Source organism: Cherax quadricarinatus, chromosome 15, assembly GCF_038502225.1.
Source record: "Cherax quadricarinatus isolate ZL_2023a chromosome 15, ASM3850222v1, whole genome shotgun sequence".
NCBI lineage: Eukaryota > Metazoa > Arthropoda > Malacostraca > Decapoda > Parastacidae > Cherax > Cherax quadricarinatus.
Window position 1 is genome coordinate 49,889,192 of NC_091306.1, and position 144,179 is coordinate 50,033,370.

The 144,179-nt window shown below is 40.6% G+C and overlaps 1 protein-coding gene across 1 annotated transcript; it reads left to right on the forward strand.

Annotated features, from left to right (window-relative positions):
- The first annotated feature begins 35,194 nt into the window (after positions 1-35,194).
- LOC128703353 (adenosine receptor A2a-like) lies at positions 35,195-119,473 on the forward strand. Its single transcript, XM_070085363.1, has 11 exons — positions 35,195-35,424; positions 38,377-38,641; positions 40,498-40,590; positions 42,698-42,848; positions 46,377-46,604; positions 48,380-48,474; positions 69,646-69,789; positions 84,739-84,906; positions 90,381-90,562; positions 90,706-90,813; positions 117,275-119,473. The coding sequence occupies exons 1-11, from the start codon at positions 35,195-35,197 to the stop codon at positions 117,471-117,473; spliced, it is 1,863 nt and encodes a 620-aa protein (XP_069941464.1). The 3' UTR covers positions 117,474-119,473.
- The last annotated feature ends 24,706 nt before the right edge of the window (positions 119,474-144,179 follow it).

Here is a 144,179-nt window from a genome sequence, read left to right on the forward strand (position 1 = left end):
GCAGCAGTTATATGGTTGATGTGTGCTTCTGGAGACATGATCGGTGTTATACTCACCCCAAGATCTTTCTCCTTGAGCGAGGTTTGCAGTCTTTGGCCACCTAGCCTATACTCTATCTGCTGTCTTCTGTGCCTTTTCCCGATCTTCATTCTTTGCATTTGGCGGGGTTAAATTCGAGAAGCCAGTTAATGGACCAGGTGTCCAGTCTGTCCAGATCTCTTTGAAGTCCTGCCTGATCCTCATCTGATTTAATTCTCCTCACTGACTTCACATCATCTGCGAACATGGACACTTCTGAGTCTAACCCCTCCATCATGTCGTTCATATATACCAAAAGTAGCACTGGTCCTAGGACCGACCCCTGTGGGACCCCGCTCGTCACAGGTGCCCACTGTGATACCTCATCACGTACCATGACTCGTTGTTGCCTCCCTGTCAGGTATTCTCTGATCCATTGCAGTGCCCTTCCTGTTATATGCGCCTGATCCTCTAGCTTCTGCACTAATCTCTTGTGAGGAACTTTGTCAAAAGCCTTCTTGCAGTCCAAGAAGATGCAATCAACCAACCCCTCTCTCTCGTGTCTTTCTTCTGATACTTTGTCATAAAACTCCAGAAGGTTTGTGACAGAGGATTTGCCTTCTATGAATCCATGCTGGTTGGCGTTTATATTCTTGTTCCGTTCCAGATGCTCTACCACTCTCCTCTTGATAATCTTCTCCATAACTTTGCATATTATACACGTCAGTGACACAGGTCAATAGTTTAGTGCCTCTTTTCTGTCTCCTTTTTCAAACATGGGAACTACATTTGCCGTATTCCATACCTCTGGTAGTTGCTCAGGTTCCAGGGATGTGTTGAAGATTGTGGTAAGTGGCACACACAGCATATCCACTCCCTATCTAAGGACCCACGGGGAGATGTTGTCCGGTCCCAATGCCTTTGAGGTATCGATGTCCCTTAGCAGCTTCTTCACCTCCTCCTCATTTGTATGTATGCCATCCAACACTTGTTGGTATATTCCTTGCTGGTGTCCCCCTCTGTTCTGTCCTCCCCAGAGGCCTTCCTGTCTCCGCTGTAAATACTTCCTTAAATCTCATACTGAGCTCCTCACATTCTTCTTGATCGTTTCTTGTGAGTTCCCCACCTTCTTTTCCCAGCCTTATCACCTGGTCTTTGAATGTTGTCTTCCTCCTAATGTGGCTATACAGCAGTTTCGGGTCAGACTTGATTTTCGATGCTATGTCGTTTTCGTACTGTCGCTGAGCCTCCCTCCTTATCTGTGCATACTCGTTTCTGGCTCTTCTACTAATCTCCTTATTTTCCTGGGTCCTTTGCCTTCGGATAAACCAAGGACTCGCTTTGATCTTCCTATTATTTCTATTTCCCTTGGGAACAAACCTTTCCTCTGCCTCCATGCACTTTGTTGTTACATATTCAATCATCTCGTTTACTGATTTTTCAACCAGTTCTCTGTCCCACTGAACCTCCTGCAGGAAGTTCCTCATACCTGTGTAGTCCCCCCTTTAATAGTTTGGCTTTTCCCAATCATTTCCTGTTACCTTCTCCACTTGTAACTCTACTATATAATCAAAACTCAGAACCACGTGATCGCTAGCTCCAAGGGGCCTCTCGTAAGTGATGTCTTCAATATCTGAACTGCTGATGGTGAACACAAGATCCAGTCTTGCTGGCTCATCCTCCCCTCTCTCTCTGGTAGAGTCCCTGACATGTTGATGCATGAGGTTTTCAAATACCACATCCATCATCTTGGCTCTCCATGTTTCGTGACCCCCATGTGGCTCCAGGTTTTCCTAGTCGATCTCCCTGTGGTTGAAATCGCCCATTACCAGTAACTTTGCTCTGCTCGAGTGAGGTCTTCTTGCCACCTCAGCTGTTGTTTTCTTGGTACTCCTCTCTTGGCCTCCTGCAGTTCGGTGGTGGGTTATACATCACTCCAATGACTACTTTATGTTCTCCAGACTGAATTGTACCTACTACCTGGAGGTTACCTGGAGGTTATTCCGGGGATCAACGCCCCCGCGGCCCGGTCCATGACCAGGCCTCCCGATGGATCAGGGCCTGATCAACTAGGTTGTTACTGCAGGCCGCACGCAGCCCAACGTACGAGCCACAGCCCGGCTGATCCGGCACTGACTTTAGGTATCTGTCCAGCTCTCTCTTGAAGGCAGCCATGGGCTTATTGACAATTCCTCTAGTGCTTGATGGGAGGCTGTTGAACAGTTTTGGGCCCGGGACATTTATGGTGTTTTCCCTTAGTGTACTAATGGCGCCCCTACTTTTTATTGGGGGCATTTTGCATCGCCTGCCCAGTCTTTTACTTTCGTAGGGAGTGATTTCTGTGTGCAGATTTAGGACCATTCCTTCCAAGATTTTCCAAGTGTAGATTATGATATATCTCTCCCTCCTGCGTTCCAACGAGTACAAGTCAAGTGCTTCTAAGCGTTCCCAGTAGTTAAGGTGCTTGACAGAACTTATACGTGCAGTAAAGGATCTCTGTACACTCTCTAGATCTGAGATTTCACCTGCTTTGAATGGAGATGTTAATGTACAGCAGTATTCCAGCCTAGAGAGAACAAGTGATTTGAAAAGGACCATCATTGGCTTGGCATCTCTCGTTTTGAAAGTTCTCATTATCCTTCCTATAATTTTCTTTGCACGTGCGATCGTGGCACTGTTGTGATCCTTGAAAGTGAGATCCTCAGACATTACTACTCCCAGGTCCCTTTCATTATTTTTTTTCGCTCTATTGTATGGCCGGAGTCAGTAGTATACTCTGTTCTAGTTATTATCTCTTCCAGTTTTCCATAACGGAGTAGTTGGAATTTGTCCTCATTGAACATCATATTGTTTACCGTTGCCCATTGGAAAACTTTGTTTATATCTTCTTGGAGGTTAACCGCGTCCTCAGCAGATGACAGCCTCATGCAGATCCTAGAATCATCCGCAAAGGATGATACGGTGCTGTTGTGTATATCTCTGTCTATGTCTGATATGAGGATAAGGAATAAGATGGGGGCGAGTACTGTGCCTTGTGGAACAGAGCTCTTCACTATGACAGCCTCCGATTTAACTCTGTTGACCACTACTCTATGTGTTCGATTTGTTAGGAAGTTGAAGATCCATCTCCCCACTTTCCCAGTTATTCCTTTAGCACGTATTTTATGGGCTATTACGCCATGATCGCATTTGTCAAATGCTTTTGCAAAGTCTGTGTATATTACATCTGCATTCTGATTTTCTTCCAGTGCATCCAAGGCCATGTCATAGTGATCCAGTAGTTGTGAGAGGCAGGGACGACCTGCCCTGAACCCATGTTGCCCTGGATTGTGCAGATTTTGGGAATCCATGTGATTTGCAATCCTGCTTCTTAGCACTCTTTCAAAGATTTTTATGATGTGCGACGTCGGAGCTATTGGTCTATAGGTGGCTTTGCTGCCACCTTTATGTTTTAAGTGACTGTGGAATTTCACCCCTGTCCAAGCTCCTCCTCCATAGTGTACTTAGGGCACGCGAGAGGGGTTTCTTGCAGTTCTTAATGAAAACAGAGTTCCACGAGTCTGGGCCCGCGGCTGAGTGCATAGGCATGTTGTCAATGGCTTTTTCGAAATCTATCGGAGTTAGGGTAATGTCGGAAATCTGGCATACATATATGGAGTTTGAGGCTCATTCATGAAGAAATCATTTGGGTCGTCGATCCTCAGACCGATTAGTGGTTCACTAAACACAGAGTCGTACTGGGATTTCAATATTTCACTCATTTCCTTGTTGTCATCTGTGTAAGTCCCATCCTGTCTGAGTAAGGGCCCGATACTAAATGTGGTATTTGCCTTGTTTTTGGCATATGAAAAGAAATATTTTGAATTTCTTTCAATTTCACTAATAGCTTTAAGCTCCTCCTGCCTCTCCTGGTTCCTGTAAGAGTCATTTAACTTAAGTTCGATAGTTTCCACTTCCCTGGTCAGCACCTCCTTTCGTGTATCAGATATTCTAGCACTCCTGAGGAGCTCAGTGACTCTTCGTCGTCTTCTGTAGAGGGAGCATCTTTCTCTCTCCAGTTTACTCCTGCTCTTCTTCTTTCTTAGAGAAATATGCCTAGAACATGCTTTGGCTGCCAGGAAGTTGATGAATTCAAAGCACTGGTTTGGATCCATGTCATTTAAGACATCTTCCCAACATGTTTCGTTTAGGACATGGTTTACCTGGTCCCAGTTGATGTTCTTGTTGTTGAAGTTGTATTTTGTGAAGACACCTTCACAGGTACATGCATTCTGCTGATCAGGACCCCTATGCATGTACGTCTGGACTTCGATTAGGTTGTGATCGGAATTAGTTGTTTTTGATATTCTTATGTCTCTTATCAGGTCCTCATTATTTGTGAAGATAAGGTCAAGTGTGTTTTCTAGTCTTGTTGTCTCCACTATCTGCTGGCTTAAGGTGTGTTTTTCGCAGAGACTTAGTAGCTCATGTGTGTGTGACCTTTCCTCTGCGTTACTTCCGGGGATTGTTTCAGCTATAACATTACTATGTAGTCCCTTTCTCCAATCATGTCCATGCCTTCCATTTCCTCAAATCCCCATCGTTTTTTTATGAGCAGTGCAACCCCTCCTCCCCTCTACTCCTATCTTTCCTCAGGATCTGATATGCCGGTGAGAAGATAGCATCTGTTATTGTCTCAGCGAGTTTTGGTGTGTGTGTGTGTACTCACCTAGTTGAACTCACCTAGTTGAGGTTGCGGGGGTCGAGTCCGAGCTCCTGGCCCCGCCTCTTCACTGATCGCTACTAGGTCACTCTCCCTGAACCGAGAGCTTTATCATACCTCTGCTTAAAGCTATGTATGGATCCTGCCTCCACTACATCGCTTCCTAAACTATTCCACTTACTGACTACTCTGTGGCTGAAGAAATACTTCCTCACATCCCTGTGATTCATCTGTGTCTTCAACTTCCAACTGTGTCCCCTTGTTACTGTGTCCAATCTCTGGAACATCCTGTCTTTGTCCACCTTGTCAATTCCTCTCAGTATTTTGTATGTATTTATCATGTCCCCCCTATCTCTCCTGTCCTCCAGTGTCGTCAGGTTGATTTCCTTTAACCTCTCCTCGTAGGACATACCTCTTAGCTCTGGGACTAGTCTTGTTGCAAACCTTTGCACTTTCTCTAGTTTCTTTACGTGCTTGGCTAGGTGTGGGTTCCAAACTGGTGCCGCATACTCCAATATGGGCCTAACGTACACGGTGTACAGGGTCCTGAACGATTCCTTATTAAGATGTCGGAATGCTGTTCTGAGGTTTGCTAGGCGCCCATATGCTGCAGCAGTTATTTGGTTGATGTGCGCTTCAGGAGATGTGCCTGGTGTTATACTCACCCCAAGATCTTTTTCCTTGAGTGAGGTTTGTAGTCTCTGGCCCCCTAGACTGTACTCCGTCTGCGGTCTTCTTTGCCCTTCCCCAATCTTCATGACTTTGCACTTGGTGGGATTGATCTCCAGGAGCCAAATTGCTGGACCAGGTCTGCAGCCTGTCCAGATCCCTTTGTAGTTCTGCCTGGTCTTCGATCGAGTGAATTCTTCTCATCAACTTCACGTCATCTGCAAACAGGGACACCTCAGAGTCTATTCCTTCCGTCATGTCGTTCACAAATACCAGAAACAGCACTGGTCCTAGGACTGACCCCTGTGGGACCCCGCTGGTCACAGGTGCCCACTCTGACACCTCGCCACGTACCATGACTCGCTGCTGTCTTCCTGACAAGTATTCCCTGATCCATTGTAGTGCCTTCCCTGTTATCCCTGCTTGGTCCTCCAGTTTTTGCACCAATCTCTTGTGTGGAACTGTGTCAAACGCCTTCTTGCAGTCCAAGAATATGCAATCCACCCACCCCTCTCTCTCTTGTCTTACTGCTGTCACCATGTCATAGAACTCCAGTAGGTTTGTGACACAGGATTTCCCGTCCCTGAAACCATGTTGGTGTGGGTGTGTGTGTGGGTGTGTGGGAGTGTGTGTGGGAGTGTGTGTGGGTGTATGTGTGGGTGTGTGTGTGTGGGTGTGTGTGTGTGGGTGTGTGTGTGTGGGTGTGTGTGTGGGTGTGTGTGTGGGTGTGGGTGTGTGTGTGTGTGTGTGTGTGTGTGTGTGTCTGTCTGTTTCTCTGTCTGTGTGTGAGTGTGAGTTAGTGTGAGTGATGTGTTAACTTGACACTGTTAATCATGGCGAGAATGCAAGGTCAAACACTGGCTCGTGTTCGCAGCGTGTTTCAGAGGGTAATTGGAAATGTTTGTCAAACGCCGCAAGCAACAGTGCTTTCACCGGCAGTTGTGACTTTAATCTTAGTTTACTGTGTCCTTGTTTTTGATTAATGTGTTATTGTTCTGATCTCTTACAGAGTTTGCACGCTGATGTTCTCATTGATCAATTTTTTTTATATGAACTGAGAATCGCATTTTTTTGTGATTTCGTTCTGAGTTGCTAAAAAATGTTTTTTTCTTGTTTTTGTGATTTACTTATATCATTCCATTTATATTCATGTGGCGTCATTCATTACAACGTCAATAACTTCATCTTCATAAATCTATTACTAAATCACGATAATTCCCAAACCAGCATGTAAATAGTTAACAATTATTGCATTTCATCCTTGACGAAGGCTAATGAGGTACAGACTTCGGAAACTTTTCCAATTTTCTTGAAGACAGCCATTATGTGAGAAGGGGGGACGTTCAAAAGTCTTGGTCCCTTCACACTTAGTTTTCCCTTAGTGTACTCGTTGCACCCCTGCTTTTGATTGTAGGCATTTTGCACTATCTTCCAATTTTCGTAATTTCATGGAGAATAACTTGTGTGCAGATTTATGACCAAAACTTGTAGAATTCTCTGCATTTTCTCCAGGTCTGCAGTACTCCATCCTGGAGAGAAAACGGGACTTGGCTAGGCATCCCTTGCTTTGAGGGTTCTAGTTCTCCAGCCTATCATTTTTCTTGTGGTTGTGACAGTTGTGATCCTTGTAGGGTTGACCTTTGCGACATGGTCTTCGATGCAGTGAAAGACGAGCAAAATACAGATGTAGTGTACTCAGACTTGATAAATAATTTGACACGTGTGACCATGGTGTAATAGCCACAAAATGCATGCAAAATAAAAAGTGGGAGATGAAAATTTAATTTTCTAACTAATGAGCCCAAAGTGTAATAGTATAAAAAATAGAAGTCCTCAGGTTGTTCTTCAACTCTATATATCTTTGGTTAGGCCTCATTTAGACTGTGCTGCTCAGTTCTGGTCACCGTATTACAGAATGGATATAAATGCTCTGGAAAACGTACAGAGGAGGATGACAAAGATGATCCCATGTATCAGAAATCTTCCCTATGAGGATAGACTGAGGGCCCTGAATCTGCACGCTCTCGAAAGGCGTAAAATTAGGGGGGATATAATCGAGGTGTACACAGGAATAAATAAAGGGGATGTAAATAGCGTGCTGAAAATTTCCAGCCAAGACAGGACTCGCAGCAATGGTTTCAAGTTGGAAAAATTCAAATTCAGGAAGGATATAGGAAAGCACTGGTTTGGTAATAGAGTTGTGGATGAGTGGAACAAACTCCCGAGTACAGTTATTCAGGCTAAAACGTTGTGTAGTTTTAAAAATAGGTTAGATAAATACATGAGTGGGTGTGGGGGGGGGTGAGTTGGACCTGCCTAGCTTGTGCTGCTGGGTATGGTGCAGTGCTCCATCCTTGAGTGGAGATGACTAGACTGCGTGGGTCAATTGGCTAATCCGGGGTGGGGTCATTGGTCTAATCCGGGGGGGGGGACATGGACCTGCTCCGCATGGGTCAGTAGGCCTGTTGCAGTGTTCCTTTTTTCTTATGTTCTTATGTTCTTATTTTCCCTCATTTTTTGATATCCTATTAATCTATCAAAAGTATCAACACAAATATATAGGCAGACCGAAAACTCACAACATAGGCGACCTGATTCACCACATGTCGAACTCCGATAAGAGAATCGAAAGAAGACTTTCTTCCTTATAACGTGACTTAAGAAATCGTAATGACACGATTGCAAATAAACCATACCCCCGGCCGGGATTGAACCCGCGGTCATAGAGTCTCAAAACTCCAGCCCGTCGCGTTAGCCACTAGACCAGTTAGCCACAATAAGATTCATCCAACTAGGTATATTTCTACACCATAGGAAAGTTAGCACAGGCACCTCTGTGACCACAAATGCAAGTTTTTACAGACGAATCTCCAGCTAGCGTGGCCGTTACGATTTCTTAAGTCATGTTGACGGCAGTGAAGGGACTTGAGCTAGAGTTCGTCACGGCCACGCTAGCTGGAGATTCGTCTGTAAAAACTTGCATTTGTGGTCACAGTGGTGCCTATGCTAACCTTCCTATGGTGTAGAAATATACCTAGTTGGATGAATCTTATTGTGGCTAGCTGGTCCAGTGGCTAACGCGACGGGCTGGAGTTTTGAGACTATGACCGCGGGTTCAATCCCGGCCGGGGGTATGGTTCCTTATAACGTGTATTTAATGCAAAAATAAATAAATTTTCTTAGTCATCCTAAATCAAAGCAGCGGTGTGCGTCATCCAGTGCGTCATCCCGTGCGTCATCCCGTGCGTCATCCCGTGCGTCATCCCGTGCGCCATCCCGTGCGTCATCCCGTGCGTCATCCCGTGCACCATCCCGTGCGTCATCCCGTGCGTCATCCCGTGCGTCATCCCGTGCGCCATCCCGTCCACCATCCCGTGCGTCATCCCGTCCACCATCCCGTGCGTCATCCCGTGCGTCATCCCGTGCGCCATCCCGTGCATCATCCCGTGCGCCATCCCGTGCATCATCCCGTCCACCATCCCGTGCGTCATCCCGTGCGTCATCCCATGCGCCATCCCGTGCATCATCCCGTGCGTCATCCCGTCCACCATCCAGTGCGTCATCCCGTGCGTCATCCCGTGCGCCATCCCGTGCTTCATCCCGTGCGCCATCCCGTGCATCATCCCGTGCGCCATCCCGTGCATCATCCCGTGCGCCATCCCGTGCATCATCCCGTGCGCCATCCCGTGCATCATCCCGTGCGCCATCCCGTGCATCATCCCGTGCGCCATCCCGTGCATCATCCCGTGCGCCATCCCGTGCATCATCCCGTGCGCCATCCCGTGCATCATCCCGTGCGCCATCCCGTGCATCATCCCGTGCGCCATCCAGTGCATCATCCCGTGCGCCATCCAGTGCATCATCCCGTGCGCCATCCAGTGCATCATCCCGTGCGCCATCCCGTCCACCATCCCGTGCGCCATCCCGTGCATCATGCCGTCCACCATCCCGTGCGTCATCCCGTGCACCATCCCGTGCGTCATCCCGTGCACCATCCCCTGCACCATCCCGTGCGCCATCCCGTGCATCATCCCGTGCGTCATCCCGTGCATCATCCCGTGCACCATCCCCTGCACCATCCCGTGCGCCATCCCGTGCATCATCCCGTGCGTCATCCCGTGCATCATCCCGTGCGTCATCCCGTGCATCATCCCGTGCGCCATCCCGTGCACCATCCCGTGCGCCATCCCGTGCGCCATCCCGTGCATCATCCCGTGCGCCATCCCGTGCACCATCCCCTGCACCATCCCGTGCACCATCCCGTGCGTCATCCCGTGCACCATCCCGTGCGCCATCCCGTGCATCATCCCGTGCACCATCCCGTGCGCCATCCCGTGCATCATCCCGTGCGCCATCCCGTGCGCCATCCCGTGCATCATCCCGTGCGCCATCCCGTGCATCATCCCGTGCGCCATCCCGTCCACCATCCCGTGCGCCATCCCGTGCATCATCCCGTCCACCATCCCGTGCGTCATCCCGTGCATCATCCCGTGCGCCATCCCGTGCATCATCCCGTGCGCCATCCCGTGCGTCATCCCGTGCGCCATCCCGTGCATCATCCCGTGCGCCATCCCGTGCATCATCCCGTGCGCCATCCCGTGCATCATCCCGTGCGCCATCCCGTGCATCATCCCGTGCGCCATCCAGTGCATCATCCCGTGCGCCATCCCGTGCATCATCCCGTGCGCCATCCCGTGCATCATCCCGTGCGCCATCCCGTGCATCATCCCGTGCGCCATCCAGTGCATCATCCCGTGCGCCATCCCGTGCATCATCCCGTGCGCCATCCCGTGCATCATCCCGTGCGTCATCCCATGCACCATCCCGTGCGCCATCCCGTGCACCATCCCGTGCGTCATCCCGTGCACCATCCCGTGCGCCATCCCGTCCACCATCCCGTGCGTCATCCCGTCCACCATCCCGTGCGTCATCTCGTGCACCATCCCGTGCGTCATCCCGTGCGCCATCCCGTCCACCATCCCGTGCGCCATCCCGTGCACCATCCCGTGCACCATCCCGTGCGTCATCCCGTGCACCATCCCGTGCGTCATCCCGTGCGCCATCCCGTACGCCATCCCGTGCATCATCCCGTGCGTCATCCCGTGCGCCATCCCGTCCACCATCCCGTGCGCCATCCCGTGCACCATCCCGTGCGCCATCCCGTGCATCATCCCGTGCGTCATCCCGTGCGCCATCCCGTCCACCATCCCGTGCGTCATCCCGTCCACCATCCCGTGCGTCATCTCGTGCACCATCCCGTGCGTCATCCCGTGCGCCATCCCGTCCACCATCCCGTGCGCCATCCCGTGCACCATCCCGTGCACCATCCCGTGCGTCATCCCGTGCACCATCCCGTGCGTCATCCCGTGCGCCATCCCGTACGCCATCCCGTGCATCATCCCGTGCGCCATCCCGTGCGCCATCCCGTGTATCATCCCGTGCGTCATCCCATGCACCATCCCGTGCGCCATCTCGTGCACCATCCCGTGCGCCATCCCGTGCACCATCCCGTGCGCCATCCCGTGCACCATCCCGTGCGCCATCCCGTGCATCATCCCGTGTGCCATCCCGTGCACCATCCCGTGCACCATCCCGTGCACCATCCCGTCCACCATCCCGTGCACCATCCCGTCCACCATCCCGTGCGCCATCCTCTATGTCATCCCGTCGCAATGAATGTTTTATGAACTAGGATAAACACGCCCACCTCATTATAAACTGGGATAAACACGCCCACCTCATTATAAACTGGGATAAACACGCCCACCTCATTATAAACTGTGATAAACACGCCCACCTCATTATAAACTGGGATAAACACGCCCACCTCATTATAAACTGGGATAAACACGCCCACCTCATTATAAACTGGGATAAACACGCCCACCTCATTATAAACTGGGATAAACACGCCCACCTCATTATAAACTGGGATAAACACGCCCACCTCATTATAAACTGGGATAAACACGCCCACCTCATTATAAACTGGGATAAACACGCCCACCTCATTATAAACTGAGATAAACACGCCCACCTCATTGTTTGAAATGACATCGAACCCATCATAAAAACGAGAAACAAAATGAGATATTGACTGGAACTAGCAGTCACACAAGCAAACAACAAGAAATAATATAACCAGCATGACTGAACACCAGAGGAATCACAATCTGGACTGACTCACACAGTCAGGTGAAATTCCTTTCCACTGTTCCTAACACTTCACTGATTACAACGGCGCAAACCCGACCTCAAAATTTTCTACAGCTCGCTGAAAGAGTAATTTTTCGAGCCTTTGGGAAGTTTCTTAGAATGGTCTGAGGAAGCTCACAAGTTAGCAAAGGTTTTCAAAAAAAAAAAATCTTCCTTTGCAATACGTGTCTTGGATAATTATTTGTTGTAGTCAAGAGTGTGTATTTGTGGATACTTTATCATGTAAATTGTCCAAGGTAAAGTAGATTGATGAATAAATGATAAATATCAGTTTTTTTTAGCCTTTATTTATATATAAAACTAAAAGACTGGCTGAATTCTTCTCATGAGTTTACGTATATATTAATTGTTTAAGTATATATTAATTGTTTAAGTATATATTAATTCATTAAGTATATATTAATTGTTTAAGTATATATTAATTGTTTAAGTATATATTAATTGTTTAAGTATATATTAATTGTTTAAGTATATATTAATTGTTTAAGTATATATTAATTGTTTAAGTATATATTAATTGTTTAAGTATATATTAATTGTTTAAGTATATATTAATTGTTTAAGTATATATTAATTGTTTAAGTATTTATTAATTGTTTACGTATATATTAATTGATTAAGTATATATTAATTGTTTAAGTATATATTAATTGTTTAAGTATATATTAATTGATTAAGTATATATTAATTGATTAAGTATATATTAATTGTTCTCCTTGTCATTACCTTCATATTTTAGCAAACATTTTTTTTAATTATTTACCAGTGATACAATTTTTTGTGTTTCGTTTCCGAGTTTTTTCTGTTTTTTTTTTTTTTTTTTTTTTTTTGTCAACAGGAGAAAGAACACTTCGTGTTAATGAGATTTTGCCTTTATGTATTTGGAGAGGTTAATTATGTTATGTTACCTTAGCATAAGTTAGGTTAGATTAGAATGAGTTAAGGTAAATTAACTGGGTTGAATTATCTCATGTTACGGCCACTTTTTGCTAATCTACATTATTTAAGAAAATAAATAGGGCAATTTCTGACTTAAAAACGTTCACGATGACAAACCCTTAAACAATCTGTAATGCTTCTCTATTTTTTTTTTAACACTTTTCCTATATACTTTATCAACTCTTGCCATATATACCGTTCCTCTCGTTTAACACTTGAGAAAATGACGTTTTCTTTCATTTATTACCTATCGTAAGAATATATTTTGCTCGTTTATCAGATGTCATGAACATTCACGTTTTAAACGTCGTGAACACTTCTTAACAATCTTTTCCAGATCTAATAAAGACGTGTTTGTTTGTTGTGTGTGGTAAACGTGTTTATCACATCTCATATACATGTTTTCTTCTCGTAATCAGTCTGTCATAAAAATCTATTTTCCTTTAGAAATTACCGTTAGTTAGTTAGTTAGTTAAAGATTAGCCGGTATTCTCCCGGCCCGGGCCTTGTCCAAGTGGTGGCCCGGCCTTGGCTCCCTCTTTAGGAAGTGTCTGAGACCTAAGTCTCCCATGGGAGGAGGCACAAGTACCTCCTCATCTTTGGGACCAACTGTCCCCAGGCCTAGCCACAAGCTAGGCCTCTCTGGTCTACCATCCCCGCCCCAAGGGGGCAAATGGGAATGACAGTCTTATGAGCTAAAGGCTCGGGCACCTACCCTACCCTAGAAGGGTTAGGCATGGTGTCGATCTCTAAATTACCGTAAACGTGTTGTGTACTTGTTTACTAGTGGGTGTTAGAAAAACACAATAATAATCATAATATTAATAATAATAATAAACACGACGCGTGTTTTGCTGTTGTGGCTAATATTAATGTCATTTTCATTTTTAATATATTTTTTAAATAATATGTTTAAATTTTAAAATAATAATAATAATAATAATAATAATAATAATAATAATAATAATAATAATAATAATAATAATAATAATAATAATAATAAAATAATTATAATAACAATAACAACTTCTCACCTTATATTTCTTTACCACATTATGCAAATACATAAATGTTTAAATTTTGAAGGGGAATCTACATAAACATTTTTCTTCCATTTTCCGTTTTATTTTTCTTTCCCTCCCTCCCTTTTCTCTCTCTCTCTCTCTCTTTCTCTGTATCTCTCTCTCTCTCTCTCTCTCTCTCTCTCTCTCTCTCTCTCTCTCTCCATACATATCTATGTTTTTCTTTCTTTTTTTTTACACAGGGTTTGACAAGGTTAAGGATCCCTAGCTTTATTGACAAGCTATTTACAGGTTAAGGATTTGATGAATGGTTTTGAAAACCGACAAGTTGAAGAATTGAGACACTTATGCAACACATGGGAATCTTTATTGAAGAAACGTTTCGCCACACAGTGGCTTCATCAGTCCAATACAAAGTAGAAATGGGTAGAGTGATGGACTGAACACATCGAATCCAGGTTGAGGGACTGATTACCTCATACTTCTACTCTCCTTCCCCATTTCTACTTTGTATTGGACTGATGAAGCCACTGTGTGGCGAAACGTTTCTTCAATAAAGATTCCCATGTGTTGCATAAGTGTCTCAATTCTTCGGTTAAGGATTCCTAACTTATTGACAAGCTAAGAGCTGTTACCTACATGAGCTCATTTGAAAGCATTTTTATTGTTATGAATCATACAAGTATTTTTATTGTTATGAAACATACAAATAGGGAACAGGATGAAGTTGGAGCCATCTGTGGGCCAGCGTTTTCATCTGATCTACTGACTTTATCTCGTTGACATCATGATGCTGTACGAATGTGTTCCATACTCGAGTCATCCTGGGGATAAATGATCTCAGATGAAGTGATGTTCTGGAGAAGGGTGCAGCCAGAGTGAAGTTGCTGCTTTCTGCCCGTCTTGTGGTATAGAAGCTTGTTTCACGCTGTCCTCGAAGTGGATCCAAGTGTGGTATTTTGACAGTATTGGCCTTGTACATAACAATAAGGCCACCCACATCTTTCCTGTGTTGAAGGCTCTGCTGAAATGACAGATCTATCCAGGACTGGTCCAGGAGAGAGATGAGACGTCTTGCTCTGTTCTCTACTTTGTCAAGCAGTCGCAGATGAGAAGGGGAACAGGCGAACCAAGAAAGTGGAGTGGAGCACACTCAATGTGTGAGCGTACTTGTGGCTCGTACAAAATCTTGCAACCCCTACTGTCAAGCAGACGCGAGATACGGCAAAGTGCTGTAAGCTTCCTGGCTGCCTTGTTTGCAAGATTTACAACGTGGCTTTTCATGATCAGTTTGGAGTCAAATTTCACCCCAAGGATATCAACTTCTTCCCCAGGTGCCAACACCCTCCCATTCATCCTTACTACTGCACCGGTATTTCCATTATGGTGCCTAGAGATCATTATTTGTGTTTTCTCATGTACAAATATTACTTGCCATCTATTTCCCCAAGGTGATATTGCTCTTAGCTGGTGATTGATGTCAGTGTACAGTCGTCTGCATATGCATGTGATTCTGGGATGAGATGAAGAAGGTCATTGAAGTAGACATTCCATAACAATGGTCCTGGCACGCTTCCTTGTGGAACACTTGCCCCGTGATTCCGTTCCATTGAGAACTACCCTTAGAGATCTACCATGAAGGTAATCACTGAGAAGACATATCGTAGAGCCTGAAATTCCCAGAGCATGAAGTTCTGCTAAGAGGCCCTGGTGCCACACCCGGTGGAAATCACAAGCAATGTCCAGTGCTACCACACAGCTGACTTTGGATTCATCCAGTGACTGGCGCCACTAAGTGGAGAGGTTTTAACAGCGGATCTGCAGCAGAGTAACCTTTCCTGAAGCCAAGTTGACGGTCACAAAGTAGTGAGTGGTAGTCAAAAAACTGTCGTTTGTCTTGAGGTTATTGTCTCAAGGAGATTGCCAGTGATTGACAGGAGTGACACTGGTCTGTAGTTGCTGATTTCTGTTCTGTTCTTCTTTTTGTGAACAGGGACTACATTTCCTTCTTTCCACAGTGAAGGGCATTTACACTGTACTAGGCAGTGCTGAAAGATGCGAGTTAGAGTTGCTGCTAGCTGGTCTGCATATCTTTTCAGCAATCTTGGGCTCAACTTGTCTGGGCCCACAGCCTTTTTTGGTCAAGCGATTTAAGAAAGAAATGCACCTCTTCCTGCCTTATTGTCACCACTGACAGTTTTAACACAGTTCTTGCAGCTAGCAAAGGAGGGTCCCTTGCTGGATCATGAACTTGCATTTCGGTAGCAAAGTGTTCGGCAAAGAGGTCCGCTTTTTCTTGACTACTAGTAGAGGTGGTCCCAGTTCATCAGGCAGATAACCTTGTCTGTCCTTGACCAGGGACCACCAGGTTTTGGAGCCTACCCTACTTGATGCTAGCTTTCGTTTTGTGTCCATCTCCCATTTAGCGATGGCCCACTTTTTAACGTCAGCCATATGGCTACAGGCTTGCCTGTGCACGTTCCTGTTATAGATGGTAGGATGTCTCTTATACCTTCGCCATGCCTTGTACTTAGCAGTAGCAGCCTCTCTACAACGAAAGCCAAACCAAGGCTGATCTGTAGGCTTCGTCACATATTGCCAGTGAGGAATGTGTTCTTGCTGTAGATTAAGGATGTGTCCAGTGAAGGCTTTCACTTAGTTGTCAACATCCCTTTGGAGAAGAGCATTCCAATCGGTGGTGGCTAGCTCAAAGCAAAGGGCTGACCAATTTCCTCTTTTCCATAGCCAGGTTGTCCGCGTGGATTCCTCATCTCGGTCTGTTGGGATCTTAAGTGTCATAAAAACAGCCTTGTGGTCAGATGATCCAACGTAGCCGAGGGGTTGACAAGTGACTATACCTTCTGCTAGGTCACTCACTACTGGGTCAAGGGAGGAGCCAGAGATGTGAGTTGGGAAATCAACGAAGTCCCTCTGTTTAGGTGACCAACAATTATGACATGTTGACAGTTGTGCTGTAGCAGAAGGGAGTCCATATTTTCCATTAGGAAGTTGATCGGGTCTGCATGTTGCCACTGAGGTCTGTACATTGCACATGCTAGTACAGAGGTACTAGTGTTTATACATAGCTTGAAGATCATCATTTCAAGATAAGTAGGGATGGCAACATCAATCTGCTGGGCATTTACACTTTTAGAGAAGCACACAGCAACACCTCCTCCTTGCCCTTTCCTGTCTCTTCTCATCCACGAGGTGTAGCCAGCAATTCTTGCAAAATTTTCTGAAGTCCTGTCGTCCAAAAATGTTTCAACAACAGCTATCATGTCGGGACGTCGAGCGTTCGCAAAACTGTGTGTGAGCTCTCCAACATTAGTAATGAAACCTCTAATGTTGGCCGACAGGATGCTGATAGACTGGCTCCTCATGATGTGGTCAGCTTGAGATGGTGGGTATGTAAGGCATGTAAGGTGCCTCTCCTCGAGAGAGGTAGGGCACTGAGGCAGCTGCAGGAATATAGGTCTGTGGTCTTGTATAAGGCACAATACCACCTCCCTCTCGTTTATTTTATATTCATTATTTCAAAATATTGTAGTTAACGGGTTTGCTAAGTTTTAAGGTTATTGAATAAACGATGGTCATTAAGGCTGCATATCACCTGTACACCACCGGCAGGAATCAACAAAATATTTCTATAGTTCTTACATCTATGTTTATTTTTTTAAACATATAGTAATAGAGTGCCCGGGGATTGAGAAACATTCATGTAGGGTCGGCTTCAAGAAGTGGGTGAATAATCCGATGATCCTTCCAGGGCTTGACATACAGTAGAAGATAAATCATAATGCAATGATGTATATCATACAGTTAATCTATGAACTGTGATCCCTATAAATATTTCTGCTGCATTTAAGTAGTTATTTTTAATGTATATGTTAATTAATATGTGATATAACTATTTTGTTTATTTATGTATAAACTGTTTTTTTTTCAGGTTGAGGCATACGAGAAGAATAATGCAACAGTTAATGGAAATGTATTTGTCCATGAAAGAGGATTAATTTTTAATGAATATTGTTTGAAAAATGAAAAGCTTTTTAATGGACAGAATAACTTGAATGAAATATATTATAAGGCGTGAAACTGATGGAATTTAGCCTTTGAGAAAATAGTTTTACATTTTACATAAGAAGATTGAGACACAAACTTGTGTAAACATCTTCGTTACCATTCACTGATAATCAAAATGATGCGAGTAAGGCTGAGTTTTTTTAGTTATAAAACAGAAGGACGATCCAAACTTCATCTCACTTAATTACAAGTTTTCAAATGCAAACACAAACGTGTTTGATCGCCTAGTTCAAGTGACATCATTGTAAACAAACACTTCTAGATGGCAGACTGGAACCTTAGCACAGCTACGGCCTTCCTCAGGGATACCCTTATGTATCCTGAGAGTCCTGGGGATGATATAATAATGGGGGAAAATCCCATGAGTGAGAATGCTACAATCGAACTGATGATTCTCGCTGATGAGAGGAACAGGTCGTGGGAGACGATGAACGAGACTGTTCTTTCTACGAGTGACAACACACAACGCCGGCAAATATATATCATCTTGATGCCAGTAAGTGTTTACATTTTATTGATAAATTTGTGTATCTTGCTAGTGAAACAAATTACTTTCCCATTCATTTTACATAAGAAAAATGTTCTTGGGTAAATTAACATGCAAGAAAAAAAACTCTGTGTCAAAAATTGTTGTGCAGTCAAAATTTGTTTAAACTACAATTTAATGATAACTAATGCTACAACTTTTCATAAATTCACTCATCGCATATTTTATTTATGTACTCTATATCTTATTTATCTTTTCCAGAATAGTTTACATTTCCACATGTGTTATTTCCTCTTAATTGTTTGCATATATACATGTATATATAGACTTCACAGAACAAGCGAAATAAATACAAACATTAATTTTAGGCAGAGGGAGACTCGAACATAAGAACCTTAAAAGAAGATACTCAGTAACATACTTTGGTGCCCAGCCAAGCTAAACAATGATACAAAAGCAGCCAGCATTCTGGAGGCTGGTGGAGATTGTCATCACATCCCCAGCATATACTGACCAATGAGAAATTTTAGAATGTTTAGACTTCACAGAACAAGCATATCTTTTTCATCACATGACTTAACATCTGTATTGTAGCTTCCCTCACCAGGTGCCCAGTATACTCGGATCCTGATGTTTGAAACACTGATGGCCGAGTGGACTAATTCATATCGGAATTCTGGCGGGCTTCTTACGAGGTGTGCTAAAAGATTACGAGTTCAATTGTCGGCCAGTCGCAGTATTGTTAATTGCTAAAACCACTCGTTCGTGGATGCATTAATTTATGTACTGTACATGAAGATTGGTATTCCAGATGGGAGGAACATGAAATTAGTTCTGTCGCCTCCATGACCACGTATGTGCTCGAATCAGGGGTGACATGTCCAGTGGTACTGGTCACCTGGTTGAAACATTAATGGTCGAGTGGATCGAGGTGTCTCAGAATTTTGGCGGACTTTAAACGAGGTGTGTTAAAACATCACACACACACACACACTCACAGACACACACACACACACACACACACACACACACACACACACACACACACACACACACACACACAGCATCTGGCAACTTGTCATCACACCGCTGCTAGTGCAAGTATTGCTCACCTGTTGAGATTGCATGTTGCAGGGTTCTGAGTTCTGGTCTTGCATCACTGTTAGATACTGGTCACTCACTCCTGCAAGCTATTACCAGAATTAGAGTAGAAATAGCATAGACGAGAGTGCAAGGAGTAAAGCAGTAGTGAGGGATAACGTCAGACACTTAAGCTGAGACAAGCTAAATTTTACAACCTAGCTACGTTCTGTATTTTATAAGTAGAATCGATAAGTGTTAGAAGTATTGGTAAGCTTAGAATTACTGGTATTTACCGGTATTTATTAGCAGTATGAATACTTAGAAGTGGGGGCACACACACACACACACACACACACACACACACACACACACACACACACACACACAGGAACAAGCACTTGTAAGCTGTAGTACACACGCAAACACACATACACAGGATTTCACACCTTCCTGCGAACTGACCATCTAAACCTCACTCCTCTCTCTTTCCCTTTCTCACTACCTGTCTTCCTCTCTACCTATCTCTCTCTACCTATCACTCTCTACCTATCTCTCTCTCTCTCCCCTCTCCCATCTCTCCCCTCTAACATCTCTCCCCCTTCTAACATCTCTCCCCTCTCATTATCTCTCCCCTCTCCCTTTTCCCATCACTCTCCCCTCCTCCCCTCTCTCTCCCCCTATCCTCTCCCCTCTCTCTCTCTTCCATCTCCCCCCTCTTTCCCCCTCTCTCCCCCCTCTCTCTCTCTCTCTCCCCCCTCTCTCTCCCCCCTCTCTTTGCCCTCTCTCTCTCTCTCTCTCTCACTCTCTCTCTTCCCCTTTTCCCTTCTCACTCTCACCCTCTCTCCTTCTACCTTTCCCTTCTCTCTCTCTTACCCTCTCTCTCTCTCCCTTTTTCCCTCTCTCTCTCCTTCTACCTTTCACTTCTTTCTCTCTTACCCTCTCTCTCTCACTTTAATTTTTTTTTTTTTTTTTTTTTTTTTTTTTTTTTTTACACAGGGTTTGACAAGGTTAAGGATCCCTAGCTTTATTGACAGCTATTTACAGGTTAAGGATTCCTAACTTTATTGGCAAGCTAAGAGCTGTTACCTACATCAGCTCATTTGAAAGCATTTTTATTGTTATGAGACATACAAGTAGGGAACAGGATGAAGTTGGAGCCATCTGTGGGCCAGCATTTTCATTTGATCAACTGACGTTATCTCGTTGACATCATTATGCTGTACGAATGTGTTCCATACTCGAGTCATCCTGGGTATGTATGATCTCAGATGGAGTGATGTTCTGGAGAAGGGTACAGCCAGAGTGAAGTTGCTGCTTTCTGCCCGTCTTGTGGCATAAAAGCTTGTTTCACGCTGTCCTCGAAGTGGATCCAAGTGTGGTATTTTGACAATATTGGCCTTGTACATAACAGTAAGGCCACCCACATCCCTCCTATGTTGAAGGCTCTGCTGAAATGACAGATCTATCCAGGATGGGTCCAGGCGAGAGATGAGACGTCTTGCTCTGTTCTCTACTCTGTCAAGCAGTCGCAGATGAGAGGGGGGGCAGGCAAACCAAGAAAGTGGAGCATACTCAAGGTGTGAGTGTACTTGTGCCTCGTACAGGATCTTGCAACCCCTACTGTCAAGCAGATGCGAGATACGGCGAAGTGCTGTAAGCTTCCTGGCTGCCTTGTTTGCAAGATTTACAACATGGTTCTTCATGGTTAGTTTGGAGTCAAATTTCACCCCAAGGATATCAACTTCTTCTCCCTCCCTTTCTCCCTTCTCTCTCCCTTTTTCCCTCTCTCTCTCCTTCTACCTTTCCCTTCTCTCTCTCTATCTCTATCTCTCTCTCTGTCCTTCTACCTTCCCTTCTCTCTCTCTCTCTCTCTATCTCTTCCCCATTTTCCCTTCTCACTCTCCCCCTCTCCTACCCTTCCCTTCTCTCTCTTTCCCCCTCTCTCTCACTCTCTCTCTCCCCTTTCCCTTCTCACTCTCCCCCCCTCTCTCTCCTTCTACCTTTCCCTTCTCTCTCTCTCTCTCTCTCTCTCTCTCTCTCTCTCTCTCTCTCTCTCACTAAAAAAAAAATGGTGGGGACTTGCAGAAACCAGGGATCAGATGAGAATGGTTCTGGTAGGGAGGAGTGGATGGAGGAGCAGTGGAAAAGGATGGAACAAGAGTGGGAGAGAAAATTAGGAGAGCTTTCTGACAAAATGGAGAAAGAGCTCTCTGTGAAATTGGAAAAGAGGTTGGAGAAGGAGACAAAGAATTGGGAGGCACAAGTCGAAACTACAGTAGCCAGGATAAGGGTCCTAGAAGTTGAGATAAATAGGCTGAAGCGAGTTACAGGGGCATTGACCAGAGAAGACACAGCATATGAAGCTGAGAGGCCGAACAGGAAGGAAGGAGATATGAATTATGCTAAGGTCATATCAGCCTGCCAGCAAGGGCCAAGGAGTGAAAGGGAAGAACAGCTGGGTGCAGATGGAGAGGGTGATAAGTCGAATGCTGAGGCACAACCATACTATCAAGAGACACTGACAAAATCAAGGGAGAAAATGACCACATACAGGCAGGATCCAGAGTCACAGAGAATGAGGCAATGGGAGGAGGAAAGGGCAAAATCAGTGTTTATCCATGGGATTCAGGAGAGAGAGGAAAAGACACACACTGATAGGTGGCAGGAAGAAAGGAGATTGAGAAAATCATCACGGAAATAGGTGAAGAGATGGACGAGATTGTAAATTTTCAGAGAATAGGGGGTACTCGAAGGGGAGAAACCGACTGATCAAGCTGATTCTCAGGACAGAAACAGTGTGGAACAGGATCCTCCAAGAGAAACCACGGTTAAAATACTCAGAAGAGTACAAGAGGGTGTTCCTAGACAGAGATGGAACACAAACAGGACAGCAGCAGCTGAGGGAGAGGACAAAAAAGCAAAAGGAAAAGAGACAAGGATGGAAGCAGCAGAGGTCAGTCAGAGCAGAACAGAGCAGCAAGGGCAAGCACACACAACTATCCTCAGAACCCCACAACCTATCACACCATCCCAACACACACTACAATCCATACCCACAGCTTCCACCCAACACTGAGCTATAGAATCCCACAGTATGCAACCAGGTCTCCCACCCTCACAGGACCCCCAAACCACAGTGTTGGAAATGAAACTGAAGGTATGGTACACAAACGCTGATGAAATAACAAATAAGTGGGAGGAGTGGCACGAAAGAGTCAAAGAGGCATCACCGGACTTCATAGCTCTCACAGAAACCAAGCTTACAGGTATGATAACAGATGCCATCTTTCCAATGGGATACCAGATCCTGAGAAAGGACAGAGGGAACAGGGGGGGGGTGGAGGAGTGGCATTGCTGATCAAAAACCAATGGAATTTTGATGAGCTGGGGAGAGGAGACAGCGGAGGTCCCAAGGTGGTAATAGCAGTGATGTATAACCCACCACAGAACAGCAGGAGGCCAAGGCAAGAGTACGACGAAAGCAATAGAGCGATGGTTGACACACTGGCTGCAGTGGCCAGAAGAGCTCATGCATGCAGGGCAAAGCTCCTGATCATGGGCGACTTTAACCACAAGGAGATCAATTGGGAGAACTTGGAGCCACATGAGGGCCAAGATACATGGAGGGCTAAGATGATGGAGGTGGTACTGGAAAACTTCATGTACCAACACGTAAGGGACACTACAAGAGAGGAGAGGATGAACCAGCAAGGCTGGACTTAGTATTCACCTTGAGTAGTGCAGATATCGAGGACATCACATATGAAAGACCCCTTGGGGCCAGCGATCATGTGGTTTTAAGCTTCGAATACACGGTAGAGCTACAAGTGGAGGGAGAAGCAGGAAGGCCAGGGCAAATGAAGCCAGACTACAAGAAAGGGGACTACACGGGATTGAGGAACTTCCTGAACGGGGTTCAGTGGGACAGAGAACTGGCAGGGAAGCCAGTTAATGAGATGATGGAATATGTAGCAACAATATGCAAGGAGGCTGAGGAGAGGTTTGTACCCAAGGGTAACAGGAATAATGAAAAAGCCAGGATGAGCCCATGGTTCACTCAAAGATGCAAGGAGGCAAAAACCAAGTGTCCTAGGGAATGGAAGAAATATAGAAGGCAAAGGACCCAGGAGAATAAGGAGAGCAGTCGTAGAGCCAGAAACGAATATGCACAGATAAGAAGGGAGGCCCAACGACAATATGAAAACGACATAGCAGCGAAAGCCAAATCTGACCCGAAGCTGTTATACAGCCACATCAGGAGGAAAACAACAGTCAAAGACCAGGTAATCGGGCTAAGGAAGGAAGGAGGAGAGACAACAAGAAATGACCGTGAAGTATGTGAGGAACTCAACAAGAGATTCAAAGAAGTGTTCACAGAGGAGACAGAAGGGGCTCCAGAAAGACGGAGAGGTGGGGCACACCACCAAGTACTGGACACTGCACACAACCGAGGAAGAAGTGAAGAGGCTGAGTGAGCTAGATACCTCAAAGGCAATGGGGCCAGATAACATCTCCCCATGAGTCCTGAGAGAGGGAGCAGAAGCGCCATGTGTACCCCTAACAACAATATTCAATACATCTATCGAAACAGGGAGATTGCCTGAGGCATGAAAGACAGCAAATGTAGTCCCAATCTTTAAAAAAGGAGACAAACATGAAGCACTAAACTACAGACCAGTGTCACTGACATGTATAGTATACAAATTCATGGAGAAGATTATCAGGAGAAGAGTGGTGGAACACCGAGAAAGGAATGATTTCATCAACAGCAGCCAACATGGTTTCAGGGACGGGAAATCCTGTGTCACAAACCTACTGGAGTTCTATGACATGGTGACAGCAGTAAGACAAGAGAGAGAGGGGTGGGTGCATTGCATATTCTTGGACTGCAAGAAGGCGTTTGACACAGTTCCACACAAGAGATTAGTGCAAAAACTGGAGGACCAAGCAGGGATAACAGGGAAGGCACTACAATGGATCAGGGAATACTTGTAAGGAAGACAGCAGCGAGTCATGGTACGTGGCGAGGTGTCAGAGTGGGCACCTGTAACCAGCAGGGTCCCACAGGGGTCAGTCCTAGGACCAGTGCTGTTTATGGTATTTGTGATCGACATGAGGGAAGGAATAGACTCTGAGGTGTCCCTGTTTGCAGATGACGAAGTTGATGAGAAGAAAGGGAGCAAGGTGCCCACAGAGGGAGAGCAAGTGCACAGAGGTGGGTGAAAGGGGAAGTGGTGAAACAAATAAAGAAGGAACAGAAACACGAGACAGAAGGAAGAAAGACAACCCAGAGGAGAAAAAGGAAAGAGGAAAGGGGAAGAGGGAGAAGAAGAAAAAGAAAAAGAAAAAATGAGGAGTCAGGTTAAGTCACGGGTGTTCTGAAGTTTGGAGCATTTTACAATGTAGTGGGAGAGGAAGGCATCTACAGAGACGATGTGCTACCCTTACCATTTCATAGACTCTGCCCTCTCACGTGCTAAATGGAATTTCTTCTCTCCCAAACTCTCTACTCCTGGGAACTCTTCTCTCCTCTGCCTTCCCTACATTTCCCGTCTTTCTTATCTCAACAATTCTCTCCGTCCCTTAGACATCAAGCTTACCTTCCACCAGACTAACACTCTTCGCACTAATCTCGTTCATACCTCTCCTCCCTCTTACAGATGCTCCTGGTGTCTACTCTATTTCTTGCTTCTCCTGTCCTCTTCAATACTTCTGAGAAACTGGTCGATCTCTCTCTGACAGACTTAGGGAGCACAAAAATAGTGTTAGGCTTGCCGACACTAACAATGCTCTTTTCTGTCACGTCAGAGATCATAGCCATCCTATTGACTGGTCTTCTGCTAAAACTGTCTTCCCTACTTCCAACTCGAACAGTCGCCGTCTAGTTGAATCCTCTCTAATACACAACTTTCCTTGTATGAATCTTAGCCCTTGCTTCGTCTCTGTAGATGCCTTCCTACCCAACTACATTGTAAAATGCTCCAAACTTCAGAACACCCATGACTTAACCTGACTCCTCATTTTTTTTTCTTTTTCTTCTTCTCCCTCTTCCCCTTTCCTCTTTCCTTCTTCTCCTCTGGGTTGTCTTTCTTCCTTCTGTCTAGTGTTTCTGTTCCTTCTTTATTTTTTTCGCCATTTCCCCTTTCACCCACCTCTGTGTACTTGCTCTCCCTCTGTGGGCACCTAGCTCCCTTGCAGTGCTCCCCTTTCTTTGTATTTGACTGGCTCCTCCTCCTTATTCCCCACTACTACCACTACCACTACTACTACCTCTGCTACTACTACTGCTGCTACTGCTGCTGCCACCACCGCCTCTTCCTGCCTGTATATGGCCGTCCTGCTCCACTTCTGGTTAGTGTGACTTTGTAAATGGTCCAAGTCGGACCGAAACGTCGTCGTAAGCTTCTCTCTTTTACGTGCGGGTTATTTGTGTATCGTTCCAGTCACGGTATTGTGCCTTTTTTTGTTACTGATGAGAAGAATTCACTCGATCGAAGACCAGGCAGAACTACATAGGGATCTGGACAGGCTGCAGACCTGGTCCAGCAATTGGCTCCTGTAATTCAATCCCACCAAGTGCAAAGTCATGAAGATTGGGGAAGGGCAAAGAAGACCGCAGATGGAGTACAGTCTAGGGGGCCACAGACTACAAACCTCTCTCAAGGAAAAAGATCTTTGGGTGAGTATAACACCAGGCACATCTCCTGAAGCGCACATTAACCAAATAACGGTTGCAGCATATGGGTGCCTAGCAAACCTCACAACAGCATTCCGACATCTTAATAAGGAATCGTTCAGGACCCTGTACACCGTGTACGTTAGGCCCATAATGGAGTATGTGGCACCAGTTTGGAACCCACACCTAGCCAAGCACGTAAAGAAACTAGAGAAAGTGCAAAGGCTTGCAACAAGACAAGTCCCAGAGCTAAGAGGTATGCCCTACGAGGAGAGGTTAAGGGAAATCAACCTGACGACACTGGAGGACAGGAGAGATATGTGGGACATGATAACGACATCCAAAATACTGAGAGGAATTGACAAGGTGGACAAAGACAGGATGTTCCAGAGATTGGACACAGTAACAAGGGGACACAGTTGGAAGTTGAAGACACAGATGAATCACAGGGATTTTAGGAAGCATTTCTTCAGCCACAGAGTAGTCAGTAAGTGGAATAGTTTGGGAAGCGATGTAGTGGAGGCAAGATCCATACATAGCTTTAAGCAGAGGTATGATAAAGCTTACAGTTCAGGGAGAATGACCTAGTAGCGATCAATGAAGAGGCGGGGCCAGGAGCTCGGACTCGACCCCCTGCAACCTCAACTTGGTGAGTACAACTAGGTGAGTACACACACACACACACACACACACACACACACACACACACACACACACACACACACACACACACACACACACACACACACACACACACACACACGTAGTGTAGTGGGTCACAAGCGCCAGGCTCCGAGAATCTTGGTGTTTTTAGGGCGTGCTTTAGCAGCTAGAAGCAACCAGTGTTAGTGACAACGTCAGTGAACAATCCTACATGTGATAACCAAAGTATTAGCAAAAAAAAAAATAAAGTAAAGGCAAGAGAAAGCCTGAAATTATTCAACAAAATTTCAAAGTGCCAGTTCGTTGAGGCCTAGTTGGCAATTGTTGCCACACTGTTACAAATATACAAAGTACAAAGCGAATGACTAAAGACAAAAGATCAAATAGAATTAAGAGAGGTTGGCTAACGAGAAACTGTGATGTAGCACACAGCCTGCGTGAACAAGCTAGCCAGAAAAAGGAAATATATATGTATATTTATATACATACATATACATCAATATATACAAGCAGAGAAGGTGGCAGCAGTAGGCCTGAGGAAGTAGCGCCGTCATAACAGGTTGGGTGTCATCACAAATAAGAAGTGTACTTACCAAAAGTGAAGTGTAAATTATAAAAGTAGCAATATACAAGTGATAAGTGTGGTAAATGAGGACTCAAAAGGGCAACGCGAAAAGAATAGTTGAAGAAGTCAGAAGCGGAAGGGCGAGGTGCACGAGTCATCGTACAGCGAGCATCGTACAGCGAGCATCGTTCATCAGGCATCTGGATGGACGTCCCCTCTGAGTTGAAACGTACAAATCACCTGTTTGTGGTTGGCAGGAAGTTTTGAGTTGTAGAGCCGGCCCTACGATCACTGGTAGCTGGCTATCACAAACCCTGCTCCAGAGCGATTATCATACACACAACACCTAGCAGTAGTAGGAAGATAAAATTTGTAGGAGCAAGGAATAGGCAGGAGGATTAAGTTGGGGCTAATGGGACTACAGCCCTGACAACAGTTTCGAGAGATAATGTTTTAGGACACAAAGGCAGTACAATCTGAGAAGCAAGTATTGGGTACACATGTAGTAAAAGGTAGTACATAACTGGGTGAAAGAAAGACTCGTTAACACACGCTAGTATTATAATTATTAGAATTACTCTCAGTGTTAATGGTATCTTATTAGTATTACGGATACACAGAGGTGAAATGTATTTCTGGGACATATAAACAACTGACGTGCTCACACACACACGCACGCACACACATACACACTCGGGGCCAGGAGCTGAGTCTCGACCCCTGAAACCACAACTAGGTGAGTACACACACCCACTTATTCAGACAGCTGATCCTTGGAATTTGACCGCATACCCCCACCCCCCCACACACCTTTCCCTCCCCCACAGACCTTTCCCCTCCCCCACTCTTGCCTTCACTCCCTCCTCCCTCCTATCTTTCTCTCTCCACCTCCCTCGCGTTTCTCTCTCTCATAGCCTTTTTCCCTCCCCTTCCCCCTACTCTCTCTCTCTCTCACTCCCATAACCCTATCCCTCACCCTCCTCTCGTTCTATAGGCTTCTCTCTCCATCTCCCTTTTTCTATATTTCTACCCCTCCCTCACATTTCTCTCTCTCATAGCCTTTTCCCTCACCCTCCTTTCTCCCTCTCTCTCTCTCTCTCTCTCTCTCCCTCTCTTTCTACCTCTCTCCCTCTCTCTCTCTACCCTTTCTCTCCCCCCTCACGTTTCTCTCTCTCTCCCCCTTGGTCTTATCCCTCACTCCCATACTCTCTCCCTCTTTCTACCCTTTCTCTCTTCCCCTCTCACCCTCTCCCTCCTCTAGCCTTCTGTCTGTGGTAAAAAAAAAAAAATGGGTGGCCCTAGAGGACGGAAAACCAGAGATCTGGTGGACGAACCAGGGAGGAAAGACTGGGAGTTAGAGCTCCAAAAAAGGGAGGAAGATTGGGGAAGGAAGATAGTAGAGCTTGGTAAGAAAATGGAGGAGCGGATAGCTGAAGAGTGCAGGAAGTGGGAAGTACAGGTCTTAGCAGCAGAAGCTAGGATACAGTGCTTAGAAGAGAAACTGCAAAGCCTGAAAAAGATTAGAGAGACAAATGACAATTCAGATGTGACATCAGGAAATTCAATGTCAGGCACAGAGAAGGGGACGGTAAGCAACAAAGGAGACATGCCATACGCGAAGGCCCTATCAGACCCACGTGGGGCCAGGGAAAAGACGAGGAGCACACTAAGATCAAATGACAGGTCTGAAGACAATGAAGGTATGCTATATGCAGAGACTCTAACAGCCAACTGCAGTAGCAAGGGACAGCTGGCCATGAAAGACAGTTCACTGAGAATAGAAGTTTCAGATATGACAGGGACTGAAGACAAGAACATGTCAATGGAAGGAAATAAAATGCCTCAGAGGAAGCAGATGGAGACTCAGTGGGAGGAGGAAAGGGTGAGGTCAGTTTTTGTGTACGGGCTCCAAGAAGCCAAGGGGGACAACTTCGAAGAAATAAAACAGGAGGAGAAAAAAATGATTGAAGGCATCATGAAAACAATAGGTGAGGGCGATATGACCCAGGTGACAAATTTTCAGAGAATTGGGTGGTTTGCGAGTGGAAGGATACGGCCTGTCAAAGTAATTTTCAAGGAAGAATCAGTTCGAACCAGGATTCTGCAAGAGAAAGCAAGACTGAGGGACAAACAGGGGTACCAGAGAGTATACCTCGACCGCGACAGAACACAAGAATGGACTACACTGAAAGAGAGGATACAGAGACGCAAGGAGGAACGAGAGGCAATGATGAAGATGAGAAGGACCCAGACACAGGAGGAAGGGCAAACACACCCCACAGAATCTCCCACCAAAAGACTCCAACCACGACATTCCCAACGCAACTGAGCAACCTATACTACAACCCACTCACTGTTCCCTCTGCCACCAACCCCCATATCACAAACCTCACCCTAACAGCTGTCCCTTATGGGCATTCTGACCCCACCCCCATCATCACAAACCCCACCTACACCTCAGCCCCATATAGGCCCCCACATAGGCTCTCGCTCCCCCAACCCCAATATTCTTGCATGACCACAATGATAGAAAAGAAACTGAAAGTTTGGTACACAAACGCGGATGGAATAACGAATAAACATGAGGAGTGGAACGAAAGAATCAGTGAAAAATCCCCAGACATCATAGCAGTCACAGAAACAAAACTCGCTGAGACAATAACAGACACAATCTTCCCAACGGGATATCAGATCCTGAGGAAAGATAGAAGGAGTAGAGGGGGAGGAGGGGTTGCACTGCTCATAAAACACTGATGGGGATTTGAGGAAATGGAAGGCATGGACATGATTGGAGAAAGAGACTACATTGTAGGTACAATTCAGTCCGGAGAACATAAAGTAGTCATTGGAGTGATGTATAACCCACCACTGAACTGCAGGAGGCCAAGAGAGGAGTACGAAGAAAACAACAGAGTGATGGTGGACACACTGGCTGAGGTGGCAAGAAGAGCTCACTCGAGCAGAGCAAAGTTACTGGTAATGGGCGATTTCAACCACAGGGAGATCGACTGGGGAAACCTGGAGCCACATGGGGGTCCCGAAACATGGAGAGCCAAGATGATGGATGTGATACTTGAAAACCTCATGCATCAACATGTCAGGGACACTACCAGAGAGAGAGGGGAGGATGAGCCAGTAAGACTGGATCTTGTGTTCACCCTGAGCAGTTCAGACATTGAGGACATCACTTACGAGAGGCTCCTTGGAGCTAGCGATCACGTGGTTCTGAGTTTTGATTATATAGTAGAGTTACAAGTGGAGAAGGTAACAGGAACTGAAGGGGACAGGCCAAACTATAAAAGGGGGGACTACACATGTATGAGAATCTTCCTGCAGGAGGTTCAGTGGGACAGAGAAATGGTAGGAAAATCAGTAAACAAGATGATGGAATATGTGACAACAAAGTGCAAGGAGGAAGAGGAAAGGTTTGTTCCCAAGGGAAACAGAAATAATAGGAAGACCAAAACGAGTCCTTGGTTTACCCGAAGGTGTAGGGAGGCAAAAACTAAGTGCAACAGAGAATGGAAAAGGCACAAGAGGCATAGGACCCAGGAAAACAAGGAGATTAGTAGAAGAGCCAGAAACGAGTATGCATCGAAAGTCAAATCTGACCCGAAACTGCTGTATAGCCACATTAGGAGGAAGACAACAGTCAAGGACCAGGTGATAAGGCTGGGGAAAGAAGGTGGAGAACTCACAATAAACGATCAAGATGTATGTGAGGAGCTCAACACGAGATTTAAGGAAGTATTTACAGTAGAGACAGGAAGGCCTCTGGGGGTACAGACCAGATGGGGACACCAGCAAGGAATACACCAACAAGTGTTGGACGACATACATACAGATGAGGAGGAGGTGAAGAAACTGCTAAGGAACATCGATACCTCAAAGGCAATAGGACCGGACAACATCTCCACGTGGGTCCTTAGAGAGGGAGCAGATATGTTGTGCTTGCCACTTACCACAATCTTCAACACGTCCCTGGAAACTGGGCAACTACATGAGGTATGGAAGACGGCAAATGTAGTTCCCATTTTTAAAAAAGGAGACAGAAAAGAGGCACTAAACTATAGACCTGTGTCAGTGACGTGTATAGTATGCAAAGTTATGGAGAAGATTATCAGTAGGAGAGTGGTGGAGCACCTGGAACGAAACAAGAGTATAAATGCCAACCAGCACGGATTCATGGAAGGCAAATCCTGTGTCACAAACCTTCTGGAGTTTTATGATAAAATAACAGAAGTAAGACACGAGAGAGAGAGGTGGGTTGATTGCATCTTCTTGGATTGCAAGAAGGCCTTTGACACAGTTCCTCACAAGAGATTAGTGCAGAAGCTAGAGGATCAGGCGCATAACAGGAAGGGCACTGCAATGGATCAGAGAATACCTGACAGGGAGGCAACAACGAGTCATGGTACATAATGATGTAAGCACCTGTGACGAGCGGGGTCCCACAGGGGTCGGTCCTAGGACCAGTGCTATTTTTGGTATATGTGAACGACATGATGGAAGGGTTAGACTCAGAAGTGTCCCTGTTTGCAGATGATGTGAAGTTAATGAAGAGAATTAAATCAGATGAGGACCAGGCAGGACTTCAAAGAGACCTGGACAGACTGGACACCTGGTCCAGCAAATGGCTTCTCGAATTTAATCCTGCCAAATGCAAAGTCATGAAGATAGGGGAAGGGCACAGAAGACCACAGACAGAGTATAGGCTAGGTGGCCAAAGACTGCAAACCTCACTCAAGGAGAAAGATCTTGGGGTGAGTATAACACCGAGCATGTCTCCGGAAGCACACATCAACCAGATAACTGCTGCAGCATATGGGCGCCTGGCAAACCTGAGAACAGCATTCCGATACCTTAGTGAGGAATCCTTCAAGACACTGTACACCGTGTATATCAGGCCCATACTGGAGTATGCAGCACCTGTTTGGAACCCGCACTTGATAAAACACGTCAAGAAACTAGAGAAAGTACAAAGGTTTGCGACAAGGTTAGTTCCAGAGCTAAAGGGAATGTCCTATGAAGAAAGATTAAGGGAAATCGGCCTGACGACACTGGAGGACAGGAGGGTCAGGGGAGACATGATAACTACATATAAAATACTGCATGGAATCGACAAGGTGGACAAAGACAAGATGTTCCAGGGAGGGGACACAGAAACAAGAGGCCACAATTGGAAGTTGAAGACACAAATGAGTCAGAGAGATATTAGGAAGTATTTCTTCTGTCATAGAGTTGTCAGGCAGTGGAATAGCCTAGAAAATGACGTAATGGAGGCAGGAACCATACACAGTTTTAAGACGAGGTTTGATAAAGCTCATGGAGCGGTGAGAGAGATGGCCCAGTAGCAACCGGTGAAGAGGCGGGGCCAGGAGCTAAGACTCGACCCCTGCAACCACAAATAGGTGAGTACAAATAGGTGAGTACACACACACACACACACACACACACACACACACACACACACACACACACACACACACACACACACACTACAGTGCCTACAGGAAGGTAGAGAAGTATCGCACACTGCAAGTACGTGGGACCCCAGTGCCAGAAGTATAGTACTGAGCCTATTTGTGGTTGTTTGGGGAGATTTTGGACTGGCACTGTGACACTGATAGTTGACGGTCTTAATCCGGCTCTGGAGAGCTGAATATCATAATAGAACACTCAAGATTTAGTAAAGGGGAGTAACGGGAAAGGAACTTTAGCAGTGCCACACATATCCCTGAAGCGTGTAGGCGCATATGCCAGGAAAAACACGCACACATTGTAAGCAAGTTGATTCAGGCATACACGGGTACTGGGCATGGAGTGTCATAAATAGCAACATTGTTGGAGAAAATCTAGTGTAGAGAAATTGCAGAGAGCCCAAAGAGCCAGAAGGTCATTTATTTTACTGCTAAATTAAGGTAGAATCCAGGAAAGTAGTTTGACAAGAGAGTAACGCACACACACACACGTACATGCACACACATGTGAACATAAGAGGGCATAAATTCTTACACAAACACTTGTAGTCCCTACCCTAACACACACATCTCACATACTCTCTCCCACACCCCCTTACCCAGAGTCTCACTCACACTCTCACACACACTCACATCCACACTCTCTCATTAACACTCACTCACACACACTTGTTCTCTCCCTCTCTCTCCTTTCATCTCTTCTATCTCCCCCTCTCTCTCTCCCTCTCTCCTATTCCATTTTCTCTCCCTCTCTCCTGTCCCACTATGTCTCCCTCCTCCTCCTCCTCCTATACCTCCTCCCCCTCCTCCATCTCCTCCTTTACCTCCTCTACCTTCTCCCCTCCCCTCTTCCCTCACATCCTAGGCCTACAAGCACTTTAAAGGCTGATCCTACCCAACTCACACGCTCTCACACACTCCCAACCACTCTTACACACTCTCCCACACTCTCTCACACTCTCACACATTCCCCCACACACACTCACACTCTCTCACACTCCCTTCTCCTCTAATTCTCTCTCTCTTACTCTATCTCTCACTCTCACTCCCACACTCTCACACTCACTCACGCTCGCTCTTACACTCTCTTTTATGCTCTCTCTCTCTCACACACACTCTCTCTCTCACACTCTCGCTCTCAGACTCTTCCTCACACTCCCTCGCGCCTTAGCTCACACTCTCACAATCACGCTTCCTCACACTCTCCCACACTCTCTCACAATTTCACACTCTCTTACTCTTTCACACGAACACTTCCTCACTCTCTCACACTCTCTCCCTCGCACTCTCACATTCTCTCACAATCTTACACTCTCTCATACTCTCACACTCTTTCGCACTCCCTCACACTCCCATACTCTGGCACACTCTCACACACACTCTCTCTCTCTCATTCTCGCTCTCAAACTCTTCCTCACACTCCCTCGCGCCTTAGCTCACACTCTCACAATCACGCTTCCTCACACTCTCCCACACTCTCTCACAATCTCACACTCTCATACTCTTTCACACGAACACTTCCTCACTCTCTCACACTCTCTCCCTCGCACTCTCACACTCTCTCACAGTCTTACACTCTCTCATACTCTCACACTCTTTCGCACTCCCTCACACTCCCATACTCTGGCACACTCTCACACTCTCTCACACTCCCTCACACTTACGCTCTCTCACTCACACTCTCTCACTTACACCCACTCACACTCAGCCATACCCCACACTCTCACTCACACTCTCTCACTCACATTTTCACAATCACACTCTTTCAGTCACACTTTCTCACTCACACTAACTCGCCCACACTCTCACCAACACTCCCGCTCTCACTCTCCCACTCCTTCCCACCCACACTCTCCCACTCCTTCCCACCCACACTCTCCCACTCCTTCCCACCCACACTCTCCCACTCCTTCCCACCCATACTCTCTCACTCACACACTCTCACTCACACACACACACACACACACACTCTCTCTCTCTCTTTTCCTCTCCTATCCCACTTTCTCTCCCTCTTCATCTTCCTTCTCATCCTCCCTACTCCTCCTACTCCTCTCCCTCCAAAGCTTTCCCCCCCCTGTCCCCCCTAACCTTCCCCTCATCTCTCTTCCCTCTTCTGCTGTTCCCCCTCCCACTCACTATCCTCTTCCTCTCCCTGCCTCGTCCCTCCTCCCTCCCGACAGCAAACACGCCCCTCCACACATGCAGCTTGGCATAAGCTCTTCCTTCTGCAGAGAAAAAAAAATTGGGGATACCAAAACCCAGGACGGAGAACCAGAGGACTGGTGGATGAAGAGAGGGGTGGATCTAGGAGAGAAGACTGGAAGGCAGAGCTCACAACAGGAGAGGACCGGTGTGGGTGGATGCTCGAAGAGCTCAGCAAGAAAATGGAAGAGAAAATAGCTGAGGAGAACAGGAAATGGGAGTTACAAATCACAGCAGTATAAGCTAAGATATAGAGCTTAGTAGAAAAACTAAAAAGTCTGAAACAGCCTAAAAAACCAAAGGACAGTACAGCCACAGCACCAAGAACTGCTACATCAGTCACAGTTGAAGGTATAGTAGGGAACAAAGGAGCTATACTGTATGTGATGGCTCTATCAGACCCAAGTGGGGCCTGGGATAAGGCAAAGAGAACAGCAGAAACTAATGATGAGACCAAAGACAGCAAAGGAGCTAAGCTATACACAGAGGCTCTAACAGACAACTGCTGTGTCAAGGAACAGATAAGCACAAGGACACCAAATAGGGAAGAGACAGTAGGAAGCAACACATCAATGGCAAGAACTAATTCGTATCAGAGGATTCTCAGGGAAGTACAGTGAGAGGACGAAAGGGAGAAGGCAGTTTTTGTCTATGGGGTCCAAGAAATAGATGGGGAAACTTACGAAACAAGGAAACAGGAGAATAAAAAAACAATTGAAAGCATCATGAAAGCAATAGGAGGAGACGACATGACCCAGCTGACAAATTTTCAGAAAATTGGGTGGTTTGCAAGAGGAAAAAAAACATCCAGTCAAAGTGATTTTCAAGGCAGAGTCAGCCCAAAACCGGATCCTGCAGGAGAAAGCATGCCTAAGGGACAAACTGGAGTTCCAGAATGTGTACCACGACCGAGACAGAACACAAGAAAAAAGGAGGATACTGAAGGAGAGGGTGCAACGTCGCAAGGAGGAATGGAAGGCAAGGAAGGTGGGGAGTAGGGGAAACCAAGCCCAGGTGGAAGAACAAACACAACCCTCTCCAGTACCACCCACAGATGGTACCCATCCATGGCTATCCCAAACCAATCAAACAACCTAACCCAAAACCCACTCACTGTACCCTCTGCCCCCATCCCCCTCAGCACAAACCCCACCCCTACAGAATCCCACAGTAACCACACAATGCACCCCCTCCCCACCCCCTCACAACAAACCCAACCCCCACAGTAACCCACACACTGTACCCTCTATCCCCATCCCCCTCACCACAACTCTCACCCCCAGTGTAACCCCCATAGGCCCTCTTCCATTCCCCTAACACAACCCTCACCCCTAATGCAACCCCCCATAGGCCCTCTGCCCCCACCCCCACACCACAGGCCACACCCACACAGCAACCTCCTATAGGCCCCCACCAGGGCACCTGCTACCCCTGACCCACCATTCTCCTCAGACCACAGTTATAGAAAAAGTTGAAGGTTTGGTACATGAACCAGGATAGAATAATGAATAAATGTGAGGAGTGGCATGAAAGAATCAAGATGTCCCCAGTCATCACAGCAGTCACAGAAACAATACTCACTGGGACCATAACAGATGCAATCTTCCCACCTGGATATCAGATCCTGAAGAAGGATAGAAGGAGCAGAGGGGAAGGAGGGGTTGCACTGCTAATTAAAAACCGTTGGGGTTATCAAAAAATGGAAGGAATGGGCGAGACTGGAGAACGGGACTACACAGTAGGTACAGTTCAGTCAAAGGGAACACAAGGTAGTTATTGCAGTGATGTATAACCCACCACATAACTGCAAGATGCCAAGAGAGGAATATGATGAGTGCAACAGAGCAGTGGTGGACACACTAGCTGAGGTGGCAAGAAGAGCTCACTCGAGAAAAGCGAAATTACTGGTTATGGGTGGCTTCAACCACAGGGAGATTGATTGGGAAAACCTGGAGCCACATGGGGGTCTCGAAACATGGAGAGCCAAGATGATGGATGTGGTACTGGGAAACTTCATGCACCAACATGTTAGGGACACTACCAGAGAGAGAGGGAAGGATGACCCAGCAAGACTGGACCTTGTGTTCACCCTGAGTGGCTCAGACATTGAGGACATCACATATGAAAGGCCCCTTGGAGCTAGTGACCATGTGGTTCTGAGCTTTGAACACATAATAGAGCTACAAGTGGAGATGGTAACAGGAGTAGAAAGGGAAAAGCCAAACTATTAAAGGGGGGACTACACAGGTATGAGGACATTCCTGCAGGAGGTTCAGTTGGTAGGAAAGTCAGTAAACAAAATGATGCACTTCATAACAAAATGCAAGGAGTTAGGTAAGACACATATGCAACAGTTAGGTATCTTTATTATGAAACGTTTCGCCTACACAGTAGGCTTCTTCAGTCAAGTACAGAAAAGTTGATAGAAGCAGAAGATACTTGAAGACGATGTAATCAGTCCATCACCCTTAAAGTTTTGAGGTGGTCAGTCCCTCAGTCTGGAGAAGAGCATTGTTCCATAGTATGAAACAATATGGAGATGAAGTGACAGAATGGAGCTTTTTATAGCGCCAAGAGGTGAGACGTAGGCCACTAGGAGAGGTAAGAAATCAGATGTTGAAAGGTCAGGTCCCTCTCAAATCCAGCCGCTCTCACTAGTGGAAGTTGTCGAAGTTGATTGCAGGTCTGTACCAAGATTCCCTTGTGTTGCAGTGTCTGACAGATTGAACATTAAAATGGTATAAAATACCGACAGGTTGTTAGGTAAGACACATATGCAACAGTTAGGTATCTTTATTATGAAACGTTTCGCCTACACAGTAGGCTTCTTCAGTCAAGTACAGAAAAGTTGATAGAAGCAGAAGATACTTGAAGACGATGTAATCAGTCCATCACCCTTGGTACAGACCTGCAATCAACTTCGACAACTTCCACTAGTGAGAGCGGCTGGATTTGAGAGGGACCTGACCTTTCAACATCTGATTTCTTACCTCTCCTAGTGGCCTACGTCTCACCTCTTGGCGCTATAAAAAGCTCCATTCTGTCACTTCATCTCCATATTGTTTCATACTATGGAACAATGCTCTTCTCCAGACTGAGGGACTGACCACCCCAAACTTTAAGGGTGATGGACTGATTACATCGTCTTCAAGTATCTTCTGCTTCTATCAACTTTTCTGTACTTGACTGAAGAAGCCTACTGTGTAGGCGAAACGTTTCATAATAAAGATACCTAACTGTTGCATATGTGTCTTACCTAACAACCTGTCGGTATTTTATACCATTTTAATGTTCAAAATGCAAGGAGGCAGAGGAAAGGTTTGTTCCCAGGGGTAACAGAAATAATGGGAAGAACAGAACGTTCCCTTTGTTTACCCGAAGGTGTAGGGAGGAAAAAAACTAAGTGAGCTAGAGAATGGGAAAAGTACAGAAGGCAAAGGACTCAGGAAAATAAAGAAATTAGTGGATGAGCTTGAAACGAGAATGCACAGATAAGGAGGGAGGCCCAGCAGCAGTACGAGAAAGATATAGCATCGAAAGTCAAGTCTGACCCGAAACTGTTTCACAGCCACATCAGGAGGAAGACAACAATCAAGAACCAGGAAATCAGGCTCAGGAAAGAAGGTGGGGAGCTGATAAGAAATGACCAAGAAGTATGTGACGAGCTCAACATGAGATTTCAGAAAGTATATACAGTGGAAGATGAAATGATACTGGGAAAACAAAACAGTGGAGTACACCAACAAGGGATATACCAACAAATGTTGGATGAAATGCACACAACTGAGGAGGAGGTGAAGAAGTTCTTAAGGGACATTGATACCTCCAAAGCGGTGGGACCGGGGGTCCTTAGAGAGGGAGCAGAGACACTGTGTGTGCCACTAACCACAATCTTCAGCACATCCTTTGAAACTCAGCAACTAACTGAGGTATGGAAGATGGCAAATGCAATCCCCATCTTTAAGAAAGGAAATAGAAATGAAGCACTAAACTATAGACCAGTGTCACTGACGTGTATAGTATGCAAAATTTTGGAGAAGATTATCAGGAGGAGAGTGGTGGAGCACCTGGAGCAGAACAAGATTATAAACGACAGCCAGCACAGATTCATTGAAGGCAAGTCCTGTGTCACAAACCTACTAGAGTTTTATGACAAGGTAACTGAAGTTAGAAATGAAAGGGAGGGTGGTTTAATTGCATTTTCTTGGACTGCAAGAAGGCTTTCGAGACAGTTCCTCACAAGAGATTAGTACAGAAGCTAGAAGGTCAGGCACATATAACAGGAAGGGCACTGCAATGGATTAGTGAATACCTAATAGGGAGGCAACAGCGAGTCATGGTCCGTGATGAGGTATCACAGTGGGCGCCTGTGACGAGCGGGGTCCCACAGGGGTCAGTCCTGAGACCAGCACAACTCTTGGTATATGTGAAGACATGACGAAAGGGATAGACTCAGAAGTGTCCCAGTTTGCAGACAATGTGAAGAATGAGGAGAATTAAATCAGATGCGGACCAGACAGGTCTACAAAGAGACCTGGACAGGCTGGACACGTGGGTAAGCAACTGGCTCCTAGAATTTAACTCCGCCAAATGCAAAGTCATGAAGATCGGAGAAGGGCAAAGAAAACCGCAGGCGGCCTATGCTCTGTCTGCACACATTAAATGATAACTGCTGCGGCATATGGGCACCTGGCAAACTTGAGAATAGCGCTCCTGTACCTCAGGAAAGAATCGTTCAAGACTTTATACACTGTATGTCAGGCTCATAATGGAGTACACAGCACCAGTTTGGAACCCAAACCTAGTGAAACACGTCAAGAAATTAGAGAAAGTGCAAAGGTTTGCAACAAGGCTGGTTCCAGAGCTAAGGGGAATGTCCTACGAAGAGAGGTTAAATGAAATAGGCCTGACGACACTGGAGGACAGGAGGAGTCAGGGGAGACATGATGACAACAAACAATATACTGCATGGAATAGACAAGGTGGACAGAGACAGGATGTTCCAGATGTGGGACACAGAAACAAGGGGTCACAATTGGAAGCTGAAGACCCAGATGAGTCAAAGGGATGTTAGGATGTATTTCAGCTACAGAGTTTTTAGGAAATGGAATAGTCTGGCAAGCGATGTAGTGAAGGCAGTAACCATAAATAGTTTTAAGACGAGGTATGATAAAGCTCATGGAGCAGGGAGAGGCAGGACCCAATGTCGGTCAGGGAAGAGGCGGGGCCAGGAGCTGAGTCTCGACCCCTGCAACCACAATTAGGTGAGTACAATTAGGTGAGTACACACACACACATATATTGAATTAATTACAACACTACAACTGGCTGACAAATTTACTGGCATTCTATAGTATAACATCTGAGGCAGGTGATAACGATAAATAATATGATATTAAGCATTAAGATTTTTGTTAATCTTTTGATAAAGTACCACACAAAAGACTTGAAGTAAGGGGCAGCTCAGGGTATTGGGAAAAAAGACCTGTCATGGATCGAGGTGTGGCTGACCAACAGGAGACAGAGAGTGTGCATAAATGAGGTGAAATCTGAGCATGGATCAGTAAAAAGTGGCGTCCCACAAGAATCAGTGTTAGCCCGTTGTTGTTCATAGTATTCATTAATGACTTCACACGTCACAAAACTAGACAGGACTATTGATTCAGAGGATGAAGCCACTTAATTTCAGGAAGATTTCGAGAATATAAATAACCCTAGCACTTATAAACTAAATAATAAAGAACTTGATCATAAAGAATCCGAACATGACATAGAAGTTAAGGTAAGAAACAGCTTGAAACTAAAACAGCAATGCTTACGTCGTAATCAGGCAAAAGACTGCAGGGATTTATATATATAAGTATGAGCAGAGGTTATACTACAGCTTTACACATCATTAGATAGACCTCACTTATATTACGTAGCTTAGTTCTTCATATAACACAATGGATATAAATTCGTTAGATAACATTCAGAGAAGAATGACAAAATTTATCCATTGCATAAGAAATCTTCCAAATGAAGAAAACCTGAAATCCCTTAACCAACTTTCTCTTGTTAGGCGTAGAATGATGAAAGACATGACTGAAGTGTATAAGTAGAAGATGGGCATAAATAAAGAAGATATAAAAAAAAAAGAAAAAAAAAGAAGAAAACTGGAATTAATGGACCCCAATTAAGATAAGATAAGATAAGATTTCGTTCGGATTTTTAACCCCGGAGGGTTAGCCACCCAGGATAACCCAAGAAAGTCAGTGCGTCATCGAGGACTGTCTAACTTAATTCCATTGGGGTCCTTAATCTTGTCCCCCAGGATGCGACCCACACCAGTCGACTAACACCCAGGTACCTATTTGCTGCTAGGTGAACAGGACAACAGGTGTAAGGAAACGTGTCGGAATGTTTCCACCCGCCGGGAATCGAACCCGGGCCCTCCGTGTGTGATAAAGGTTAGATAAAGGTTAGATAAACACATGAGTGAGAGAGAGGTTGCATTTGAGTGCAGTGACGTCTTCTTTGCAGGTTCGCCGGTAAAATCACCCGGCCCGAGCCTGTTCCAGATGGTGGCCCAGTCATGGCTCCCTTTCTCGGGAATGTCTCAGACCAATGTCTGCCATGGGAGGAGGTACAAGTACATCCTCGTTTTCTAGGACTAGCTGTCCCCATGCCTAGCCCCATTCCCTGCTCCCATGGGGCTCGCAGGGTGTGGCAGCAGCACAGCAGCAGTCGATGTTAGGAGGTGCAAAGGCAGCAAACACTACAGGATCCTTTTCAAGCCAGAACCCAGCTTTGAGCCGAGGCCCAAGAACTGGGGAGGCTCAAGAATGTCTCTTTCTGTGAGTGTTGTTGCTGCTTCTGCTGCTGCTACTTCACTAGTCCATTCAATTCAGTAACGTCTTTGATAGAGGTGTGTTTACAGTGGAAACATTATATTACTTCTGTCAAGATCTCACTATGAATAGTAGTCCCACACCTCTGACTTCCACAGCAGGCGTCTGTACCATCCCCAGTGGATACCATCTCAAGAAATATATAGGGGAAAACATGCAGAAATCTGTCAGTATACCTCAATTATTACGACCCAGGTAATCAAGGCCTGTATCCTGGGTGTAAAAAGGGATCTTGGAGCAAAATAAATACAGCAGGAAAAAACTGAATTATATTATCCTTCACCAAGTATAAACAGAAGTGTGTACACTATATAGACCATGTACAGCAAATAGGTATTAGTACTCCACGGTAGTCAAGGCAGATCTGCAGCCAAGAGACAAGATAAACAACTGTGCTTCAACCAGTAGAAGAATGAAAATGACAAGAGTGAAAACGTGAGTGGTAGCCATGTCACCTCCACAGTTGCCAGATCCACATTTTGATTGGCTGAACCTAGGTATTGATCTGACGATGGGCCCCGATCGTCAGACCCTAGTACCTGGTTTGTTGGTTGGGGAGATAGCCTATGTGAGAATGTGTACATACTCCAAATAAAGGTTACATACTCTTTGCATGCAACATGAATGAACATCGAAAAGTCAGCAACAGTTGCTACTTAAAGTACACCTGTGTCCTTCATAGGAACTCTCCAGGACTTTTGATAAACTGGGAAAAGGAATAACGTGTTCTCACGGAACAAGATGTTAGAAGCTGATGATATCTAGATGCCTCACTAATCATCGTCACTGACACCATATAATATAATAGTGGAAATTACATAAATATATCATTTATCAGGTCACTATGTGTCACATCCCACTCTCAGCCTATGTGTTAGAGGTAATCAAGGTCCCAGGACCGAAATGTTTTCTATTTTCAGGTGTTTGCTAACGTGTCTTTTTAAACCAATTTGGCGGTATCATGTACCAAGGTTTATACCACAGCCTCTCTCCCCACAGTTGATAACTGCTTTCTGCATAGCATCGGGGTTGGTGAGCAGCGCTGTGGTTTGCGCCACGCCTTGGGTCAAGAGACCGATGTCGCCAACAGTCCGGCTCTCTATCTCCCTTGCATCTGCTAACACTGTTTTCTCATTTTCCTTGGCTGTTGGTGAGTGTACCTTGCAGTGGGTGAGTATAGCAGACAGTTTGTGAGTGTATCCGACTTCCTGGCTGTTGGTGAGTGAATCTGACTGTTTGTGAGTGCATATGGCTCTTAGTGATTCACCCTGATGTTTTGGCTACCGTTCATGGCTGTTTGAGAGTCAGCTTGACTGTTAAACAGTGTACATGGCTGTTATAGAGATACCCTGGCTGTTGGAAAGCGCACGTCACTGTTGGTGTGCGTATATAACAGTTAGGGGAGAGTAGATTTCTGATAAAGAGTGTACTCACCTATTAATATTCACCAGTTTGTGGTTGCAGGGGTCGAGACATATCTCCTAGCCCCGCCTCTTCACTAATCACTACTAGGTCCAATCTCTCTCACAGCTCCAAGAGCCTTATCGAGCCTCTTCTTATAAATATGTTTTGATACTGCCTCCACTTCTTCACTCTTCAGATTGCTCCACTTCCTGACAACTCTGTGTCTGTAGAAATACTTACTAACATCCATATGATTCATCTGACTTTCCAACTTCTAGTTGTGTCCCCTTGTTCCTGTATCCCATTAGAAATATGCTGGCCCCTGTTCACTTTAGAAACTCCTATCAATATTTTATACATCGTTATCGTTTCCCTTCTATCCCTCCTTTCCTCTTGTGTTGTCATGTGAGCGCCCTTATCCTCTTCCTGACAGGACATACCCCTAAGCTCCGGAACTAGTCCTGACATAGTTGATCAGGTGTAGATGCTGCTTACTCAAGTACGGGTCTGACGTAAATGTACGGTGTCGAGAATGACCCTTAATCAGCTGCTGAAATGCTATTCTAAGGTTTGCCTGGCGAAAGTCTGAAGTGCTCGTACCGAGAACCAGAGTTGTGCTCGGTACGACACTCACTCCATTATCTTTTTCTCGAGAAAGGTTTGAAGTTTTTGATTCCTTTTCCTGTGCTCCTCCCGCAGTCTTCTTTGGCCTTCCACAATCTTCATGACTTAGTACATGGTGGGGCTAAACGCCTCTCTTTCTCTCTCTGTTTTACTGCTGTCGTCTTGTCGTAAAAATTCGGTAATTTTGTGACACAGAATTTCCCCATCCTTGAAACTGTGCTGGTTGTCCACCACTCTTATCCTGATAATCTTCTCCATGACTTTGCATACTATATATGTCAGTGACACTAGTCTGTAGTTTAATGTAGCGTGTCTGTCTCCTGTCTTAAAAACTGGGATTACATTTGCTATCTTACACACCTCAGGTAGTTTGCCTGCTTCAGTAGATGTGTTGATGAGTGTTGTTAGTGCCATACACAGCGATTCTGCTTCCTCTCTCAGGAGCTACAGAGAGATGTTGTTCGGTCCCACCTTCTTTCAGATATCTAGTTCGTTTAGCAGCCTCTTCACCTCCTCCTCGGTTGTGTTTATAGTGTCCACCACTTGTTGGTGTAGCCCCTCCATTCCAGAAAATACTTCTTTTAATCTCATGTTGAGCTCTTCACGTACTTCTAGGTCATTTCCTATGATCTTCCCTCCTTCCTACCTCATTCTGGTTATCTAGTCCATGACTGTTCTTTTCCTCCTGATGTGGATGTACAACAGCTTCGGGTCAGACTTGGCTTACTAGTGAAAAGGCGGCGCCAAGAGCTGTGAATCGACCCGTACAACCACAGTTAGGTGAGTACAATTTGGTGAGCACACACACACACATTTTCTTGGACTGCAAGAATGCTTTCGGCACAGTACCGCATTAGAGACTAGTACAAAAGCTAGAGAAACAGGCAGGAATAGCAGGAAAAGCACCGCAATGAATCATGGAATTGATGACAGGAAGAAATCAACGAGTGATGGTACGTGACAAGGTGTCGGAGTGGGCGCATGTGTCTAGTGGGTCGACAAGGGTTTCCATTCTATGTGAATGACATGCCACATGGGATATATTCAAAGGTGTCCTTGTTCGCAGATGATATAAAAATAATGAAGAGAATACAGGCAGACGAGGATCAGCAAAGACTAGAATAAAATAAAATGTCAATAAAATGTCACATTAGTTGCACTTGTGTCCTTTTACTTTACATGTTGCAGTGGTCCTCCTTTCTTATGTTATTTTCTTAGTTCGAGACTTTTACAAGTTTGACCGTAATAAACTTTATCGCAAATTTTGCAAGGAGTGGTATTGATCAATAATAATTGATCAATACCACTCAATTGTGGTTCTCGCTTACCATAAGGCAGGCCAGTACAACATGGGTTCGAATCCTTGGCTAGCGCAGTGTTGTTATTGATCAATACCACTCGTTCGTGCTTACAATAATATATAAATACTGCTCGTGAGGCTAGTACACCAAACAGGGATGAGAATGAAATTAGCTTAGAAGCTCCCACACCTCCGTATGCCCTCGGATGGCGGCCCAACAGCTAGCAGTGTGCTGGCTGCGCCATTCTTGAAGGGCTGGGTGGTCCTGTGGTGTAAAGCGTCATGTGGTTCTTGCTTACCATGAGGCAGGCCAGTACAACATGGGTTCGAATCCTTGCCTAGCACAGTGTTGTTATTGATCAATACCACTCGTTCGTGATTACAATAATATATATATATATATATATATATATATATATATATATATCATAGATTTATTGAAATACTAAATATATTTAAGGTGACCAATGCTATATATATAGCAGAATTTACCTTAAACAAATTGTGTTAGTTTTAGAGAGTTTCGGTGAGGTTTCAGTGTTTGTTTTGGTCAAAAAAATAAAAATCTTTATATCACTATTAAAAAATAAATAACTATAAATCCGAAAAATAAAGTGTTTAGAAAAGCTAAGCTTAATTTTCAAGGGAGTTGGTTTTTTCGGCCGAAAAGGCCGAGCTTACTTAAAAAATAATTTTTTATAAAACAATTTTAAATTTTTCTCCAAAACTAACAAAGAAACCTCACTCAACCTTATTTAAACTAACAATTTTGTCCCTAATATTTTGACATGCTTAGCATAGGCTAATTCAAAGTTATTTACTATTACTTAAAATTAATGATTTTTCTTTTGTAATGGTCAGATCAATTTCCGCTTTTTTTTATACCAATAAAGAAATTTTCATTCGGTTATTTTCATAGTTAACCATTGCCAAATAAACTAAACGATTACATTAGTTTAAGTTAGTTTAGGTGAGGTTTCTTAGTTGATTTTGATTTTTAAATTAAACCATCTATATCACCATGAATGACAACAAATTGTCTATCATTCTGCAAAATAACTTTTGGAAAAAGTTAAAATTTTTTTAGGTGTTCGGTCTATTCAGAACGTTAGACTTTTAGGAACGACATATACGTCAATACGTTTTCGCCGACGCAGATGCACCTTCACTGCAAGGCCTTTTATCGCTGTTATTGAAGTCATCTAAACCGCCAGATAGTCAACAGTCGTTTTAGTTGTGAAACAACATCCATGTTTTCCTGTAGGGCTTTAATGCATTTTGACTTGACTAGTAAACAACTGGGAATGAAGCTCTGAATATGTCACTTGTCCTCTTTCTCCTCTCTACCAGCTGTGCTAATCAACTCCTATTTGCCTGCTGTCCACGAAATTCATTTAAGCAACTGCTTAAAACTGTCTATCGAAGCCGTGCGTATGGGCAGCATCTTGGTACAGATCCTCCACCTGCTGGTTGTGGCCCTCAACCACTATATCGGGACTCTCCGACCACTCCACTACGCTGCCACCATGACACCATTCATGCTTAAGATTATTCTCCTCGCTCTGTGGGTGATACCTAGTAAGTAACTGGAGGAGCTTCGTCTCTTCAACGAGGGAACGGGTGCCTTGAAATATATAAATATTTACTTAAACTGAATACGATTATATTTGCTTATACGGGGTCATATTGCTCCAGTTTTGATTATATGTCGATACACTCGAGAAGAAAACCTGAATATCGGGTTTTGTAAATTACGGTAAGAATGCCGTCTTCATCCCTTGGGAACGTATCATACATTTCGGAATTTATAAATAGATTATATGCTTAAACATATTAGTTTATTTATTGACCATCATGCTTGATGATTTGGTGGTGCTTATGCAAACACGTGTGTTAACAGAGGAAGCTCACTGTTTTTATTTGATTGGTGAAAATTATAGGTCAATGACGAAAAAGTAATGTTCTCCAAAAATCCTTTTATTTACACATTTAAAAGGGAAAATAAATGCCTGTATCAAAATATATGAGCAATGTTATATGAAATAACTTCAGTAAATAAATAACCATCAAAATTATTACGTATTGATAGTCAAGATGAATAGATTAATATTCTTTTTTTTCAAGAAGACATCGCAACTGATGAAGTCCGACACTTGAATTTTCCGCTTTGACCACACAAGTGCAATCTCCAGAAAACAAAATTTTTCTAAAAACAAAATATATTGAGGATTCGGTGCTAATGAACCGTTATTTTTTATGAATTGTTTGGAAATCGCCGGTTTAATTCATTGATTAATATGCTTATGAGAGCAAAGTAAGTATTTGTGCAGAATTCCCGAGCAATAGACATATTCTGAAGATATCGAAGACAAGAGTCAACAAGAAGCTCCTGTAATTAACGTGACAGAAAGCGTCGTCGGACTTTTTCTAATTGCACATCAATAACAATCATTTAACACGAACTACATCTGGCCAGATACTTTCCCATGAATTTTCAAAGCGTTTTTCCTGAACTTCAGATAGGACTGACTTACCAGGATCCAAAGCAGAAGCCAGCTGAGGTTGAGGGGACTGAAGGTGGTCAAATAATAATTTAGGGATTTGCTGTGAAGTTGTCATCATTGTAAGAGTGATTATGAATGACATATCATTGACTCTATATGTCCCTTGCTTCAGTTACTCTGTGTGTGCTTGAAGTTTTCTTAATATCAATTTGGGTAGCAGAAATTGCTGGTAATGTTAATTTAACAGCAGAACAATCAGTATGTAGACAGGAAAATCTCTGGTATGATAACAAGTAAAGTAACATATTGGCAGAAGATACCGACACACAATACAGCATTTGGAATTTGTTAAGAGTTAGTGAGGTCACATTTGAGTAGCCAGCCAAGTCAGGGAGGTTAAGTGATGAGAAATTAACCTCATTCAGGTACAAAATATCGACCAAGAAGGGAATACTGGTTAGGTGATCACAATATTCAGAGCGCTGTATTAGAGAGTGTCATGTATTTAACAATTTTCAACTAAATGAATGACATATGTTAATTTCTGTAAAAATATCTACCATTTGCAAACATTCTCTTGCACTAATGACTTATTAGTTTCCGTAAAAGAATGTTCTGCATTAGAAATATCTAGGGATGTTAATCGTTCATTATTATATTAGCTTAAATGATTATTTCTAAAGCAGTGCAAAAATAATGAAAGAAATTCTAAAGCTAAACAGATTTCCATGTTACAATAAAATATATTTGACTATTTCAAAGTCTGGGATAACTTTATACAATTAAATAAAAAAAAGTAATTTCCCAAGTGGAGACATGAACAACAATGTTTTCTGTGTTGTGTTGCAGTGGCCGGAATGTTCGTCACCTTCTGCAGTATACCGGGTCAAGGATTCCAGTCAGAATCGTGCAACAACAATTACTTTTACATCAAAGGCATCACGGTAATATCTTTCAATCTCCAAGTGACACATTTTCATGTTTCCTTCCAAATTTTCACTATTCTCTCTGCTTTATCTTTGCATCTATTCTTCCACTGCACCTCACGTTATTGTGGGAATGTAGTAGTTGGGAACAACTCCCAACAACTATAACTTAACTAAACTAACAAGCCCTGGTAAGTGAAACCGACACTATCTTGTCATTTCCTGAGATATGCTTGAGAGTGATGTAGTGTTGTAGTATTAAACCCAGTTTATTAGAAGAAGGTTCTTATTCCACACCAGTACTTTTTGTTGCAGGTCTACAGAACAGGGTTGCTCAGTTCTAACAGCCCCCAACGATGTTGCAAGACCGGTATATATGTATATATATATATATATATATATATATATATATATATATATATATATATATATATATATATATATATATATATATATATATATATATATATATATATATATATATATATATATATATATATATATATATATATATATATATATATATAATTTTTTTTATATATATATATATATAATTTTTTTTTCAACAAGTCGGCCGTATCCCACCGAGGCAGGGTGACCCAAAGAGAAAGAAAATCCCCAAAAAGAAAATACTTTCATCTTCATTCAATACTTTCACTTCACTCACACATAATCACTGTTTTTGAAGAGGTGCCCAGAATACTACAGCTTAGAAGTATATACGTATAAAAATACACGATATATCTCTCCAAACTGCCAATATCCCAAACCCCTCCTTTAGAGTGCAGGCATTGCACTTCCTATTTCCAGGACTCAAGTCCGGTTATATAAAATAACCGGTTTCCCTGAATACCTTCACTAAATATTACTAAATATAACAGATCGTCAGGTCCCAAATACTATTTGTCTTCATTCACTCCTATCTAACACGTTCACGCACGCTTTCTGGAAGTCCAAACCCCTTGCCCACAACACCTCCTTTACCCCCTCCCTCCAACCTTTTCGTGGACGACCCCTACCCCGACTTCCTTCCTCTACAGATTTATACGCTCTCCATGTCATTCTACTTTGATCCATTCTCTCTAACTGACCAAACCACCTCAACCAACCCTCTTCAGCTCTCTGACTAATACTTTTATTAACTCCACACCTTCTCCTAATTTCCACACTCTGAATTTTCTGCATAATATTTACACCACACATTGCTCTTAGATAGGACATCTCCACTGCCTCCAACCGCCTCCTTGCTGCAGCATTTACAACCCAAGCTTCACACCCATACAAGAGTGTTGGTACTACGATTCTTTCATGCATTCCCTTCGTTGCCTCCATAGATAACATTTTTTGCCTCCACATATACCTCAATGCACCACTCACCTGTTTTTCTTTATCAATTCTATGATTAACCTCATCCTTCATAAATCCATCCGCTGACACGTCAACTCCCAAATATCTGAAAACATTCACTTCTTCCATACTCCTCCTCACCAATTTGATATCCAATTTTTCTTTATCTAAATCATTTGATACTCTCATTACCTTACTCTTTTCTATGTTCACTTTCAACTTTCTACTTTTACACATATTCCCATATTCGTCCACTAACCTTTGCAATTTTTCTTTAGAATCTCCCATAAGCACAGTATCATCAGCAAAAAGTAACTGTGTCACTTCCCATTTTGTATTTAATTCCCCATAATTTAATCCCTCCCCTCTCCCTAACACACTAGCATTTACTTCTTTTACAACCCCATCTATAAATATATTAAACAACCATGGTGACATTACACATCCCTGTCTAAAACCTACTTTTACCGGGAAGTAGTCTCCCTATCTTCTACACACCCTAACTTGAGCCTCACTATCCTCATAAAAACTCTTTACAGCATTTAGTAACTTACCACCTATTCCATATACTTGCAACATCTGCCACATTGCTCCCCTATCCACTCTATCATATGCCTCCTCTAAATCTATAAATGCAATAAAAACTTCCCTTTATTTATATAAATTATGCTCACATATATGCTTCAATGTAAACACTTGATCTACACATCCCTTACCCACTCTAAAACCTCCTTGCTCATCCGCAATTCTACATTCTGTCTTACCTCTAATTCTTTCAATGATAACCCTACCGTACACTTTTCCTGGTATACTCAGTAAACTTATTCCTCTACAACTTTTACAATCTCTTTTGTCCCCCTTCCCTTTATATAAAGGGACAATACACGCTCTCCGAAATCCCTAGGTACCTTCCCCTCTTTCATACATTTATTAAAGAAAACACCAACCACTCCAACACTATGTTCCCCCTGCTTTTTCATTTCTGTCATGATCCCATCAGTTCCAGCTGCTTTACCCCCTTTAATTCTATGTAATGCCTCACGCATCTCCCCCACACTCACCTCCTTCTCTTATTCACTCCTAAAAGATGATATACCTCCCTGGCCATTACATGAAATTACCGCCTCCTTTTCTTCGTCGACATTTAAAAGTTCCTCAAAATATTCTCGCCATCTACCCAAAACCTCCATCTCCCAATCTACTACTCCCCTTCTCTGTTTTTAACTGATAAATCCATTTGTTCCCTATGCTTTCTTAACTTGTTCAACTCATTCTAAATTTTTTTCTTATTTTCATTAAAATTCCTTGACAGTACCTCTCCCACTTTTCATCCGCTCTCCTTTTGCACTCTTTCACCACTCTCTTCACCTTTCTTTTTCTCTCCATATAGTCTACTCTTCTTATAACACTTCTGTTTTGTAAATACCTCTCATAAGCTACGTTTTTCTCTTTTATCACACCGTTTACTTCATCATTCCACCAATCACTCCTCTTTCCTCTTGCACCCACCCTCCTATAACCACAAACTTTTGCCCCACATTCTAATACTGCATTTTTAAAACTATTCCAACCCTCTTCAACCCCCCCACTACTCATACCTGCACCAGTCCACCTTTCTGCCAATAGTTGCTTATATTTCACCCGAACTTGCTCCTCCCTTAGTTTATACACTTTCACCTCCCACTTACTTGCTGTTGCCATTTTCCTCTTATCCCATATACCTCTTACTCTAACTGTAGCTACAACTAGATAATGATCCGATATATCAGTCTCCCCTCTATAAACGTGTACATCCTGGAGCCTACCCATCAACCTTTTATCCACCAATACATAATCTAACAAACTACTTTCATTACGTGCTACATCATACCTTGTATATTTATTTATCCTATTTGTCATAAAATATGTATTATTTATTACCAAATCTCTTTCTACACATAGCTCAATTAAAGGCTCCCAATTTTCATTTACCCCTGGCACCCCAAATTTACCTACTACTCCCTCTACAGCATTTTTTCCCACTTTAGCATTAAAATCCCCAGTCACAAGTACTCTCACACTTGGTTCAAAACTCCCCACGCAATTACTCTACATTTCCCAAAATCTCTCTCTCTCCTCTATGCTTCTCTCTTCCCCAGGTGCATAAACATTTATAATAACCCACTTCTCACATCCAACCTTTATTTTACTCCACATAATCCTTGAATTAATACATTTATAGTCCCTCTTTTCCTGCCATAGCTCATCCTTCAACATTATTGCTACTCCTTCAACCCTAACTCTATTTGAAACCCCTGACCTTATCCCATAAATTCCTCTCCACAGAAACTCTCCTACCCCCTTCAGCTTTGTTTTACTTAAAGCCAGGACATCCAGCTTCTCATTCATAACATCCACAATCATCTCTTTCTTATCATTCGCACAACATCCACGCACATTAAGACTTCCCACTTTGACATTTTTCTTCTTATTCTTTTTAGTAAATTTTACAGGAAAAGGGGTTACTACCCCATTGTTCCCGGCATTTTAGTTGACTTTTAAAACATGCATGGCTTACGGAGGAAAGATTCTTATTCCACTTCCCCATGGATATAAAAGGAAAAGTAATTAGAAAAAGAACTAAGATAAAATCAAAGAAAACTCAGATGAGTGTGTACAAATAAACGTATACATGTATGTTTAGTGTGACCTAAATGTAAGTAGAAGTAGCAAGACGTACCAGTAATCTTGCATATTTATGAGACATATAATAGGCACCAGCAATCCTACCATCATGTAAAACAATTACAGGCTTTCGTTTTACACTCACCTGGCAGGACGGTAGTACCTCCCTGGGTGGTTGCTGTCTACCAACCTACTACCTATATATATATATATATATATATATATATATATATATATATATATATATATATATATATATATATATATATATATATATATATATATATATAAAATATATATATATATATATATATATATATATATATATATATATATATATATATATATATATATATATATATATATATATATATATATACATATGTTAGTGCCGAATAGGCAGAACTTGCGATCTTGGCTTAAATAGAAACGTTCATCTTGCCATATAAGACGTGTGAAAATTTGTGTATGCAATAATTTCGCCAAAATCATTCTGAACCTAAGGAAAAAAATATATTTCACTGTGTTTGTTTAGTATTAAATTATTGTAAACAAATCTAAAATATATTTAGTTGGGTTATGCTAAAACAAATTGTTCTTGTTATAATAAGGTTAGGTAAGTTTTCTAAGTTCCTTTTGGTGCAAAATTATAAATTTTTACATCAACATTAATGAAAAAAAATATATCTTTAAACGTAAAAGAGAACATTTTAGAAAGGACTTAATTTTAAATGAGTTCTTGCTAATTTACCAGTTTTACATATTCGGCACGACACACACACATATATATATATATATATATATATATATATATATATATATATATATATATATATATATATATATATATATATATATATATATATACATATATATATATATATATATATATATATATATATATATATATATATATATATATATATATATATATATATATATATATATATATATATATATGCAAAACAACCACTCTGAAAGAATAGAGAAATTCCAAGCGCTTTCGTGACTACTCACATTATCAAGGAACTATGAAAGTGAAGCATCCAAGGAAGCTATATAAGGGGTCGGCCAGCACCTCACTATCAGATCCCACAACGGTTAAACACGTGACGCGCGGCGAGCCAACTTGGACAGGTCCTTTGCAAAACTCACCCCCAAGCTATTTATTTGTCCAGTGTATTATTAAATTCTACCCAAATTCTATTAATTATAAATGGATCTAATTTATATAAACCAAAGGAAATATTCATATTATTGTCAAAACTGCTTTTTATGAAACAAGATTCAATTATATTCCTGTCGACCATGGACTTGCTTGATACTACTTTCTCAACTTTTTGAAAATCAATTGGATGGTTAAAATCTCTTACATGAATAAATAGAGCATTGGAATCTTGTCCAGTTCTAATGCTATATTTATGTTGTTTTAATCTTAGTTCGAGATTTTTACCAATTTGACCGTAATAAACTTTATCGCAAATTTTACAAGGAATCTTATAGACACATCCATCAGCATTTTGGGGGGAATTCTTAATCAAAAGTTTTTTTACTGTATCAAGATTTTTTAATACAACTTTAATATTAAAAGTCTTAAGAAGAGAAGGCATATCAACCAAGTTTTCATGGTAAGGGAGAACCAACATATTTTTAGTTGAATAAGGCTGGTTGCCCTTTTTTGGATTATAAAAAGTGTTCCTAGCAACTTTAAAAGATTTATCAATTACATTTCTTGGGTATTTTAAATCATTACCTATTTCATAAATTTTGGATATTTCCTCATTTATGAACTCAGGACTACAAATTCGTAAAGCTCTCAAAAACATTGATGAGAAAATAGACAGTTTGAATCTATCTTGATGCGAGGAATAATAGTGGACATAGGAACAGTTATTTGTAGGTTTTCTGTAAATTTTAAATTTGAATTCATTATTACCCTTAATAATTAAAACATCTAGAAAAGGCAATGAGTTATTTTCTTCAAACTCGACAGTAAAGTTTATAGAATGGGCTAAGCTATTTAATTTTCCAAGAAAATGGTGTATATCTACATTTTTGGGCATAAGACACAAAATATCATCAACATATCTGAACCATTTAGCTCTATTAGGGAGGATTGTGTTAAGCAACCTTGTTTCAAAAAATTCCATGTATAGGTTACTAAGAACAGGTGAAAGAGGATTTCCCATTGTCATACCAAACTTCTGAGTTTAAAACTTATCATTAAATACAAACTTTGCATCAACAATGCAAAGTTTAATAAGTTTAATGATAGTAGGAACAGGCAATGGTAAATCATAGTTAACGAGTTCTTCAGATAAGAAACTTAATAAATCATCAACAGAAACTTTCGTAAACAAGGAAGTAACATCAAAACTAACCATGTTAAAATCATTTAAGTCAGTCAAGGAGTTTAATTTATCAACCAAGTCTATGTTGTTTTTAACATTAAAGTTAGAAATTTTGCCAACAATAGGGCTCAAAATATCGACAAGCCATTTGGATAATTTATATGAAACTGACCCTATATATATATATATATATATATATATATATATATATATATATATATATATATATATATATATATATATATATATATATATATATATATATATATGTATATATATATATATATATATATATATATATATATATATATATATATATATATATATATATATATATATATATATGTAACCCTAGTACTTATAAGTTAAATGATGTAGAACTTAGCCATACAGATTGCGAAAAGGACTTGGGGGTTATGGTGAGCAGCAACCTTAAACCAAGACAGCAATGCCTAAGCGTACGTAATAAGGCAAATAGATTACTGGGATTTATTTCAAGAAGTGAAATTATCCAAATGGGTTGTCGATATTTTGAGCCCTATTGTTGGCAAAATTTCTAACTTTAATGTTAAAAACAACATAGACTTGGTTGATAAATTAAACTCCTTGACTGACTTAAATGATTTTAACATGGTTAGTTTTGATGTTACTTCCTTGTTTACGAAAGTTCCTGTTGATGATTTATTAAGTTTCTTATCTGAAGAACTCGTTAACTATGATTTACCATTGCCAGTTCCTACTATCATTAAACTTATTAAACTTTGCATTGTTGATGCAAAATTTGTATTTAATGATAAGTTTTACACTCAGAAGTTTGGTATGGCAATGGGAAATCCTCTTTCACCTATTCTTAGTAACCTATACATGGAATTTTTTGAAACAAGGTTGCTTAACACAATCCTCCCTAATAGAGCTAAATGGTTCAGATATGTTGATGATATTTTGTGTCTTATGCCCAAAAATGTAGATATACACCATTTTCTTGGAAAATTAAATAGCTTAGCCCATTCTATAAACTTTACTGTCGAGTTTGAAGAAAATAACTCATTGCCTTTTCTAGATGTTTTAATTATTAAGGGTAATATTGAATTCAAATTTAAAATTTACAGAAAACCTACAAATAACTGTTCCTATGTCCACTATTATTCCTCGCATCAAGATAGAGTCAAACTGTCTGTTTTCTCATCAATGTTTTTGAGAGCTTTACGAATTTGTAGTCCTGAGTTCATAGATGAGGAAATATCCAAAATTTATGAAATAGGTAATGATTTAAAATACCCAAGAAATGTAATTGATAAATCCCTTAAAATTGCTAGGAACACTTTTTATAATCCAAAAAAGGGCAACCAGCCTTATTCAACTAAAAATATGTTGGTTCTCCCTTACCATGAAAACTTGGTTGATATGCCTTCTCTTCTTAAGACTTTTAATATTAAAGTTGTATTCAAAAATCTTGATACAGTAAAAAAACTTTTGATTAAGAATTCCCCCCAAAATGCTGATGGATGTGTCTATAAGATTCCTTGTAAAATTTGCGATAAAGTTTATTACGGTCAAACTGGTAAAAATCTCGAACTAAGATTAAAACAACATAAATATAGCGTTAGAACTGGACAAGATTCCAATGCTCTATTTATTCATGTAAGAGATTTTAACCATCCAATTGATTTTCAATAGTTGAGAAAGTAGTATCAAGCAAGTCCATGGTCGACAGGAATATAATTGAATCTTGTTTCATAAAAAGCAGTTTTGACAATAATATGAATATTTCCTTTGGTTTATATAAATTAGATCCATTTATAATTAATAGAATTTGGGTAGAATTTAATAATACACTGGACAAATAAATAGCTTGGGGGTGAGTTTTGCAAAGGACCTGTCCAAGTTGGCTCGCCGCGCGTCACGTGTTTAACCGTTGTGGGATCTGATAGTGAGGTGCTGGCCGACCCCTTATATAGCTTCCTTGGATGCTTCACTTTCATAGTTCCTTGATAATGTGAGTAGTCACGAAAGCGCTTGGAATTTCTCTATTCTTTCAGAGTGGTTGTTTTGCATATTTTGAAATCACCTGTTTACTGTGATCTTATTGCATATATATATATATATATATATATATATATATATATATATATATATATATATATATATATATATATATATATATATATATATATATATATATATATATATATATATATATATATACATATATATATATATATATATATATATATATATATATATATATATATATATATTTATATATACATGTATATATATATATATATATATATATATATATATATATATATATATATATATATATATATATATATATATATGTATATATATATATATATATATATATATATATATATATATATATATATATATATATATATATATATATATAAATATATATATATGTAACCCTAGTACTTATAAGTTAAATGATGTAGAACTTAGCCATACAGATTGCGAAAAGGACTTGGGGGTTATGGTGAGCAGCAACCTTAAACCAAGACAGCAATGCCTAAGCGTACGTAATAAGGCAAATAGATTACTGGGATTTATATCAAGAAGTGTAAGCAACAGAAGTCCAGAGGTCATACTGCAGCTTTATACATCATTAGTAAGGCCTCACCTAGATTATGCAGCTCAGTTCTGGTCTCCGTATTACAAAATGGACATAAATTCGTTAGAAAACATTCAGCGTAGGATGACTAAATTAATACATAGCATTAGAAATCTTCCTTATGAAGAAAGATTGAAGACTCTTAAGTTACATTCACTTGTTAGACGAAGAATGAGGGGAGACCTAATCGAAGTGTATAAGTGGAAGATAGGTATTAATAAAGGGGATATTAATGAGGTCTTGAGGATGTCTCAACAAGAGAGAACCCGCAGTAATGGAATTAAATTAGATAAGTTTAGATTTAGAAAGGACATAGGAAAGTATTGGTTTGGAAATAGGGTAGTTGATGAGTGGAACAGTCTACCTAGTTGGGTTATTGAGGCTGGGACTTTGGGTAGTTTCATATCTAGGTTGGATAAGTACATGAGTGGGAGGGGTTGGATTTGAGTGGGACTTTCACATCAGAGCTTATTTCTTGGGTGGCATTGAAAATTGGGTTGGGCAAATGTTTTGTTAGTGGGATGAATTGTAAAGGACCTGCCTAGTATGGGCCAGCAGGCCTCCTGCAGCGTTCCTCCTTTCTTATGTTCTTATGTTCTTATATATATATATATATATATATATATATATATAGATATATATATATATATATATATATATATATATATATATATATATATATATATATATATATATATATATATGAGTATGTGTGTGTGTGTGTGTGTGTGTACTCACCTAATTCACCTAGTTGTGGTTGCAGGGGTCGAGGCTCAGCTCCTGGCCCCGCCTCTTCACTGATCGCTACTGGGTCCTCTCTCTGCTTCCTGAGCTTTGTCATACCTCTTATTAAAACTATGTATGGTTCCTGCCTCCACTACTTCACTTGCTAGGCTATTCCACTTGCTGACAACTCTATGACTGAAGAAATACTTCCTAACGTCCCTGTGACTCGTCTGAGTCTTCAGCTTCCAGTTGTGACCCCTTGTCCCTGTGTCCCCTCTCTGGAACATCCTATCTCTGTCCACCTTGTCTATTCCCCGCAGTATCTTGTATGTCGTTATCATGTCTCCCCTGACCCTTCTGTCCTCCAGTGTCGTCAGTCCGATTTCCCTTAACCTTTCCTCGTACGACATTCCCTTGAGCTCTGGGACTAGCCTTGTTGCAAACCTTTGTACTTTCTCTAACTTCTTGACGTGCTTGACCAGGTGTGGGTTCCAGACTGGTGCTGCATACTCCAGTATGGGCCTAACATACACAGTGTACAGTGTCTTGAACGATTCCTTATTAAGGTATCGGAACTCTATTCTCAGGTTTGCCAGGCGTCCGTATGCTGCAGCGGTTATTTGGTTGATGTGTGCCTCCGGTGATGTGTTCGGTGTTATGGTCACTCCAAGTGAGGTCTGTAGTCTTTGTCCACCTAGCCTATACTCTGTCTGCGGTCTTCTTTGCCCCTCCCCAATCTTCATGACTTTGCATTTGGCTGGATTGAATTCGAGAAGCCAGTTACTGGACCACATGTCCAGCCTGTCCAGGTCTCTTTGCAGTCCTGCCTCATCCTCGTCCGATTTAATTCTTCTCATTAACTTCACGTCATCTGCGAACAGGGACACTTCAGAGTCTATTCTTTCCATCATGTCGTTCACACATATCAAAAATAGCAATGGTCCTAGAACTGACCCCTGTGGGACCCCGCTCTTCACGTACCATGACTCGTTGCTGCCTCCCTGTCAGGTATTCCCTTATCCATTGCAGTGCCCTCCCTTTTACATGTGCCTGATCCTCCAGCTTCTGCACTAATCTCTTGTGGGGAACTGTGTCAAAAGCCTTCCTGTAGTCTAGGAAAACGCAATCTACCCACCCCTCTCCCTCGTGTCTTACTTATGTTACCTTCTCATAAAACTCCACAAGGTTTGTGATACAAGATTTGCCTTCCATGAACGCATGCTGGTTTTCATTTATAATCTTGTTCCTTTCCAGGAGTTCGACCACTCTCCTCCTGATAATCTTCTCCATGACTTTGCACACAATACATGTCAGTGACACAGGTCTGTAGTTTAGTGCCACGTTTCTGTTTCCTTTCTTAAATATGGGGACTACATTAGCTGTCTTCCATTTCTCAGGTAGTTGCCCAGTTTCAAGGGATGTGTTGAAGATTGTGGTTAGAGGCACGCACAGCATCTCTGCTCCTTCTCTAAGGACCTATGGGGAGATGTTGTCTGGTCCCATCGCCTTTGAGGTGTCAAGGTCACTTAAGAGCTTCTTCACCTCCTCCTCAGTTGTTCGTATGTCATCCAACACTTGTTGGTATATTCCCTCTTGATGTTCCCTTCTGTGCTGTCTTCCCACAGCCCTTCCTGTCTCTACTGTAAAAACTTCCTTAAATCTCCTGTTCAGCTCCTCACATACCTCCTGATCATTACTTGCGAGTTCTCCACCTTCTGTCCTTAATCTGATCACCTGGTCTTTGACTGTTGTCTTCCTCCTGATGTGGCTATACAACAGTTTCGGGTCAGTCTTGATTCTCGATGCTATGTCATTTTCATACTGTCGCTGGGCCTCCCTCCTTACCTGTGCATACTCATTCCTGGCTCTTCGACTGATCTCCCTATTTTCGTGTGTTCTCTGCCTTCTGTACTTTTTCCATTCTCTATTGCACTTTGTTTTTGCCTCCTTACACCGTGGGGTAAACTAGGGGCTCGTTCCCGTCTTCCCGTTGTTACTGTTGCCCTTGGGAATAAACTTTTCCACTGCCTCCTTGCATTTTGTTGTTACATATTTCATCATTTCATTTACTGGCTTTCCTGCGAGTTCTCTGTCCCACTGGACCTCCCGCAGGAAGTTCTTCAACCCTATGTAGTCCCCTCTTTTATAGTCAGGCTTTTCCCATTCAACTCCTGTTATTCTCTCCATTTGCAGCTCTACTATGTATTCAAAGCACAGAACCACGTGGTCGCTAGCTCCTAGGGGGCTCTCATACTTGATGTCCTCAATGTCTGAGCTGCCCAGGGTGAACACAAGGTCCAATCTTGCTGGTTCATCCTCCCCTCTCAATCTGGTAGTGTCCTTAACATGTTGGTGCATGAGGTTTTCCAGCACCACGTCCAACATCCTGGCTCTCCATGTTTCGGGACCCCCATGTGGCTCCAGGTTTTCCCAGTCGATCTGTGTGTGTGTGTGTATGTGTGTTTGTGTGTATGTGTGTGTGTGTGTGTGTGTGTGTGTGTGTGTGTGTGTGTGTGTGTGTGTGTGTGTGTGTGTGTGTACTCACCTAGTTGTACTCATCTAGTTGAGGTTGCAGGTATTGAATCCTAGTTCCTGACCCCGCCTCTTCACTGGTCGCTACTAGGTCACTCTCCCTGAACCTTGAGCTTTATCATACCTCTGCTTAAAGCTATGTATGGATCCTGCCTCCACTACATCGCTTCCCAAACCATTCATTCCACTTCCTGACTACGCTGTGGCTGAAGAAATACTTCCTAACATCCCTGCGATTCATCTGTGTCTTCACCTTCCATCTGTGTCCCCTTGTTGCTGTGTCCCATCTCTGGAACATCCTGTCTTTGTCCACTTTGTTTATTCCTCTCGGTATTTTGTACATTGTTATCATGTGAGTGTGTGTGTGTGTGTGTGTGTGTGTGTGTGTGTGTGTGTGTGTGTGTGTGTGTGTGTGTGTGTGTGTGTGTGTGTGTGTGTGTGTGTGTGTGTGTGTGTGTTTGATCTCCACACATATATATGTGTGTGTGTGTCGTGTCTTGCTGAATAGGCAAAATTGGTCAGTTAGCAAGAACTCATTTAAACTTAAGTCTTTTTTTAAATTTTCTCTAATACGTATAGATATATTTTATCATTTATATTAATTTAAAAATAAATAATTTGGTACCAAATGAACCTTAAAAAACTTACCTAACTTTATTATAACAAGCGCAATATATATATGTGTATATATATATATATATATATATATATATATATATATATATATATATATATATATATATATATATATATATATATATATATATATATATATACATGTATATATTTTTTTTTTTTTTTCAACAAGTCGGCCGTCTCCCACCGAGGCAGGGTGACCCAAAAAAGAAAGAAAATCCCCAAAAAGAAAATACTTTCATCATCATTCAACACTTTCACCACACTCGCACATTATCACTGTTTTTGCAGAGGTGCTCAGAATACAACAGTCTAGAAGCATACACATATAAAGATACACAACATATCCCTCCAAACTGCCAATATTCCAAACCCCTCCTTTACAGTGCAGGCATTGTACTTCCCATTTCCAGGACTCAAGTCCGACTATATGAAAATAACCGGTTTCCCTGAATCCCTTCACTAAATATTACCCTGCTCACACTCCAACAGATCGTCAGGTCCCAAGTACCATTCGTCTCCATTCACTCCTATCTAACACGCTCACGCACGCTTGCTGGAAGTCCAAGCCCCTTACCCACAAAACCTCCTTTACCCCCTCTCTCCAACCCTTTCGAGGACGACCCCTACCCCGCCTTCCTTCCCCTATAGATTTATATGCTTTCCCTGTCATTCTACTTTGATCCATTCTCTCTAAATGACCAAACCACCTCAACAACCCCTCTTCTGCCCTCTGACTAATACTTTTATTAACTCCACACCTTCTTCTAATTTCCACACTCCGAATTTTCTGCTTAATATTTACACCACACATTGCCCTTAAACAGGACATCTCCACTGCCTCCAACCGTCTCCTCGCTGCTGCATTTACCACCCAAGCTTCACACCCATATAAGAGTGTTGGTACTACTATACATTCATACATTCCCTTCTTTGCCTCCATAGATAACGTTTTTTGACTCCACATATACCTCAACGCACCACTCATCTTTTTTCCCTCATCAATTCTATGATTAACTTCATCCTTCATAAATCCATCCGCCGACACGTCAACTCCCAAGTATCTGAAAACATTCACTTCTTCCATACGCCTCCTCCCCAATTTGATATCCAATTTTTCTTTATCTAAATCATTTGACACCCTCATCACCTTACTCTTTTCTATGTTCACTTTCAACTTTCTACCTTTACACACATTCCCAAACTCATCCACTAACCTTTGCAATTTTTCTTTAGAATCTCCCATAAGCACAGTATCATCAGCAAAAAGTAACTGTGTCAATTCCCATTTTGAATTTGATTCCCTATAATTTAATCCCACCCCTCTCCCAAACACCCTAGCATTTACTTCCTTTACAATCCCATCTATAAATATATTAAACAACCATGGTGACATTACACATCCCTGTCTAAGACCTACTTTTACCGGGAAGTAGTCTCCCTCTCTTCTACACACCCTAACCTGAGCCTCACTATCCTCATAAAAACTCTTTACAGCATTTAATAACTTACCACCTATTCCATATACTTGCAACATCTGCCACATTGCTCCTCTATCCACTCTATCATATGCCTTTTCTAAATCCATAAATGCAATAAAAACTTCCCTATCTTTATCTAAATACTGTTCACATATATGCTTCAATGTAAACACCTGATCTACACATCCCCTACCCACTCTGAAACCTCCTTGCTCATCCGCAATCCTACATTCTGTCTTACCTCTAATTCTTTCAATTATAACCCTACCGTACACTTTTCCTGGTATACTCAGTAAGCTTATTCCTCTATAATTTTTACAGTCTCTTTTGTCCCCTTTCCCTTTATATAAAGGGACTATACATGCTCTCCGCCAATCCCTAGGTACCTTCCCCTCTTTCATACATTTATTAAACAAAAGTACCAACCACTCCAACACTATATCCCCCCCTGCTTTTAACATTTCTGTCATGATCCCATCAGTTCCAGCTGCTTTACCCCTTTCATTTTACGTAATGCCTCACGTACCTCCCCCACACTTACATTCTGCTCTTCTTCACTCCTAAAAGATGGTATACCTCCCTGACCAGTGCATGAAATTACTGCCTCTGTTTCTTCCTTAACATTTAAAAGTTCCTCAAAATATTCTCGCCATCTACCCAATACCTCCATCTCCCCATCTACTAACTCCCCTACTCTGTTTTTAACTGACAAATCCATATTTTCCCTAGGCTTTCTTAACTTGTTTAACTCACTCCAAAATTTTTTCTTATTTTCATTAAAATTTCTTGACAGTGCCTCTCCCACTCTATCATCTGCTCTCCTTTTGCACTCTCTCACCACTCTCTTTACCTTTCACCTTTCTTTTACTCTCCATATACTCTGCTCTTCTTATAACACTTCTGCTTTGTAAAAACCTCTCATAAGCTACCTTTTTCTCTTTTATCACACCCTTTACTTCATCATTCCACCAATCACTCCTCTTTCCTCCTGCCCCCACCCTCCTATAACCACAAACTTCTGCCCCACATTCTAATACTGCATTTTTAAAACTATTCCAACCCTCTTAAACCCCCCCACTACTCATCTTTGCACTAGCCCACCTTTCTGCCAATAGTCGCTTATATCTCACCCGAACTTCCTCCTCCCTTAGTTTATACACTTTCACCTCCCTCTTACTTGTTGTTGCCACCTTCCTCTTTTCCCATCTACCTCTTACTCTAACTTAGCTACAACTAAATAATGATCCGATATATCAGTTGCCCCTCTATAAACATGTACATCCTGGAGCCTACCCATCAACCTTTTATCCACCAATACATAATCTAATAAACTACTTTCATTACGTGCTACATCATACCTTGTATATTTATTTATCCTCTTTTTCATAAAATATGTATTACTTATTACCAAATTTCTTTCTACACATAGCTCAATTAAAGGCTCCCCATTTACATTTACCCCTGGCACCCCAAATTTACCTACTACTCCTTCCATAACATTATTACCCACTTTAGCATTGAAATCCCCAACCACCATTACTCTCACACTTGATTCAAAACTCCCCACGCATTCACTCAACATTTCCCAAAATCTCTCTCTCTCCTCTACACTTCTCTCTTCTCCAGGTGCATACACGCTTATTATAACCCACTTTTCACATCCAATCTTTATTTTACTCCACATAATCCTTGAATTAATACATTTATAGTCCCTCTTTTCCTGCCATAGCTTATCCTTCAACATTATTGCTACTCCTTCTTTAGCTCTAACTCTATTTGAAACCCCTGACCTAATCCAATTTATTCCTCTCCACTGAAACTCTCCCACCCCCTTGAGCTTTGTTTCACTTAAAGCCAGGACATCCAGCTTCTTCTCATTCATAACATCCACAATCATCTCTTTCTTATCATCTGCACAACATCCACGCACATTCAGACTTCCCACTTTGACAATTTTCTTCTTATTCTTTTCAGTAATCTTTACAGGAAAAGGGGTTACTAGCCCATTGTTCCCGGCATTTTAGTTGACTTTTACAACACGCATGGCTTACGGAGGAAAGATTCTTATTCCACTTCCCCATGGATATAAAAGGAAAATTAATAAGACCAAGAACTATTAAGATAAAATCAAAGAAAACTCAGATGAGTGTGTATAAATAAATGGGGACATGTACGTATATGTAGTGTGACCTAAGTGTAAGTAGAAGTAGCAAGACATGCCTGTAATCTTGCATATTTATGAGACAGACAAAAGACATCAGCAATCCTACCATCATGTAAAACAATCACAGGCTTCGTTTTACACTCACTTGGCAGGACGGTAGTACCTCCCTGGGTGGTTGCTGTCTACCAACCTACTATATATATATAAATATTTATATATATATATATATATCTATATATATATATATATATATATATGTATATGTATATATATATATATATATATATGTATATATATGTATATATATATAAATATGTATATATATATAAATATGTATATATATATATAAATATGTATATATATATAAATATGTATATATATATATATATATATATATATATATATATATATATATATATATATATATATATATATATATCGTGATCAGATCACTTTCTAGTTGTAGCTACACTGAGAGTAAAAGGTAGATGGGATACAAGGAGAATAGAAGTATCAGGGAAGAGAGAGGTGAAGGTTTATAAACTAAAAGAGGAGGCAGTTAGGGTAATATATAAACAGCTATTGGAGGACAGATGGGCTAATGAGAGCATAGGCAATGGGGTCGAAGATGTATGGGGTAGATTTAAATATGTAGTGTTAGAGGTTTCAGCAGAAGTTACAGGAAAGTGGGTGCGGGAGGGAAGAGGAGCGATTGGTGGAATGATGATGTAAAGAGAGAAGTAAGGGAGAAAAAGTTAGCATATGAGAAGTTTTTACAAAGTAGAAGTGATGCAAGGAGGGAAGAGTATATGGAGAAAAAGAGAGTGGTTAAAAGAGTTGTGAAGCAATGTAAAAAGAGAGCAAATGAGAGAATTGGTGAGATGTTATAAACAAATTTTGTTGAAATAAGAAAAAGTTTTGGAGTGACATTAACAAGTTAAGGAAGTGTAGAGAACAAATGATTTATCATTTAGAAATAGGAGAGGAGAGTTATTAAATGGAGAGTTAGAGGTATTGGGAAGATGGAGGGAATATTTTGATGAATTGTTAAATGTTGATGAAGGTAGGGAAGCTGTGATTTCGTGTATAGGGCAAGGAGGAATAACATCTTGTAGGAGTGATGAAGAGCCAGTTGTGAGTGTGGGGGAAGTTCGTGAGGCAGTAGGTAAAATGAAAGGGAGTAAGGCAGCTGGGATTGATGGGATAAAGATAGAAATGTTAAAAGCAGGTGGGGATATAGTTTTGGAGTGATTGGTGCTATTATTTAATAAATGTATAGAAGAGGGTAAGGTACCTAGTGATTGGCATAGAGCATGCATAGTTCCTTTGTATAAAGTCAAAGGGGACAAAAGAGAGTGCAAAAATTATAGGGGGATAAGTCTGTTGAGTATACCTTGTAAAGTGTATGGTAGAGTTATTATTGAAAGAATTAAGAGTAAGACGGAGAATAGGATAGCAGATGAACAAGGAGGCTTTAGGAAACGTAGGGGGAGGGGTGTGGACCAGGTGCTGTGTGGACCAGGTGCTGTGTGGACCAGGTGTTTACAGTGAAACATATAAGTGAACAGTATTTAGATATGGCTAAAGAGGTTTTTGTGGCATTTATGGATTTTGAAAAGGCGTATGACAGGGTGGATAGGGGGGCAATGTGGCAGATGTTGAAGGTGTATGGTGTAGGAGGTAGGTTACTGAAAGCAGTGAAGAGTTTTTACGAGGATAGTGAGGCTCAAGTTAGAGTATGTAAGAAAGAGGGAGATTATTTCCCAGTAAAAGTAGGCCTTAGACAAGGATGTGTGATGTCACCGTGGTTGTTTAATATATTTATAGATGGGGTTGTAAAAGAAGTAAATGCGAGGGTCTTGGCAAGAGGCGTGGAGTTAAAAGATAAAGAATCACACATAAAGTGGGAGTTGTCACAGTTGCTCTTTGCTGATGACACTGTGCTCTTGGGAGATTCTGAAGAGAAGTTGCAGAGGTTGGTGGATGAATTTGGTAGGGTATGTAAATGAAGAAAATTGAAAGTGAATACAGGAAAGAGTAAGGTTATGAGGATAACAAAAAATTAGGTGATGAAAGATTGGATGTCAGATTGGAGGGAGAGAGTATGGAGGAGGTGAATGTATTCAGATATTTGGGAGGGGACGTGTCAGCGGATGGGTCTATGAAAGATGAGGTGAATCATAGAATTGGTGAGGGGAAAAGGGTGAGCGGTGCTCTTAAGAGTCTGTGGAGACAAAGAACTTTGTCCTTGGAGGCAAAAAGGGGAATGTATGAGAGTGTAGTTTTACCAACACTCTTATATGGGTTTGAAGCATGGGTGATGAATGTCGCAGCGAGGAGAAGGCTGGAGTCAGTGGAGATGTCATATCTGAGGGCAATGTGTGGTGTGAATATAATGCAGAGAATTCGTAGTTTGGAAGTTAGGAGGAGGTGCGGGATTGCCAAAACTGTTGTCCAGAGGGCTGAGGAAGGGTTTTTGAGGTGGTTCGGACATGTAGAGAAAAATGGAGCGAAACAGAATGGCTTCAAGAGTGTATCAGTCTGTAGTGGAAGGAAGGCGGGGTAGGGGTCGGCCTACGAAAGGTTGGAGGGAGGGGGTAAAGGAGGTTTTGTGTGCGAGGGGCTTGGACTTCCAGCGGGCATGCTTGAGCGTGTTTGATAGGAGTGAAAGGAGCCAAATGGTTTTTAATACTTGACGTACTATTGGAGTGTGAGCAAAGTAACATTTATGAAGGGATTCAGCGAATCCGGCAGGCCGGACTTTAGTCCTGTTGATGGGAAATACAATGCCTGCACTCTGAAGGAGGGGTGTTAATGTTGCAGTTTAAAAACTAGTGTAAAACACCCTTCTGGCAAAACAGTGATGGAGTGAATGATGGTGAAAGTTTTTCTTTTTCGGGCCACCCTGCCTTGGTGGGAATCGGCCATTGTGTTGCTAATAATAATAATAATAATAATATATATATATATATATATATATATATATATATATATATATATATATATATATATATATATATATATCTATATATATATATATATATATATATATATATATATATATATATATACATATATATAGATAGATATATATATATATATATATATATATATATATATATATATATATATATATATATATATATATATATATATATATATATATATATATATATATATATATATATATATATATATATATATATATATATATATATATATATATATATATATATATATATATATATATATATATATATATATATATATATATATATATATATATATATATATATACATAATCAGTCACACTTAATCAGTCTTTGCAGAGGCTCTCAGATACGACAATTTGGATATCCCTCCAAAATGCCAATATCCCAAACCCGTCCTTTAAATTGCAGACATTGTACTTCCCATTTCTAGGACTCAAGTCCGGGTAACCGATTTCCCTGAATCACTTCACAAAATATTGCTCTTTTCTCACTCGAACAGCTCTTCAGGTCCCAAAAACCATTCGTCTCCATTCAATCCTCTCTAACACGCTCATGCAGGCTTGCTGCAAGTCCAAGCACTTCACCCACAAAACCTTCATTACTCCCCACTCTGCAGCCTTTTTGAGGACGACCCCTACTCCGCATACTTTCCCTACAAATTTATATGATTTCCAAGTCTTTCTACTTATATATATGTTGTGTTCAAAAGGTAAAACTTGCGATATTGGCTTAAATAGCAACACTCTTCTTCCCGAATAAGGCAAGCGAAAATTTGTGTATGCAGTAATTTCGCATAAATCATTCTGAACCTAACGAAAATAAAATATTTCATTTTGTTTGTTTACTATTAAATCTTTGTAAACCCATGTAAAATATATTTAGTTGGATTAGGCTAAATTAAATTGCGCTTGTTATGATAAGGTTTGGTAAGTTTTCTAATTTTTTTTGATACAAAATAGTTAATATTTACATTAACATAAATGAAAAACAATATATCTTTAAACGTATAAGAGAAAGATTTAGAAAGGACTTAATTTTAAATGAGTTCTTGCTAATTGACTAATTTTAACTATTCGGCACGACATATATATATGGACTCACGAAATCGTAATGACACGATGGCAAACAAATCATACTGCCGGCGGGGTTTGAACCCGTGGTTAGAGAATCCTAAAACTCCAGACCGACGTCTTAGCCACTGGGCCAGCTTGCTACAATATGATTGATCCAACTAGGTATATTTATACACCATAGGAAACTTAGGTTACGACCCTCTTACCCCTTATTCAAGCCTCGCCCGTGGTATAGTTTGTTTGCAATCGTGTCATTAAGATTTCGTGAGTTATTGAGGGGCTTTGTGGGAACTTGAGCTAGAATTCGTCACGGCCAAGCTGGCGGGAGATTCGTCTGTAAAAACTTACGTTTGTGGTCTCCGTGGTGCCTATCCTAACCTTCCTATGGTGTATAAATACACCTAGTTGGTCGAATCTTATTGTAGCAAGCTGGCCCAGTGGCTACCACCTCGTTATGACGGGTTCAAGTCCCGTCCGTGGTGTGATTTACATATATGGACACTTTTTTCTAATGTGAATAAATTATCAAATTCCTTTTCTTCGTTTTTCTGTTTACTTTTTTCTTCATGCTTGTCATATGTTCGCAGTTCCGCATTTTGTGGTCGACTCTCTTCTTTGGGCCGACAGTACTCATCGCTATGGTGTACTGCCACATCTTCCACTTGTTGAAGCATCGCGCCATCTACCTGGTCAGTGCAGAACAGAGGAATCAGCTCAAGCGCAACATTAAGGTATGTTTCTTTAATATGAAAAGTAAATCATTCTTTATAAAAATGGTGATAAATGATTATTATTGATTCTGCAAGAGGACGGCGCAGCGAGAGGACTAAGACCCAAAGTTACATTTTTTTTTATCCTGTGTTCTAGTTTGATCAGAGCTGAGAGGAAAACTTGCTTGCTGTCCCTTCGAGCCCCATCCCTTCAAGAGTGAAAGGCTGTAACTAGCTTGCTAGTTCCCGCCTCTCTCAACCCCACCACCTCCTCCTACCCCATCCTAACCCCTCCCCATTCCCCAATAATTTCACTGGCCAAATCCCGCTCACGCTACTTAAACTGTTGTCCTTCTATTTTTCCTGTCTTGCCTTGTATTAAATTGCCTCTGGCGATTTAATACAAGGCAAAAAGGATAGGCAAGACAGCCTATCCTCACTCCTCGAGGATAGGCTGTCTTAGGGGCTGACCTTCATAAGTCACCTGAAGTAAGAATGGATAGGAGTGACGTATAGGAAAGTTCTTCTTAGTACCGCATAATTATGTGTCAGTTATACCTTACGGGGCATCAAGCCGAGAATAAGAGTAAGAATTCGTGTCACTGATAACCAGAAGTCCAAGAAGGAAATACTTGATTGTAATTGTTCCAATTCCACTGTTGCATCAGTGGATGTATTCCAAACTCACTCTGGTGCAGTACTTCTACTCTCCTCTGAAGAGGAGATGCTCCAGTTGCTCAAGAATGATGTTCTTGAAAAATTATATAATCTGGGTATCAACCCCATTCTACAAGAGAGCTACCAGGCACAACGTATTGTATTTGTGGCAAGAATCAACAGTTTCATAAGACACTGCTCTGCTGAAGAACTTGTTGAAGAAATTAATCAAGAAAATTCCGAGTTCAAGTTTCTTAAGGCATATAAGTTTGATAAAAGTTCAAGCATCCAGCAAACATTAAAATTAATTCTGGAGACACCGGAAGGAGCCAAAATCATATGTGAAAATGGTATGAAATGCTTTGGAACTAGGTGTACACCAGCCCAGATCTCCATGGAAAGGTTTGTCAGTGTCACTTAATGTTTTAAGTATTGCGAGTTTGGTTATAACGCAGTCCGTGAAAACATGCTCTGGTGAGCATGTTTTCATGGACTGCCCTAACAGAAACAACCCCAAGTGTGCCCTTTGTAAAGGGAAACATCATGCTGTCTCCCATAGCTGCCCTGTCAGGAAATCTACAAATCAGCAAGTTCAGGTTGGTAAGAAACAGGAAAACTCCAAGAAAACCACTCCCGAACCACCTCCAAAAATGTCTCAGGACTCCTTTCCTAATATACCTGGATCTAGTGGGACTCCTACTACCACCTCTACCAAATATAATGTTTGGAATTCTGCCCCTCCTGCAGGGCCCCACCCTAACCCTAACACCGATGTGCACCAAGCCCAAGGACCATCATCAATCCCTATGTCTCCCTGGTCCTCAGGAGTAGATGTTTTGAGAGGTACACTGATGTTCATGTTAGCCAAGTAGATAGCAAGTACCAATGTTAAGCTCTGCTCCTCCATTTTAGATGAATTGTAGGTAGCAAATGGAGCCAGGCCCCTAATCATCCCAAATAATGTGAATACGATAATGAACCAGCCCCCTAAATACAGGAAGTATGTGCCTTAATCAGCAACCACACATTATCAAACCTCATCACACAACCAAGGCCCACCATAACGGAAGACCCAGGTGAAATAACAACTCATACCAGTGAGTTAATAACTGCCCCTGAACTTGCACCAGACAGTGATGCACAATCTGCCGCTGTAGAAGCTGACCCAAAAGTACAATTAGTGTCCAATGATACCCCAAGTGGACTAGTACATTTCCACATGGAGCCCCCACTGTCTCCTATAGTAAGTAGTGTGAATTTGCCGACTGAGGCTGTGAATGACACGCCACAGCTGTCAGATGAGTCTGATGCATCAGTTAATATCACCAGCAACAGTGAGGAAGATCAATATCCGGTACACAGAAAACCACCCAAGACTATAATCCTTCCCTTGACGAGTCAGGTAGGGATAGCTTGCACACACCTTGCAGCTATAATCTCAGACACCAACTCTCTGTACGTAGCAAAAACGCAAACTACACGAAATAATAGGGATTACAATTTTACAAATTAACATTCAACATTTCTTTAACAACTGTACAATTACAACCCTGACATCATCCTTCTGAGCCGACCAATATGAAGATACTAGGTTACTCTACGGTTGAGAAATTGAGAGGGCCACTTAGTGGAGTGGCCGTCCTAGCGAAACTAGGATATGCATTTCGTAACATCGACATTGACGAAGACGACATTATAGCAATAGAACTGACGACCACATCTGGTCAGTTAATAGTTGGAACTGGATACTTTCCTTCAAGACGGCTATATATAGTCCATTCCCCTACAACAAATACTGAGTAGAAATGTTCCAACAATCTTGGCAGGAGACTTTTATGCCCATCAGCCCACACTCTTCAACTGATGCGCCGACCATCCTCTGGGTGACCTAAAAGGAAAACAACTATTTAATATAATGACAGCAAGAAATCTATCATTCCAAAGCCCATTCTTTAAGTCATATGTCGACCCTCACCCGGGGACAACAGAGATTGTGACCTATACCATTGCAGAGTTTCCCCTGGTGGAAACGTAGGATCAGACCACAACCCTGTTAAATTAACACTACAGGCATCATTTAGAATACCCACTCCTCCGAAACCCAACCTAAAAACTGTAGGATACGACCCCTTCAGGTACTACCTATGCAAAGACCTTACTGTTTCGCTTGAGAATCGGCCTTCAACTGCAATTAACGAGGCAATCAGCTACTTCCACTAAAGAATTATACAGGCCACTCATGCATGTTGTCAATTAAATACATGAAAGAGCTATCGGCAATATGAACCAACCAGCGAAATTATGGACTGCGTGAAAAATTATCAAGCAGAGTGTAGAAGGCACCACCATACGAGACAGCCCACAATGGCTATACTGCAGAGGTTGAGAAGGGAATTAATTACCCTAATCACACAACACAAAAGTAAAATATGGAAATATCTTGTTCATCAAACTAATCAATTCAAACGTCAACCTGAAAAGTTCTGGAGCAAGATGCGCCAGCTTCTAGGGGTCAAGCACAAACCTACCAATTACCTAATACATTCCTTCACCGACGACGATGATGATGAAGTGGATATCAGACTTAATGACCCACAAGACCAAGCCAATCTGATGGGTTATATGTGGGGAAAAAATATATCACACAATGATAGTAGAAGATTTAACAATAACCATTACCAGTGGGTTAACGAATGGAGAGACGACAACCGAGCTGACCTCCAACCAATACAATTAATCGATACATCTAACCTTGCAGATGAACACCCCTTTACAAGACCAGCCATACTCAGAAAGATGAGTCAAGTCATATACAGAATGAATAATAAAGCCCCTGGCTTCCCAGGTACAATAGTGAAACAATTAAAGGTCTTACACCGAAATTGCAAAAGTCTCTAGTAAATAACTTTAATGCCATCTTGGCCTCGAGACACTTTTCCGTGGCACTTAAGACAGCAAGGATGATATTCTTTGCAAAACCCGACAAAGACAAACATAAACCGGAGAACCAGAGACCTATCTCCCTATTGGAAGTCACTGGTAAAGTCTTTGAGAAAATAATTTCCATTATATTCAACTACTACATGGAGTACTGAAAAACAGTTTGGATTTAGGACCCACAGAGGAACCCAACACTCTGTCAATGTCATCTTCGATGACGTGGACAGCCTGAGGAAACAAGGAAACCTTGCCGTAATTGCAGCTAGGAATGTATACAAAGCTTTTGATAGCCTTTGTCTCACCGGACTCATATTTAAACTTGCCGTCCTTCCGGACCACAACAGGACTTTTCTCAGATTCATATACAGCTTCTTATCAGTAAGAAAAATCATCCCTACCTTTATCGGCAAGTCGGCAGAGCCTTTCAAACCAACAGCTGGAGTGCCACATGGCTCGTGCCTTAGCCCGAAACTCTTCAACATATATGTAAACTATCTCCCTCAACCCGAGGTCAACGATATTTTCACCCAATTTGCTGGTGATGTTATCCATGTAGTGTCATCCAGCCATAATGGGAAAACTTAAGCATTGAGGGTAATAAAAAAAATGAATACGGAATTTCAAAGAATAGCATACTGGGAGAAGAAATGGAGAATCACGCCCAACCCAGACAAACTACTCATCAGCACCGTCGGATGTTTTGCAACAACTATAGAAGACAAGGGGGTATCTCCATCAGGGGTACACCTATTGTCGTTAGAAACCCGAGCAAGCTCCTGGGATATGAGATATACAGATTACTCCACTCCACATCTCACATCTCTAAAAATGTGAACTTTTCCAAAGCCCGCCTCAGCAAATTATACAGGTGTAATCAAGCCCCTTCCCACTTAAGAAACACATGTTCAAGATGACCTATTCTTGAATATCCTTGTGTACTCACGTCATTTACAACTAAATCCAAAATGCTACAGCTACAAAGTGTCCAGAAGAGAGCATTCCTCTTTATCACAGATACCAGGAGGAGAGGTTGGTAGGTAAGACACCTTGGCAACTTTATGCGTATGTGTCTTACCTACCAACCTGTCGGTATTGTATACCATTTTGATATTCACCAGGAGAAGAGACTGAATCAGGATGGAAGATCTACACATCCACAGGAGATAGATGCAATAAATGTCAGGCTTGAAAAACTAAAGAAGAGACAATTATACGACATGCAAAAACTCTATATACCAGGCAGAGAAAACCCTCCCCAGCCAACAAACACCACCGATTACACCATCAACACACCTGCCAAAATAACCCAAAGAATAACCCTCTAACAAAGAGAGCGACGCTTCATCCACAAGAATAATGTCCAGACACGAATAATCATGAGTGACCTCCCAGAAGATATAGATAAATGGGTACCACCAGAACCCATGTAAGTTCAGTAAGGATAAAACAACCCCAGAATATGGAGACAGCATTATTAACTAATTAACACATACATCTATGCATGTAACATCTGCAAACCTACTACGGCAGGACACCACCTCTGAAACAGTTGAGCCAGCCAGTATCTCCAGGACGCAATCGACCTACATCAAAAGCCTTGCTACCACCATTTCCAGCCTACGCTCTGCAATCGAAAAAAACATGCAATTGCAAAAAGTATACCCCCTGCCAACTCAGAGTCATGTAGTTAAACATCTGTTATAACTGTGCGAAACTGATGGGTAGAGTGTTATACCCAATTCAATGAAACTTATTTCATTAATATTACTACACACACACATACACACACACACACACACACACACACACACACACACACACACACACACACACACACACACACACACACACACACACACACACACACACACACACACTTGTATTAAAATGCACCAAAGTGGTTAGACAAATTACATACATTACCCCACCTCCACTACCCCAACACACCCTTTCCCATATTTCCATCCTTACCATCCTTCTTCCTTTCCCATCTTACCAAAGCTCTGATCATAATTTGCATTCTTTACAAAAATGGTTTATACACAGCAAGATGTAAACAAACACACGTATATATCTCAAAAGTCATACACAAATAACCCGCACATAAAAGAGAGAAGCTTACGACGACGCTTCGATCCGACTTGGACCATTTACAAAGTCACACTAACCAGAAGTGGAGCAGGACGGCTATATATAGGCAGGAAGAGGTGGTGGTAGTAGTAGCAGTAGTAGTACAAGAATGGTATATAATACCGACAAGATGAAATTAAGACACATGCGCAACACCCGGGCATCTCTAACGTAATAAAGTTGGTAAAATTACCGACAATATGTAAAGTAAAAGGACACAAGTGCAACTAATGTGACATTTTATTGTGGCACCGTTTCGCTCTCCAGGAGCTTTATCAAACCATTACAAAAAATACATGGACACAGAGGGTATATAAAGGCTCAGAGTGAGGTGCAATACTAGTGAGGTACCATTTCGATGTTCACTAGTGGTAGTAGTAGTAGTAATAGTAGTGGGTGGTAGTAGTAGTAGTAGTAGTAGTAGTAGTGACAAAAGTAATACAATATGGTAGAGCAATTAATTCGTACATGAGTAAAAGGATATAAAAGCTATTACTTGGGTAACATAAAAATAGGTTGGACAAATAAAGACTGGAAAGAGGCAGCCTGTTTCAGTGTTCACTCTCTGTAATGTGCTTTATGTAGTATAACAGGAGAGACTATGTGATGGCAGGGTTTACTGTTTTCAGGAGGATTCTTGCTAAGACTTGCGAAGACTGGTGAAGCTGCCGTTGTTTTGTTTAATTGTATTCGAAACAGCGATCAGTGCTGATTCGAGGCACTTGCGTCTGCGGAAATTAGTTTCTTTGATCACTAATTGGGCGTCCCTGAATTTCATGAGATGATTGGAGGAATTTCGGTGTTGTACACAGGCGTTGTTCAAGTTATCGTTCCTACATGCGTAAATGTGTTCATTGAGGCGGGTGTCGAGGTTTCTTGCTGTTTCACCTACGTAAATCTTGTCACAGCCTCCACAGGGTATAGTGTAAACTCCTGCATTGACTGGTTCGTGGTGCTTGGATTTTGTCCTGGCTAGATCCTTTATTGAAGTGCTAGATGCGATGGCGTCTCTGGTGTTAGCTTGTGAAAGTACTTTCGAAACGTTCAGTGCAACCTGGCTGTTGGGAAGAATTATAACTTTGTTGGGAGTGGTGTTGATGCGTGGAGAATTAATGATCTGAAGAGCTCTTTTCTTGCAGTCTTTGATGAAAAAAGAAGGAAAATGTAACTCAGTGAATGTTTGGTGAATGTATGTACATTCCTCGTCAAGAAACTCAGGACTACAAATTCGGTATGCTCTTAGGAAAAAAACGATGATGATGCCTCTTTTGGTCTTGGTATCTTGACTGGAATAGAAGTGTGTGAGATCATTTTTATTGGTGGGTTTCCGATAAACTTGAAATCTTAGGTTGTTGTCTACTTTGTGGATGAGGACGTCGAGGAAAGGTAGCTTGTCATTGGACTCTTCTTCTAGTGTAAACTGGATCGCCGGTTCAACTGCGTTGAGCCTTGCCTGAAGATCCCGTACATCAAAACGTTTGGGAGTTATTACGAGGACATCGTCCACGTAACGTAACCAAGTGACGCTTGAAGGGATGATGTTGGTGAAGTGTTCGGACTCTAGGTGTTCCATGTATAAGTTGGCTAGGACGGCACTGATGGGGGACCCCATTCCCATGCCGTAGGTTTGTTTGTAGAGCTTGTTATTGAAAGAAAAACAGTTGAAATTAACACAGAGTTCAATCAAGTCAACAAAATCTCCGGGAGGTAGAGTAAGATTAAGGTCCTGATTGACTTTACGTCGTAGAACCTCGATGGCTTTTTTGGTAGGTACTTTTGTGAAGAGGGAAGTCACATCCAAACTGCTTAGTTTCTTGTTATGGATGGAGAGGTTTCGGATGCGGTTGAGAAGGTCGCCTGAGTGTTTAAGATGAGAGGGGCTGATGGTCCCCAGAAGGCAGGAAAGATGTTTGGCAAGAACTCCGGCTAGTTTGTGTGGAGCACTGCCTATTCCTGACGTAATGGGTCTGAGAGGAATATTGTGTTTATGGGTCTTGGGTAAACCATACATGTGTGCTGGTTTAGGGTTGCTTGGTAACAAGTATAGAAGTTTCTTCCCTTCTCTAGTGCGTTTGAGTATTTGTCTGGTTTTGTATAGAAAATCTTTGGTGAGTGTCTCCCACTGTTGAGTGCTGATGGGTTCGTATGTAGACTGATCACTCAAAAGGTCTATCATTTTAGTGTTGTAGTCACTGGTGTTGAGTATGACGACTCCACCTCCTTTGTCGGCGGTGGTGACGATAATGTTGGGGTCGTTGGCGAGGTTCTTAAGCGCAGTGATGTATCGTCTAGGAAGATTAGAAGAGGAAGGTTCACATAAAGCTGCAGTGAGAAGGCCCTGTATATAACCCTTCTGGAAGTTGCTGTCACTGTGTCTATGGTTCCTGGTAACCACCAACATACGCAAACCTAACTATCAACTCAATCTAGTTACCAGGAACCATAGACACAGTGACAGCAACTTCCAGAAGGGTTATATACAGGGCTTCTCACTGCAGCTTTATGTGGGTAGGGGATGTGTAGATCAAGTGTTTACATTGAAACATATGTGTGAACAGTATTTAGAAGAAGGTAGGGAAGTTTTCATTGCATTTATGGATTTAGAAAAGGCATAGAGAGAGGATAGTGGAGCAATGTTTCAGATGTTGCAAGCATATAGAATAGGCAGGGCTGGATTACCGCATAGGCAAACTAGGCATTTGCCTAGGGCCCCACGCATTGGGGGGCCCCGCGGTCCAAGGGGTTCAGGGGCGCATCCAAGACTGCGCACATGGTGCAAGTGCAAAGGGGTCCCTACCTAAACAGTTCAAGTGTTTGGAGAGTAAAATTGATTTTTAAAAATTAATCAAAGCAAAAATAAATAATAAAATAAAATAAAATAAAAATAATTAAACCTAACCATAGATGGCAACACTCAACACGCCTTTGTTTACATCAGAACAGCTGTGTTTTCCCGCTAATGGGTGAGTATGGGAGATTCCTCTCCAATTTTCTGTAGTAATTACACGTTATCTAGACTTGTACTGTGGCAAATTAACTGAAGTGTTGTTGATAGACATTGATGTGTATGGATAAATGTTTGTTTTCGCCTCTAAATGTTAAGGGAGGTACCTGATAGGGTTACTTGACCAGTGAAGACGCATGGACCAGTAAAGACGCATTTTTGGTAAAAATACTATAAAGAAAAACCTAAAAACGCAAACTGACTTCCATTTGTAGGTTTTAAAAGCACTTTGTCCTGTCTTTAAGTCTTTATCATTTCAATAACAGATCTCAATTGATTGATGTTCTACATCACTTCCGTCGCAAATGCTTAGTTTTCAACTTGCGACGGAAGTGATGTAGAACATCAATTAATTTACTACATATTTCCCCAGAAACACATAAGCCACATCAGAAAATCGTTGGTTGGGTGAAACTGAAAATTGTCCCTGAATTCTTTAATTCTCATGTCCTTATCTATGGTGGTAGGCCATATATCGTGCAAAACATAATGATTAGTTTAGTTATGAAAATGGTAATATAAATACCATTGTGCATTGTTCTTGGACTCAGTATGATTTCTGTTTAAGTAAATTGGAGATCAAGGAGGATGAATTAGTAAAATATTCGTAGCCCAAATCACTAACCTAATCTATGGTAAAAGTTCTGTATATGACTCCTTTCTGGTAACGTTTTGAATTTTTAGATGTGCAGTCAGAGGAAAGGGGGCTACAAGGCCTTGCCATATCCCCCAATTGACAGAAAAACAAAATTAATAATAATTAAAAAATTAATAATAATTGATAATGAAAAATTTGTATTTGCATGATTACAGACAGTGATACATCCTCATTATGGCATCTCGTGAACGTGATGTTGGACGTTCTTATGCGAGTGGGTCACAGAAAAGAAAGAAGAAAATTCAAGAAGAAGAACAGAAAAAGAAAGATGCAGGAAGCTGCAGAAAGATCACAGACATGCTCACGAAAACAATTTCTGATTTTACCAGAACAGTTGAATCTGCAGATACGTCAGATCATACAGGAAGCCCTCCCTCCATTATTTCTCAGCCAGCATCTACTTCTTTTGTGTCTCCTCTCAATGTCTCAACGGACATTTCATCCACAGGATTTGTCTTAAAAGATCCTGCCTCATGGCCAAATGTAATCCCAGATTCTCTACGTAATGCTTTCATTGCAGAAAACTTCAGTCAAACTCTGAACATTGACTTTAGGAAATCAGCAAGGATTTATGATGATGGAAGTCGTCGTTGTTTAAAGTCATCTATGTTTTATAGGAAGCTTGCAAATTCAGAAACTGTGAAAAGATCATGGATGGTATACTCTGAAAGCTCAGGAAAAGTGTACTGTTCAGCATGCAAGCTATTTTCTACCAAAGAAAATACCTTCACACAGGGGTTCAATGACTGGAAAAATTCCAAGCGTTTCGAGGAACACGAAAACAGCACCACTCACAGGAGCTGCATTTTAGCCAGTGTATTTCGTGCACAGAAAAAAGGCTTATTGGATTCTCATTTGGAAAATCAAACTGAAAAACAGCTCACTTATTGGAGAAAAGTTCTAGAAAGAGTTGTTGCTGTTGTAAAATTCTTAGCTCTAAGAGGACTTGCTTTCCGTGGAGAAAATGAGGTTTTTGGTTCGGAAAACAATGGCAATTTCCTAGGGATCATAGAACTGTTAGCACAATTCGATCCATTCTTAGCAAATCATGTGTCACGCCTTGGGAATGCAGGAAGAGGCACTGTATCTTACATGTCATCTACTATATGGAATGAATTTATTGAACTGATGACTAAGAAGGTCCTCAATAACATCATAGCAGCTGTGAAAACTGCAAAATACTTTGCAATAAGTGTAGATTCAACACCAGATATTTCACATACAGATCAATTGACATTCATTGTTCGCTTTGTCGACTCCAGTGGTAAGCCTGTAGAGCGCTTTATAAAATTCATTCCTCTTTCAGGCCATGATGGAGAAACAATGATGAATGTAGTACTGGATACTCTGCTTGAACATGATCTCTCTATTATGGATTGCCGTGGCCAGAGCTACGACAATGCAAGTAACATGTCGGGTAAATATAATGGATTGCAAGCCCGTATCAAGCAAATCAACCCACTTGCTGAATATGCGCCCTGCTCAGCACATTCTCTTAATCTTGTTGGGTCATGTGCTGCGGAGTGTTGTGTCGCTGCAGTTTCCTTTTTTGGACTTTTACAAGCACTCTTTAATTTTTTCTCTGCTTCAACGCATCGGTGGAGTATACTCAAGTCAACCATTCATGGAGATGTCATCAAATCATTATCAACAACAAGGTGGTCAGCGCAGCATGATGCAACACATGCTTTGAAAGACAGCTTTGCTGAAATACGTTCTGCTAAGTAAGTAAGTAAGTAAGTTTATTCAGGTATACACAAATACAGTTACATAGAATTATCATACATAGCAGCATATGTGTAGAGAACCTAGGATAACCCAAAAAAGTCAGACACAGTGATGAAGGATGAAGAGGATGAAGACCAGACAGAAACTACAAGAAGCGAAGCAGGCAGCTTAGCATCAAAATTGGAAGATTTTGAATTGGCCTTACTCTGTGTGCTTTGGGACTGTATACTGGAACGGTTAAATGCCACGAGCAAGACACTTCAGAAAATTGAAATTGAAATGGCTACATGTGCTAACCTCTATGCAGACTTAATGGAATTTGTAAGCTCACTTCGCAATGATGAAGCTTTTGAAATGTTTGAAGAGAAAGCTAAACTGCTGGTGAAAGACTACAGTTACCGGGCTGATCATCAGCGGTCAAGGAAGAGGAAACGCAATTTTGAAGAGCCAGACAATGAAACTGTGTTGCTACCAAGGCAGAAATGTAAGACAGCTACGTACTTCGTCATTCTGGATTCACTGATTACAGAATTGGTGAAAAGAAAAGAAATCTGCCAGAATCTCAATGACAATTTTGGATTTCTGTTCAAAATTACTACTATGCCAGATGCAGAATTGAGAGAAGTTGCATTAAAGTTGCAACAACACCTTTCAGCAGATGTTCAGGACACATTTGTTGAAGAAATAGTTCATTTTTCTGGGTATATGAATCAGATTAAAGCTCCACCTGAAAAGGAGAACGTTCATTTTCTGTTTTGAAAAGAGTGAAAAACCAGCTCCGTTCAACAATGAGCCAAGACAAATTGTGTAACCTAGCCTTGTTGACCATTGAGTCTGATCTAACAAGAAATGTTGATTTTCAGAATATAATTGATGATTTTGCCAATATGAAATCCAGAAAAAGTTTATTTAAGAAGTGCCTGTGAATATAAACAATTCTTTACTTTCTTGAGTTTATATGATTTGATAGTCTTATGCATGATGCAATGATAACAATAATGGTCAGTGATTTATAAAGGGAATAATAGTGCTGTAGTGGTTATGCTGAATATAATAGGTACATGATGTCACTACTTTAATTAATAGCCTAATCTAGTAATACTATGCTGTCTTGAGTTTACTCTCTTTAAAATGCATGATTTAACAAGATAGTTATAATGGCTGTTGGTAAATGGTTTTGGTTGTCTTGATGTACTTTCCCTATTAAATTTAATCTAAATAGCCAGAATGTATTTAATTAGACCTTAAACAGGCTCACACCGACCCCCCCCCACCCCCACCCCCAAGCTGGAAGGGGTCGCTTCGCTTACCCGTAGCTCAAAGGGGCCCCGCCAATCTGAATAGCCTAGGGACCGGAGACTTCTTAATCCTGCCCTGAGAAAAGGTAGTAATTTACTAAATGCTGTGAAAAGTTTTTATGAGGATAGTGAGGCTCAGGTTATGGTGTGTAGAAGAAAGGGAGACTACTTCCCGGTATAAGTAGGTCTTAGACAAGGATGTGTAATGTTACCATGGTTGTTTAATATATTTATAGATGAGGATGTAAAAGAAGTAAATGCTAGGGTGTTGGGGAGAGGGGTGGGATTAAACTATGGGGAATTAAATACAAAATGGGAGTTGACACAGTTACTTTTTCCTGATGATACTGTGCTTATGGGTGATTCTAAAGAAAAGTTGCAAAGGTTCGTGGACGAGTCTGGGAAGGGGTGTAAAGGTAGAAAGTTGAAAGTGAACATAGAAAAGAGTAAGGTGATGAGGGTATCAAATGATTTCGATAAAGAAAAATTGGATATCACATTGGAGAGAAGGTGTATGGAAGCAGCGAATGCTCTCAGATATCTGGGAGTTGATGTGTCAGAGGATGGGCTTATGAAGGATGAAGTTAACCGTAGAATTGATGAGGGAAAGAAGGTGAGTGGTGCGTTGAGCTATATGTGGAGAAAAAAAAAGCGTTATCAGTGGAGGCAAAGAAGGGAATGTATGAAAGTATAGTAGTACCAACACTCTTATATGGGTGTGAATCTTGGGTTGTAAATGCTGCAGCGAGAATGAGGTTGGAGGCAGTGGAGATGTCCTGTCTAAGGGCAATGTGTAGTGCAAATATTATACAGAGAATTCGAAGTGTGAAAATTAGGAAAAGGTGTATTAGTCAGAGGGCTGAAGAGGGGTTGTTGAGGTAGTTTGGTCATTTAGAGAGAATGGATCAAAGCAGAATGACATGGAGAGCGTATAAATCTGTAGGGGAAGGAAGGCGGGTAGGGGTAGTCCTCGAAAAGGTTGGTGGGAGGGGGTAAAGAAGGTTTTGTGGGCGAGGGGCTTGGACTTTCAGCAAGCGTGCGTGAGCGTGTTAGATAGGAGTGAATGGAGACGAATGGCTTTTGGGACCTGATGATCTGTTGGAGTGTGAGCAGGGTAATATTTAGTGAAAGGATTCAGGGAAACCGGTTATTTTTATATAGCCGGACTTGAGTACTGGCAATGGGAAGTACAATGCCTGAACTTTAAAGGAGGGGATCGGGATATTGGCAGTTTGGAGAGATACGTTGTGTATCTTTATACGTGTATGCTTCTAAACTGTTGTATTCTGAGCACCTCTGCAAAAACAGTGATAATGTGTGAGTGAGGTGAAAATGTTGAATGATGATGAAAGTATTTTCTTTTTTGGGGATTTTCTTTTTTTTTGGGTCACCCTGCCTCGGTGGGAAACGGCCGACTTGTTGAATATATATATATATATATATATATATATATATATATATATATATATATATATATATATATATATATATATATATATTAATAATTTTATATCCAAGGAACCTTACAAAACTTACCTTAACGTTGTTATAACAAGCGCAATTTAATTTAGCCTAATTCAACTAAATATTTTTAGATAAGTTTACAATAATTTAATAATAAACAAGCACACTAAATTATATTATTTTCCTTAGGTTCAGAATTATTTTTGCGAAAAAAAATTTTCGAACAAGCCGAACTCCGTTTAAAAATGAAATTCAGTGCTTTCAGGGTTAAACAAATAATTGTGTCAGATCATGTGTATAATTCGATTCTTTAACTAAGATCTGGTTTATTTTGTGAGTTATATAATCACTCCCCTTCGTCTGATTTTCGGAACGAATGGTAATTCTTCATATTTTAATTTGTGTATTAACAGTAAAAAAAAAAAGTTAATTTAATCGTTATTAATCGAAAATATTATTATCTTTAAATGGGAAAGTGAATGACTTGACAGTGAAATTGTTATTCATAAGAATTGTTGTTTCTTTGCTTAACAATATTGATAGCTTTTATAGATGCTTTAGCTAGTCTCTCTCTCTCTCTCTGTCTCTCTCTCTCTCTCTCTCTCTCTCTCTCTCTCTCTCTCTCTCTCTCTCTCTCTCTCTCTCTCTCTCTCTCTCTCTCTCTCTCTCTCTCTCTCTCTTTCTCTACTCTCATCTTTTTCTGGTTCCCTCAGAGATAACGTCTCATTTAGCCCCCTTCCAGTGTCTCTCACCCTGATCCTCCTTATCGCTATTGCTACTGACTTTACATATATTTCCACATTCTTCCTTCCAAATGTTCCTCTTGCCAACTATTGTCTCTCTCTTTCTCTAACTTACTTCCATCGTAATCAAATTTCCTTTCTCGTCCACCAGCACCTATTTTCCTCCCCACCCTCTTTTTCACAACTCTCTTTTTCCTTTGTTGAAAATTTATTAAAATCATCGTTCTCGCACTTTCTCTCTGTCCTGTATATGTTTTAATTCTAAGTCACCCCTCCCTCCACTTCTACATTCGCTTTTTCCAGCCTTCCTCTCCACCCACCTTCAATGTTTGATTCTAACACCAACAGACGGTAAGAACCACCGCACTGATCGTGGGTACGTTTGTGTTGGGCTGGAGTCCAGCATTACTGAAGTTCTTGTTAATATGTGAAGAGTGTGTTATCCACCCCAGAAGTGTCAGCATCACAATGAACCTGGCTCTAGGGGCCACCGTCAACATTATCTATTGTCTTAAGGTAAGATGTCTGAGTACGAGGAGAAGTATATATATATATATATATATATATATATATATATATATATATATATATATATATATATATATATATATATATATATATATATATATATATATATATATATATATATATATATATATATATATATATAAATATATATATATATATATAAATATATATATATATATATAAATATATATATATATATATATAAATATATATATATATATATAAATATATATATATATATATAAATATTGATGGGATAAAGATAGAAATGTTAAAAGCAGGTGGGGATATAGTTTTGGAGTGGTTGGTGCAATTATTTAATAAATGTATGGAAGAGGGTAAGGTACCTAGGGATTGGCAGAGAGCATGCATAGTTCCTTTGTATAAAGGCAAAGGGGATAAAAGAGAGTACAAAAATTATAGGGGGATAAGTCTGCTGAGTATACCTGGTAAAGTGTATGGTAGAGTTATTATTGAAAGAATTAAGAGTAAGACGGAGAATAGGATAGCAGATGAACAAGGAGGCTTTAGGAAAGGTAGGGGGTGTGTGGACCAGGTGTTTACAGTGAAACATATAAGTGAACAGTATTTAGATAAGGCTAAAGAGGTCTTTGTGGCATTTATGGATTTGGAAAAGGCGTATGACAGGGTGGATAGGGGGGCAATGTGGCAGATGTTGCAAGTGTATGGTGTAGGAGGTAGGTTACTGAAAGCAGTGAAGAGTTTTTACGAGGATAGTGAGGCTCAAGTTAGAGTATGTAGGAGAGAGGGAAATTGTTTCCCAGTAAAAGTAGGCCTTAGACAAGGATGTGTGATGTCACCGTGGTTGTTTAATATATTTATAGATGGGGTTGTAAGAGAAGTAAATGCGAGGGTCTTGACAAGAGGCGTGGAGTTAAAAGATAAAGAATCACACACAAAGTGGGAGTTGTCGCAGCTGCTCTTTGCTGATGACACTGTGCTCTTGGGAGATTCTGAAGAGAAGTTGCAGAGATTGGTGGATGAATTTGGTAGGGTGTGCAAAAGAAGAAAATTAAAGGTGAATACAGGAAAGAGTAAGGTTATGAGGATAACAAAAAGATTAGGTGATGAAAGATTGAATATCAGATTGGAGGGAGAGAGTATGGAGGAGGTGAATGTATTCAGATATTTGGGAGTGGACGTGTCAGCGGATGGGTCTATGAAAGATGAGGTGAATCATAGAATTGATGAGGGAAAAAGAGTGAGTGGTGCACTTAGGAGTCTGTGGAGACAAAGAACTTTGTCCTTGGAGGCAAAGAGGGGAATGTATGAGAGTATAGTTTTACCAACGCTCTTATATGGGTGTGAAACATGGGTGATGAATGTTGCAGCGAGGAGAAGGCTGGAGGCAGTGGAGATGTCATGTCTGAGGGCAATGTGTGGTGTGAATATAATGCAGAGAATTCGTAGTTTGGAAGTTAGGAGGAGGTGCGGGATTACCAAAACTGTTGTCCAGAGGGCTGAGGAAGGGTTGTTGAGGTGGTTCGGACATGTAGAGAGAATGGAGCGAAACAGAATGACTTCAAGAGTGTATCAGTCTGTAGTGGAAGGAAGGCGGGGTAGGGGTCGGCCTAGGAAAGGTTGGAGAGAGGGGGTAAAGGAGGTTTTGTGTGCGAGGGGCTTGGACTTCCAGCAGGTATGCATGAGCGTGTTTGATAGGAGTGAATGGAGGCAAATGGTTTTTAATACTTGACGTGCTGTTGGAGTGTGAGCAAAGTAACATTTATGAAGGGGTTCAGGGAAACCGGCAGGCCGGACTTGAGTCCTGAAGATGGGAAGTAAAGTGCCTGCACTCTGAAGGAGGGGTGTTAATGTTGCAGTTTAAAAACTGTAGTGTAAAGCACCCTTCTGGCAAGACAGTGATGGAGTGAATGATGGTGAAAGTTTTTCTTTTTCGGGCCACCCTGCCTTGGTGGGAATCGGCCAGTGTGATAATAAAAAATAATAAAATATATATATATATATATATATATATATATATATATATATATATATATATATATATATATATATATATATATATATATATATATATATATATATATATATATATATATATATATATATATATATATATGTAATGTTGAGAAATGGGTTATCAGCTAAGTTTAAACAGTGAAAACTTAACTTAGAAAGACAACTCATCGCCTGCGCAGCCGCCCCTGCAGACGAGGTCCTGACAAGCTGTCGAAGTTATCTCTCAACGGGCTGTAAAGAGTTATAATTTGTAAGATTATAAATTACCCCTAGGGGGAGTTATGTCAGCATATTTCATTCACTGATGGCTGACAAACTTACTTGTGTGGACTCAAAAGTCCGCCCCTTACTGCCGACTATAGGTTGATTACAAACTCCGTGCGACTCTAAGAACTGCGCAGTCCCCTGTACTACAAGAAATTCGTAACCTACCTTGCTCTTGTAGCGTGAGCTATGGTGTTCTTCACACCTTCAACAGATATCAGTGACTTGATAGAAGCTGAAGTGTCCTTGGATGTCCACGTCTTCCATAGTCTAGGAAAACGCACACTGGTACACTATGTTCCACAAGATTTGTCTTTATTGTTCGCAATCTTATCACTAAAGAAGCTGATCACACTTCACTTAAGTGTTTATTGGGTTTTATGAGACACTTTGTTCACACTAACGCACAGGTCGTTCTTTGTTGGTTATCCTGGCGTCAGTGTCACTCTCTGTAGAGTCAAAAGTAATCTGAAGACGCCACAGCACCCCATGCCGTCACTCCCCAGCACAAAAAAAAAGCTGACATAGTACTTTTGCTTCCTTGCCACTTCCTCGATGAAGCAAAGCAGAATGTTTGATTCTTGCTGTCTTAAGCATAGACAACAATGTCCACTATCTTTACTATGATAATAAAGTGGGAGCAGAATTTTCCTTAATTGTCCTGCTAAAGTAAGAGATGTACTGTCTCTTATTAAAATACACTCTGCAACACTGGACTGCAAGGAGCAATGGTCACTTGACCACGTCGCATACTCGTATGGCATCTGTGATCAATTACTCATTGTAGCAGTAAACAAGATGCTTGCCCCTTCTGAGAGGGCTGGGCCCCTCAGGGCTGAAAGGGGCTGAAGGGGCTGAAGGGGGCTGATACTACCCCCTTCCTGGAGAAAATTTCTCCACACTGGGGGCGGCGGAAGTTCGCTGCAGGTGAACTATTCATCACTTAACATTAATTTAATTTTCTCACTCGCCACCACTGCTGCTTGTCTTTTCTGAACAGCTTTAGTCTGTGTGTTTTTTGGAGAATCACTAATTTTGTTTTCAACATTGTGTAATTCTAACGGCACTAGTTTATTTATTGACCGCTTATTCACTACACATTTGCTCAAAACATCAACTGTCCTGATGATTCCATTTGCATCAGGATATATGGTCACAATTTTTCCAAGTGGCCATTGGGACCTCGGACCATCATTGTCAATAATCACTATGTCACCAGGTCTTAAGGACTTATGATTTTCAGGAACACCAGCTCCATAGAAGTGTTCTCTCAATGAGGTGAGATAGTCTTCTCGCCAAATTTTCTCCCATCGTTCAATCACTTTATTAAGGTGTTTGAATTTACGTCTGAGTTGCTCAGGTTCGAAATAAGTAGGATTCTCTATGATTTCTTTATCATTCATGGGAGGAACAGGTTCGAGCCTTCTGCCATGGAGTAAATGAGATGGACTTCACACTTCTAAATTGTCCAGATCATCGGTAACATAAGTTAGAGGTCTGTTGTTGACTCTGTTTTCTATTTCAGTCACAACTGTACGGAAGTCTTCTAAGTCTATTCTTTGACGATGAAGAGTCTTCCTTAAACAACGTTTTACAATGCCGATCATTCTTTCATAAAATCAGCCGTGCCATGGAGATTTAGGAGGAATATATCTCCAACGACAACTGCGTTGATTCAGCATCTGTTGTACTTCTGGTTGATCAAAGATCTTGCTTATATAAGCAGCACCAGCAACAAAGTTCGTTGCTTTATCTGAAATCATCAGTCTGGGACATGCCCTTCTGGCTGCAAACCTTCTGAATAATTTGATAAAGGTTTCAGCAGACATGTCAGTGGCTACTTCTAGATGTACTGCTCTAGTTGTAGCACAAGTGAACAAACAGATGTACACCTTGATGGGAACTTTGTCAACTGTTTTGGTTAAATTTATTGGTCCAGTGTAATCTACACCTGTCACCTCAAATGGAGTGATATGACAAACTCTTTCAGAGGGATATGGAGGTGGACCTGGATACAGACATACTCGCATATCGTAGTGATGACAAGTAATACAGTCCTTTATTTGTTTTTTCACACTTTGTCGACCTTGAGGTATTCAGTAGGATTGTCGTATATGACAAAGTGTGTCAGCTACCCCACCATGTAACACGTTACTGTGGGCGTTTTGCACAATCAGTTTTGTTAGCCAATGATTCTTGGGGATCAATATTGGATGTATGGCTTCTTTAGGTAGTGAAGAATTATGAATTCTTCCTCGACATCTTATAATCTTTTCTGAGTCGAGTTTACATATATATATATATATATATATATATATATATATATATATATATATATATATATATATATATATATATATATATATATATATATATATATATATATATATATATAATCCCTGGTCGAACGAGACTCGAACCTACGAAGCTTGGGACAAGGTACACAGTGTCACCGTACCACACTAGACCAATACACTGGCGTCCAGCCAACGTTAGACGTTTTGGTCCAAGGCAGCCTGCATTATTCAGGCAGGTGGGGTTAGCTATTTCATCTCATTCCCTGCATGCATCGATCGACGGGAGATGCTACCTTGGTTCGAAACGTCTAGCGTTGGCTGGACGCCAAGGTATTGGTCCAGTAGTGTGGAACGGTGGATAAAGCACTGCGTACCTTGTCCCAAAAAATTTCTCTTATATGTTTAAAAATATATATTTTCTTTCATTTATGTTAATTTAAAAATTAATATTTTGTGCCAAAAGAACCTTAGAAAACTTACCTAACTTTACTTTAACAAGCGTAATTTAATTTAGCCTAGTGCAACTTAATGTATTTGTTTCGTTAGGTTCAAAAGATTTTTGCGAAATTACTGAAAGCTGAAATTTTCGCTTGCGTTATTCAGCAAGAAGAACGTTGCTATTTAAGGCAAAATCGTAGGTTTTACTTATTCAGGTGCAAGTTATTGTTTAGAAGAAATCAGTTAAACAGAGCAGTCTTCAGGTAACCTTGCGAAACTGCACTCCAGTTTTCTACTTTATTTAAATCGTAAGCCTAAAGGGTCATTCAGTGCACGGTGTGGCGGAGGCTTCATCCTCCGTCCGCTATTCGCAGCCTGCTCTCTGACTTATCAGGCTGTTGGGAATTGTGTTACTCTTTTACAGAGAGGTAAATATTTTTCTAATACTTTCTTTCTTATTGTCAGGTATTTACTGACACGTTTATCTACGCTGTACAGCTGCGAGACATTAGAAAGGCATTGCAGACTATGTGGGCTTTGATGAAACGTCGAGTAACTAGACGATCCGGGGGTCCTATGAGGAACATGTCAAGGATATCTCACACAACATCCACAAGGGTTTCCCATAACTCTCCAGGCCTTCACAGGTACAACCTCGTTTTCCATAATGTACGAGACCATGTCATTAGTTGCTAATGTGAGAGATTTGTTTGTGTACAACTGATTGCTGAGAGCCTGTGAGCTGGACACTGTTGTAAGCTCCACTCACAAGTTTCCTCTCCCTGAACAGGTTGCGGACTTCACTCTCCCATCGGTCCCATGGATTTGCTGCTTCTTGTAATTCATCATCTCGGTCCAGGTCAACCTCTCCCAACAACCAGCCAGCTCATCTAACCAAGTAATTTTTTCAAAACAGTTCAAAGTTATTGCAACACTGCTTCCATCATTTTTTTTCCTAGTCATTTTGCAAGCATTTTTGTTGCAGTTTGTCATTTTTTCATTCCTTGCAAGAATTTGCTATTGCTTGCATAGTTTTTTCCACTGTACATTAGGTTTCATTGAATTTTTTTCTTCATATCCTAACCATTTCCTGAAGCGAAGCAAAACTTTGATCGATGGGTAAAGTGTTTGAGCCACTGCTTTCAAGAATTGTTTACTGACTGCAAATTATTAAATTTCCCTCACTCAGTGATAAATTATTTAAAGGTAAACCCTTTCCAATTCATTTTAACAACATTTTTAAATAAGAGAGAAAAACTTCTATTTTGCAAAAAAATACGACCTAATTCCTAGTCTGCATTAATACTCAAATCTATTTAGACTATATGCAATTAATTCGTCATGCATACTCAACACGTTTTCTTGCAAAAATGTTATAATTCATTTGCTGATCTGTATTTTGTTTATAAGGTAATAAGTATATGTCGTGCCTCACAAGCCGAATCATCGAGTTTGGTATATTTAGCCAAACTAGCCGAATGAAAATTTGTTTTTGCGCTAAATCAGCACAAATCAATCTGAACATAACTATAAAAAAATATATAATTTATTTTAAGTAATATTAAATAAATTTCAAATGTCCTCTGTTAACATAGCAGAAGTTAGCTGGAACAAAAATATACTAGTTGAAGTGAGGTTAAGTGAAGTCTCTGTGCTAGTTTTGGTCCAAATATATAGATCGTTATATCATTCTGTAAAAGAAATTTTTAGAAAATTTTAATTTTTAAGGGAGTTCGGCCTATTTGGCAAGGCTTAGAACATAAGAACATGAGAGTGGAGGAACACTGCAGGCCTACTGGCCCATACAAGGAAGGACCTTATCAAAACTACCACTACCCAAAACAACCCATGAATTTATTCCCGTGCCCACGACACCAATCAAACACAGCCCCTCTGACTCATATATTTGTGTAATCTCTTCTTAAAGTTACCTTAGGTCCTAGCCTCGATCACCCTAGTCGAAAGATTGTTCCACGCATCCACAACTGTGTTCGAAAACCAGTACTTACCTATGTCCTTTCTAAGTCTAAATTTATCTAACTTAAATCCGTTATTTCTGGTTCTTATCTCCCCTCATTCTACGTCTTTCCAGAGAGTGAAGATTCAAGGCTCTAAGCCTGTCTTCATATGAGAGATTCCTTATACAGTAAATCATTTTAATCATTCTTCTCTGTATGTTCTCCAGTGAATCTATATCCATCCTGTAGTAAGGAGACCAAAACTTAGAGGCTTAATCCAAATAAGGCCTCACTAGGGTTGTATAGAGCTGTAAAATAACTTTTAGACTTCTGTTACTTCTTGAAATAAATCCCAGTAATCTGTTAGCGTTATTATGCACAATTAGGCACTGTTGTTATGGCTTTAGATTTCTGCTTTCCATGACTCCCAAGTCGTTTTCACATTCTGTGTGATCAGATCAGTTTATAACTTTGAGGGTTATTTTCATTCCTAAGGACTAGGACTTTACACTTGTCCACATTGAACTTCATCTGTTAGTATTCAGACATTAGTTTGTCCAAATCCTTCTGAAGTTTACTGATATCCTCCTCAGAATGATTCATACTGCCTATTTTTACATATTTGCTCAGTCACTTGCAATTCCTTCATCAAGGTCATTAATGTAAATTATGAACACCAATGGGCCTAAAACTGATCCTTGTGGAACACCATTACTGACCAGTCTCCATTCAGATTTGACCCCATTAATAGAAACTCTCTACTTTCTATTGGTAAGCCATGACTCTATCCATGCTAGAACTTTACCTCCTTTACCATACCACTTTTCTTAAGTCTTTTTGAGGTACTCTATCGAAAGCTTGACTGAAATCCAAATAAACTATATCATATTCTTGATCACTGTCTACTGCCTCAAATATTTTACTGAAGAACGTCAGTAAATTTGTTAGGCAGGAACGACCTGATAAAGTTCCATCTTGCATTTTTTAAGTACCCTGGAAAACAACTCGTCGGATCCTGTGGATTTATTTTGTTTCAGTTTATCTATCTGTTTAATTACCATATCCTTCATGACAGTAATATTAGTTAATTTGAATTATTCAGAATCTGAATAATTGTTAATTTGTGGAATTTCATTTACGTCTTCTTATGTAAAGACTGACATAAAATAATCGCTAAATAAAGAAAACATCTCCCGTTCTTTATCTGTCAGCTGTCCATTCCCAATTTTCAGAGGTCGTACTTTTTCCCTTACTTTCGTCCTATACACTTGAAAGAACCCTTTTGGATTAGTCTTTGATTCATTAATCCCATTTTTTCTTTTCTTTTAAACTGAACATATTGATCACTAAGGTTAACCTCTTTTGATGAGCCTATAAATTCCTCTTTTCACTCCTAATAGATGCTTCAGCCTCCTGTTAACCCATTTGAGATCCTAATTTTTCTCTGGGGAATATAAGGGACTGAGTGCAAGTTAGTTAGAGATCATAAAATTGAAGTTGAAAAATTTTGGAATTTTACGTTTTCTGACCAAAAAATAGTGCAAAATTCTGGCAACATGATGCAATCAGCTTGTTTCTATCGTATTTCTAAGTATGTTTTTTTCAAAAATGTAATTTTTATGTTTTTGCTGTCATCAAGAGAACATGTAGGCAGTGTTTTTATTTTTTTTACTCCAAAAATTACTATTATTATGATTATTTCATTCTAAACACTCAACATGGCAAGTTGTGTGATGACTAAAGTGAAGAGCACAGAGAATTTGCTGATCAGTTGCCTCTGGGTTATCAACAATTATTTGCTGATCAGTTGCCTCTGGGTTATCAACAATTATTTGCTGATCAGTTGCCTCTGGGTTATCAACAATTATTTGCTGATCAGTTGCCTCTGGGTTATCAACAATTATTTGCTGATCAGTTGCCTCTGGGTTATCAACAATTATTTGCTGATCAGTTGCCTCTGGGTTATCAACAATTATTTGCTGATCAGTTGCCTCTGGGTTATCAACAATTATTTGCTGGTCAGTTGCCTCTGGGTTATCAACAATTATTTGCTGATCAGTTGCCTCTGGGTTATCAACAATTATTTGCTGATCAGTTGCCTCTGGGTTATCAACAATTATTTGCTGATCAGTTGCCTCTGGGTTATCAACAATTATTTGCTGATCAGTTGCCTCTGGGTTATCAACAATTATTTGCTGATCAGTTGCCTCTGGATTATCAACATTTATAAGGGTTTGCAATACGCTCAAATTTGGTGCTTCATCTCCATAGAGTTTTATATAAACAAAAATTTGAATACCTCAGGAATAAGTTAAGAACATAAGAACATAAGAAAGAAGGAACACTGCAACAGGCCTACTGACCCATGCGGAGCAGGTTCATGCCCCCCCCCCGATTAGACCAATGACCCACCCCCCGGATTATCCCAATGACCCACCCAGTCTGGTCATCCCCACTCAAGGATGGAGCACTGTACCAGACCCAGCAGCACAAGCTAGTCAGGTCCAACTCACACCCACCCACACCCACTCATGTATTTATCTAACCTATTTTTAAAACTACAAAACGTTTTAGCCTCAATAACTGTACTTGGGAGCTTGTTCCACTCATCCACAACTCTATTACCAAACCAGTGCTTTCCTATATCCTTCCTGAATCTGAATTTTTCCAACTTGAAACCATTGCTGCGAGTCCTGTCTTGGCTGGAAATTTTCAGCACACTATTTACATCCCCTTTATTTATTCCTGTTTTCCATTTATACACCTCGATCATATCCCCCCTAATTCTACACCTTTCGAGAGAGTGCGGATTCAGGGCCTTCGGTCTATCCTCATAGGGAAGATTTCTGATACATGGGATCATCTTTGTTATCCTCCTTTGTACGTTTTCCAGAGCATTTATATCCATTCTGTAATACGGTGACCAGAACTGAGCAGCATAGTCTAAATGAGGCCTAACCAAGGATATACAGAGTTGTAGAACAACCTGAGGACTTCTATTATTTATACTTCTAGATATGAAGCCAAGAATTCTGTTAGCTTTATTGCGAACACTAATGCACTGTTGTCTTGGTCTTAGGTTACTGCTAACCAGAACTCCTAAATCCTTTTCGCAATCGGTAGTATTATGATCTACATTATTTAGTTAATATGTGGCATGGTTATTTAACTGTCCAACATTTAGAACTTTGCATTTGTCAATATTAAACTGCATCTACCACTTCTCCGACCATTGCGTCAGTCTATTCAAATCATCCTGGAGTGCTCTAATATCCTCATTAGAATGAACTGGACGGCCTATTTTGGTGTCATCAGCAAATTTGCCAATGTCGCTATGTATTCCCTCATCTCTGTCGTTTATGTGAATTGTGAACAACACCGGGCCCAACACTGACCCCTGAGGAACACCGCTTGTGACGTGCCCTCATTCTGATTTCTCCCCATTTATGCAAGCTCTCTGCTGTCTATTTGTCAGCCATGCCTCTAACCAGGAAAAAATTTCTCCTCTTATTCCGTGTGCACTAAGTTTCCTCAATAGCATTTGTTTTACTGTTTTGCAAAGAGTAATAATAGGAGTGTCATGATTTTTTCACACAATATTGATGAATGATGGTTCTATTAATATTCAGAGATGTTTTGCAATATGTCTTACCATTTTGTTTTTATTGACTCTTATTCTCCAAAAAAACGAAAAAAAAAACACAAATTTCAAAAATTTTTGTAATGCAACCTATTGATATTTCTCACAAAAAAGTTTGAAATTTAAATAGTCTAACTCTTTATCTTTCATCTGATGTTGAGTAGAACATTGTACAACTTACCAATTTTGTATAAGGGAGGGTTTTATGATAAATACAATTTTGCAATATCTTGCAACTTTGCAACAAGAAGTCCATGCAAACATGTGTATAGGATACAAACTGCTCCTTAATAACAGCATAAAGTTACACTTGAAATTGAACCAATAACAAAAAAGGCACAAAATAGTGTCTCTCAACCCCTAAATACTCTGAGTATGATATACATTATTAAGAAATAATTCATGAACGCATATCCCTTCGTAATCGTCATCAGATGCAGCATTCTTCACCTGACCTCAGCATTCTGAACCGGACTATAAATACTCGCGTTCCTTCCACCCCAGGTAATTCTGTTTGTGACTTGAAAAAGCCCACTGTGTGGGCGAAACGTAGTCAATAAAGGATCACATTATACTGCATTTGTGTTTATATTTCCATGATAATCGTTTCACACTGTTACACACTGCTTCAGAAACAGTCCTGAACCACTTCCATGAAGTCACTGGACTCCAGATTACCGGTTAAAGAAGTTCAGTCAATTTGACTAAAGTTAAAATCCCCTACTATCACTACGTTGTTGTGTCTAGAAGCCCTGACAATTTCGCCCCAAAGTCTCCCTCTATCGCGATCCAAGCCTGGAGGTCGGTATATTACACCTAGAATAAGCTTTTCTTGACCTACTAGAAACTCTACCCAAACAGATTTTGCTTCGCGTTTTTATGCAACAATTTATATTTTCACGTACATATAATGCAGCTCCACTCTCTTTCCCATTATATCTATCTATATGGAACAACTTTTACCCTTGAATATGACACTCGGCAATCCTATCCTGACTCTTTAAATTATACCATGATTCAGTTATTGCAATGACGTCAAAATTCCTACCACACGCTACCAAACGTAATTCATTAATATTATTTCTTGCACTTCATCTGTTAGCATAAAATGCAATATCATGCTTTTTCTTCTGCACCTTTTTCCTATTCACCTTCGCTTTTACACATTTTCTGTAATCATCATTATCCAGTGTTACTCCATGACTGTTATTATTAAGATTCATTATATCAAAACCTAAGTCAATATTTCCACACTCATTATTCTCCACCCTCAACTGAACTAGCAAGAAAACCGACACCTTCCCTGGATAAGTGAACCCCATGCCTGGCATACATATCATTTCTACAGTATAGGAGGTGGTCCCAGTTGTCAATGAATGGTACTGCATTATCCTTACAGTGTTTGTCCGGCCAACAATTAATACCAATTACTCTGGACAACCATTCATTTCCAACACCCCTTTACCGCTCATGATGTTGTCAAGCCGGCTAACGATATCCTCCACCTAAGCCCAAGGAAAGCAAACCCTCTGTCTCCTACTCCTATCCTTCAGGCAGAAGGCCCTATCCATGTACTTAATCTGACTGCCCCCAACAAGCACAATGTTCTTACCTTCCTTGTTGTTCGTCGTCGTGATGTTCCCAGTAATCACATCACATTTGTAGGGTAGCATGGAGAATGGGTCTGAAGTTTCCACAGTAGCCTCCAGGTTCTTCCTCGTTGATACCTCTCCATCCGTCCTCTTGATCCTTAGCTTGGTTCCATGATGTCCAGCAAAAGACAAAACAGTGGCGTACAACAACAAGGGATATACCAACAAGTATTGGATGTATTACACACAATTGAGGAGGAGGTGGAGAAGCTCCTAAGTGACCTTGATACCTCAAAGGCGGTGGGACCGGACATTTCTCCGTGGGTCCTTAGAGAGGGAGCAGGGACACTACGTGTGCCACTAACCAAAATCTTCAACACTTCCCTTGAAACTGGGCAACTACCTGAAAAATGGAAGAAGGCAAATGTAGTCCCCATCTTTAAGAAGGGAGACAGAAATGAAGCACTAAATTATAGACCAGTGTCACTGACATGTATAGTATGCAAAGTCTTGGAAAAGATTATCAAGAGGAGAGTGGTGGAGCACCTGGAGCGGAACAAGATTATAAAGGACAGCCAGCACGGATTCATGGAAGGCAAATCCTGTATCACAAACCTACTAGAGTTTTACGACAAGGTAACTGAAGAAAGAAATGAGAGGGAGGGGTGGGTTGATTGTATTTTCTTGGACTGCAAGAAGGCCTTCGACACAGTTCCTCACAAGAGATTAGTACAGAAGCTAGAGGAACAGGCACGTATAACAGGAAGGGCAGTGCAATGGATCAGAGAATACCTAAAAGGGAGGCAACATCGAGTCATGGTTTGTGATGAGGTATCACAGTGGGCGCCTGTGACGAGCGGGGTCCCACAGGGGTCAGTCCTGGGACCAGTGCTATTCTTGGTATATGTGAACGACATGACGGAAGGGATAGACTCAGAAGTGTCCCTGTTTGCAGATGACGTGAAGTTAATGAGGAAAATTAAATCAGACGCGGACCAGACAGGTCTACAAAGAAACCTGGACAGGTTGGATATATGGTGCAGAAACTGGCTCCTAGAATTTAACCCCGCCAAATGCAAAGTCATGAAGATCGGAGGAGGGCAAAGATGACTGCAGACAGAGTATAGCCTAGGTGGCCAAAGGCTGCAAACCTCACTCAAAGAGAAAGACCTAGAAGTGAGTATAATACCGAGTACATCGCTAGAAGCACACATTAATCAGATAACTGCTGCGGAATATGGGCGCTTGGCAAACCTGAGAATAGCGTTCCGGTACCTCAGTAAGGAATCGTTCAAGACTTTATACACTGTGTACGTCAGGCCATTACTGGAGTACTCAGCACCAGTTTGGAACCCACACCTGGTCAAACACGTCAAGAAATTAGAGAAAGTGCAAAGGTTTGCAACAAGGCTATTTCCAGAGCTAAGGGGAATGTCCTATGAAGAAAGGTTAAGGGAAATCGGTATGACAACACTGAAGGACAGGAGGGTCAGTGGAGACATGATAACGACATACAAAATACTGCGTGGAATAGACAAGGTGGACAGAGACAGGATGTTACAGAGATGGGACACAGAAACAAGGAGTCACAATTGGAAGCTGAAGACTCAGATGAGTCAAAGGGATGTTAGGAAGTATTTCTTCAGTGATAAAATAGTTAGGAAGTGGAATAGTCTGGCAAGGGATGCAGAGGAGGCAGGAACTATACATAGTTTTTAGACGAGGTATGATAAAACTCATGGAGCAGGGGGAGAGAGGACCTAGTAGCAACCGGTGAAGAGGCGGGGACAGGAGATGACTCTCGACCCCTGCAACCACAATTAGGTGAGTACAATTAGGTGAGAACGCACACACACACACACACACACACTTATATATAGCATATGAAGAAAAAGCATATGAGAGGTTTTTACAAAATAGAAGTGATGCAAGGAAGGAAGTGTATATGGAGAGAAAAAGAGAAGTTAAGATAGTGGTGAAGCAATGTAAAAAGAGAGCAAATGAGAGAGTGGGTTAGATGTAATCAACAATTTTTTTTGAAAATAAGAAAAAGTTTCGGAGTGAGATTAATATGTTGAGGAAGCCTTGGGAACAAATGGATTTGTCATTTAAAAATAGGAGAGGAGAGTTATTAAATGGAGAGTTAGAGGTATTGGGAAGATGGAGGGAATATTTTGAGGAATTGTTAAATGTTGATGAAGATAGGGAAGCTGTGATTTTGTGTATAGGGCAAGGAGGAATAACATCTCGTAGGAGTGAGGAAGAACCAGTTGTATGGGGGAAGTTCGTGAGGCAGTGGGTAGAATGAAAGGTGGTAAGGCAGCTGGGATTGATGGGATAAAGATAGAAATGTTAAAAGCAGGAGAGGATGTAGTTTTGGAGTGGTTGGTGCTATTAATAATTAATTTTTATAGTGGGGTAGAAGAAGATAAATTATGTAACATCACAGTCACTAGTGAAATGATTGTGAAGCAGATAGACAGACTGAAGCAAAATAAGTCGCCGGGTCCTGATGAGGTTTTTTCAAGGGTTCTTAAGGAATGCAAAATGGAACTCTGTGAACCATTAACTAATATTTTTAATTTATCTCTTCAAACAGGTGTAGTGTCTGATATGTGGAAGATGGCTAATGTAACTCCTATTTTTAAAACAGGGGACAAGTCGTTACCGTCAAATTACCGCCCAATAAGCCTGACCTCAATTGTAGGCAAATTACTAGAGTCAATTATAGCTGAGATTATAAGAAGCCATCTCGATAAGCATAGCTTGATTAATGATACTCAGCATGGATTCACAAGAGGCCGGTCTTGTCTAACTAATTTATTAACTTTCTTCAGTAAAGCTTTTGAGGCTGTTGACCACGATAAAGAATTTGATATTATTTGCTTAGATTTTAGTAAGGCTTTTGATAGAGTTCCGCACCATAGACTGTTAAAGAAAGTGGCAGCTCATGGCATTGGGGGAAAAGTGCTCTCGTGGATCGAGTCATGGCTCACTGACAGGAAGCAGAGAGTGTCCACAAATGGGGTTAAATCCGAGTGGGGATCTGTAACAAGTGGCGTTCCACAGGGATCAGTCTTGGGCCCGTTGTTGTTTATAATATATATCAATGATCTTGATGAGGGAATTACTAGTGATATGAGCAAATTCGCCGATGACACAAAGATAGGTAGGATAATTGATTCAAACGTAGATGTTTTGGAACTTCAGGAAGATTTAAACAAACTCTATTCTTGATCAGAAAAGTGGCAGATGCAGTTCATTGTAGATAAATGCAAGGTTCTGAAGCTTGGGAGTGACCATAACCCTAGTACTTATAAGTTAAATGATGTAGAACTTAGCCATACAGATTGCGAAAAGGACTTGGGGGTTATGGTGAGCAGCAACCTTAAACCAAGACAGCAATGCCTAAGGGTACGTAATAAGGCAAATAGATTACTGGGATTTATATCAAGAAGTGTAAGCAACAGAAGTCCAGAGGTCATACTGCAGCTTTATACATCATTAGTAAGGCCTCACCTAGATTATGCAGCTCAGTTCTGGTCTCCATATTACAGAATGGACATAAATTCGTTAGTAAACATTCAGCGTAGGATGACTAAATTAATACATAGCATTAGAAATCTTCCTTATGAAGAAAGATTGAAGCCTCTTAAGTTACATTCACTTGTTAGACGAAGAATGAGGGGAGACCTGATCGAAGTGTATAAGTGGAAGATAGGTATTAATAAAGGGGATATTAATAGGTCTTGAGGATGTCTCTCCAAGAGAGAAACCGCAGTAATGGATTTAAATTAGATAAGTTTAGATTTAGAAAGGACATAGGAAAGTATTGGTTTGGAAATAGGGTAGTTGATGAGTGGAACAGTCTACCTAGTTGGGTTTTTGAGGCTGGGACTTTGGGTAGTTTCAAATTTAGGTTGGATAAGTACATGAGTGGGAGGGGTTGGATTTGAGTGGGACTTTCATATCAGAGCTTATTTCTTGGGTGGCATTGAAAATTGGGTGGGGCAAATGTTTTGTTAGTGGGATGAATTGTAAAGGACCTGCCTAGTATTGGCCAACAGGCCTCCTGCAGTATTCCTCCTTTCTTATGTTCTTATGTTCTTATTATTTAAAAAATGTATGGAAGAGGGTAAGGTACCTAGGGATTGGCAGAGAGCATGCATAGTTCCTTTGTATAAAGGCAAAGAGGATAAAAGAGAGTGCAAAAATTAAAGGGAAACAAGCCTGTTGAGAATACCAGTTAAAGTGTATGGGAGAGTTATTATTGAAAGACTTAAGAGTAAGTCGGAGAATAGGATAGCAGATGAACAAGGAGGCTTTGGGAAAAATAAGGGGTGTGCAGATCAAGTGTTTATAGTGAAACATATAGGTGAACAATATTTAGATAAGGGTAAAGAGGTTTTTGTGATATTTAGGGACTTGGAAAAGGCGTATGACAGGGTGGATAGGGGGGATGCAATGTGGCAGATGTTGCAGGTGTATGGGACAGGAGGGAGGTTACGGAAAGCAGTGAAGAGTTTTTACGAGGATAATGAGGCTCAGGTTAGAGCATGTACGAGAGAGGGAAATTATTTCCCAGTAAAAGTAGACCTTAGACAAGGATGTGTGATGTCACCGTGTTTTTTCAATATATTTATAGATGGGGTTGTAAGAGAGGTGAATGCTAGGGGTTTGGCAAGAGGTGTGGAGTTAAAAAATAAAGAATCAAACACAAAGTGGGAGTTTTCACAGTTGCTCTTTGCTAATGACACGGTGCTTTTGGGAGATTCTGAAGAGAAGTTGCATAGGTTGGTGGATGAATTTAGTAGGGTATGTAAAATAAGAAAATTAAAAGTGAATATAGGAAAGAGTAAGGTTATGAGGATAACAAAAAGATTAGGTGACGAAAGATTGGATATCAGATTGGAGGGAGAGAGTATGGAGGAGGTGAATGTATTCAGATGTTTAGGAGTGGACGCATCAGCAGATGGGTATGTGAAGGCTAAGGTTTATCATAAAACTGATGAGGGGAAAAGGGTGAGTAGTGCACTTGGGATTCTGTGGAGACAAAGAACTTTGTGTGTGGAAGCAAAGAGGGGAATGTATGAGGGTATAGTTGTGCCAACACTCTTGTATGGGTGTGAAGCATGGGTGATGAATGTTGCAACGAGGAGAAGGCTGGAGGCAGTGGAGATATCATGTCTGAGGGCAATGTGTGGTGTGAATATAATGCAGAGAATTCGTAGTTTAGAAATTAAGAGGTGTAAGATTACCAAAACTACTATCCAGAGGGCTGAGGAGGGGTTGTTGAGGTGGTTCGGACATGTAGAGAGAATGGAACAAGACGCAATGAGTTCGAGAGTGCATAAATCTGTAGTGGAGGGAAGGTAGGGTGGGGGTAGGCCTAGGAAGGGGTGAAGGGAGGATATATATATATATATATATATATATATATATATATATATATATATATATATATATATATATATATATATATATATATATATGTCGTGCCGAATAGGCAGAACTTGCGATCTTGGTTTAAATAGCAACGCTCATCTTGCCATATATTACAAGCGAAAATTTGTGTATGCAATAATTTCGCCAAAATCCTTCTGAACCTAACGAAAAAAATACATTTCACTGTGTTTGTTTAGTATTAAATTACTGTAAACAAATCTAAAATATATTTAGTTGGGTTAGGCTAAAATAAATTACTCTTGTTATAATAAGGTTAGGTAAGTTTTCTAAGATTCTTTTAGTGCAAAATTAAAATTTTTTACATTAGCATTAATGAAAAAAATATATCTTTAAACGTATAAGAGAAATTTTTGGAAAGGACTTAATTTTAAATGAGTTCTTGCTAATTGACCAGTTTCACATATTCGGCACGATATATATATCTACTTATATATATATATATATATATGTCGTGCCGAATATGTAAAACTGGTCAATTAGCAAGAACTCATTTAAAATTTAGTTTTTTCTAAAATTTTCTCTTATACGTTTAAAGATATATATTTTTCATTAATGTTGATGTAAAAATTTATAATTTTGCACCAAAAGGAACTTAGAAAACTTACCTAACCTTATTATAACAATCGCAATTTATTTTAGCGTAACACAACTAAATATATTTTAGATTTGTTTACAATAATTTAATACTAAACAAACACAGTGAAATATATTTTTTTCGTTAGGTTCAGAATGATTTTGGCGAAATTAATGCATACATAAATTTTCACTTGTTCTATATGGCAAGATGAGCGTTGCTATTTAAGCCAAGATCGCAAGTTCTGCCTATTCGGCACGACATATACATATATATATACATATATACATGTATATATATATATATATATATATATATATATATATATATATATATATATATATATATATATATATATATATATATATATATATATATATATATATATATATTTTATCACACTGGCCGATTCCCACCAAGGCAGGGTGGCCCTAAAAAGAAAAACTTTCACCATCATTCACTCCATCACTGTCTTGCCAGAAGGGTGCTTTACACTACAGTTTTTAAACTGCAACATTAACACCCCTCCTTCAGAGTGCAGGCACTGTACTTCCCATCTCCAGGACTCAAGTCCGGCCTGTCGGTTTCCCTGAACCCCTTCATAAATGTTACTTTGCTCACACTCCAACAGCACGTCAAGTATTAAAAACCATTTGTCTCCATTCACTCCTATCAAACACGCTCACGCATGCCTGCTGGAAGTCCAAGCCCCTCGCACACAAAACCTCCTTTACCCCCTCCCTCCAACCTTTCCTAGGCCGACCCCTACCCTGCCTTCCTTCCACTACAGACTGATACACTCTTGAAGTTATTCTGTTTCGCTCCATTCTCTCCATATGTCCGAACCACCTCAACAACCCTTCCTCAGCCCTCTGGACAACAGTTTTGGTAATCCCGCACCTCCTCCTAACTTCCAAACTACGAATTCTCTGCATTATATTCACGCCACACATTGCTCTCAGACATGACATCTCCACTGCCTCCAGCCTTCTCGTCGCTGCAACATTCATCACCCATGCTACACACCCATATAAGAGTGTTGGTAAAACTATACTCTGATACATTCCCTTCTTTGCTTCCAAGGACGAAGTTCTTTGTCTCCACAGACTCCTAAGTGTACCACTCTTTTCCCCTCATCAATTCTATGATTCACCTCGTCTTTCATAGACCCATCTGCTGACACATCACTCCCAAATATCTGAATACATTCACCTCCTCCATACTCTCTCCCTCCAATCTGATATCCAATCTTTCATCACCTAATGTTTTTGTTATCCTCATAACCTTACTCTTTCCTATATTCACTTTTAATTTTCTTCTTTTGCACACCCTACCAAATATATATATATATATATATATATATATATATATATATATATATATATATATATATATATATTAATGTATATATATATATATATATATATATATATATGCATACATATATATATATATATATATATATATATATATATATATATATATATATATATATATATATATATATATATATATATATATATATATATATATATATATATATATATATATATATATATATATATATATATATATATATATATATATATATATATATATATATATATATATATATATATATATATATATATATATATATATATATATGCAAAAGAACCACTATGAAAGAATAGAGAACTTCTCTATTCTTTCATAGTGGTTGTTTTGCATATACTGACATCACCTGTTTACTGTGATCACAGATTGCATTACCTGCTTTTCTGTCCTCGTGTATTGCATCAGAGAGCTTGTAGCAGCAGATTGGAGTCCAGGACCAAAAATTCATTGACGGAGCAATGATCTGGGATAATCTAACGGGGTCAGAAACCAGACCTGCTCCCCCCAACAACTACAAACAATCGCACTGGGATGGTCCAATAGTGGAAAATATAGCCTCAACAATGCTTCAGAGTGTGTCAGGGAAGGATAGAGCCCGCCTGCTGGCAGTGAGAGCCCCTCATGCTGGGGACTTTCTGTTGGCTGTTCCCAACTCCAGCCTTGGCACACGCCTCGACCCACAGACCATCCGCATCGGTGTTGCCCTTCGACGTGCCTCCCCTATTCTCGCCGAACACAGGTGTATTTGTGGAAGTGAAGCAGCAGACCGATTCGGGTACCATGGTCTTGCGTGCCGTAAATCCGAGGAAAAGATTGCAAGACATGAGGAGGTTAATAACATTATAAAGAGGAGCCTCACAACAGCTGGATGCCCAGCAGTAAGGGAGCCACCCCAACTATGCAGATCTGATGGCAGCCAGAAGCGTCCAGATGGTATCACCCTTCAAGCCTGGACAGATGGGAAGCAGGTCGTGTGGGACTATACATGTGCATCTACCTTGGCTTATACCTATCTCCAATACACCAGGGAGGAAGGAGGGGCAGCCGCAGGGAGTCCCAAAAGTCTAGAAAATATGGAGAACTTGCCCATCATTATATATTTGTGCCCATAGGCTCAGAGACCCTTGGCTCATGGGGAAAGAGTGCATCTAAATTCCTTAAGGAGCTGGGAAAAAGACTCATCAGGGTAAATAGGGATCCCAGGGCAGCTAGTTTTCTGTTCCAGCGGCTCAGTGCGGCTGTTCAAAGGGGTAATGCCTGCTGTATTTTGGGAACACGCCCCAGCTCTGAGGAGCTGGATGAGATTTTCGCTTTATAATCGGTGATACACACGTTACAACATGTACCTTATATGCCACCTTTATATTAACAATGTATCTCTTAAATCTTCTGTACCATATTATGTAATAAAATATTCCTATTGGTAAAAAAAAATATATACTAAAAGATGGGGTGGTAGGGGAAGTGGAATATTCAAACGGCTTCAGGAAGAAATCCAAATATTCTTCCTTGAAGCCTTTTTATCCACTTCTCCGAGGCTATGGGTCCCACAATTTACTCCAGAGGTGGACCCCTTGTCTATTGAAAAAAAATATATATATATGTATATATGCAAAACAACCACTCTGAAAGAATAGAGAAATTCCAAGTGCTTTCGTGACTACTCACATTATCAAGGAACTATGAAAGTAAAGCATCCAAGGAAGCTATATAAAGGGTCTGGTCGGCACCTCACTATCAGATCCCACAACGGTTTAAACACCTGACGCGCGCCGACCCAACTTGGAAAGGTCCTTGGCACAACTCACCCCAAGGACCTTTCCAAGTTGGGTCGGCGCGCGTCAGGTGTTTAAACCGTTGTGGGATCTGATAGTGAGGTGCCGACCAGACCCTTTATATAGCTTCCTTGGATGCTTTACTTTCATAGTTCCTTGATAATGTGAGTAGTCACGAAAGCGCTTGGAATTTCTCTATTCTTTCAGAGTGGTTGTTTTGCATATTCTGAAATCACCTGTTTACTGTGATCTTATTGCATATATGTATATATATATATATATATATATATATATATATATATATATATATATATATATATATATATATATATATATATATATAGATAGATAGATAGATAGATAGATAGATAGGTAGATAGGGAGGTACCAACTCTATAGCTGGAGTGGCGACCCTCATCCTCAGAGAAGACAATAAATGTACCTCAGGGAAAACTTAAGGTTCTCCCCATAGCTGTTTGAATATTTTCTTCTCCTACCACATTTATTGATAAACAGAATACACGTGCAAACAAACACAAACATGAATACAATGGTACAATGTATTAAAGGTCATGAATTTCCTCCAGCTCCTCCAAAGCCAGACGCGAGCCAAGTATACAGCAAGCATTTTCCCTCTGGATGGCTATGCTGAGGCACTGGAACATGAAAGTAGCTGCCCTTGGGTCCCTGTTGATGTCGATGAGTATGGAACCCAATTCTTTGAGGAAACGTGTGGCATTTTTTCTCCATGATCCCAAGGTCTCTGATCCCACTGGGACAAATTGATACTGTTGGCTTATGTCCCTGTATTTGCTGATCTTGTACTCCTCCCTGTGGTCAGCAGCTCCTCCCTGTCGCCCAACACTGTGATGGATGTAGGTGTCAGCCAGAGTGGACACACAGGTATAGTCCCATGCTAAGAGCTTGCCATTCTTCTAAGGATAGATGGTGATCCCGTTGTGGGTATTGTTGGTATTGTGGGTATTGTTGGCTGCTAGTGATCGGGGCTCCCTCTAAGCTGGGCATCCAGCTGTAGCAAGGGTTCTCTTTATGATGTCGTTGACCTCATTGTGTCTTGCGTGCCAGCCCTTGGTTTTGGAACAGTTAAGACCATGTAGACCATATTGGTCTGCTTGCGCTTCGCCGCAAATACACGTCTATTCTGTGTGAATTGGGGCAGCAAGGCGCAGAGCCACTGCAATACGGAGGGTCTTAGGGTTGAGTCGCGTTCCCATTGCCGATATGGGAACTGTTTGGAGGAAGTCCCCGGAGTGAGGTGCGCTCCCAGCCTGGAGATGGGCAATCTCCCTATCTGATGTTGCAGCCCTGAGGATGTTGGCAAGCACCTTTTCAGCGATCGGTCCATCCCAGCTTGACTGTTTGTGAGCCAGTGCTGCACTAGGGTTTGGTGCTGGAGCAGCAAGAGTCTCCCATTCAGTGATGGCACTGGCATAGCTAGGGTCTTCTACTCCTGCTGAGTCAGTGAGGTTATCAGGAAGAATTTGTCTTATCAACTCGTTTGATGCTATGGAAGAGGATAGGAAAGCTGGTAGAGCAATCTGGGAGGGTCTGCGTACTCCCAGCCCCCCAAGCCTGACCGGAAGTGAGACTTACAACCACTGTCCATCTTCAAGGGAAAGATTCAATACACTCTCTAACATGGTCTTAAGGAGAGAGTCATATTCCTTGAGTTTTGGACTGCTGAAGGCTGGGGAGCATCTTAGAAAGTAGGTAAGTTTTGGGATTGACAGGCACCTGGTGAGTAGGTAGAAGGCATCGTGTGTGTAAATATCTTTCATCCTGCCTTCCATCATCTGGAGGTCTGAGACTTTTTTTTATATGATCAGATCGATGTCATTGGATCCAAGAGGAGCACCAAGGAGAGTGCTATTGGCTGGATCAATGGCTCGTGCTCCTGGTAAAACGGCGCTAATATTCTTGATCATCTGTCGACTGGTAGAAACTATTTCACATTTGGTGGGGTTTAAAGATAGGCCCAGGCTTTCTCTCATGTCTTTAATTTTACTGATGTCCTTTAGGAGAGATTCTGTTGTACCAGCTAGGGTACCATCATCCAGGAACCAGATATTGAGCTCGCTGGAGAGTGCTTCTGTGACTTCCTTGATGACCAAACAGAATAGAAAGGGGGCCAGAGGGTCCCCCTGTTGCACGCCCTCACATGAGTCAATTTCTTGGTCCCCAATCAAAAGTTTGGAATTCACACTATAGCACGATTCTATTAAGGGATAAAGGGAAGGGAAGTTTCTATAAACTGCTTGGAGAGCAGCATCCCTTCTGACTGAGTTGAAAGAGTTAGCAAAGTCCAATTTCACCAAGGCTTTTTCATGGGACATGTTGTTGATATATACTCGTGCTGCATGGGCAGCTGCTTCACAGCCCTGTTGAACGCCGAAACCGAGCTGAGTTGGTTTCAGCATTGCAGCAGCCTCTTGACTCACCGTTCTTACCGCAGTCTTAGTGACTAGGTGCCGAAGGGTGTTGCCCACTGCAATGGGCCTGATTCCACCATCCTTTTTCCGGAGGGCACACAATGAGGCACCAAAGAAAAAGGGTCTGATGGCCTCTGGGACACTGCCAGCCAGGCACAGGTTGGAAAATTTGGTGAGTTCAGACAGCAGCCTCTCTGAAACATAACCAAGTGCTGGGTTGAGTATTTGTTTTAAGTGTTGAGGCCTTAAATCGGTGAAACCTCCTGCTGAGCCCTGTGGAAATGACATAGCAGCTTTATACACATCAGCATCCTGTAAGGTTAGATGCTCTTCACATACTGCAATGTCAGGGAGGTCAGTGTTGGTACTGGGAGCCCTGGGTGGATGTTTGTCCTTGGGAGCGATGGTATCGTCACTGGTTATAAACCTCAGAGCTCCAATATTATTACCCTCTTCTATTTCTTTGCTAGTTTCGGCTCTGATTTTTGAGGCGTCGGGTGTCCTGTTGTTTGCATTTGCCCGGCAGGTGTTTGTCGCCCTAGGGATGAGACGGATGAGGTTGTCATCCCTAGGGAATGCATTTATTGACCTAATAACATGTGTTGCTAGTGACCTGTCCCTCCTTGGTGCGACAGCCAAACAGGCATTGCCAAAAAGCAGCAAGTTGTGCCAGGATCTCTTGCTTGAAGGAGCATCGTTGACTTTCTTAAGAAGGTCAGTGAATTTGCTAGCAGCTTTGGGGATGTGTGTCAGAGTCCTTGTGGATATTAATTAGATTGCAGATTTGAGTTCCTCTGTAGAGGTGAAGTCATGGTAGCTGTCAGCGCTGTCTGCTGGTAGGGGCTGTTGGTTGTTCTCATTTGGAGCTCTCCTGGAGCCTAGACATCCATTGTGTGCATGGATGTTGCCAGTTGAGGGATATATATATATTTATATATATATATATATATATATATATATATATATATATATATATATATATATATATATATATATATATATATATATATATATATATATATATATATATATATATATATATGTCGTGCCGAATAGGCAGAACTTGCGATCTTGGCTCAAATAGCAACGCTCATCTTGCCATATAGGACAAGTGAAAATTTGTATGTGCAATAATTTCGTCCAAATCATTCTGAACCTAACGAAAAAAATATATTTCACTGTGTTTGTTTAGTATTAAATTACTGTAAACAAATCTAAAATACATTAAGTTGGGTTAGGCTAAAATAAATTGCTCTTGTTAAAATAAGGTTAGGTAAGTTTTCTAAGTTACTTTTTGTGCAAAATTATAAATATTTACATCAACATTAATGAAAAAAATATATCTTTAAACATATAAGAGAAAATTTTAGAAAGGACTTAATTTTAAATGAGTTCTTGCTAATTGACCTATTTTACATATTCGGCACGACATATATATATATATATATATATATATATATATATATATATATATATATATATATATATATATATATATATATATATATATATATACGTTGCCCCTCTGTAAGCATGCACATTCTGAAGTCTACCCATCAAACTACTTTCATTATGTGCAATATCATATCTTGTGATCTTAATTATTCACCTTTCCTTAAAATATGTATTACTTATTATTTATTGCTCTCTCCACAACAATTTTATCTACTTCAGCATTTAGGTTCCCCACCACCAGTACTCTCTCACTTGGTTTAAACCTCCCCCAAACACTCACTCAACATTTCCCAAAATCTCTCTCTCTCTCTCTCTCTCTTTCTCTCTCTCTTTCTCTCTCTCTCTCTCTCTCTCTCTCTCTCTCTCTCTCTCTCTCTCTCTCTCTCTCTCTCTCTCTCTCTCTCTCTCTCTCTCTCTCTCTCTTTTTTTTCTTTTACACAGGGTTTGACAAGGTTAATAAAGGATCCCTAGCTTTATTGACAAGGTATTTACAGGTTAATGATTCCTAACTTTATTGGCAAGCTAAGAGCTGTTACCTACATCAGCTCATTTGAAAGCATTTTTAATGTTATGAGACATACAAGTAGGGAACAAGATGAAGTTGGAGCCATCTGTGGGCCAGCATTTTCATTTGATCAACTGACTTTATCTCGTTGACATCATTATGCTGTACGAATGTGTTCCATACTCGAGTCATCCTGGGTATGTATGATCACAGATGGAGTGATGTTCTGGAGAAGGGTACAGCCAGAGTGAAGTTGCCGCTTTCTGCCCGTATTGTGGCATAAAAGCTTGTTTCACGCTGTCCTCGAAGTGGATCCAAGTGTGGTATAATGACAATATTGGCCTTGTACATAACAGTAAGGCCACCCACATCCCTCCTATGTTGAAGGCTCTGCTGAAATGACAGATCTATCCAGGATGGGTCCAGGCGAGAGATGAGACGTCTTCCTCTGTTCTCTACTCTGTCAAGCAGACGCAGATGAGAGGGGGGGAAGGCAAACCAAGAAAGTGGAGCATACTCAAGGTGCGAGCGTACTTGTGCCTCGAACAGGAGCTTGCAACCCCTACTGTCAAGCAGATGCGAGATACGGCGAAGTGCCGTAAGCTTCCTGGCAGCCTTGTCTGCAAGATTTACAACATGGTTCTTCATGGTTAGTTTGGAGTCAAATTTCACCCCAAGGATATCAACTTCTTCTCCAGGTGCCAACACCCTCCCATTCATCCTTACTACTGCACCAGCATTACCATCATGGTGCCTAGAGACGATCATCATTTGCGTTTTCTCAGGTGCAAATGTTACTTGCCATCTATTTCCTGCTGGTATAGCTCTCAGCTGGTGATTGATGTAGCTTAGAGCAGCTGGCATTTCTTCTCTTGGATAAGTGAATGTCAGTGTACAGTCGTCTGCATATGCATGTGATTCTGGGATGAGATGAAGAAGGTCGTTGAGGTAGACATTCCATAACAATGGACCCAGCACGCTTCCTTGTGGAACACTTGCCCAAATAGGATGTCTTGCTGATTCCGTTCCATTGAGGACTACACTTAGAGATCTACCATGAAGGTAATCACTGAGGAGACATAGCGTAGAGCCTGCAATTCCCAGTGCTTGAAGTTTTTCTAAGAGGTCTCTCTCTCTCTCTCTCTCTTTCACTCTCTCTCTCTCTCTCTCTCTCTCTCTCTCTCTCTTTCTCTTTCTCTCTCTCTACACAGGGTTTGAAAAGGTTAAGGATCCCTAGCTTTATTGTCAAGCTATTTACAGGTTATAATAAGGTTATAATAAGGTTAGGTAAGTTTTCTAAGATTCTTTTGGTGCAAAATTAAAATTTTTTTACATTAACATTAATGAAAAAAGTATAACTTTAAACGTATAAGAGAAAATTTTAGAAAGGACTTAGTTTTAAATGAGTTCTTGCTAATTGACCAGTTTTACATATTCGGCACGACATATATATATATATGTATATATATATATGTATATATATATATATATATATATATATATATATATATATATATATATATATATATATATATATATATATATATATATATGTATACATATATATATATATATAATATATATATATATATGTATACATATATATATATATATATATATATATATATATTATATATATATATATATATATTATATATATATACATATATGTATATATATAAATATATATATATATATATATATATATATATATATATATATATATATATATATATATATATATATACATATATATATATATATATATATAATATATATATATATATATATATATATATATATATATATATATATATATATATTTATATATATATATGTCGTGCCGAATACGCAGAACTTGCGATCTTGGCTTTAATAGCAAAGTTCATCTTGCCATATAGGACAAGTGAAAATTTGTGTATGCAATAATTTCGCCAAAATCATTCTGAAGCTATCGAAAAAAATATATTTCGCTGTGTTTGTTTTATATTAAATTACTGTAAACAATTCTAAAATATATTTAGTTGGGTTAGGCTAAAATAAACTGTTCTTGTTATAATAAGGTTAGGTAAGTTTTCTAAGATTCTTTTGGTGCAAAATTATAAATTTTTTCATTAACATTAATGAAAAAAATATGTCTTTAAACGTATAAGAGAAAATTTTAGAAAGGAATTAATTTTAAATGAGTTCATGCTAATTGACCAGTTTTGCAAATTCGGCACGACATATATATATATATATATATATATATATATATATATATATATATATATATATATATATATATATATATATATATATATATATATATATATATATATATATATATATATATATATATATATATATATATATATATATATATATATATATATATATATATATATATATATATATATATATATATATATATATATAATATGTATAATATATATATATATATGTATATATATATTTTTTTTATTTTATTATCACACTGGCCGATTCCCACCAAGGCAGGGTGGCCCGAAAAAGAAAAACTTTCACCATCATTCACTCCATCACTGTCTTGCCAGAAGGGTGCTTTACACTACAGTTTTTAAACTGCAACATTAACACCCCTCCTTCAGAGTGCAGGCACTGTACTTCCCATCTCCAGGACTCAAGTCCGGCCTGCCGGTTTCCCTGAATCCCATCATAAATGTTACTTTGCTCACACTCCAACAGCACGTCAAGTATTAAAAACCATTTGTCTCCATTCACTCCTATCAAACACGCTCACGCATGCCTGCTGGAAGTCCAAGCCCCTCGCACACAAAACCTCCTTTACCCCCTCCCTCCAACCTTTCCTAGGCCGACCCCTGCCCCGCCTTCCTTCCACTACAGACTGATACACTCTTGAAGTCATTCTGTTTCGCTCCATTCTCTCTACATGTCCGAACCACCTCAACAACCCTTCCTCAGCCCTGTGGACAACAGTTTTGGTAATCCCGCACCTCCTCCTAACTTCCAAACTACGAATTCTCTGCATTATATTCACACCACACATTGCCCTCAGACATGACATCTCCACTGCCTCCAGCCTTCTCCTCGCTGCAACATTCATCACCCATGCTTCACACCCATATAAGAGCGTTGGTAAAACTATACTCTCATACATTCCCCTCTTTGCCTCCAAGGACAAAGTTCTTTGTCTCCACAGACTCCTAAGTGCACCACTCACTCTTTTTCCCTCATCAATTCTATGATTCACCTCATCTTTCATAGACCCATCTGCTGACACGTCCACTCCCAAATATCTGAATACGTTCACCTCCTCCATACTCTCTCCCTCCAATCTGATATTCAATCTTTCATCACCTAATCTTTTTGTTATCCTCATAACCTTACTCTTTCCTGTATTCACCTTTAATTTTCTTCTTTTGCACACCCTACCAAATTCATCCACCAATCTCTGCATCTTCTCTTCAGAATCTCCCAAGAGCATAGTGTCATCAGCAAAGAGCAGCTGTGACAACTCCCACTTTGTGTGTGATTCTTTATCTTTTAACTCCACGCCTCTTGCCAAGACCCTCGCATTTACTTCTCTTACAACCCCATCTATAAATATATTATACAACCACGGTGACATCACACATCCTTGTCTAAGGCCTACTTTTACTGGGAAAAAATTTCCCTCTTTCCTACATACTCTAACTTGAGCCTCACTATCCTCGTAAAAACTCTTCACTGCTTTCAGTAACCTACCTCCTACACCATACACTTGCAACATCTGCCACATTGCCCCCCTATCCACCCTGTCATACGCCTTTTCCAAATCCATAAATGCCACAAAGACCTCTTTAGCCTTATCTAAATACTGTTCACTTATATGTTTCACTGTAAACACCTGGTCCACACACCCCCTACCTTTCCTAAAGCCTCCTTGTTCATCTGCTATCCTATTTTCCGTCTTACTCTTAATTCTTTCAATTATAACTCTACCATACACTTTACCAGGTATACTCAACAGACTTATCCCCCTATAATTTTTGCACTCTCTTTTATCCCCTTTGCCTTTATACAAAGGAACTATGCATGCTCTCTGCCAATCCCTAGGTACCTTACCCTCTTCCATACATTTATTAAATAATTGCACCAACCACTCCAAAACTATATCCCCACCTGCTTTTAACATTTCTATCTTTATCCCATCAATCCCAGCTGCCTTACCCCCTTTCATTTTACCTACTGCCTCACGAACTTTCCCCACACTCACAACTGGCTCTTCCTCACTCCTACAAGATGTTATTCCTCCTTGCCCTATACACGAAATCACAGTTTCCCTATCTTCATCAACATTTAACAATTCCTCAAAATATTCCCTCCATCTTCCCAATACCTCTAACTCTCCATTTAATAACTCTCCTCTCCTATTTTTAACTGACAAATCCATTTGTTCTCTAGGCTTTCTTAACTTGTTTATCTCACTCCAAAACTTTTTCTTATTTTCAACAAAATTTGTTGATAACATCTCACCCACTCTCTCATTTGCTCTCTTTTTACATTGCTTCACCACTCTCTTAACCTCTCTCTTTTTCTCCATATACTCTTCCCTCCTTGCATCACTTCTACTTTGTAAAAACTTCTCATATGCTAACTTTTTCTCCCTTACTACTCTCTTTATATCATCATTCCACCAATCGCTCCTCTTCCCTCCTGCACCCACTTTCCTGTAACCACAAACTTCTGCTGAACACTCTAACACTACATTTTTAAACCTACCCCATACCTCTTCGACCCCATTGCCTATGCTCTCATTAGCCCATCTATCCTCCAATAGCTGTTTATATCTTACCCTAACTGCCTCCTCTTTTAGTTTATAAACCTTCACCTCTCTCTTCCCTGATGCTTCTATTCTCCTTGTATCCCATCTACCTTTTACTCTCAGTGTAGCTACAACTAGAAAGTGATCTGATATATCTGTGGCCCCTCTATAAACATGTACATCCTGAAGTCTACTCAACAGTCTTTTATCTACCAATACATAATCCAACAAACTACTGTCATTTCGCCCTACATCATATCTTGTATACTTATTTATCCTCTTTTTCTTAAAATATGTATTACCTATAACTAAACCCCTTTCTATACAAAGTTCAATCAAAGGGCTCCCATTATCATTTACACCTGGCACCCCCAAACTTACCTACCACACCCTCTCTAAAAGTTTCTCCTACTTTAGCATTCAGGTCCCCTACCACAATTACTCTCTCACTTGGTTCAAAGGTTCCTATACATTCACTTAACATCTCCCAAAATCTCTCTCTCTCCTCTGCATTCCTCTCTTCTCCAGGTGCATACACGCTTATTATGACCCACTTCTCGCATCCAACCTTTACTTTAATCCACATAATTCTTGAATTTACACATTCATATTCTCTTTTCTCCTTCCATAACTGATCATTTAACATTACTGCTACCCCTTCCTTTGCTCTAACTCTCTCAGATACTCCAGATTTAATCCCATTTATTTCCCCCCACTGAAACTCTCCTACCCCCTTCAGCTTTGTTTCGCTTAGGGCCAGGACATCCAACTTCTTTTCATTCATAACATCAGCAATCATCTGTTTCTTGTCATCCGCACTACATCCACGCACATTTAAGCATCCCAGTTTTATAAAGTTTTTCTTCTTCTCTTTTTTAGTAAATGTCTACAGGAGAAGGGGTTACTAGCCCATTGCTCCTGGCATTTTAGTCGCCTCATACGACACGCATGGCTTACGGAGGAAAGATTCTTTTCCACTTCCCCATGGACAATAGAAGAAATAAAGAAGAACAAGAGCTATTTAGAAAAAGGAGAAAAACCTAGATGTATGTATATATATATACATGTGCGTGTCTGTGAAGTGTGACCAAAGTGTAAGTAGGAGTAGCAAGATATCCCTGTTATCTAGCGTGTTTATGAGACAGAAAAAGAAACCAGCAATCCTACCATCATGCAAAACAGTTACAGGTTTTTGTTTCACAGTCATCTGGCAGGACGGTAGTACTTCCCTGGGTGGTTGCTGTCTACCAACCTACTACCTACATGTATATATAAATATATTATATATATAGCTATGCTTTACTATATATATATATATATATATATATATATATATATATATATATATATATATATATATATATATATATATATATATATATATATATATATATATATATATATATATATATATATATATATATATATATATATATATATATATATATATATATATATCTGATAGGTAAGTTTATAATTGTTTAATATTATGTAAAATCAATTATGTATGCTCATTTGTCGCTATACTCAGAATGAATTTCTCATATTTTTTGCATATAATGTCCCTTCCTAATTTTCAGCATGACAGACTACGATAAACATCTTTAATATTCTCCAAAGTTACTGAAAGTCTCGTATGTGACACATACAAATACAAACCAGCAGCTCACCCACTGTACACTGTGTATCCTTACGTTGTAGTGACAGTAATATTGTTTAGTATTTTGATTTTCCTCGTTTGGATATGAAAAAATAATTGCATATTTTTCTTGCCATGCCAGACAAGGGAGTGTTATGGGGTCAGCAGCACCTCCTCCTGGTCCTGCTGCTCTGCAATACAAACCACCTTCCTGGTCACCAGTCAGCCTGGAAGTCTCAGTCTATGCCAACAACCACCACAACGAGGACCTCCGACTCAAGAAACTGGTTGAGGAGACGCAGCTCGACCCTATCATGGAGGACGACTCGAACCATATATAAGAACACAAGAACGAATATATAATATATTTTATCGCCTTGTGATCATGTACTTCCTAATAATGATCTCTGAATTCCAGATAAACATAGTGATTTTCCCGAGTAATTTACCCGAGACTTTTAGTAATGTTTTCGATGACAAATTGAGTCACTGAATTTTATGCATATGTACTGAAGATGCTCAAACATTCTGAGAGTTTATTTCAATAACTTATAAAAACATAATGTAATAACAATATTATTAAAAATCCAGCTCACATGACAGAATCACTGTCATTGTGGTTTCTGAGATACTTAAGTGTAAGTGTACAGTTAGAGACATTGAGTCAGTAAAATAAAAGCAATGATTTTCTGGAAAAATATTCATTCGAAATTCCGTATATGATGATAATATGCACCAGAACTGACTACCTTAAGTCTTGCTTTCTGATATAGAAGATGGTTTTGTGAGAGTTCGTCAGCACTTGCCTCATAACCAGACAATCAATTAGTAAGATAAACAGCGTAAAAAATGACTCACGGAATCGTAATAACACGATTGTGAGCAAACCTCAGTACGGGTGGGGGTTGAACCCATGGGTTAAAACCCCACCTCGTGTCAGTATTATGTAGTTCAAGAATGTTTAGTGCAGACTTAAAGCTCTTGATCTCTGTGTTTTTAGTGGTATACTAAGGAGGAAGACAGAGAACTATAATGAAGATGATGGTAAAGGAAGATGCTGAAAGTGACGATTTAGGAAGATGCTGTGGATGACGGTAGAAGATGCAGAATAAGAAGGTTGAAGAAGATACTGAAATTGACAGTCAAGGGAGAGAGAAAAGTTAAACATAAAAGCTGAGGCAGATAATATGGATGAATGGAAAGGAAGTTGTTGAAAGTGAAGGCAGAGAGACTCACTGAAGATGATTAATTTGAAGATGCGTAAAGATGCAAACCAGGAAGTTAAAGAAGAAGGAAAGAAGATGTTAGAGATTAATGAAAAACATGCCTGAAATATAAGAATAAGACGATGCCGTATATGAAGGCAGAAGAATAAATGGCATAAATGAAAATTAACTTTAAAATGAGAAAATTTAGGGTAAAAGCCTATAAGTATTTGAAGTGAATATTAAAAAGATAAAAGGAAACTGTCTAGAAATGACATCCTCAGAAAATCTAGTGAGATGATCAAACATTTCTAATGGTCAAATGTTAACATTTCCACCGGCCTCTATTGGATATAAACTTTTTATGAATGTTATGTATTTTTTTTTTTGAAATGCATCTTTCCAGCTAATTAATTCTTTCTTCTGTGTTTCTCTAATCCATTACCCTGTTTCTTTTTTAAGCTCTCTCTACCGTTTCAATCTCCCTCGTTCCGAGTTACTAGTCTTGTTTTGATATTATAAAGACACATAGCACAGAAAATTGTTGATTTTTACGCCATTTCGCCTACGCAGGGTTGTATGAAGTGCAACACTTAGGTAAAATGAGATGAGCAAAATGTAAATCTTATTTCTACAACTTGACATCGAAACCATAGCTTTGTCCCACATTACGAGACTTCCAGGTTCAGACCAAAGCTTCCCTGGTGTAACCAGAATTCCAGGCTCTGACCTAACGTTCCCTGGTATTACCAGACTTTCAGGTTCAGACCTAACTTTCCCTGGTATTACCAGACTTCCAGGTTCAGACCAAACCTTCCCTGGTGTTACCAGGCTTCCATGTTCAGACCAAACCTTCCCTGGTGTTACCAGATTTTCTGATCCAGAACTAACATTCCCTGGTATTACCTGACCTGAAAATCCAGACCTAACCTTTCTTGGTAATGCCTGACCTCCAAATCCAGACCTAACCGCCCCTGGTATTACTTGATCTACTGATCAAGACCTCATCTTCCATGGCATTGCATCATCTACTGATCAAGACCTCATCTTCCCTGGTATTACTTGATTTACTGATCAAGACCTCATCTTCCCTGGTATTACTTGATTTACTGATCAAGACCTCATCTTCCATGGCATTGCATCATCTACTGATCAAGACCTCATCTTCCCTGGTATTACTTGATTTACTGATCAAGACCTCATCTTCCATGACATTGCATCATCTACTGATCAAGACCTCATCTTCCCTGGTATTACTTGATTTACTGATCAAGACCTCATCTTCCATGGCATTGCATTATCTACTGATCAAGACCTCATCTTCCCTGGTATTACTTGATTTACTGATCAAGACCTCATCTTCCATGGCATTGCATCATCTACTGATCAAGACCTCATCTTCCCTGGTATTACTTGATTTACTGATCAAGACCTCATCTTCCATGGCATTGCATCATCTACTGATCAAGACCTCATCTTCCCTGGTATTACTTGATTTACTGATCAAGACCTCATCTTCCATGGCATTGCATCATCTACTGATCAAGACCTCATCTTCCCTGGTATTACTTGATCAACTGATCAAGACCTCATCTTCCCTGGTATTACTTGATCAACTGATCAAGACCTCATCTTCCCTGGTATTACTTGATCAACTGATCAAGACCTCATCTTCCCTGGTATTACTTGATCAACTGATCAAGACCTCATCTTCCCTGGTATTACTTGATCAACTGATCAAGACCTCATCTTCCCTGGTATTACTTGATCAACTGATCAAGACCTCATCTTCCCTGGTATTACTTGATCAACTGATCAAGACCTCATCTTCCATGGCATTGCATCATCTACTGATCAAGACCTCATCTTCCCTGGTATTACTTGATTTACTGATCAAGACCTCATCTTCCATGGCATTGCATCATCTACTGATCAAGACCTCATCTTCCCTGGTATTACTTGATCAACTGATCAAGACCTCATCTTCCCTGGTATTACTTGATCAACTGATCAAGACCTCATCTTCCCTGGTATTACTTGATCAACTGATCAAGACCTCATCTTCCCTGGTATTACTTGATCAACTGATCAAGACCTCATCTTCCCTGGTATTACTTGATCAACTGATCAAGACCTCATCTTCCCTGGTATTACTTGATCAACTGATCAAGACCTCATCTTCCCTGGTATTACTTGATCAACTGATCAAGACCTCATCTTCCCTGGTATTACTTGATCAACTGATCAAGACCTCATCTTCCCTGGTATTACTTGATCAACTGATCAAGACCTCATCTTCCCTGGTATTACTTGATCAACTGATCAAGACCTCATCTTCCCTGGTATTACTTGATCAACTGATCAAGACCTCATCTTCCCTGGTATTACTTGATCAACTGATCAAGACCTCATCTTCCCTGGTATTACTTGATCAACTGATCAAGACCTCATCTTCCCTGGTATTACTTGATCAACTGATCAAGACCTCATCTTCCATGGCATTGCCTCATCTACTGATCAAGACCTCATCTTCCCTGGTATTACTTGATCAACTGATCAAGACCTCATCTTCCCTGGTATTACTTGATCAACTGATCAAGACCTCATCTTCCCTGGTATTACTTGATCAACTGATCAAGACCTCATCTTCCCTGGTATTACTTGATCAACTGATCAAGACCTCATCTTCCCTGGTATTACTTGATCAACTGATCAAGACCTCATCTTCCCTGGTATTACTTGATTTACTGATCAAGACCTCATCTTCCATGGCATTGCATCATCTACTGATCAAGACCTCATCTTCCCTGGTATTACTTGATTTACTGATCAAGACCTCATCTTCCATGGCATTGCATCATCTACTGATCAAGACCTCATCTTCCCTGGTATTACTTGATCAACTGATCAAGACCTCATCTTCCCTGGTATTACTTGATCAACTGATCAAGACCTCATCTTCCCTGGTATTACTTGATCAACTGATCAAGACCTCATCTTCCCTGGTATTACTTGATCAACTGATCAAGACCTCATCTTCCCTGGTATTACTTGATCAACTGATCAAGACCTCATCTTCCCTGGTATTACTTGATCAACTGATCAAGACCTCATCTTCCCTGGTATTACTTGATCAACTGATCAAGACCTCATCTTCCCTGGTATTACTTGATCAACTGATCAAGACCTCATCTTCCCTGGTATTACTTGATCAACTGATCAAGACCTCATCTTCCCTGGTATTACTTGATCAACTGATCAAGACCTCATCTTCCCTGGTATTACTTGATCAACTGATCAAGACCTCATCTTCCCTGGTATTACTTGATCAACTGATCAAGACCTCATCTTCCCTGGTATTACTTGATCAACTGATCAAGACCTCATCTTCCCTGGTGTTACTTGATCAACTGATCAAGACCTCATCTTCCCTGGTATTACTTGATCAACTGATCAAGACCTCATCTTCCATGGCATTGCCTCATCTACTGATCAAGACCTCATCTTCCCTGGTATTACTTGATCAACTGATCAAGACCTCATCTTCCCTGGTATTACTTGATCAACTGATCAAGACCTCATCTTCCCTGGTATTACTTGATCAACTGATCAAGACCTCATCTTCCCTGGTATTACTTGATCAACTGATCAAGACCTCATCTTCCCTGGTATTACTTGATCAACTGATCAAGACCTCATCTTCCCTGGTATTACTTGATCAACTGATCAAGACCTCATCTTCCCTGGTATTACTTGATCAACTGATCAAGACCTCATCTTCCCTGGTATTACTTGATCAACTGATCAAGACCTCATCTTCCCTGGTATTACTTGATCAACTGATCAAGACCTCATCTTCCCTGGTATTACTTGATCAACTGATCAAGACCTCATCTTCCCTGGTGTTACTTGATCAACTGATCAAGACCTCATCTTCCCTGGTATTACTTGATCAACTGATCAAGACCTCATCTTCCATGGCATTGCCTCATCTACTGATCAAGACCTCATCTTCCCTGGTATTACTTGATCAACTGATCAAGACCTCATCTTCCCTGGTATTACTTGATCAACTGATCAAGACCTCATCTTCCCTGGTATTACTTGATCAACTGATCAAGACCTCATCTTCCCTGGTATTACTTGATCAACTGATCAAGACCTCATCTTCCCTGGTATTACTTGATCAACTGATCAAGACCTCATCTTCCCTGGTATTACTTGATCAACTGATCAAGACCTCATCTTCCCTGGTATTACTTGATCAACTGATCAAGACCTCATCTTCCCTGGTATTACTTGATCAACTGATCAAGACCTCATCTTCCCTGGTATTACTTGATCAACTGATCAAGACCTCATCTTCCCTGGTATTACTTGATCAACTGATCAAGACCTCATCTTCCCTGGTATTACTTGATCAACTGATCAAGACCTCATCTTCCCTGGTGTTACTTGATCAACTGATCAAGACCTCATCTTCCCTGGTATTACTTGATCAACTGATCAAGACCTCATCTTCCCTGGTGTTACTTGATCAACTGATCAAGACCTCATCTTCCCTGGTATTACTTGATCAACTGATCAAGACCTCATCTTCCCTGGTATTACTTGATCAACTGATCAAGACCTCATCTTCCCTGGTATTACTTCATCTATTAGTTGAAAAGTTGCAAATGTTAAAGAATCCTCTTTCCTACACTTATTTTTCTTACGAGTATTTGTCGGCTTACATCTTCATTCTCTTCACCTACCCTTAATAACTTGTGTTATCTTTCCCTATTTTCCAATCCAAAAATTCTTTCAAACCATTTATTTCTATATATTACCCTCTTTCAACACAGATATGTCATTCTCACTAGCCCTTGCTCGCTCCATACACCCTCTTCCAATCTCACAACCCTATCCGTATCAGACCCCACGTTCAATCTCCATCTCTCAAACATTCTATCAGATTCCATTATATTACTTTATCAAATCACTCTTATCTCCTACACTCTTCCTTCAGATCATCTCTAATTTTGGAATCCTTTCCCTCAATTTTTCTTAGTTTTAAGCTTTCTCAAATCTTCCTCTTTATCTATTCTCTATATAGGACCGACCGACCTTCTAACTACCCACATACCTACCTACCTACCCTCTCTCTTTCTCTCTTTCTTCCACTTTCTCTTTTTCTCTCTCTCTCTTCCTCTCCTTGAATGTGTATATATTTATTATTAATAATTTTTTATCTTCTGTAATTATCTGACATGTTCAACTCACGTATTAAACATGTAAAGATCCCAGCGTAGAACCCCCTAAGTGAACACTCAGTGATGACTCATGTTAACTGAGGTGAGCAATGGGCTCAGTGAAAATATACATCAGTGCTCAGATGGCTAAATATGCTGAAATTTCAGTGACGAGAGAATTATTAAGATGATGCGTTTATTTAGCCATAGGAACAGTGAGACTAGGCCTTATTAAGCTTACCCGTCAGTGAAGTGAAGAATCTGTGAATTGAGAATCAGTGAACTAAGAATTAGTAAAGTGAGAATCAGTCAAATAAGAATTAGTGAAGTGAGAATCAGTTAACTAAGTATCGACCATCTGAAGAATGATTGAATTGGGAGTTTACTGATTAAGAGTGGCGAGTTGAGGAATCATTGAGACAAGGAATCACTGTATTGAGAGGTCACTGAGCTGAGGGAATAAATAGGTGTGGGATAACGTGTGGACTGAGAGATCATTAAAATAAGGGACCAGTGACCTGAGGAACCAGTGAGCTGAAGGAGCAGTGAGCTGAGGGACCAGCGAGCTGAGGGACCAGCGAGCTGAGGGACCAGCGAACTGAGGGACCAGTGAGCTGAGGGACCAGTGAGCTGAGGGACCAGTGAGCTGATGGACCAGTGAGCTGAGGAACCAGTGAGCTGAAGGAGCAGTGAGCTGAGTGACCAGCGAGCTGAGGGACCAGCGAGCTGAGGGACCAGCAAACTGAGGGGCCAGTGAGCTGAGGGACCAGTGAGCTGAGGGACCAGTGAGCTGAGGGACCAGTGAGCTGAGGGACCAGTGAAATAATGAGCCAGTAAAGTGAACTTATGAATCAATGTTCTGAGCTGGGGATCTCCTCTCTAATGGTTCAGTGAGCTGAGGGATCAGTGATCATCTCCATCAGTGAGTTAAGGGATATGAAGGGAGGGATAATATATTAGCTAATAGATCAATCTGCAGATTGATCAGTGAGCTAAGGATCATTGATTTTTTGATCAGTAAACTGACAAATTCGTGAAGATTGAATTAGTTAGATCTGAATCAATTAGGTAAGGATTAGTGATCTAAATGACAAGCGATTTTAGAAATCAGTGAGCTGAGGCATCAGTGAGTTAATTAAGGCTTCAGTGGGCTAAGACACGAATGAACTTAGTCATTGGTGAGCTAAAGCATCAGTGAGCTGAGAGATCAGTTGCTTAAGGCATCAGTGAAGTGAGGCATCAGTTAGCAGAGGCATCAGTGAAATGAGGCGTCAATGAACTGAGGCATTAGTAGGCTGAGGCATAAGTGGGCTGAGGCATCAGTAATCTGAGGTATCAGTGATCTGAGCCATCAGTGGGCTGAGGCATCAGTGGGCTGAGGCATCACTAAGCTGAAGGTAAAGTGAAATAAAGAATCAATGGAGTGATTTGATGGATCAGTGAGCTTGGGATCACTGAGCTGATGAATTAGTGAGCTCTGAGTCAATGAGAAGAAAAATTAGTGAGCTGAATGATCAGTGATTTAAAGGATCAATTAGCTGAGAGACCATTGAGATAATAAATTATTGAAATATGGTGATCAATGAGCTGTGGGATCAGTAAGCTGAGAGATTAGTGAGCAGAAGCATGAGTGAGCTGAGGCAACTGCGAAATGAAGGATCTGTTATCTGCAGAACGAGTGAGCTGGAGAATCAATGAGTTAATGGATCAGGGTGCTGAAAAATCAATGAGGCATAAGGAGCTTAGGATCAATGAACTGACGATTCATTTAGTTGGGGGATTATTAAGCTCTTGGATTAATGAGTTCTGAATAAATGAACTGAGGAATCCGTTTCTGAATGACCAGTGAGCTGAGTGACAAGTGAGTTGATGAGTCGGTGAGTTAATGAACAAGCAGCTGAGTAATCAGTGAGTTGAGGAATCACTGAGCAGTAAGATCAGTGAACTGAAAAATCAGTGAGTTACAGGATAAGTGAGTTGTGAGATCATTGAGCTCAGAGATAAGTGAGCAGGAGGATTACCATCAGTGAGTTGAGCAATCAACGAGTTGATGGAACAGAAGACTGAGAGGTCAATATGCTTTGGGATCAGTGAGCCGCAGGATTAGTGAGCTGAGGGATCAGTGAAATAGAGCATCAATGATTTCAGAGATCAGTGCTTAAAGGAATCAGTGATCCGGAGGAACGATGATCTGAAGGATCAACGATATGAGGGATAAGTTAGCTGAAGGACCAGTGATCGGACTCACTAGTGAGCTGAGGGATAAGTAAGATAAATCACTTCACTTAAGGATCAGTGATCTGATAAATCATTGAGCTAAAGATTCAGTGAACAGAAGGATCTGTGAGTCCAGAGATGAGTGAGCTGATGAATCAGTTTGCTGATGAATCAGCAAACTAATGCACCAGTTGGAGAGATGTGTTAGATGATGGATAATTGAGATTAACGTTAAATAAGCTGAGATCAGAGAGATGAAGAATCGAGGATCTGAGGAGTCAGTACGCTGATGGATCAGTGAGAGGAGGAATAAGTGAGCTAAATAATCAGCGAGGTGATTATTGAGTTGAGGGATGAGTGAATTGAAAGACACGTGAACTAATAGTCCAGTGAGCTCAGGGATCACTGAGCTGTAGAATCAGTCAATTGATGGTTAAGTAAACTCTGGGATCATTAACCTGAGTGTGGTGGTGGCAAAAGTCACTCATTGTCTCACCAGGTGACATCAATGTTACCTAGTTACTAACGTCTGATGGGCAGGTTGGCGCCACCAATGTTTATTCCAGGAAATCAGGTAAAGACCTGGTCTCTAATACTGTGAAGGCATTTTAAATATTTTGACCAATCAGACTGTTTCAAAATATATTTATTAGAGTAAAAAATAACTTTGTTTCTTGAAACATATTTAATATTCTATGAATTATTTATCCTGTCATCTAATCCATGGATTATATTCTATGAAATATACTTCGTATACAGTATTTCATGATGTGTAATTTATGTGAAATATTTCAAATATTATGTATCTGGTATTATTTTCATGTATAATTTTCATCTCTTGTATTTAAAGAATTATATTTTATGTAATAAATTTAACTTGTAATGTCGAACATCAGTGTATAAATTTCCCTAGAGTAATATTTTTCCAGCATAATTTCATACGTTTTTTTAATACACCGAGGCAGGTGGCCAAAAAACATAGAATCACTGTCAGTCACTTTCTTCACCACTGTCTTGCAAGAGGGAAGCCGATACTACAATTCAAAACTTCATATATATATATATATATATATATATATATATATATATATATATATATATATATATATATATATATATATATATATATATATATATATATATATATATATATATATATATATATATATATATATATGAATGTATATACAAAACAACCACTGTGAAAGAACAGAGAAATTCCAAGCGCTTTCGTGACTACTCACATTATCAAGGAACAATGAAAGTAATGCATCAGAGGAAGGCATATAAAGGGTCTAGCCCACACCTCACTATCACATCCCACAACAAAGCAACACCTGTATGCAAAGTAAAAGGACACAAGTGCAACTAATGTGACATTTTATTGTGGCAACGTTTCGCTCTCCAGGAGCTTTATCAAGCCGTTACAAACAGTATATGGACACAGCGGGTATATAAAGGCTCAGAGTGAGGTGCAATACTAGTGGTAGTAGTAGTAGTAGTAGTGACAAAAGTTGTAGTAGTAGTAGTAAAACAATATGGTAGAGCAATTATTTCGTACATGAGTAAAAAGATATAAAAGCTATTACTTGGGTAACATAAAAATGGTTGGACAAATATAGACTGGATCGAGATGATCTGTTTCAGTGTTCACTCTCTGTAATGTGCTTTGTGTAGTATTAACAGGAGAGACTATGTGATGGCAGGGTTTACTGTTTTCAGGAGGATTCTTGCTATGACTTCAGAGATGGTGAAGTTGCCGTTGTTTTGTTTAATTGTATTCGAAACAGCGATCAGTGCTGATTCGAGGCACTTGCGTCTGCGGAAATTAGTTTCTTTGATCACTAATTGGGCGTCCCTGAGTTTCATGAGATGATTGGTGGAATTTCGGTGTTGTACACAGGCGTTGTTCAAGTTATCGTTCCTACATACGTAAATGTGTTCATTGAGGCGGGTGTCGAGGTTTCTTGTCGCAGCCTCCATAAGGTATAGTGTAAACTCCTGCATTGACTGCTTCGTGGTGCTTTGATTTTGTCCTGGTTAGATCCTTTACTGAAGTGCTGGAAGCGATGGCGACTCTGGTGTTAGCTTGTGAAAGTACTTTAGAAACGTTTAGTGCAACCTGGCTGTTGGGAAGAATTATAACTTTGTTGGGAGTGGTGTTGGTGCGTGGAGAATTAATGATCTGAAGAACTCTTTTCTTGCAGTCTTTGATGAAAAAAGAAGGAAAATGTAACTGAGTGAAGGTCTGGTGAATGTATGTACATTCCTCGTGAAGAAACTCAGGACTACAAATTCGGTATTATCCTCTTAGGAAAAACCCGATGATGATGCCTCTTTTGGTCTTGGTATCTTGACTGGAATAGAAGTGTGTGAGATCATTTTTATTTGTAGGTTTCCGATAAACTTTAAATCTTGGGTTGTTGTCTACTTTGTGAACGAGGACGTCGAGGAAAGGTAGCTTGTCATTGGACTCTTCTTCTAGTGTAAACTCGATCGCCGGTTCAACTGCGTTGAGCCTTGCCTGAAGATTCCGTTTGGGAGTTATTATGAGGACGTCGTCCACGTAACGTAACCAAGTGACGCTTGAAGGGATGATGTTGGCGAAGTGTTCGGACTCTAGGTGTTCCATGTACAAGTTGGCTAGGACGGAACTGATGGGGGACCCCATTCCCATGCCGTAGGTTTGTTTGTAGAGCTTGTTATTGAAAGAAAAACAGTTGAAATTAACACAGAGTTCAATCAAGTCAACAAAATCTCAGAGAGGTAGAGGAAGATTAAGGTCCTGATTGACTTTACGTCGTAGAACCTCGATGGCTTTTGTGGTAGGTACTTTCGTAAAGAGGGAAGTCACGTCCAAACTGCTTAGTTTCTTGTTACGGATGGAGAGGTTTCGGATACGGTTGAGAAGGTCGCCTGAATGTTTAAGATGTCACTACTACTAATACAACCACTAGTATTGCACCTCACTCTGAGCCTATATATACCCTCTGTGTCCATGTACTATTTGTAACGGCTTGACAAAGCTCCTGGAGAGCGAAACGTTGCCACAATAAAATGTCACATTAGTTGCACTTTTGACCTTTTACTTTACATATTGTCGGCAAATTCGCTCTGGGTAGTCCGTGACCTGCTACCACTTATCTCAACAGCTGGTGGATTACCAGGTAAACGATGAGACATAAATAACAAAAAAGTCACAATACCGTGACTGGAACAATGCAGAAATAACCCGCACATAGAAGGGAGGAGGCTGTTCGTATTGCGACCTGGCGTCGTAAGAATCAACTTTGGACTGACTCCACTACTACTACTACTACCTCCAATACTACCTCTCACGTCCCGTCCCTGTCTGTTGGCCTATATGTATACTCCTTCCCTCTCTCCTCTTCCTTAGTGTGACTTTGTAAATGGTCCAAGTAGGACCGAAACGTCGTCGTAAGCTCCTCTCTTCTATGTGCGGATTATTTGTGTGTGGATCAATCATATGATAGCCACGATTTTGAGCAAAGAAATTGAGTGAGGAAGGGAGGCTAATATGAGCTCTTGTTGCATCAGACTCACAAAATGGAGGCAAAAAGCTATAGTCAATGGCTCAGACTATACTTGTAAACTAGTTCACGAATGTGCATAGAGATTAAATGGTAACGATATCCAATGCCAGGTGAACGAACAATACGCCGACAACGTGGCAGAGAAAGCCTAGGCAAGTTACACAATGTATGTTGCATCACCAAACACTTGACTCACACCGGGGGCCATTGATCAAACGAAAACAACAATAAAGCAACAAGCGTATAACAGAGCAAGCACAGTCAACAGAACAATTAAAAAGTGAAGAGAAAAGTATACACTACATGTTAGCTTTTTGAATACCAATATATTTACAAGCATTAATACTACATGCAGTAGGTTTAACAAATATCATAATACGAGTAGGTATGACATGAGAGAACTTTCACACGATAAAATTTTAGACACCCATTCATAGGTTTAACTTTTGTATATTTTCAACCAGGTAGAGAGCTGCTCTTAGATGCGAAGCAGCCTATCCTGGGCCTCTCTTTATGATCAAGGACTGAATTTGGTGAATGTCACAATCTAGGATAGCAAAGTAGCGAATTTTGGCAAGATATGTTGGGATTTCAGAAAGGAAAATTCGCTCTAATTTTCCAAATGAGAAGCAGGTTTTAAACAAGAATAATAAAATAATCAAAAAGAGAACATACCAAAAGTTTTAAATGTGAAAAAAAATAAAGCCAAGTTAGATGACGAGTCAACTGGTTAAGATGAAAAGCTAAAAAATAATACATACAGTAAATTTAAACTGACGTGTAACATTTAAGACTGTGCTAAAATAATAATAAGAAATGCTAAACATAAGACAATCCAAAAGAATTCCTCAAATATGTGAGGCCAAGACAAATAGTAACGAAAAAACGAGAGCAAGGATAGAATGACAGAATTAGTAAAAAAGGAAGAATATCAAACAGCAGCAGAGATATGGAGTCAATACTCAACACAGCCTTGGGGTTCCTATTTACAAGTGAACATGACACCAACGTTCCCTGGAGGCACAATTTGTTTTCAACCTGACACTTACAACTTATATTTACAATATTACCATACATTACATAATAAAACACTGAGAGAAGATAAATATCAACAAATCAAGTACACAAGATAAAATACTTGGAACTGACTCACGAAATCGTAATGCCACGACTATAAACAAAACATACCAAATGGTTTGTTAATACTTGGAACTGCCATAAAATAATGTAAACACTACATCGCTCGTTCATTAAGGGTAAAAATTAACAATTCACTAGAAAAAGGTAAGGTAACAAAAGAAAGGAGATTATAAAAGGGTACCCTCATTTTTAAAAAAGGAAACGAGCCTTAAGCTCACAGTTATCGTTCCATTAGCATAAAGACCATTTCACATAAACAGTTAAAAACGGACCCCAGCATTTATCCTACAGCAAAAAGTTGATCTTTTTCTTCTTATTCGAAATTTTTAATAAAATATACAAAAATAACCAGCACATAGAAGAGAGGAGCTTACGACGACGTTTCGGTCCGACTTGGACCATTTACAAAGTCACACTGATCAGAAGTGGAGGACCACCACTACCTCTTCCTGCCTGTATATAGCCGTCGTGCTTCACTTCTGGTTAGTGTGACTTTGTAAATGGTCCAAGTCGGACCGAAACGTCGTCGTAAGCTCCTCTCTTCTACGTGCGGGTTATTTGTGTATCGTTCCAGTCACTGTATTGTGCATTTTTTTGTTATAAAATATACAGACTCGATGTATTTCGGTCATTGAGCAATCGGAGTATGCATATCCTTGTCATACGTAGCATCAGCTGCATATCCCTGTCATACGTAGCATCAGCTGCATATCCCTGTCATACGTAGCATCAGCTACATATCCCTGTCATATGTAGCATCAGGTGCATATCCCTGTCATACGTAGCATCAGCTGCATATCCCTGTAATACGTAGCATCAGCTGCATATCCCTGTAATACATAGCATCAGCTGCATACCCCTGTCATATGTAGCGTCAGCTGCGTATTCCTATCATACGTAGTGTCAGCTGCGTATCCCTGTCATACGTAACGTCAGCTGCATATCCTTGTTGTGGAGAAATTTTCTCCAGGAGGGGGTATCAGCCCCCTTCAGCCCCCTTCAGCCCCTTTCAGCCCTGAGGGGCCCAGCCCTCTCAGAAGGGGCAAGTGTCTTGTTTACTGCTACAGTGAGTAATTGATAGCAGATGCAGTACGAGTACGGGACGTGGTCGCTTCGACCGACGCTCCTTGCAGACTCCTGTGTTGCAAAGTGTATTTTAATAAGAGACAGTACATCTCTTACCTTAGCAGGACAATTAAGGAAAATCCTGCTCCCACTTTATTACCATAGTAAAGATAGTGGACATTGTTGTCTATGCTTAAGACAGCAAGAATCAAACATTCTGCTTTGCTTCATCGAGGAAGTGGCAAGGAAGCAAAAGTACTATGTCAGCTTTTCCTTTGCGCAAGGGGCAACAACGGCGTGGGGTGCTGTGGCGTCTTCATATTACTTTTGACTCTACTGAGAGTGACACTGACGCCAGGATAACCAACAAAGAGCGATCTGTGCATTAGTGTGAACAAAGTATCTCACAAAACACAATAAACACTTACAGAGAAGTGTGATCAGCTTCTTTAGTGATAAGATTGTGAACAATAAAGACAAATCTAGTGGAACATAGTGTACCAGTGTGCGTATTCCTAGACTATGGAAGACGTGGACATCCAAGGACACTTCAGCTTCTATCAAGTCACCGATACCTGTCGAAGGTGTGAAGAACACCATAGCTCACGCAACAAGAGCAAGGTAGGTCACGAATTTCTTGTAGTACAGGGGACTGCGCAGTTCTTGAGTCGCAAGGAGTTTGTAATCAACCTATAGTCGGCAGTAAGGGGCGGACTTTTGAGTCCACACAAGTAAGTTTGTCAGCCATCAGTGAATGAAATATGCTGACATAACACCCCTAGGGGTAATTTATAATCTTACAAATTATAACTCATTTCAGCCCGTTGAGGAATGACTTCAACAGCTTCTCAAAACCTCGTCTGCAGGGGTGGCTGTGCAGGCGATGAGTTGTCTTTCTAAGTTAAGTTTTCCCTATACTTAAACTTATCTGGTAATGCCATTTCTCAACATATTGGTCGTGCTCGAACCGGATAAAGGCCACACTGTGGTCCAGATACGTTGTACTACAGCGTACAAATAACCTACGAGCCAAGGTCCTTCGAAAAAAGCTGTAAAACTAGTGTTTTACAATATAAATCAGTATAAATGAGTCCCTCCAGACTCAATCACAGAGAATGGGCAGCCAAAAGAAAACGGGCGCTCACTCAGCGTTCACCCAAAGAAAACGGGAGCTTGGTGACTCTCCCAACAAGAAAGCGGGGGATGGCACCCAGCATCTACTGCTCCACCTCTCAGAAAAGCTGACTTCAACAACAACCCAACTGATGTTCGGTTTGCCTGAGTGCATATACACATAGTGTTTATAATGTTTATAGACAGAAATTAAGAGACAAGATTGTGTTAAAGTTTGTTTCTTATAGATATACCTGTTATATTAAAGGAACTAATTTATAAAGTGTAAGCTTTCAAATACATATTAACAGACATTTATATATGTGTAAGTAATATTCACGAGTGATTTACAGTTATACGGTGACATTTATAGTGTACAGTGAATGAAGTGTATAACATCGTTATTTACGATTAATCATCGTGGTCAGGCTGACACAGCAAACTCAAGCCATAAACACCAGCCATATGTACTCTGTACCCTTCATGGTCATTGACCCTGAGGTTAAGCTTAGTGGGTCACTAGTGTCTGACTTGATTATTGCTGACTTAAGCATAACAAAAATTCAGCTGTTTATAGCAGTACAGCTGTTTTTTAAACACTCTAAGTGTGGTGCTAGAATTTTCAGTATACCATTAAAATGGCTAGTTTGAAAACTCAGTTTCAGTCTTTACAGACTAAGATTACACAATTAGAAAATCTAATTTCAGTCTGTATAGGATTATCTCAAGATACAAACATAGATTTTGATGATCTTGAGGTCAAATTTGAATTACTTACACAACGTCTGAAAATAATTAATTCAGACTATACAGATTATGAAAATAAATTTCTTGAGTCAGGCCCATCTGAGGATGAAATTAAAAATGTTTTGAATACTTTTAGTAATCAACAATTAAGGTGGACAGGAGTACAGGCTATCTGCCACAAAACTCTGTCACAGAGACCTACTGTAACTAGTGGTCAAACACCTGTTACACCTGTAACAACAACAAGTGTCCCATTACCAAGCTTACCTACATTGTCATTACCTGTTTTCCAAGGTCATAATTATGAAGAATTCATTAGTGGTTTTCAATCCATAGTAAATTCACTAACTGACATAGATGAGATTGCTAAGTTCAATTATCTTAATTGTCTTGTGAAGGGAGAACCCTATGAACTGATTAAGTCATTTCCGGTGGTTAAAGGCAATTATCAAATAGCCTTACGTGTCTTAGCAGACAATTACTTTGATGCTGACAAGGCCAGACTTAGACATGCAGTCTTAATATCAAGCTTGAAGCCACCCAAACATTGTTTTTTCAGACTTACAGGCAATTAGAATCACATTAGACAATAGTCTCAGATCTCTAGGTGCTAAATATGACCTAAGGCAATGTGATTGGTTTATCAGTGGTATTGTACAAGATAAGTTGTCACTACAAACTATTGAACGATTAAATATTATGTTCAATAAACGCTATTTCACTTGTGAAGAAATTAGCAATGGTTTACAAACAATAGTTTCATGCATTCAAGCAACGAGACAAGATAAAAAATCGACAAATCCAGTGGATAACAAACCTTCAACTCAGTATAAAAAGAGTATACCTACTCCCACTAAACCACAGAATGGGAAATCCCATATAGGCATTTATCAAGCTGTGAATACAACAGACAGTAAACAGACTGTCAAACATAAACGTACTCCAAAATGTGTACTTTGTGATGGAACACATTGGGCACAGTATTGTATTCAATACACATCAATGGAGGCACGTAAACAACGTGTTCATCAGCTGAAAAGGTGCATCAAGTGTTTAGGTGAACACAAGCGAGGTAAATGCTCACTGAAAAAGTGTTTTAAATGCAAGGGTATGCATCATACAGCATTATGCCCAAATACTTTTGCTGAACAACAGAAGACTTCCACAGAACCAGGAAGTCAACAAGCAACAGCATTAAATGTGAGAGATAAGTTTAAAGCAACTGCTCTCCCGATAGCTCGAGTTGAGTTATCTAATAAATTACACAAAACCAATGTGCTAACATTATTTGATCAAGGCTCACAAAGGTCCTTCATAAGAAGAACAGTGTTGCAGAAACTGAATAAAAAACCCTATGCCAAAATACAGTTAGATATAGCAGTTTTTTTCCACAATTCTGGTAAACAGACATATGACCTAGCCAGAATCACTGTTGGTCTAGGAAACAAGAAAAAGACAGTAGAAGCTGTGGTAGTAGATGATTTGCCTAAGTCTGTACAGATCCAGGGATTAAAAGAAACAGTTGCAGCACTGACAGCAGCTAAGGTCAAGTTAGCCTGTCCTGACATACAGACGGACACAATTAGTCCAATTGATTTAATCATTGGAAGTGATTATTATCACTGTTTTGTGCAAAATATAGTAAGTAAACATGATGTTCACTTGCTGAAAACAGCAGGAGGCCACATGATATGTGGTCCCATTCCCTCTCAAAGTGGGAAAGAAGCTGATATTGATTCAGTGGAAAATGTACTAGTTACGAGAATAACCGCTGATCATGTACCACAACAAAAATTGTCATTACTGGAAGAAATGAATGAACCAGTTGATAAGTTGTGGGATTTAGACGCGATAGGTATTGATGTAAATTAACCAAACCCACAAGAGTCTCAGACTTATAGCCAATATTTGGACACTGTCAAGTATAAAGATGGACAGTATTGGGTTAGGTTACCATGGAAATTAAATCCACCACATCTGCCTAGCAATTATCGCATGGCTTTCGGACAGATGAAAGCACAAATACATGAGCTCAGGAAGAATCCAGAGCTACTGACTGTCTGTGATAATATCATACAAGAACAGTTGGACAATAATTTCATTGAGAAAATAGTCGAAGATAAGTTGAAGACAGAAGCTCATAATCTCCCGCACCATGAAGTCAGAAAAGATTCTGAAACCACTCCACTACGTGTTGTATATAATTGCAGCGCACGTGCAAATAAAGATGTAGCAAGTCTTAATGACTGTCTGATGACCGGACCCTCACTAACCGAGAAGCGTGGAGACGTGGTTATGAAATTTCGCACAAACCCATATGCCTACAAGGCTGATATTTCCAAAGCTTTCTTAAGAGTAGGACTACAAGAAATAGATATAGATTATACTCGATTCTTGTGGCCTGAAAATCCACATGATCCTCAAAGTCCTGTGAAAACTTATCGTTTCAAATCAGTATTATTTGGTACAACATCCTCCCCATTCTTACTAGAAGCTACTCTAAATACATATTTGAAGAAATCTGAAAGTCCTTTCAAAGAAATCTTATAGAAAAGTTTCTATGTGGACAATCTTCAAGGTACTGGGAATAAAGAGGAGGATTTGAAATCCTTCTACAGAGAAGCTAACAAGGTGATGAAAGAAGCAAATATGCCTCTAAGGATGTGGAATACAAATTCAAAGCAATTAAGGGAACTTATCAAAGAAGATTTCCCTGAAACTGAAATTCCTGATTGCAACAATATGCTGTGACTTAATTGGAACACACAGGAAGATACTTTGAGTCTCAAAAGGATAAACAATAATTCATGCAGTACACTCACTAAACGTAGTTTACTGTCAGAGGTATCAAAATGTTTTGATCCTCTAGGACTCGTCTCACCAATTACCATAAAGGGTAAAATACTTATGCAAGATGCATGGAAGCTCAAAATTGGATGGGATGAGAACTTGCCTCTAGAAATGAGTCAAGCATGGGATGAAATATCCAAGGAGTTTAAACAACCTCATCAAATTAAATTTCCCAGACAAATAGGTCAAGAGGGAAACAAGTACACATTACATGTGTTCTGTAATGCGTCAACCAGAGGTTATGGCGCTGTAGCTTACATGAGTAATGTTGAAGGAAGTACACTAATTACTTCAAAGGCCAGGGTAGCACCCTTGAAGGTCAGAACAGTACCACAATTGGAACTCACAGCACTCTATGTAGATACAAAATTAGCTGTCTATCTCAACAAAGTACTTGATCATCTCACTATTGAAAAAACCGTGATCTGGAGTGATAATGAAGCAGTTATCCAGTGGTTAAGAAATAATAAGAGTAAGTTGGTCTATGTACAGAACAGAGTAGCAGAAATAAAAGAGATGCAGAGAGATTATCTCTTTCTCCACGTCTCTACCCAAGAGAATCCAGCTGACATGTTGTCACGTGGTATCCCACTCAAGAAATTTGAGGATAATAAATTATGGCTCCACGGACCGAACTGGCTCTCTAATGAAAATAACTGGCCTCAGCAATAAGCTCACATTATGCCAGAAAAAACAGTTTGCTAGAACACAGCAGAAATAAGTTGTGTAAATACTGCAGCCACAACAGAAATAGTCATTGATGGATCTAAATACTCATCTTTGGGTAAACTCTTAAGAGTTACAGCTCTTGTCTTTAAATTCATTAAAGGAATAAAACCTGATTATGAATGTCTTGAACCCATTAAATACTGGGTGAAACTAATACAGAAAGATGTTTTCTCTACAGAATATAAATTTCTAGAAACACAAGATAAATCCCCAAAGAAACCTGTTATGATTAATTCTTTAGGACTTTATCTCGACTCAGAAAAGATATTAAGATGTCGAGGAAGAATTCATAATTCTTCACTACCTAAAGAAGCCATACATCCAATATTGATCCCCAAGAATCATTGGCTAACAAAACTAATTGTGCAAAACGCCCACAGTAATGTGTTACATGGTGGGGAAGCTGACACACTTTGTCATATACGACAATCCTACTGGATACCTCGACAAAGTGTGAAAAAACAAATAAGGGACTGGATTACTTGTCGTCACTACGATATGCGAGTATGTCAGTATCCAGGTCCACCCCCATATCCCTCTGAAAGAGTTTGTCATATCACTCCATTTGAGGTGACAGGTGTAGATTACACTGGACCAATAATTTTAACCAAAACAGTTGACAAAGTTCATATCAAGGTGTACATCTGTTTGTTCACTTGTGCTACAACTAGAGCAGTACATCTAGAAGTAGCCACTGACATGTCTGCTGAAACCTTTATCAAATTATTCAGACGGTTTGCAGCCAGAAGGGCATGTCCCAGACCGATGATTTCATATAATGCAACGAACTTTGTTGCTGGTGCTGCATATATAAGCAAGATCTTTGATCAACCAGAAGTACAACAGACGCTGAATCAACGCAGTTGTCGTTGGAGATACATTCCTCCTAAATCTCCATGGCACGGCGGATTTTATGAAAGAATGATCGGCATTGTAAAACGTTGTTTAAAAGAATTCCGTACAGTTGTGACTGAAATAGAAAATAGAGTCAACAACAGACCTCTAACTTAAGTTACCGATGATCTGGACAATTTAGAAGTGTGAAGTCCATCTCATTTACTCCATGGCAGAAGGCTCGAACCTGTTCCTCCCATGAATGATAAAGAAATCATAGAGGATCCTTCTTATTTCGAACCTGAGCAACTCAGACGAAAATTCAAACACCTTAATAAAGTGACTGAACGTTGGGAGAAAATTTGGCGAGAAGACTATCTCACCTTATTGAGAGAACACTTCTATGGAGCTGGTGTTCCTGAAAATCATAAGTCATTAAGACCGGGTGACATAGTGATTATTGACAATGATGGTCCGTGGTCCCAACGGCCATTTGGAAAAATTGTGACTATATATCCTGATGCAAATGGAATCATAAGGACAGTTGATGTTTTAAGCAAAGGTGTAGTGAATAAGCTGACAATAAATAAACTAGCTCCGTTAGAATTACACAGTGTTGAAAATAAAATTAGCGATTCTCCAGAAACCACACAGACTAAAGCTGTTCAGAAAAGACATGCAGCATTGGTGGCGAGTGAGAAAATTAAATTAATGTTAAGTGATGAATAGTTCACCTGCCGCGAACCTCCGCCGCCCCCCAGTGTGGAGAAATTTTCTCCAGGAGGGGGGTATCAGCCCCTTTCAGCCCCCTTCAGCCCCTTTCAGCCCTGAGGGGCCCAGCCCTCTCAGAAGGGGCAAATATCTTGTTTACTGCTACAGTGAGTAATTGATAGCAGATGCAGTACGAGTATGGGACGTGGTCGCTTCGACCGACGCTCCTTGCAGACTCCTGTGTTACAAAGTGTATTTTAATAAGAGACAGTACATCTCTTACCTTAGCAGGACAATTAAGGAAAATCCTGCTCCCGCTTTATTACCATAGTGAAGATAGTGGACATTGTTGTCTATGCTTAAGACAGCAAGAATCAAACATTCTGCTTTGCTTCATCGAGGAAGTGGCAAGGAAGCAAAAGTACTATGTCAGCTTTTCCTTTGTGCAAGGGGCAGTAACGGCATGGGGTGCTGTGGCGTCTTCAGATTACTTTTGACTCTACTGAGAGTGACACTGACGCCAGGATAACCAACAAAGAGCGATCTGTGCGTTAGTGTGAACAAAGTGTCTCACAAAACACAATAAACACTTAAAGAGAAGTGTAATCAGCTTCTTTAGTGATAAGATTGTGAACAATAAAGACAAATTTTGTGGAATATAGTGTACCAGTGTGCGTATTCCTAGACTATGGAAGACGTGGACATCCAAGGACACTTCAGCTTCTATCAAGTCACCGATACCTGTCGAAGGTGTGAAGAACACCATAGCTCACACTACAAGAGCAAGGTAGGTTACGAATTTCTCGTAGTATGGGGGACTGCACAGTTCTTGAGTCACAAGGAGTTTGTAATCAACCTATAATCGGCAGTAAGGGGCGGACTTTTGAGTCCACACAAATAAGTTTGTCAGCCATCAGTGAATGAAATATGCTGACATAACACCCCCTAGGGGTAATTTATAATCTTACAAATTATAACTCATTTCAGCCCGTTGAGGAATGACTTCGACAGCTTCTCAAGACCTCGTCTGCAGGGGCGGCTGTGCAGGCGATGAGTTGTCTTTCTAAGTTAAGTTTTCCCTATATTTAAACTTAGCTGGTAATGCCATTTCTCAACACTTGTCATGCGTAGCTTTAGCTGCATATAATTGTCATGCATAACGTCAGCTGTGTATCCTTGTCATGCTTAGCGTCAGTTGCATATCCTTGTCATACGTAGCATCAACTACGTATCCTTCTCATGTGTAGCGTCAGCTGTGTATCCCTGTCATACATAGCATCAGCTGCGTATCCTTGTCATGCGTAGCGTCAGTTGTGTATCCTTGTCCTTGTCATACTTAGCGTCAGCTGCGTATCTTTGTCATGCGTAGCGTCAGCTGTGTATCCCTGTCATTCGTAGCGTCAGCTGCGTATCCCTGTCATACGCAGCATTAGCTGCGTATCCTTGTCATGCCTAACATTATTATTATTAAAGATTAGCCGGTATTCTCCCGGCCCGGGCCTTTTCCAAGTGGTGGCCCGGCCTTGGCTCCCACTTTAGGGAGTGTCTGAAACCTAAGTCTCCCATGGGAGGAGGCACAAATACCTCCTCATCTTTGGGACCAACTGTCCCCAGGCCTAGCCACAAGCTAGACCTCTCTGGTCTGCCATCCCCGCCACAAGGGGGCTAATGGGAATGGACAGTCTTATGAGCTAAAGGCTCGGGCTCGGGCTCAGGCACTTACCCTACCCTAGAAGGGTTAAGCATGGTATCGATGTCATGCCTAACGTTAGCCTCGTGTGCATGAGTGAGCGGTCAGTGACGTCACGTGATGACCTCAACAACCCACAACTTATAACCTTTTTTTTTTCTCGGCATCTCTAGTTCAACAACAATACCCACAACCCACATCATTTTCCATTTTATTTCACAATTTTTCCCCTTTCGTTACAAATTTTTTTCATAAGTGACACTAATACACATCTTCACTCTTAACCCAGGATAACCCAAATAATTGCTCATTTTCGTTAATACCCTCAACAATCCACAATTTTTTTTTTATATAATGCAACAAAAGATTCTCTTGTCACGAATTAAGATTACAATTCTATAACCTCCACTCTCTACTCACTCACTCTATAGACGACATCTGCACAAATATGCCGAGCGAGTACTGCTTGGCGAGTCTTATCTGACTGACTTACCTCAGATACAGATCTCAGGTCAGACCCACCAAGTAACTCTTCTCTTTCTACCTCAACAATAACACTCATTTCTACCATAGAGAGAATTTAAACCTAGATATGCTTACTCAATCCATTCTTTTAAAATATATTCACACAATACCTTTAATTTCAGTAAAATTCCCATATTTCATTAAAATCCACCCTGTAATAAAGTTGGTAGAATTACCGACAATATGTAAAGTAAAAGGACACAAGTGCAACTAATGTGACATTTATTGTGGCAACGTTTCGCTCTCCAGGAGCTTTATCAAGCCATTAGTGACATTTATTGTGGCAACGTTTCGCTCTCCAGGAGCTTTATCAAGCCATTACGTAATGGCTTGATAAAGCTCCTGGAGAGCGAAACGTTGCCACAATAAATGTCACACGTAATGGCTTGATAAAGCTCCTGGAGAGCGAAACGTTGCCACAATAAATGTCACTAATGGCTTGATAAAGCTCCTGGAGAGCGAAACGTTGCCACAATAAATGTCACATTAGTTGCACTTGTGTCCTTTTACTTTAAAATCCACCCTCTTCACACCCATCCACCCATCCCCCAACACCACACTCTCCCACCAACATCTCCAACAAGACACAATATTTCTCGTTTTAACTATTTCATCAGAAAAAGTCACCACAACACTTACAACTCATAACCACTTTTTGATAAATTCACTAGTCACAATTTTACATATTACGAAGTTAATATCCACACACACACACACACACACACACACACACACACACACACACACACACACACACACACACACACACACACACACACACACACACACACACACGCACACACACACATACTTTTTTCTCAATAACTGTTAAGAAATATTCTCTCATCTACATCCTTTAACAACTCACTAGACAACAACCCCAGACTACTTTGAACATCATCAAACCATTCTCATACAACATTTGAATACTCTCAAACATCGTTTGAACACTTCCAAACAACATTGGATCACTTCCAAAAATATAATTTTGAATAATCCCAAATAACATTTTGATATTTCTAACTCATCCATACTTACATATTTCATTAAATTACATCTCATCCCCCAAACTCCTCCCTAATTCGCCAGATATTTACAACATTATCACACAAAAAAACTAACTCGTACACTTATGAGTCATTACCAACACTAACACACAGACACCACACTTTACTTTGAACACTACCAAAACACTCTCATACATCATTCGAACACCGCCAAATCACCACTGAAAACCTTCAAAAGTACTCTTGCACATCATTTGATCACCCTCAAAAACACCTTTGAATAGTCTCAAACACCGTTTGAATACTCCCAAATACACTACTGAATACTACCAAAATACAGCCAAAACACACCAAAATCACTAGAAACTAAGACCAACATCACCAACTAACACCCATTTTCACACAAATCCCCTCAAATCACTGTAACCAAGAGGATTACCAATTTCTGCGAACACCTAACACACAGACACCACACTTTACTTTGAACACCTTCAAAACACTCTCATACATCATTTGAAGACCACCTTTTCTCAATATCTCTTAAAAAATATTCTCTCATTAACACTTACATATTTCATTAAATTACAACTCACCCACCAAACTACTCCCTCAGTCTCCAGACTTTACGACATTATCACAAATACTAACTCATACACTTATGACATGAGACATTTACCAAATCTAACACACACACACCACAGATTACTTTGAACAACACCAAAAGCACCATCAATTACCTTTGAATACTCCAAAAACATCATTTGAACACATTCAAAAACATCATCAAACTCCTTTGAATACTCCCAAAATACCACTGAATACTCCCAAAACAGCACTGAATACTGCCCAAACACCACTAAAAATCACCAGAAACTAATATCAACACCACCAACTAACACCCATTTTATAGAAATCCCCTCAAATCACTATAACCAAGACGATCCCACTCACCTCAGGTTATTATATAACATGAGGGCAAAAAATATTCTCATAAATCATTTGATTAGTCTCAAACACCTTTGAACATTTCCAAACAACACTGAAAAACTTACAACAGGATCACCACCAACTGAAAACATATCATGTACACACACACACACAAAAAAAAAAAAACTAAAACATCCATCAACTAACATCCATGATCACTCACCTCAAAACCACCAAGATCGCAGAAAACACTTATTTTTTTTATAAACATTCACACAAAAATCACAATCACCAGCTCCTTACAATATTTGCCAATATCTAATGCACTCACCTCAACACCACCAACATATGCCGGCACAGATAGGGACACCTCCCATGACGTCACACTCCAACCTGTGTTTACTTGGTGATCAGTGACGTCACACCCAAACACCTTGTTTCAACCTGTTATATCTCCAATATCTAAGATCACCACAATCAAGACGGTTACCAAATTCTATAACCCCACCACTAAGATCACTGAAACATCACACATTTTGTACACATTCTCTTAAAACATCATAACCAAAAACAATAAAAACTAAGATCACTTACGTCAAGATCACTAAAAACTATCTATACTTTTACTAAGATCACATAACATTTTGTCTTCTCTAACTCACCCACCAATTTACATTCTCATTCACACTTACACATTTCATTAACCGAAATTACATCTCATCCATTAAATTCCTCCCTCATTCTCCAGACTTTACAAACATTACCACACAAAAAAAACATGAGACATTACCATAGCTAACACACTGACTAACTTTGAACCAACTCTGAACATCACCAAAACACCACTGAACATCTTCAAAAATACTCTGCACATCATTTGAACACCTTCAAAAACACCATCAAACACCATCGAATACTCCCAAAACACTACTGATTACTACCAAATCACCACTGAATACAGCCAAAACACCGTCAAAATCACCAGAAACTAAGATCAGCATCACCAGCTAACAACCATTTTATAGAAATCCCCTCAAATCACTATAACCAAGAATTCCCTCCCCATCCCCCCCATGAGCCCAAAAAAAAAAAAAAACATGAATACAAACCTAATACACAAACACTTAGTGCATGATCACTATCAACTGAAAACATATCTTGTACACAGAAAAAACTAAGACAACCACCAACAACAATCACCCATGTTCACTTACCTCAAAAAACCACTAATATCACAGAAAACACTCATATTTTATAAACATTAACACAAAAAATCATATTTGCCAATATCTAAGCGCACTCACCTCACTACCACCAACACACGATGTCACACCTCACAGGACCGGCGAGGTCACCTCCAGTGACGTCACACTCCCATCTGTGTTTACTTGGTGGTCAGTGACATCACACCCAACCCACCTAGTTTCAACCTGTTGTACCAACAATATCTAAGAACACTATAACCAAGATGATTACCAGATTCTATGACCCCACCACTAAGA

Excerpts from the sequence above, each read along its gene's own strand:
- LOC128703353 (XM_070085363.1), top strand. The coding sequence starts at position 35,195 with ATGGCTCTATCAGACCCAAGTGGGGCCTGGGATAAGGCAAAGAGAACA. Across the intron at positions 42,849-46,376 it reads CTCATTTTCCTTGGCTGTTG|CTGTGCTAATCAACTCCTAT; the intron begins GTGAGTGTACCT and ends CCTCTCTACCAG. Across the intron at positions 90,814-117,274 it reads CAGCCAGCTCATCTAACCAA|ACAAGGGAGTGTTATGGGGT; the intron begins GTAATTTTTTCA and ends TTGCCATGCCAG.